Source organism: Microtus pennsylvanicus, chromosome 11, assembly GCF_037038515.1.
Source record: "Microtus pennsylvanicus isolate mMicPen1 chromosome 11, mMicPen1.hap1, whole genome shotgun sequence".
In the NCBI taxonomy this organism is placed as follows: domain Eukaryota; kingdom Metazoa; phylum Chordata; class Mammalia; order Rodentia; family Cricetidae; genus Microtus; species Microtus pennsylvanicus.
This window is the reverse complement of record NC_134589.1, coordinates 48408488-48530041: the sequence shown is the minus strand read 5'-3', so window position 1 is coordinate 48530041 and position 121554 is coordinate 48408488. Positions and strand designations below refer to the sequence as shown.

The 121554-nt window shown below is 41.3% G+C and overlaps 1 protein-coding gene and 1 pseudogene across 2 annotated transcripts; one reads left to right on the top strand and one right to left on the bottom strand.

Moving 5' to 3' along the window:
- The first annotated feature begins 48645 nt into the window (after window positions 1–48645).
- Window positions 48646–119938, top strand: Ube2g1 (ubiquitin conjugating enzyme E2 G1). 2 transcript variants are annotated; one of them, XR_012912346.1, is made up of 7 exons: window positions 48646–49033; window positions 95595–95697; window positions 100970–101067; window positions 105457–105635; window positions 107456–107579; window positions 114980–115072; window positions 116947–118051. XR_012912346.1 is itself a non-coding variant. In XM_075991746.1 (6 exons), the coding sequence occupies exons 1-5, from the start codon at window positions 48988–48990 to the stop codon at window positions 107540–107542; spliced, it is 513 nt and encodes a 170-aa protein (XP_075847861.1). In that variant the 5' UTR covers window positions 48663–48987; the 3' UTR covers window positions 107543–107579; window positions 116947–119938. The 2 variants fall into 2 exon arrangements, 1 of the variants encoding a protein (XP_075847861.1); XM_075991746.1 differs by lacking the exon at window positions 114980–115072 and having other exon boundaries at window positions 48663–49033; window positions 116947–119938.
- LOC142860461 (large ribosomal subunit protein eL8 pseudogene) lies at window positions 78521–79389 on the bottom strand (annotated as a pseudogene).
- Window positions 119939–121554: the final 1616 nt, after the last annotated feature.

Below are 121554 nucleotides of genomic sequence, written 5' to 3'. Positions count from 1 at the left end.
ACCTTTAATCCCAACGCTCAGGAGGCAGAGGCAGGCAGATAATGTGAGTTTAAGGCCAGCCTGGTTACAAAGCAAGTTCCAGAACAGCCAAGGCTACACAGAGAGATCCTGGAGAGTTGGGGGCAGAGAAGGGAGGAAGGGAAGAAGGGAAGGAAAGAAGGAAGGGAGGGAGGAAAGGAGGGAGGGAAGGAAAGAAGGAAGGGAGGAAGGGAGGGAGAAAACCTAACAATCACATGCAACCCAGAACCCTAACCCAGCTTCTGTACTGAAGAGGAAATGTGCAATGCTGGATGAATGGATAAAATTAGAGTACAGAAAGCAGATAAAGAGGAAATGTCATATCAGTCAAATGTACTCAGGTCTAGAGCACTGAATAATTACGTAAACAAGTATTCTTGATCTGAAGTATCTACAGACTGAGTGTCTATGATTTTCTCTTCCCAGTGGTGCAGGAAAACATTCATCAATCCTAGAGGAAGGAAGGAAGGAAGAAGGAAGGAAGGAAGGAAGGAGGGAGGGAGGGAAGAAGGAAGGAAGGAAGGAAGGAAGGAAGGAAGGAAGGAAGGAAGGAAGGAAGGAAGGAAGGAAACAGGGCAGGGCATGAGGGGCAGGAAGATGGTTCAGTGGGAAAGGGTGATTGCCACCAAGGCTGACTACCTGAGTTCAGTTCCTGGGAATAACAAGATGGAAGCGGTGAACTGACTCCCAAAAGTTTCCTCTGGCCCCCACATGCACACCCAAAAAAATAATTAAAATAAAATACAAACATGTAAAATAAAAAAATTAAATAAAGCAAATGAGGTAAAATGGTAGTAAGAGATGAACCTAAGGCAAAAGTTATATAGACTTCTCTGATTTATACTGCAATTTTTCTGTACATTAGAAATGATTTATAAGTACATGTTAAGTCAGAAGAACAACAATCTTGTTTTAAAATGGACAAAGCACTTGAGTAGATGCTTCTCTAAAGATACACAAATGACCAACAAACTCGTGAGAGGATGTTCAACATCGTTTAGGGAAATGCAAGGCCAAACCACAAGGAGATACCACTTCACACCCACTGAGCCACTGCAATAAAGAGAGGAAATGACAAGCGTGGGCCAGGATGCTGAAAAACTGGTAACCTCGGTGATGCAGGCACAGATGGGGACGAGTGTAGTGGTCCTCAGAAGGTTGAGCCTAGAATTGCCATGGCATACAGCAGTGCCCCTTCCCATTACATACCCCACAGATTTAAAAGCAGGGATTCAAAGGGATTTCTATGCACCCAGGTTCCCAGCAGCACACATGTGCATATGAATAAAAGTGAAAACTAGTATAAAGTAAAGGTAGAGCTAAGAATGCAGCTAGGAACAGAGTAATAGTATTATTAGTATTTGCGTGGCCCTGAATGCAATGCCCAATATGGAAAGACAGAGAAAAGAAAGCTGTTGCAATATCTCAGTTTGCCTAGCATGTGAGAGGCCTCACATAGGTCCTAGGTTCGATCCCAACACTGCAATAGTACCACTAAAATAATAGGGGAAACAATTTAAATGCTAAACATCTGAGAAACAGGCAATCTGTAATGTCGTATGCTCAAACAATGAAATATTATCCAGCCATTGAAAGGAATGACATACAACTCATCACAGATAATCCTCAAAAATCCTGCTGAGAAGCCAATCACAAAAGACCACACCATGTAAGACTCTATTCTTAGGAAACACCTTAAACAGGCAAGTCCATAGAGACAGCAAATTAATAGTTGCCAGGAGGTGGGAGGAGGAGAGACTGCTTAATGGGTGCAAAGTCTCTTTTGAGGGTGATGAAAATGTTCTGTGACAGTGGCACAACCCTGTGGAAACATTAAATGCCTCTGAATTTTGTGCATTAAAAAATGTTTGCATGGGGGGTAGAGAAATGGCTCAGCGATTAAGTGCACTGGCTGCTCTTCCAGAGGACTGAGGTTCCCAGCACCTGCATGGCAGCTCACAACTGTCTGTAACTCCAGTTCCAGGTGATCTGACACCTTCACATCAATGCACACAAAATAAAGTTAAATAAAATTTTAAAACTTGCTATTTTCTCTGGTTCTGGGAATAGAACCCAGGAACTTACATATGCTAGCCATGGCTCTCACTGGGTTACTTGCCCAGTACACACACACACACACACACACACACACACACACACACTAGATAGATAGATAGATAGATAGATAGATAGATAGATAGATAGATAGATAGATGATAGATAGACAAGCAGACAGACAGATGATGGATGATAATTAGGTATGTATATATGTAGATAGATGGATAGATAGATAGATAGATAGATAGATAGATAGATAGATAGATAGACAGACAAGCAGACAGACAGATAGATGATGGATGATAATTAGGTATGTATATATGTAGGTAGATAGATAGATAGATAGATAGATAGATAGATAGATAGATTGATAGATAGATAGATAGATGTGTGTGTGTGTGTGTGTGTGTATACATACATAGTCTTAACTATATTGACCAGGCTAGCTCTGAATTTCTGGGATCAAGCAATCCTATTGCCTCAGCCTCCCAAGTAGCTGAGGCTGCAGACGTGAAGCACCACACTTAAGATTTTATGTTATACAAATTTCACCACAGTTCTTGTTTCAGGTTTTGTGTTTGTTTGTTTGTTTGTTTGTTTGTTGATGCAGGGACTCATTATATAGCCAAGGTTGGCCTTGAGCTCACAATCGGCCTTAGCCTCCTAAATACTGAGATTACAGGCACGAGCAACAATGCCTGGATCACCTCCGTTGTTTGATACAGACCGGGTGTGGTGGCACAGGCCCGTGATCCCAGCTGCTCCAGAGGCAGAAGGGCTTCTGGAGCTCAGGAGCCTGGAGCTGTAGTGTACTCTAACCAGGTATTCACACTAAGTTTGGCATCAATGTGGTGACCTTTGGAATCAGAGACAATCGGTCCGTTTGTGCTGAAGAGTAGCAGGGGCACCCATGAGTAGCCACCACACTCTAGCCTGGGAACACAATGAGACCTCATTTTTCATTAAAATAGTTCATAGAATTAGCATTTTGTATAGTTTTATTAGACCTTTGAGAATTCTGTACAATATGTTTTTGCTTTTTGAGACAGTCTCACTATGTAGCTCTGGCTATTCTGTAACTTGTTATGTAGACCAGGCTGACCTCAAACACACAGCAATCCACCTGTCTCTGCCTATCACTGCTGGGATTAAAAGTGTGCACCACCACACCTGGTTTTATGTACCAATTTGTGCTAGTAAAATTTTGTTTGTAGAATGTTTTGAATTAATGTGGGGGCTGGAGAAATGGCTCAGTGGTTAAGGTCTGGCTGTTCTTTCAGAGGACCCGGGTTCAGTTCTCAGCACCCAGATGGTGATTCCCAACCATCTGTAATTCCAGTTCCAGGGGCTCTGACGCCTTCTTCTGACCTCTTTGGGTACTAAACACACATGATGCAGAGACATATTCAGGCAAAATCACGCACATAAAATAAATTTTTTGAAAAATATACCAAGTGTGGATGAGATGCTGCCCAAGTGTTTTGAGTTGGGTAGAGGGACTAACTCTCCTGTAAGTAGACCTGCCTGGCTCCTGTGAGTTCATTTACCCTCTTACTCCTCATGGCACCAGGACACATTTTCTTCCACAGGAAGAAAATTGAAAGTTCAGTCTCACTGGGCAAGGTAGAACACGCTTTAATTCCAGCACTCTGCAGGCAGGAGCAGGTAGATCTCTGTTAGTTCAAGGCCAGCCTGGTCTACAAATTGAGTTCCAGAACAACCAAAGCTGTTACACAAAGAAACCCTATCTCAAATAAAACCAAAAACAAATGAATAATAATGGTGATGATAATAATAGTGAGAGAGAGAGAGAGAGAGAGAGAGAGAGAGAGAGAGAGAGAGAGGGATGAGAACTTACCATTGACTCAATTCAATTTTGGGAGTCCAATCAGGGTGTGTATTAGTTGGAAACACTTTTTCCTTTGTTGGACTATCTAACTTTTCTTCTTTGGTCCTAAATGAAGGAATAAAGCTATATATTTGGGTGATGGAGACAGCTTTAATAATCTTGACACAGCTACCCGAGGATGGCATCACCTCTTAGAAGCTAGGTAAATGCCTATGGATATTAACTTTTACCTTAATCTTCTTAAAATGAGTTTGCTCTTCTATATATATTTATTAATGCTCTGGGTATGGTTAAAAAATTCACAAACTTTTTAAACTGTATATTTATTTATTATGTATGCAGGGCTCTGACTGCATGTCTGCCTGCATGCCAGAAGACACCAGATCTCATTACAGATGGTTGTCAGCCACCATGTGGTTGCTGGGAACTGAACTCAGGACCCCTGGAAGGGCAGCCAGTGCTCTTAACCTCTGAGCCATCTCTCTAGCCCCCAAAACTTCTAAAATTGTAATTGGAAGCAATTTAAAAAAATAATAAAGTTTGGGGGACTGGAGAAATGACTCAGCAGTTAAGAATACCGACTGCGGCTCTTCCAGAAAACTTGAGTTCAGTTGTCAATACCCACACAAAAGCACAGACATATATTGTACACACACAAATGTGCAAGCAAAATGCACATATATATAAAATAAGAAAAATAGTTTTAAGGTTGTAAATATCTAAAAAAGTAATAAAAATTATAAATAATTTTTAAAAAGAGTTTGCAGCTAGCCTGTCTCACAATAATAATGATAATGATAATGATAATAATAATGTAATCTCAGCTGCTAAGTTTCAAGCCTGGGACAAACAGCTGAGGTGCCTCTTTAACATATCAAAGCTGGACCTGGCAGCCAGCTCTCTCAGCATCAGCATCCCTCAGTTCCCACCTGTTACAGGGTATGTTTCAAACACGGCCCTCTTTCCTGAACTCTCCCCTTCCCCCAGAGACACTTCTCTATATAATCCAGACATTTGGTTATCTGCCCCTTCCTTTTGGATCTTTAGCTTCTAGACTTCTATACCTGGTTCCCCTTTTTCTCCCCTCCCTCTCCCACATGGCACAGCTCAGTCTGGCCATGTCCGCTCTGGACTCTCCCAGATGTGCCTGTTGCTGACCATGCTCTCCCTCATGTCTACAATGAGCCTTCTTCTCTACATACCTAGGAGTAGTCATGTCCTTTCCTTTCCTTTGTATTTCTTTTTTTCATTCATCTGTACTCAGGAGGCATAGACAGGTGGATCTCTGTGAGTTCAAGGCTAGCCTGATCTACATAGCAAGTTCTAAGGCAGCTAAATTATATAATAGAGAGACTATCTCAAAAAAGAAAGAAAAAAGAAAAGGAGGAAAGGGGAGAGAGAGAGAGAGAGAGAGAGAGAGAGAGAGAGAGAGAGAGAGAGAGAGAGTAAGAAAGAAGTCATAGTTAAATCAGATCTGGGAAGTCAGGCAGTGGTGGTGTACCCTTTAATGGCAGCACTCAGGAAACAAGCAGGGGGATCCCTGTGAATTCAAGGCCAGCCTGGTCTACAGAGCGAGTTCCAGGACAGTCAGGGTTACACAGAGAAACCTTGTCTCAAAAAAAACAAGAATAAAATATAAAGCAAGTCAGGGGATACAGCTCAGTGGCCAAACATATACTTAGGATAGGAGGCATTGGGTTCAATCCCCAACATCAAAAGACAAACTGAATCTGCAAAGGAGTGAGCTTTCCATTGCAGCAGGCCTGGCTTCAAACTCCAGATTTCATAGACGTGGCCTCTCTGAGCCTCCTGTGTGACAGAGAATACTCACATGTACTTCTGAGGTTCATTGTGAAGAAGATTCATGGCAACCACTATGGAAATGGTTCCAGCCCAGAGCCTGACCCCCAGGAAGCACTGAAGAGGGCTGGGCACCACTGCTATGGTGGTGATGACTGCGATGCGGATGGGCTCTTGGCCCCTGCCACTCACCCACACATCCCACGTGGTCAGGGTGGAACTCAGAGCCCCAAATCAGAGCCCACAACTGGAGCACATGCAGACATCCTGAGATACTGTGCCCAGAGTTAGTCTCACTGCTTTGGCCTTGTGATTTTAGGAAATCGCTCATCTCTGTGGGTATTTCCTCCTCTGGAGAGCAGAGATAACATGGGATGTGTATCATGGGGCTTTTGCGGTTTATATAAGATAATGTTCAAAACCTGTCTAGAACTTACGTCACTGTCTTTTTTCTCTTAGAAAGCAAGATCTAATTGGCCTTCCAGATGGTTCCACAGTAAAAGAACTTGCCACACAAGCAAGCTGATGACCTGAGTCCCATCACCAGAACCCACGTAAAGGTGGAAGAACAGAATCAACTTCCCTAAGTTGTCCTGTGATTGCTGCAAGTACACTGTGGCTCCTTCACACCCGTATGCATACACATCATAAACACAGTAATAATGTTTTTCATTTAAAGGAGGTGGAGCCCGGTGGTGGTGGCGCACGCCTTTAATCTCAGCACTTGGGAGGCAGACCTCTGTGAGTTCGAGGTCAGCCTGGTCTACAAGAGCTAGTTCCAGGACAGGCTCCAAAACTACAGCGAAACCCTGTCTCGAAAAGAGAGAGAGAGACAGAGACAGAGACAGAGACAGAGACAGAGAGACAGAAAGGAGCTGGAGAAATGGCCTTGGACATTGCAGGAGCACAGTGCACATATATGCAAAGAAGCACACACGCATACACATAAATAAAAATAAATTCTAAAATATTTTAAATGTGGGAGTGTGTGGAGTATACCTTTAATCCCAGCACTTGGGAGGCAGAAGCAGGCAGAACTTTGAGTACTCCTTGTCTACATACTGAGTTCCAAGCCAGCCAGGGCCAACATAGTGAGACACCATCTTAAATAAGAAAAGAAGCTCTTTCCTGCTGCTCCTCTCAAGAGGCAGGCAGGTCTTTGCCTTCCCCCCCCCCCACTCTCTCTCTCGCCCTTTCTCTCTGCCTCTCTCTTTTCTTCCACTGCTCTTGTCACCAGTGGCCAGTCCTTCCCCTCCCCTCTCCCCCTTTCCATTCCCTTTCTCTCAAAAAACTTTCCACATTTAAAAAAAAAATAAGAAGAAAAGAAAAAGAAACTGGGAGTGGTGGCACACACCTTTAAACCCTGTCTTGAAAACCCAAAAGAAAAGAAAAGAAATATCCCTTAAAGCAAAAACAAACAAACAAACAAACAAAAAATCTAGTGCCTTACAGCAGGACATGAGGGTTTATGCTTATAATCCCAGAACTGGGGAGGCTGAAGCAGGAGGATCATGCATTCAAGTTCAGCCTTGTTCTGTCTCAACAAGCAAAATAAAACAGGAAGAGAGGGGTCTCCTGTGTTGTCCATGTTGGAGTTGTTGACTAGACACTACATTGGAGTTTGGTGGCCAGTCACCATGTTGGAGCTCATGGCTAGTCTCTGATGTTTACCCATCGCTGATTGTCCCTGCTCCCTGGGGGGAGCACCATACTGACTGCCTGGAATGGAGAAAGTACTGTGTTTTTGTTAAGTAAAATGGGGTTTCCACACACACATACTTTGGTCTCAGGCCCTGATGTCCGTGCCAAGCTGTAATGGGCCACAGGCTGAGCTCCATCATCAGTATAAACAGGAACACAAGGCACACAAGCCCTTCCTACCACCGCAAGCTTGTGGAAGCTACACAGCAGCGTTGCCTACCGAGAATCAGAACAGAATAGGCCCCATTGTGGTCTTCCTGTTCAGCCCTCACCTTTGTCAGATCAACCTGACACTCTGCTGTGAGGGACTAAAGTGACCTCATTGTTTGAATGGAAGCCCCACTTCAGGCCCTGGCATCCATATACCCAAAGAGTATGGAATGTTTGGCTGGAGGCTCCACCCCAAGCCTCCTCCCACTTGGAATTGCCTCAGTCCAAACTCCACCTCCAAGAATGCCCCCCAAACTATGACCCCTCTCCAGATATACTCAAGACCACTCCCACAGGGTATTTAAACTGCTCCCCAGAAAACAAACACGTGGTTTTCCGGTCTTCCTTTCCTGTCTCTTTGAGGGACTGGAAAGTCATCTGGCAGCCTTTGTATCCATTAAACCTGGACTTTTTCTAATTTGGTTTGATTTTGTCTGATTCGGATTATTGCATCGTCAGAGAGGCTTATTGGGGTACAGAAACTTTCCACTAATAAGGACAAAGTCCCAGGATGTAGATAAATCAGGGAGGCTGGCTGTTGACCAGGAGAACAGCCTAACAAAATGACCTGTAGTCTTAGACCCTGGCCTCCCAACACCAGCTCTCCCAACCCGAGTTCTCAGGGATTTGCCCTCTTGTGAGGTCTGAGATGAAGAGGCTTTGCCTACAGGCATTTTGGAAATCCCCAGAAAAGTAAACACACACATACAACAGAACTGGAGGATAGGACAGAACCCTTGGATTTGGAGCAAAGCCTGTGAGCTTTGGTTCTAACACTGTGAGGGGACAATGGAACGTTTGCCCTCTAGGGCCCCAGCATCCCTAGTTGCCCTGGGGTATATGCTGGTGGCCCTGGAAGGTCCACCCAGTTTTTTGGTCTATGTGTATCTGGGATTCCTAGAGGACAGACATCCCTCAGCATCTCCCACAAAGGGCCAGAAAGATCCACTGCATTGGTGTCTTCTAGTGGGGAAAGAGAAACAGCTCCAGCTGCCTTTCAACATCTGGAAACACAGAGCTAAGACTAGGAACTCCTGCTTTCCAGAGAACAGAAAAATATCCACGTGGCCATTAACAGGAAACATTTTTTTAATGTATTATTTATCTTGATGGGGGACAACAACTTTCAGGCTACATTCTCAATCCCTACCTTGCTGAAGTTGGCTCTCTCCTGTTCTACTGTTGTACCTATGACTCCATGCTGGCTTCCAAGTGATTCTCCTCTCCCCATCCCCCACCTCACGGTAGGATTACAGATATGAACCACCCACCATCCCATAAAACAAATCTTAAAGACATCATGTTAAGTAAAGGAAAAAAAAAACATTACAGCCACAGACAGCCTTTACATGAGGTCACCTATATACTGTATCTAGATGAGCCAGTTTAGAGATTGAAAGTAAAACAAAGGTCATCGGGGCCTGAACTGTTGGGGGATAGGGAAGTTACTGTTTAATTGGTTCAGAGTTTCAGTTTCAGAAAAGGAGAAAGGCCCAGAGACACCAGTGTTGACGATTGCACAACACTGACTAGGCACTTGGAAGCCTGACTGAGCTGGGTGTGGTGGGAACTCTGTAGTTCCAGACAACATTTGGGAGGCTGCAGTAAGAGGATCCCTGAGCCCCAGGAGTTCGAAACCACCCTGTCTGCACAACAAACCTAAAAATAAAAAATAAAAAAAAAGGCAAGGGAGATCAATTAATTACCTCTCCAGCATGAAGTTAAACTCTAGGTTTACGTCTCAGCACAGGGGTGGGGTGAGGAGTGGGTGGGATTAAATTGTAAATTGTATGCCATAGGGCCAGGCTCCGTGTATATACCTGTAATCCCAACATGTGGGAAGTGGAAGAAGGAGGATCAGGAGTTCAAGATCATCCTTAGTTACATAGTAAATTGGAGGTCAGCTTGGACTACATGGTGTCCTATCTCAGAAAAAAACAACAAAATTATGCTTTGTATGTTTTACCATGCACTGCATGTATCTCATCACATTTGTTTATGTATGTGATTGTGTGTGTGTCTGCATGCACTGCATGTATCTCATCACATTTGTTTATGTATGTGATTGTGTGCGTCTGCATGTACCACATGTAGCTCATCACATTTGTTTATGTTTATGTATGTGATTGTGTGTGTGTCTGCATGCACTGCATGTATCTAATCACATTTGTTTATGTATGTGATTGTGTGCGTCTGCATGTACCACATGTAGCTCATCACATTTGTTTGTTTGTTTGTTTGTTTGTTTTTGCTTTTCAAGACAAAGTTCTTTTGTGCAGCCCTGGCTGTCCTGGATCCCATCACAAAAAAAAACGTTGGGTGGTGGTGGTAGCTCACGCCTTTAGTCTTAGTACTAAAGGTAGAGGTAGGCAAATCTCTAAGTTCAGGGCCAGCCTGGTCTACAGAGCAAGTTCCAGGACACTCAGGACTACACAGAGAAAATTTTTTTTAAAAAAATGAGGGGGAGTTGCTTGCTGACATCCTGAGTTTGATTTCTGGTTTCCTGGGACCCACATGGTGGAATGAGAGAACTGACTCCCACAAATTGTTCTCTTACCACATATGGGCTGTGGCACATGTGTGCTACACACACACACACACACACACACACACACACACACACACACACACAATGCAAATAAAGAAAAACAAGAAGAAAAGGAGAGACCAGCAAGATGGCTCATGGGGAAAGCACTTACCTACCAAAAGTACAGTGTGGCAACCTGATTTGATCCCTGAGTCCCACAGTGGACAGAGAGAACCAACTCCCAAAAGTTGTCCTCTGGCCTCCACGAGTTCATGGCATACATGCACCCACACACAGAGAGACACACGCACATTAATAGTACATATATATATAATAACAAATTTAAATTTTTTTACAAATTTAGAGTTTCTCTGTGTAGTCCTAGCTAATCTGGAATTCACTCTGTAGACCAGGCCAACCTTGAACTAACAGAGATCCGCCTGCCTCTGCCTCCTGGCTTTTTTTTTTTTAAATAAAAAGGGTGAAGAAGAAATTTCCAGCTTCACAGAATAAAAGGTGACAGAAAAATCACCTTTTTCTGTCATATACAGAAAGACATACACTTTTCAGAAATCCCCAAGGACTCTTCTTTTGGAAGTAAGGAAGCTTGGGCTGTAAGTAACTCCAGGTGGATCAGCAGCTGAACAAGGACACAAATTCTTTCTCATAATAAGGGGAAAAGTCGGCACTTTTGTGGTTCATTAGTCAGGGGCACCACAAAGTCATCAGGCTCCAGTATCCAAGAGAGAGAGAGAGAGAGAAAGAGAGAGAGAGAGAGAGAGAGAGAGAGAGAGAGAGACTCACTATGTGGCCTTGGCTGGCTTGGAACTTGCTATGTAGACCATGTTAGCTTCAAACTCACAGAGATCTGCCTATCTCTGCCTTCCTAGCGTTGGTACTAAAAGTGTGTGCCACCATGCCTGGCTTCTCAGGAAAATCTTACTTTCAAGCCTCTGTATCTATTGTGCTATAACAAACCTCCAAAAAACTTACAACTTACAGCTTTAGGGTCCAGCGATCTTGTGTTCGCTCCTGTGGTTCAGCAGGTAGGAAATCAGGGGTCAGCTAGATGGTGGCTGTGGATGGGGTGTGTCTCTGCAGTGAGGGCTGCAGGCATCAGAAGGCTCCAAGGCCCTGTGGGGCTAGAGGCTGCTCACCCACAAGACTGGAAAGTAGGGGCAGCTGGTTCCTCTGCACATGGGCCCTGCACAGGATTGCTTAGATATCCTCCTCATAGTGTGGCGGTCGGCTTCCATCAAAGACCAAAGCAGCAAGGATTCCAGACATATTAGTCACAAAGACCTGTCCTAACCTACTGTGTCTGGGACCCAGTGACAAGAATAGCAGGAATTGAAGCTAGTTGGAGCTGGTACCACAGCCACATCCTACGGCTTTTCATCTAACATGTAAGAAGGGAACAGACTCCTCCTGACACGTGTTCAGGTGCATTCGTCAGAAAAAAAAAAAGGTGTCAGGATCTTTACTGGAAAACCTCCAAGTAGCTCTCCTTCAGAGCCTATGGCACAGGATAGAGTCCTATGCCTATGTCCCAGCTACAAGGGAAGCTGGCAAGGTGGCCACCACAGGAGACCACCTCTGTCCAAGAGGAAGAAAACACCAGATGTAGTGACACATACCTCTGGTCTCAACACTGGAGAGTTGGAGGTAGGAAGGCTAGACGTTCAAGGTCATTCTCAGAACATAGCAAGCTCAAGCCTGCACTAAATGACACCCATCAGATGCTCAGCTCAAGAGTTAACAAGTGCTTGCTGCTTTTGCATGTGACCAGAATTCTGTCCTCAGCACCTCCATCAGGAGATTCACAACTGCCTGGTAACTCCAGCTCCAGGGGATCCCACACCGACATCTGGTCTCTAAGGCACTGCACTCACATGCACACACACACATACAGTCATACACACATACACATAATTAAAAGTGAAAATAGGGGGGCTGAAGAGATGGTTCAGCGGCTGAGGACACAGGTGCTGTTGTCAACTCACACACAGCAACTTCCAACCATCTGGAACTCCAGTTTCAGAGGGATTGATGTCTTCTAGAATCTGGCCTTTGCAGATACTGCACATATGGTGCACAGACATACACATAATAAAAAGGCAGTGAGAGGGCTCCGTGGGTAAAAGCACTTGCTGCGCAAGCCTGACAGCTTGAGTTCAATCCCCGGATCCCATGTAAATGTGGGCGAAGAGAGCTGACTCATAAACTTATCTGACTGGCCTCCATATGTACTCTGTGGCATTGGCATTGGTGTATATGCATGTCATGTGTACAATGACAATAATAGCAAATGATTTTTAATTAATAACAAAAACTAAAAATAAAATCTCTAGAAGGATTCGCCTACACATATATATGCCAGATATGGTTGTACATGTCTATAATCCCATCACTTAGGAGGCCATAGCTGAAACAGTAGGAGTTCAAGGCCAGCCTCTGCTACAAAAGTAGTTCAAGAAGCAGAGGAGGGGGACAGAGAATGGGAATGAATACATGTCCACTGGGTGAGGAAACATCTTCCTCAGGTGGATCCTAAGGAAGCCTGAGAGGGTCGCTTGCCTATAACAAGGAATGAACAGCCACATTCCCAGGAAAAGGAGGTGTGATCCCAACCTTTTAAATGATCTCATGACCCGAGTATGGTGGCATATGCCTTTAACCCCAGCACTTGGGAGGCAGAGACCAGCCTGGTCTACATAGCAAGTTCCAGGCTAGCCAAAGGTATGTAATGAGACCCTGTGGCCAAAAAAATAAAATCATCATCATCATCATTTTGTGATGTAGATTCCAGGGAAGAAATTTGAGGTGGCAGAAACTGGATGTGGTCCTAACCAGGGCCCCGGAAGTTAGTGAGCCTCGAGATGGCAGAAAGTGTCCAGCAGAAGCAGCTGCTGAATGCGGAGGATCCCGGAGCTAGGATCTCATGCTGGGATCCTCCTCTCTGGTTACAGTGAGGTTTCAGACAGAATCCTTCCCCAGTGAGCCTGTGGACTGGTTAATTCTAGGTTTCAATAGCGAGCGACACCCTGTGGTCATTAACAGTTACAGCAGCCATGAATTATTCTGGGAGTGGCAAAACGTGAGAACATTTCTTGGTAAATTCAGAGTGGTCTCAAGATGCTGGACCTCTTGCTAGGACGGCCTTTGCAAGAGTGGGCCATTAATTGTGAAAATAAGAGTGGTGGCCATGTTGTCTACTCAGCTGTGGACCTGACTGCAATTCCATAGTGGATACAAATGAGAAAGGCTTGTAAAAATGTGACCCTAAGTGTTCATAGAACCTAAGCCAAGCACAAATGATTAGGGCCTTCTGTTTCCTTGGTTTTCTTTTAACAACAGCAAAATCTGGAGTAGTTTTGCTTTGTTTATTTTATATTTGTTTTATTTATTTTATATTTTGTTTGTGCTGTAACAAATAAAGCTTGCCTGGAGAACAGAGTGCAGAGCTAGCCACGCTAGTTAACCATAGAGGCCAGGCAGTGGTGGTGCACATCCGTTAATCACAGTACTTGGGAGGCAGAGGCAGATGGATCTCTGTGAGTTCAAAGCCACCCTGGGCTACTGAGGTTGAATCAGTCTAAAAGAAACAAAACCAAGTGATAGTGGCTCAAATCCCAGGACTAGGGAGGTGAAGATGGGAAGTGATAAGGCTGGGCGAAGAGAGGAATATAAGCTGGGAGGAGACAGGAGCTCAGAATTCAGCCTGAGGTTTCATAGAGACAGCATTCAGTCTGAGAGACAGGATTTTTGACCCCATCAGTCTGAGGATTTGGCAGAGGTAAAAGGTTTCTCTAGTGGCTGGCTCCTTTACTTCTCTGCTCTCTCAGCATTTACCCTGATATCTGACTCTGGGTTTTTATTATTAAAACCAATTAGAATTCCTATTACAGTGCATGCCCTTAATTCCAGCACTGAAGAGGCAGAGATAGGGGAAGTTTGTGAGCTCAAGGCCAGCCTAGTCTATATATTAAGTTCCAGGACAGCCAGAGCTACTACATCATAGAGAGACCCTGTCTCAAAAAGAAAAGAGAAGAGAAAAAAATGTCAAAGCTCTTCTTTCCTTGCACTTTTTTACTTCCATGGGCACTAGGTATGGGTGTGGTGCACACACATAAATGTAGAAAAAACACTTACACATAAAATAAGCTTTAAAATCTAAATTTTAAAACTTGTGATTATGTGTGGCAATATAACTCAACACTAGATTCTAAGACCATGTCTCAAAAATAAATAAGATGGGCATAGTGGTGTATGCCTTTAACCTCAGCATTTTAGAGGCAGAGGCAGGCAGATGTCTGGGAGTTCGAAGCTATTCTGGTCTACATAGAAAGCTCCAGACTGCCAAGCTGTGGTGGCACACGTCTTTAATTCCAGCACTCAGCAGGCAGAGACAGGTGGATCTCCTCTGGGTCCTCTTGTAATCAAGCATCTTTCCCTAGCACTCTCGTAAGAATTACCCGCATCAGGACCACCTTTAGACTCATGACTTAAAGCACATTCCCTCTTGGATAAGAATTTTCCCTCCTTCTCGTCCCTGCCTCATGACACTCCTGTTAGTCTTCCGCTTCGGTCCATGGGAACCTGGAACCTCCTGAGTCCACTTCGTGTTCCCTAGCCATCGGGACCCTTGCCAATTCATGGACCTTCTCTGTCGTCATCCATAGCTCTCCTCCACATTTCTCTTCCTTTGGCTGCTCTGCCAAAGCTCCCGCCCCAGCGCTCCATTTCCCACCTGCACCCACACAGCTAGATGGAACCAAAGAGGAAGAACAGACTGTGCTTGCAGAGAACTTACTCTTTAGTCATCCCACAAAGCTCCAGCGGGTGCAAGGCAGTGCCCAGAAAACCCCCTCCCTCCCCTGGGAGGTTTGCCTTCCCATCGTCCAGCACGACTGTAGCAAGTTGTTGCCCCTGTCCGCGAAGCCCCTCCACTGTCCCCCTGCGCTGTCTACTGACGCCCCAGCTTCAGTAAACACAAACAAAAGCCTTCACCTCCCACCACCTCATTTTAGCCCCGCCTCCACCTCAACTCCTGCCACCTTTCTCTGCTCAGTCGCTTCTTCCCCATCTCACCACTCCATTGTTCGCTCTGTTGGTCTCCCTCTGCCCACTGGGCCATTCACATAGCTCAGTGGACCACATCCACCTTAATTCGCATCTTTGAATCTCCAGGCTTCACAGTCTTTTCTTGGCATCACCTTAAGATAGAGCCTTCTGTTGGGCCAGGGATGCGGTTTAGTTGGTATTGCCTGGAGTGCACAGAGGAAGTTCAGTGCCCAACTCTACATAAAGCCAGATTGTGTGGCACATGGCTGTGATTCCAGCACACCGGAGCTGGAGACAGGGCAAGATCAAGAGTTAGAGGTCACAGCACTCGGGAGGCAGAGGCAGGTGGATCTCTGTGAGTTCGAGACCAGCCTGGTCTACAAGGTTAGTTCCAGGAGAGGCTCCAAAACCACAGAGAAACCCTGTCTCGAAAAACCAAAAAAAAAAAAAAAAAAAAGAGTTAGAGGTCAGAGGCTGGAGGCTTGACTCGTGTTTAAAAACACTTGTTCTCTGGCTGGCAGGCCAAAGGAAAAAAACAAAAAACAAAACACTTGTTCTTACAGAGAACTTGAGTTTGGTTCCCTGAACTCAAGTCCGGACGTTTACAACCACCTGTGACTCCAGCTCTAGCTCAGGTTCTCTCTCTGGCCTCTGTGGGCACCAATACCCAGTGTGTACACACAGACAGACAAACAGACACAGACACACACACAAATAGGTTTTATTCCTTGTTTGGGTTTTGTTGTTGTTGTTGTTTGTTTTTAAGATAACAAGCTAGAGGTGGCTCAGTGGTTAAGAACACTAGCTGTTCTTCCAAAGAATCAAGGTCCAGCACCCACATAATAGCTCACAATTGACTAATTCTAGTTCCAAAATATTTAGTGCCACCTTCTGGTCCCCATGGGCACTGCATGCATGTGATTCAAAAGGCCCATAGAATAAAATGAGAAGTTAAATGTCTTTCTTGGCTACATGGAAAGTTCAGAGGCAGCCTGGGCTATATAAGACTATTGCTGCCATGAGGACCAGTCTCCAGCAGTTCAGGCATTGAGGAGGAATCCATGGAGTTGGTGAATTAATCACTCACCTTGACTTTTCTATCTGAAGGAGTAAAACTTAACTCTCTGGGGCCAGCAAAGGAGACAAAATTTAACTCTCTGAGGCCAGCAAAAAAGGAAGCACACACATACACACCCCTTTAGGGTCTCTCTATCATCTTCTCGCTCATCTCTTTATTTCTTTTTTTTTACTTCTATCCAGATATATCCCTTCTGTCTCTCTTGATGTCTTCCTTCTAACTAACTTTATTTTTTCCCTTAGAGCTTGTATATCCCAGCAAAAGCTTCCAAGCAGTAATAAAAATTACAACGTTGTTACATTCTGTTGTTAAGTGATTGATTACAATGAATACAAGTAAAAAGCAGCATGTTTTCCATTTCCCTTACATGATTAAACATCTTATGTACGACAAGTGAAAAACAAGTTGTCCCAAGAAACCACATACATTTGTACCCAAGCAACTTGTTATAGATTAGCAGAGCATAAGAAAGCAAGGTATTTTTCTCAGTCTGTTCTTTTGCTGGCCGGCTGTATTTTGTAGTTACAAAGAAAGGATCAATCACTTTATTATTTATCTCAAAAGGTAATCTTATAAAAAAAATCTTAAAAGAATCACAAATCGGCCAGGTGGTAGTGGCGCACGCCTTTAATCCCAGCACTCAGGAGGCAGAAGCAGGTGGATCTCTGTGAGCTCAAGGCCAACCTGGTCTACAACGTGAGTTTCAGGACAGGTTCCAAAGCAACTCAGAGAAACAATTAATTAATTAAAAATATAAAAAAAATCATGGCAGAAATGGGTACAAGGAATTAATGATCACCCTTGATCACCAGTCCATCCTAGCAAGAGAGGGACATCAGCCAGGCTGCCATTGTTCTTGTTTCTTGATGAGTCCCTCACTCAATTCTGTGCCTTTCTAAACTTTAGACTGTTTCTCAAGGTTTTTCATCTCAAAGCTATTAATACAAACAACTTAACCTAACCTTAAGCCATACTTAAAGCTTTGTTTTAACTATGATGAACACTGAAACCCATGAACACGTCTCTCGACATTAAGATTAAAAGAACTTGAGCTAGCCTAGCTTCTGGGACTCAGTTGTTTCTCTTAATCATTAACCTAAGCCACAGTCTATACAGCTCCTCAAGAGAAACTCATTCCTCTAAGCTGTGTGACACTTCCTTGTTCTTATTTTTTATCCTCTGCAGCCCCTGCTTTACCAAGGGCAGGGACAACACTATATCCTACCTTTACATATATTAATTATCCCACTAAATCTCTATCATATCCCTCACTCTATTTATTTAAAAACCTCAATCATCAAAATTCTATTTAAACTAACACTATTATTGGGCAAGATCATTGCTTCAGTTAAACAGTACAGTTTAGGAGGAAATCATCTTCATAATAATCCACAGGTAAAAATGCCCAGCAGAGGGGGATATTTTCATGAGATAATCACACTACATTAAAGGCAGTGGGAATCCCCCTGCACTTATTCACACCATGCCAGATGCCAGAGAACAATGGCAGAGGCAAACATTTAAAGGTATAGCAGTAGCAAGAGACATTCTGCAGCCAAAGCCCTTGGAGCCTTACCTATCTGAGATTCGCCCATCAGAGCTTTGCTTCCTGGCGGGCTGATCTCCCAAACTTCAGTTGCCATCTGTTGTTCCTCTGACATGGTCATTGGCATGAGACCTTTTCTCAAAAAATAAAAATTAGGGGCTGGAGAGATGGCTCCGTAGTTAGGAGCATGGACTGTTCTTCCAGAGGCCCTGGATTCAATTCCCAGCACCCAAGTGGCATCTCATAACTGTCTGTAACTCCAGTCCCAGGGGATCTGATATCTTCACAACAGAGAACATAAAATAAAATTAAATACTTTTTAAAAAAAAAAGAAGATAGAGGGTTGGAGAGATGGCTCAGCGGTTAAGAGCATTGCCTGCTCTTCCAAAGGTCCTGAGTTCAATTCCCAGTAACCACATGGTGGCTCACAACTATCTGTAATGAGATCTGGCGCCCTCTTCTGACATGTGGGCATACACGGAAGCAGATTGTTGTAAAATAAATAAATAAATGAATAAATCTTTAAAAAAGAATAGATAGATAGATAGATAGATAGATATTAAAAGTTGAAGGATGGCTCAGTGTCTAAGACCCAAGTTCTGCTGCCAGTACCCACGGCAGACTGCTCAGAACTTCAAAACACCCACACACATGAAATAAATAAATATTTTTTATTTTTAGATTTATTTATTTTATTTTTGTATGTATAGTGTTTTATACAGGGGAGGTGTGCCTGATGCCCACGAGGGTCAGAGAGAATGACACCCTCTTCTTCTGGTCTCCTCAGGCCTCAGGTCTCAGGCACTGCATGAAGACATATGGTTCATGGACATAAAAGCAGCAATTTTTTTTCTAGATTAAAAACCCAGGCATGATTATGCACATCTTTACTTCTGGCATTCAAGAGGCAGAGGCAGGAGTATCAGAAAATCAGAGCCACCCCTATCTTGAAAAGCAAAAACAAATAAAACAAAATAATGACAAGGGAGGGTGAGAAAGGCAAAAAGTATCTGCTGCCAAGCCTTACAACCTTAGTTCAGTCCCCGAAACACTCATGGTTGAAAAGTTTCTGTACCCCGACAAACCTCTCTGCCAACACAATAATCAGAATCAGACCAAATTAAACCAAATTAGAAAAAGTTCAGGTTGCTGGGCTATGGTGGCACACGCCTCGGGAGGCAGAGACAGTCGCATCTTTGTGAGTTTGAGGCCAGCTTGGTCCATAGAGCTAGTTCCAGGACAGCCAGGACACAGAAAAAACCTGTCTTGAAAAAGAAAGAAAGAAAGAAAGAAAGAAAGAAAGAAAGAAAGAAAGAAAGAAAGAAAGAAAGAAAGAAAGAAAGAAAGAAAGAAAGAAAGAAAGAAAGAAAGACTTCGAGGGAGGAAAGGGAGCGATCCTGTTTCAAAAAAACAAAACAAAACAAAACAAAAAACGGAAAAAAGGCGGATGCTGTAGCATAGCTATGGTAACTTGCCTAGCAAGTCCATTTCAGGGCTACAGATACCGCTGATCATAAGGAAGTGGATGTGGCTTCGGGAAGATTAGCACCGCTGTCTGAGCCTCCAAAACAAAACAAGAAGACAAACAAAATTACTAACCAAGTGCATTGCTTCTCCAAAGCCTGTAAGGCAAATCAGAGCTATGACGGGCAGTGACCAAAAGGTGGCGCCAAAAACTAAGGAGCAAACGCCAAACAAGCGGTCCAAGGGGATCAATGCACCACAAGGGGCTTCAGGAATTGGAAGGCACAGTGCTGTGCTACAGAGGGGAGGTCTCTGACATCTCAACAGGTGTTGAAATACAGGTTGGACTCTGGCTAGACCCCAGTCTTTCCATCAGGCACAGGGAGCCTCATTACTCAAGCTCCTCTACCTCATAACCTGCCTCTCTTTGCATCAGGATCAGCTTGGGACTAAGGATTCTGGGAAAGGGGCAAGGCCACCCCTTTCCTCAATCCCTGCTTCTGGAAGCGAATGCTGCAGCTGTTCCTGGGTCCGCTAGAGGTGCTCACACACACAAACCTTCTAGAACAGGGCATATCATCAATACTATGGCGCCCGTGCTGAAAAAGAAGCAGTCCTTACATGATTTATCTAGAAGACCAGGGATATGTGTTTTCCTTAAACAAACCAACAAAGCAAAGCTAATATCAGCTCAGATGACTACAAAAGAGGCCGTGTGCCAGGCAGCAAGTCAGCAGAGTTCACAGGTCCCAACCATGAAGGGAAAACCCTGTTATCAACCACTTGGGGTTCCAGGTTTCAGGTTTTTCTTTAGTTTTTTTATTTTATTATTGTTTCTTAATGTAAAGCTTTTTCTTTGGTGTATGTGTGTTTCACATTCCACGGTGTATGAGAGGAAGGCAGAGGACAAGATCAAACTCAGGGGGCTGGAGAGGTGGCTCAGTGGTTAAGAGGACTGGCTGTTCTTCCACAGGTCATGAGTTCAATTCCCAGCAACCACATGGTGGATCACAACCATCTGTAATGACATCCAGCGCCCTCTTCTGGTGTGTCAGCATACATGGAGGCAAAATGTTGTATACATAATAAATAAATCTTTAAAAAAAAAAAAAGATCAAACTCAGTTGTCAGGGTTGTCAGGTACATAGGCAGCAAACACTTTTACCCACTATCCTTCTTGCCAGTCCCTAGATTTTATTTCAGAAAGGAGACCTGGGTCCCTGAGTGGTGGCGCATGCTTTTAATCCCAGCACTTGAGAGGCAGAGGCAGGTGGATCTCAAAGCCACTCTAGTCTACATAATGAGTTCTGGGACAACTGGGGCTACAGAGAACCCTGTCTCAAAACAAACAAACAAACAAAGGAGACTCAAGGAAGCCTCTGAGCTGCTAAATTTAGAGTCTCTTCCTTCAGACACACACCATGCCCATGAATGTGTGTGCACACATACACACACAGGTGCCATCAGATAAGATACCGCCAGTCAATGTTAGGCAAACCAAGGCTGAAAGTGAGTGTTTGCCCAGAAACTTCTAGGGCCAACGACATAGAGCTTATGAATCGTGGGTTTTATTTTTATGTTTGTTTGTCTTTTTTAAATTTTATTAGCATATATTAATTAAACAACAATAGTTTTGTTGTGATGTTTTCATGAATATATGATATATTTTATCATATTTATGGTCATCTCTTGTCTCTCAACTCTTCTTCTTTCTATCTATAATCTTGGAGCTATTTTGAGTTTGACCCAGAAGATGGACGTTGAAGTGGTGAATTTTATAACTTCGACGCTCTAGTAAAAGTATTTCTACAGTAATTGCGCACACTCTTTTGCCAAAGATGCTCATTATAAATTGCTTTTCTCCGACTTAAGTCTTTTAAACGCCTAGCCAACCTCCAGTCCCACAGGCACGGGGACTTCTGTTAGCCTAAGTGTCCCTGTCCTTTGTATTCACCATAAAGCCAAAGACAAACCTAGTTACCCAATCCTGGTGGTTGACTAGGTCAGGCAGAAGTCCCTGGAGGGGTGAGAGTCACAGTGGTCAACAGCTCATGCATAAACACAGAGCCCTAGAGGGAGAGGGAGTAGGAACGCTTAGAGCCACTAGAAGGCCTCGCCCCTCTCTATCTGGAGAGGACCCAGTTGGATTTCCTGAATTCTGGTACTTCCGTCACTTAACACAAGCTAAAGTCATCTGGGAAGAGAGAACCTCAACTGAGACAATGCCTCCATAGATTGGCCTGTAGGCAAACCTGTGGGGCAGTTTCTTGATTAATGATTGATGTGGGAGGGCCCATTCCCTTGTGGGTAGTTCAGATGGCCCAGGGATGTAAACTAACGTAGATTGAGGTAGCCATGGAGCACAAACCCATATTCAAAGTTCCCCCATGGCCTCTTCTCTGCTCCAGTTCCTGCCTCCAGGTTCCTGCTTTGAGTTCCTGCCTTGGCTTCCTGTAAAGATGGACGATAGCCTGTAAGGCAAATAAACCCTTTCCTCCCTAAGTTGTTTTTGATCATGGTGTTTCATCACAGTAATAGAACCCCTAACAAAGACACCCAGCTCTAAAAAAAAAGGAACTGACTAAGGCCTCTAGAGCCTAATCACTCACTAGGCTCCGCCTCCCAGCATTGTTGCCCTTGGATTAAATTTTTAACACACAAATTTGGTTATCAGGGCTAAAGATGCAATTTAGTTGGTAAAGCATATTAGGTACTTGCCTAATATGCAGAAAGTCCTGGGTTCAGTCCCCAACACCACATAAATGGGGCATAATGGCATGTACCTGTAATCCCAGTACCAGGGAGATAGAATCAGGAGGGTTAGCAGGTCAAGGCTAGCCTCAGCTACATGGAAAAGTCAAGGCTAACTAGTGTTGCATGAAGCCCTGTCTCACGCACACATGAGTGCATCCCCAAAATAAAAACAATGAGTAGGGGCTAGTTAAGTAGTTCAGTGTACAAGAAATAGCAGATATAAGTCGTTTTTAAGAACTCTAAAGCTTGTGTTTGAAATAAGGAAGTCAAAACAGTTTATCTCCCACTTTGTAAGACTTCTGCACAGAAGTTGTAATTCCCCACCTAGTTAAACCTCTATCAGCACAGAGGCTGCCGTTGTTTCAGGAATGCGACGACCTGGAGAAGTGACCCTTTCCCTTTGGAGCTGTGTCCCCTTTCCTCTTCCTCCTTCATTTCCTGTGCGCCAGTTCTTTTCCATGCTAGTCAATTTACTAGGACGGTGAGGTCCGCCCAGAGCCAGCAGGGGAAAGATACAGTCACCACCTGCCCTAGAATAGAAAGCAAGAACACTTCCTGTCTGTGTTCGCTTTTCCAAGCACACCCTCTGGATCAAGAGCAAGGTTTGCTTGGTCCAGACACCTCAGCTGGAGTGGTGGTCTCTTTCTTTGCAACCCTGAGCTTATTTCTAACAGCTGATGAAGGAATTTTCCACCAAGTCTGATGACCTGAGACCCACAAGGTAGAGAACTGACTCTCTCAAGTCACCTCTGACCCCTACACATACACTGAGCACACATATACAGGTACTAAATAAATAAGGAAATGTAATTTAATTTTATTTAGATGTGTTAGGTCTTAGAAACCTGGGACAAAAGGCTAACCTAGGTTTCTTTTACCATATCAAAGTGGACACTGGCCAGCCCTCCCGGCATCACTCTGTAGCTGTGGCTCTGCCCGGCACTTCCCACTCCGCCCCCTACTTTATGACCCTAAACCTCACCCTCCTAGAAGCTGGGCTTCTGCTGGGCTTCTGCTTCCCCTCTCCCGGCCTGATCCCCTATAACTCAGCCATTTTGGCTACTCTCTTACTCAGCAGCTCCTCTCTTGCTCTCCCTCCCCTTCTCTCCTCTCATGGTCTGGTTTATTCTGCCGGCCATGTTCAGCCTGGACTCTTCCTTCTGCCTGCTTTCCCCCTTATAGCTACATAAAAATCTTTTCCATACTTTAAAAATAGTCATGTCCTTCTCCTTTTCTTTCTTTCTTTTTTTTGTTTTTGTTTTTTTGTTGTTGTTGTTTTGGTTTTTGAGACAGGGTTTCTTTGTGTAACAGTTCCACCCGGTTTTATAGAACCAGGCTGGCCTCGAACTCACAGAGATCCACATGCCTCTGCCTCCTGAGTGCTGGGATTAAAGGCATGCGCCACCACCGCTCAATTTTTTATTTTATTTTTTCATTCAGTTGGTCAACACGTAGCAAATATAGTTTACTTATTTTACTAGTTCCAGTTTGAAGCCATTGAACAAAACTGCTGTATGCATTCTTTCCCTGCTCAGATCTCTCTCTCTCTCTCTCTCCCTCCCTCCCTCCCTCCCCCCCTCTTTCTCTCTGCCTCCCTCTCTCTCTTTAGTATATGACTTCCTATACAGCCCAGGCTGGCCTAGAACTTGCCATCCCCTTGCCTCTGCCTCCTGAGTACCGTGTAACAGGCATTATGTCACTGTGCTCAACTACAAAAGGATTTCCTTTATTTTTTTAAAGACAGGGTCTCACCAGCTCTGGCTGGGCTAGGACTCACTACATAGACAAGCGTGGCTTCAAATTTGCAGAGCTCCATTTGCTTCTGAGTACTGGGATTAAGGACATTGGTCAACAGAAAGATATTTTAAATTAATCAAGCAACTGCAAATTGAAAACAGGTAGGACTAGGCAGAGACAAATGTCTACCTCATCTTCAGCAGCAAAATGGGAGCGGTCCCTATACCCTACACCCACAGGCTACCTACCTTCCCTTGCTATTCGTGAATACAGAATCCTAGAGGCAGCCTCTAGCTTTTTGGAACTTTGGTAGCCAATCACCAGCTCCACAGGCCCTTCCCTGTAAAGGGTGTGTCGAGGAGGAGCAGGTCTGAAGACCTGCAGAGGCAATAAGGAAGACCTGTGCTAGCCACAGCTGTGGTAGTGACCACCGTCTAAGAGGGATGGACTTGGGTGTGCCTAGCACGTAAGGTTACAGAACCAGCAGTAAAACTTAAAGGCCTCCAGGACCTAAGAATTGAACTTGAACTATAAAACAATACCGGTCGTCCAGCACTGCGGCTCAGCAGCTAAAAGTGCTAGCTGTGCAAGGCTAGAAACAGGTTCAGCCCCAGAGCCTACACAAAATGCCAAACAAGAGAGCATGCATCTGCAATCCTAACACTCCTTTTGGGCATTCCTGAAAACTGTCCTCTGACTTCTGTGAGTACAGTGGCGTGAATGTGCACACATACAGGCCATAAACAGATCAATAAATGAAACATAAAATCCAGAGAGAGAGGGCTGGAGAGATGGCTCAGCGGTTAAGAGCATTGCCTGCTCTTCCAAAAGTCCTGAGTTCAATTCCCAGCAACCACATGGTGGCTCACAACCATCTGTAATGAGGTCTGGTGCCCTCTTCTGGCCTGCAGACATACAGACAGAACATTGTATACATAATAAATAAATAAATAAATAAATATTTTTTAAAAAATCCAGAGAGAGAGAGAACACATAGATTCTAAAAAACATAAATTTCATACATTTCAGAGATAGCGTGTCTGAAGGAAGTCTAAGTATTTGGGACAAATGAAAGCAGACTTGGAGCAGAGGGAGCAAGATAAGCAAGTCCAAGGAAAGGGTAAACTGGGGCCTAGAGGGAAGCATATAGGGTTGAGGGGGTGGATGGCTTCAGCGTGCCCTAAGAGACCATGACAAGGAGGCCCCACCCCCAAACCTGAAAGAAAAGGAAGTCAGTATCTCCAGCTGCAGTAAATCTTCAATGACAGGATAAGGGCAAGGTGAGTTGGGGCTTTGTGAAGAGCTAACCTGGGCTCAATCCTCCCTCCCCTTACTTCCCACACCAGAAGGGATCACAATCCAACCCACAACTGTCTGTAATTCCAGCTCCAGGGGATCTCTTAGTCCTCTTCTGGCCTCTTCAGACCCTGCATTCGTATAGTATCTATAAATGCATACAGGCAAACACTTACACACAGAAAATAAAAATAAATGTGTAACAACAGCAATGCACCTTTTGAAAGTTAAGGAGGGTACAGCAGGCTCAGAGGAAGGTGGTGCTGGCTAGTTTATGTTAATGTGACCAAGCCAGTCATTTGAAAGGAGAGACTGCAATGAGGAAAAACGTCCACAAGATGGGACTGTAGGCAAGCCAGTAGTGCCTTTTGTTAGTGGTTGATGGGGGAGGGCCCAGACCACTGTGGGTAGTGCCATCTGGGCTAGTGATCATGGGTTCCATAAGAAAATAGGCTAAAGCCTGGTGGTGGTGGTGCAGGCTTTTAATCCCAGCACTTGGGAGGCAGAGGTAGGTGGATCTTTGTGAGTACGAGGCCATCCTGGTCTACAAAGTGTGTTCTAAGACAGCCAGGACTGTTAAAACCCTGTCTGGAAATTCCCCCACCCCCACAAAAAAGCAGGCTGAAAGTGGTTGTGGTGGCACATGCCTTTAATCCCATCACTTAAGAGGCAGAGGCAACCAGATCTCTGAGTTCTAGTGAGTTCCAGGACAGCCACAGCTACACAGAGAAACCATGTCATGAAAACAAACAAAACAGAGAGAGAGAGAGAGAGAGAGAGAGAGAGAGAGAGAGAGAGAGAGAGAGAGAGAGACTAATAAACAGCACCCCTCCATAGCCTCTAAATCAGCTCCTGCTTCCAGGTTTCTGCCGTTTGAGTTCCTGTCCTGAGTTCCTTCAATGATAAACAGTAATATGGAAGCATAAGCCAAATGAAACTCAAATAAACCTTTCTTCCCCAGGTTGTTTTTGGTCAAGTGGTTTTGATTTGTCACAGCAATGACCCTAGCTAGGATAGGGGATAGCATTAGTGTGTGGAGTATGGAATTGTAACAGGTCTGACATAAATAAAGATGTAGACCAAGTTTCTCTGTGAAACAGTCCTGGTTATCCTGGAACTCACTCTGTCGGCCTCAGGCTGGCCTCAAACCCACAGAGACCCACCTGCCTCTGTCTCCCAAGTGCTGGGATTAAAGGGGCGTGCCATCACCGCCTGGCCTAATAAAGATACTCCAAAGAGACACCTGAGTCTTTCACTCTATCAGAATAGTGAAGCAATGGACCCCCAAGAAATGGGAATTTCACCCCCTACCACTTTGGAGGCAGTGGCAGGTGGATCTCTGTGGTTTCAAGCCCAGCCTCTACAGAGCAAGTTCCAAGATAGTCCGGGTTACACAGAGAAACCCTTTCCCCAGGAATTCATGCTGGAAGAAGGTGCCATCCAGAGCACTCAGAGAACTTGTCCCTGGGTACGAGATCCCACAGTTCTTACACTCTGTCAGACCACCTTACAGACAGCGGTGGCTGAGCAGTGCATGGTGCATATCTTTGGCTCTCTACTTAACCGGGGGCTGGAGAAATGACTCATGGTTAAGAGCACTTTTTGCCTTGCAGAGGCTCCAGGTTCCATTCCCAATACCCACATGGTAGCCCACAATCATCTGTAACTTCAGTTCCAAGGGAATCCATGCCCTTTTCTGGCCTCTGCAGGCACCAGGCACACATGTAGTGCAGAGACATACATGGAGGCAAAACATTCATGAAAAACAAATAAAATCTATAATAATTAATTTTATCTCAGAACCCCAAAGATAGACTTGAGGGGAGTCACTGGATCTCTTTGTCCTTCTTCCCAGTGTGCAGATACTGAAGAAGGCACTTTTTGCTATTTTTTACTGTGACTTTGGCTCTTCTAATTGGCTTCTTGAGGAAGGCTAGTCAAACTTGACTTCTTGGAGTACAGCATGTGAGCTTAAGTTCGGTAACAGGAGAGGAAGCTGAGAGCAACGGAGTCCTGCTCCCATTCCCCTACTGAACCCTCAGGCTAGGGGGCACTGCGCTGGATGCTATGCAGTGTCCTGTGGAGCGAGGGCCTGGCGTGCCTGGGAGGACCCAGCGTGTGTGCTTGACCATGTGCTTCGTTCTCCTGGATGTGTGTGTGGAGTCTGGAAGAGCAGCAGGCGCCCTGCTATAGTGGGGACTTCCGGCAGGCTTCCCAGCATCCTCCTTTCCCCACAGGGTTCCAGTTCCCTCCTATCCTCCAGACTGCCTTTTGCAGATCAGGCCTCAGGACTGAAACATGACTGCGGGGAGCACACTGTGTGAAAGGTCACACGCACTGTCAGGGACAGGACTTCGTTGCCACTATAATCCCTAAGAGTTGAATAGGTGACATTCTGATAAAAGGCTCGGACAGTCTTGACTAGATTTTATTGAGATGAAGAACCGGTTGTGCACGACTCACCTTCCACAGCACATCACAAACCTTAACATCCCACCCAGATCAGAAAAGCCTAGTTTTCATGAAACCATGTCACAAAACAGAAGAAAGAAGAGAATCTAGTTTGATAATGATGTTCTAATTTTTTATTTTTACTTGGTTTTCATTTTTGAAGATAGGGTTTTACTGTGTAGCTCTAGTGTAAATCCCGGTCTCTGGCCGGCCTCCATCTTTGGAGACCCTGCCCCTGTTCGCCAAGCCTTGATCCCTCCCCCGGAGGAGGGTCAAGACAGCCCACCAAAATCTTGACCACTCCCCCAGTCTATTTAAACTACTCCTCCAGAAAGTCGTGTCGTGTCCCCCCATTCCCCCCCCCCCCCCGTCGCGTGTCCCCCCCTGCCCCCCCGTGGCTTTAGCGGTTTCCTGGTTCCCCTCGGGGCAACCCAAGAGTGCAGGAATCTCATAAAACCTGGATATCCTTTAATTTGGCTTGTTGTGATTTGGCCTGATGGGGATTTTTGCGTCGGCAGAGAGCTCACAGGAGGAAGAATTCCTAACACCTGCCTGTCCTGAAACTCATGTTGTAGACCAAACTGGCCTCCAACTCACAGAGATCCACCCGCCTCTGTCTCTGCCTCTACAGTGCTGGGATGAAAGGCAAGGACTGCTACACTTGGTTGGGTTGTTTGTTTTTGAGGCAAGATCTCTCTCTTATCCAGAATGATCTGGAACATAATCCTCTTCCCCTCAGCCTTCTTCCCAGGTAGGGTGATTACAGCATGACCCAATATGCTTAGCTTTTCTCATCTTTAACAGAGTATGAAGCTGGAAAGATGGCTCAGCAGTTAAGAGCACTTGGTGTTCTTGTGGGGGACCCACATTCAGTTGGCTCACAACCACTTGTAACCCCAGTGCCAGGGAATTCTTGGTATTGCACACATGTGCATGTATACACACACACACACACACACACACACGTAAATAAAATTGGGGAAAATGTTTTGATAATTTATGTTTATTCCTGCATATGTCTATGTACCCCATGTATGTGAATTTTTTTTGCCTGAATGTGTGTTTATGTACCCCTTGCATATCTAGTCCCCAAGAAGGTCAGAGAGAGTTTTTGATTCCTTAGAACTAAAGTAATTGATGTTTGTGAACTGCCATATGGGTGAAGGTATCAAACCCTGGTTATCTAGAAGAGCCACCAGTGATCGAAATGCTAAAATGTCTCTCCAGTTTCTTATTTTTAAAACAAGAAAAAATTGTTTTAAAAATTAAATTAAAAACCTCAAGGTTTAACAAAAGTCTGCTTATAAAGCCTGGCCTTGTGACACACACACTTTAATCCCAGCACTCAGGATGGGAAGGCTAATAATGGGTTGTGTGTTTTAGGCCAACCTGGGCTACTTAGCAAAATCCTGGTTTTTAGTTTTTGTTTTATTTGTTTGTTTAAAATAATAAATAAAATTTATTTATTTATTCTTGTGTGTTTGAAGGGGGGCTTATATACACCATGGTGCGTGGCGATCAAAGGACAATTTGCAGTAGTCAGCTCTAGCCTTTCACCATGCGAGCCCTGGGGATGGAACGTGAGTGGTCAGGTTTGGCAGCAAGTGCCATTATCCGGGGAGCTGTTTCACCAGTCAGATTTAATTATGATTATACTCCCCAATACAGAGGCTGAAGCTATGGTGTCATGCATGGGAGGCAAGCACTCTTGCATAGAGTCCCTTCAACCCTGCTGTTAAGGGAAGGGGGGGTGGCAGAATATTCATATCCTTACCACCGGTGTTTTGCTATTTTACCTTTTCCTAAAAGATTCCCTAATGTTCCTTAACGATTTCATGGCTGGCACTTCTTAAACTCTGAAGGCACAAAGACCACTTACGGGCTGGAGAGATGGCTCAGAGGTTAAGAGCACTGGCTGATCTTCCAGAGGTCCTGAGTTCAATTCCCACCAACCATATGGTGCCTCACTACCATCTGTAATTTTATCTGGTTCCCTCTTCTGGCCTCCAGACTGAACACTGTAATAATAAATAAATATTTAAAAAAAAAAAAACAACGAAGACCACTTAACTTCCGACAGGCCCCTGCCCCACGCAACAAAAAGAGGAAGGAAAACTCTCAGCCCACATACTTGGGGGCTGCCTTTGCTGACTGAGATGAGAACTGAGGCGACGGCCCGAAATTAAACATCTGATGAAAATGATGCATTTTGATCGCATTCTCTCCTGTGTCTTGGCCCCTGGCCGGTATCCCGAGCCCCGCCCCTCCAACGGTCCCTAAACCACCTTAGGGGCCCCAGCTCCCATTTCCCTTTCAGACACTGGCTGAGGGCAGACTGGGAATTCCGTCTCACAGTAAGCCTGGGGACTGTAAACCAGTCACACTTGCTGACCCACTGGGGTACATTCCGGGAGGAGCTGGAACGACAGACACTGCGCTCAGTGCAGATCCGGCACCCAGCCAGTCGGTCGAGCTCGCCACCTATAGGTTCTTGGAAGCTGGCCCGGGAAAAGTCTGCCCAATACCCACTGGCGACCAGAGAAAGCCCCGGAAACTTCCCAGGTCCAGCTGAGGGATGCTCGAGGCTTCTGGGGCGCCCATCTGCTTTCTTTATCATTCTAATTAACTGCCAGGGACACCTTTGGTCAACTGTGAAGTTATGCAAATGACTGAGGTTGGTATTGCTATTACTAAGAGGTACTTGGTTGCAAAACTGTTTTCTCTATTCTAGTATCAAATCCTGTCGATTCTGCACTGGGGGCCACTGCTCTCAGCCCCACCCCACCCCGTTGGAAAGCTGGTTGGGGGCTCTCCTAGCAGTGTGGGTGTGCGGAGAAGGAACTCAAGGAAATGAGCTGAGGCAGAGATTCTGTGCTGTGTCTTGTAGCACAGGTCTAACCTCAGAGATTACTTGCTTCCGGGCAAATCAGTTTTCCTAGCCTGGAAGAGGGGAAAGAGCACCAAGCCAGGAGCTAAAAAGGCAAAGGGTAAAAAGCCCTTAGTGCCTTAAAGAACCAGAGCCTGAGGCAAGAGCATCACTAGCAGGCGCAGGAATAGAGGGAAAGAGGAGAAAGGAACAGAGGGAAGGCAGGAAGTGAGGGAGGAAGGGAGGAAAGGAAAGAAATAATGAATCATGAAAAGTTAAACTTGAATTTTGCAATAAGCAGCATTTTTTTTAAGTTTTGTTGACTCTGGGCTTCATGTGTGCTAACCCCAACAACTAAATTGTTTTAACATAAATATATATCGCAAATGGATAGCACTATTTTCTTTTAGATTTATTTATTTTATGTGTATTGGTATTTTGCCTGCATGTGTGAGGGTGTCAGATCCTCTGGAACTAGAGTTACAGGCAGTTGTGAGCTGCCATGTGGGTGCTGGGAATTGAACCTGGGTCTTCTGGAAAAACAGCCATTGCTCTCAACCACTGAGCCATCTCTCCAGTCCCTGGATAACACAAAAATTTATTAACCAAACATCGAATTCATATACCTCTAAAAAGACTTGAATGCCTTGAACATTTGAAATGTTTCTTTCGTGTTGTTCCAGGGCAAACCTGTGTGCTAGTCAGGGGCTTTCACTAGTCACGCCCTTCCTCCAGCCTAGCACCTGGTGCTTTCTGTGTGGGGGAAGAGGAGACAGAATCTCACTCTGGAGCCCTGGCTGGCCTGGAACTCACTACACAGATTAAGCTGACTTGCAGCTCACAGAGATCTGCCCACCACTGCCTCCAGAATGCTGGGATCAAAGGTGTGTGCGCCACCGTGATTGGCTACAATGATTGTTCTCACACCCAGAATGGGAGGACGTGTGGAACCCAGAGGTCAATTTCTAAGCATCACTATTTATTGCTTTCTATCTCACTTTCTTAAACCAGGGTCTGCATTGTGCCTGGTGCTAGGGCTAGTCCTCAAGTCCCTATGCTAGCTCCTCAGCCACATGACGGGTGTTTTTCCTGTTACTTGGTGGGAAAAATCTTTTGAGACTGGGAACTCAGAGAAAGACAAGCTCTGTGTTAACCTTCTAAAGAATCAGGCTGTGTCAGTGTAGAAAGCCAGGGCAGGACACACCCCAAAGGTGGTTTAACCTGATGTGGCCTCCTTTAGACTTGTGACCAATCCAATACAATGGTTTCTGAAAGACTATTAGTCTAAGAAACATTTCTCCCCGGTCCAACCTGAAGGCAAGTTCCAACTCAATTCCCATCTTCCCTCCTAACCCCTCCCTTTGTCCTGGGGCCACTCACTAGGCTGCTTGTCTCCTAGATCACCCATTCAGCATGGTGGCCATTTCTGATGCACCCTGCACCCACCCCATCTCCCCAGTTCCACGTCCAATAAAAGCAGATCCTATCTTGCCACTCCCCGGCTACAGATCCTCCCACTTCGCATCTCAGGCTTAGTCTCAGCCCAGAGCAGCAGAAAAGCAGGACAAACCAGGACACCTGACGGAGTAAGACAAGCCTCTTCCAGTCACTAAGGAGAAACTGTTACTCACTCCATGAGTGGGTGAGAGCCGAGAGTCGGAGCTCCTGAGTAGGGGACTCTGTGACTCAGCCTGGGGTAACAGCCAGGCTTAATCCGGTTACAAATAGACCTCTGAGTTTCTAAATAAAAAATGTGAATCTAGCCAGGCAGCGGTGGCTCACGCCTTTATTCTGAGCACTCGGGAGGCAGAGGCAGGCAGATCTCTGTGAGTTGGAAGCCAGCCTGCCTGACAGCATGACTTCTGGGAGAGCCAGGGCTACATGGTGGAGACATGTTTTGAAAAACAAACCAAACAAACAAAAAGAAACAAAACAAAAAATTTTAAAAGTCAATTAAAATGAAGAGATGCCATTTTTCACCTGTCATCAGGGGCAGAACAAATAATAAAAATGACCCAAGTAGGTCCCTGAAACAGACTCTGCTTCACATTGTTATAGAGGAAATTCCATTGGGGCAGCCTCTGTGGTTATTAGTAACATTTACCAGAAATTTAAATACATAAAATCTGTCCCTGCACAGGGGTACTTAGGCAGATGAATGAATAATGTCCGTGTGGGTATTCGCTGCAGCCTTGTTCTCACAGCTAAAGTTTAGGACCTAAGAGAGGCTAAGTTTATGCTACAACCATCCAATTAGATGGTTTTCTTGTTTTGTTTTTTAATTTCATTTTTGTTTTGCAGTTCTAGGGATTATACCCAGGACTTTGAGCATGTCAAACAAATGGTCTACCACTGGGCTGTGTTCCCAGCCTGATGAAATATTATGCTTTATTAAAAAGAATGAGGGGTGCCGGACAGTGGTGGCATGTGCCAGAACTTAGGAGGCAGAGGCAGGCAGATCTCTGTGAGTTAGAGGTCAGCCTGGTCTACAGAGTGAGTTCCAGGACAGGCTGTAAAGTTACACAGAGAAACCCTGTCTCAAGAAAAGGGGGTTGGGGATGGGGATAGAGCTTAGTGGCTCAGTTAGTAAGTTAGGCAAGTATGAGGATTTGAGTTAAAATCCCTAATAACCATTCCTGGGATTAAAGGCATTTACCAACATGCCTGACTTTTTGGTGGCTTTAATTTTTCTTTTTTCTTTTTTTTTTTTGATTTTTTGAGACAGGGTTTCTCCGTAGCTTTTTTGGTTCCTGTCCTGGAACTAGCTCTTGTAGTCCAGGCTGGCCTCGAACTCACAGAGATCCGCCTGCCTCTGCCTCCCGAGTGCTGGGATTAAAGGCATGCGCCACCACTGCCCGGCTGGCTTTAATTTTCTTACACACACACACACACACACACTTCATATATATTATATAGTTTATAACTTATGTATTATATATATAAATAATTTAAAAAGAAATAAATTTCCCATCACAGGCTCCATGAGAATAATGAGCGTATCAAGCAGCTGCTCAACCCTGCCTGAGCTAAGAAAGCCCTGTCCCCTGCTCTACAAGTTAGCTTCAGCTAACCAACCAAGTAAGCACTTTAGTAGTGGCCATGAGATAGCCGTGGATGGCATGGTGGAGGGGGCACAAAAGAAAATGTCACAACTGAAATCAGGATGTAGTGCGGGTCACCTGTCACCTGTCGGATAGGAGCGCTTCTCTGGCTCTGGACGGATAACCATGGGTTAGGCTGTCTCTGCCAGGACTGGAAGAATCAGGACCCTGACAGCTTATGCAGATGTCAGTTACCAGGCTTCCCCTGCCTCCGCCCTCTGGAGCCCTTGGATGGCCCAAGGAAAGAATAAAAACCTTAAGGAGCAAGGTTGGGGTACCTGGGTGGGGGGCACTGGCTGTCCTCTGACCTCCACATGTTCTCCTCCTTAGTTTATGCAACCTCCCCCAAAGCAAACGAATAAGCAGCCTGGTATGATGACATGTGCTTTTCTTTCCTTTAGAGTTTCTCTATGTAGCCCTATATGCTCCAGAACGTGTTCTGTAGACCAGGCTGGCCTCAGACTCAGAGATTCCAGCTCTCCAAGGCAGGCGACTCTGAGAATTTGAAAGTTCCAGGCCAGTCAGGGCTATTTAGGCTATTGCCTAAAAACCAATAACAATTAAAAACCAAAACAAAACCTAAATAAATGTAATTAAAAAAAAAAAACTTACTTTAAGTCAGGTGTGGTGGCATATGCCTTTGATCTCAGCCTTCGAGAGGCAGAAGCAAGTGGATCTCTATGAGTTTGAGGCCAAACTGCTCTACATAGGATTCTAGGACAGCCAGGGGTATGTTAGACCCTGTCTCAAAAAACAAACGAGCAAAAAAATTATTTCAAAATGTAAATATTGGGCTGGAGAAATGGCTCAGTGGTTAAGAGTATGCACTGCTTTTCCAGAGGATCCAAGTGCGTTCTTCCCAGCATTCATGTCAGGCAGCAGCTCCAGCTCCAGGGGATCCAAAGCCTCTGGGCTCCACAGGCAAATGTACTCATGGGCGCAAGCCCGTCCACACATATACACATATTCATAAAATGAAATCAGAATCCTTAAAAACAAAGCTATGAATAGAATCACGTGTTCCTAACTTTCTGGGAAGAGGGGGATGCAGACAGGAGGGTATGCCTTCTGGCCTCACTTTGGCTTTCTCTCCTCTCTACCACGCTCAGCAGCTTACCTGCTTGCCTGCCCCTTCACCTCAGCGTGTTCAAAGGAAGTGGCTCCCACCCCATGCTAGAGCCAGGATCCTATCCTACCCATCGACTTCTCTGAGTCCGCTTTCCTCAAACAAGGATGTCTATGCAGACAGGTGGATGGCGGTCTGGAGATGCCAGCTACCCTGAGTCTCAGAGAGGCCTGACCTTACAAACATTTCTGACAGGCTCAGTATTAGGTCTTTCTCTTAATACTGGAGCCAAGGAAAAATATTCATGAATCAAGCATGCAAGCACTTCATTCCCAGCCCCTCGTTCCTTCACCTTTTCAGGTTTTTGACGTAGAGGACTTAACTTGTTTCATTTCATTTCATGCTAAGCAAGCACTCCACTAACTGAGCGGCATCTTTAGCCCACACCATAGAAGACTTGAGTTCCTGTGCTAGATGAGCCCTGGCTACCTGACCAAGTTTACTCCCCTGCCTGGGGCCTCATTGGCAGGGACAGAGGCTTGGCCCAGAAAGCTGCCTGTGATCAGGTGTCCCCAGGTGGCTCTTGTGCAAGAGGCCAGTGATAGACTTTAGGAGGTGGCCTCCTGCCACATCTACAAAAGTGGAGCTTGTTTTCCATTCTTCTTGAGAATTCTATCCAGAAGCTGAAGACTGAGCCAAGCAAGTTGGGGCTTCTGGGAATACAGCATATGCTCTTCTGGGTGGGCTTTGACTCATAAAGTTGCTACCATTCAACCTCTGTCTGAGGCTGAGAAAGAAGCCAACAGCAGAAGAACAAGGTCAGCAGGAGACCAGAACTGCCAAAGCCTGGGACATCAGGAGCCTGGATTAAGTTAGCCATGCCTGCCTTAGCCTGGGGTCAGGAAATCCAATACAGCTTCTGCTTGCTGTAGCAGTTGGGGAAAATGCTGGGTGATTCTGGTTGTTCGCAACCAAGGAGGTAATGGACACACAATTCCACTCACATTTTAAAATTAAGTTTTTTGGTTTTTGTTTATTATGTTTATTTATTTAGATTGCTTTTTTTGTTGTTATTTTTTGGTCAAGTTTTCTTGCTTTTTTGTTTCTTTTTGAGACAGGGTTTCACTATGTAGCCTCGGCTGACCTGGAAGCTCCCTATGCAGACCAGGCTGGCCTAGAACTCACAGAGATTTGCTTGTTTCTGACTCCTGAGTGAGTGCTGGAATTAGAGGCATATGCCACTATGCTCAGCTGTTTTTTATTCACCTTGGTGCTGTGGCACACATGAGCTAAGGTGAACATGTGGTCAGAGGACAGCTTGCACTAACTAATTCTCTCCTTCCACTCTGTGGGTCTTAGAGATTAGACTCAGGTTGTCAGGTTTAGTAACAAGTCCCTTACTCACTGAGCCATCTTACTGGCCTATTCACATTTTCAGTAAGAGAGCGGCAGTAAAGATTAATAACAGAGCGGAGAAAGTTTCATAAATTCCTATCAACATTGCTTGGGCAGGGGCTGAAGAGATGACTCAATGGTTAAGAGCACTGGATGCTCTTCCAGCACAGCTGGGTGGAATACAAGCATGTGAAACTACAGCTCCAGGAGATCCAATGCCTTCTTCTGACCTCTGGGGCACCCAAATGCCATGCATGTGTATACACCCACACTTTAAAATAGATCTTAACAAACAAACAAACAAAAAACCTAAAAGAGCCCAGCTTGGTCAAGCCTGGTGTTGCAGCACAACCTATAAACTCAGCTGCTTGGGAGAAGGAGTTAAGAAGATGACAAGTTCAAGGCCAGTCTGGGTCCCAAAGCTGAACTCGACCAACCTGGAAAACTGAGTGAGACCTTGTTTTAGAATAAAAAGCAGCTGGATCCCAGGGGCTCACTTGCCAGTCACCCTAGCTCAATCTGTGAGCTCCAGGCTCTGTGGAGGATGGTCTTTTAAAAGTAAGGTGTAGAGGGGTTTGGAGAGATGGATCAGTGGTTTAGAGCACTTGTTCTCGCAGAGGACCTGCGTTCAATTTCAAGAACACATGTAGAGTCTCACAACCTCTTATTCTTGAATTCAGATAATTCAAGAATCTGACATCCTCTTATGACCTCCATGGGTATCAGGCACATAGGTGGTGTACAGACATGTCCATACAATGGAGCAGCACTCAGCAATCAAAAGCACAAATATTGACACAGCAAAATGCTTCCATCTTTTAATTATGTTGTGTGAAAGACAAACCGTACATTCTATTTTATTTTATTTATTTATTTATTTTGGTTTTTAGAGACAGGGTTTCTCTGTAGCTTTGGAGCCTGTCCTGGAACTCCCTTTGTAGACCAGGCTGGCCTCGAACTCACAGAGATCTGCCTGCCTCTGCCTCCCAAGTGCTGGGATTAAAGGAGTGTGCCACCACCGCCTGGTTTATTTCCTTTACTTTAAAAAAATGTAGAAAAGAGCCAAATCTGGGCAGTGGTGGTACACACCTTTAATCCCAGCACTCAGGAGGTAGAGGCAGGCAGATCTCTAAATTTGAGGTCAACTTGGTCTACAGAGTGAGTTCCAGGACAGCCAGGGCTACACAGAGAAACTCCGTCTCAAAAGAAAGAAAAATGTAGAAAGGGTTAGTGATTTCCTGGTATGAAAGCAAAGAGGGAAAGATTACAAAAAAGACACAAATATTTGCAGATGGTCTTAATTGGGGTGACATTTTCTTCTTCTTCTTCTTTTTTTTTTGGTTTTTTGATTTTTTGAGACAGGGTTTCTCCCTAGCTTTTGGTTCCTGTCCTGGAACTAGCTCTGTAGACCAGGCTGGTCTCGAACTCACAGAGATCCGCCTGCCTCTGCGTCCCGAGTGCTGGGATTAATGGCGTGCGCCACCATCGCCCGGCTTGGGGTGACATTTTCATGGATGTATATAAGCCAACATTTATGATGTTAAAATTATGTTTTAAATATATGTGCTTTATTGTACGTCAATTATAACAACTATAAATGTGATGTGTTAAGCACATCCTTGGTACATCCAGGCGCTGGAAGTGTACAAAAAGATTGATTCTCATGCATTTAAGCTAAAGGAGTTGGAAGCTTCAGTAGGAATTCCAGAAGCCGTAAGGGAATGTATTATCTCATCTACACGGAAGGCCAGAGGCCACAAGTATAGGCTGATTGACCCTACTTCTAGTACCAGACACTATATTTACCTACAATTACGGAAATTGCCAGGGAACTTAGCTCCAAATAATGGAATCTACTCTAACTGGTTTTTAAAGGATAGGTAGCTCACACAGTCTCTGACTCAGGGTGGGAGTGCTGGAGACCTGGGTTTGGAAGTCATAAAGCCAGACAGAAACAGTATCTAAATTTTATCAGCAGAAGGCCTGTGTTTGTTTATTTATTGAAACTGATTAAGTAATTAATTTAGTGCTGTGCCTGGGCTTGAAAGCCAGGGCTCCGAATGTGCTAGGCAAATATTTTGCAGAAAGCTTGCATTTTGCTCCCGTTAGGTACACTGCAGTTCACACTGGAACAGCCCTAGGACATTCTCTCCCATAGTTCCCCCAGTGCTTCTTGCCAGGAGTCTCTCTACTGCTTCCCTACTCTCCCGCAGCAGGCTTCTGAGTCAGACAGCTGTATCTGATTGGATGGACTTCCATGACCTGCCAGGGCTCTCAGCTGAGGGGAGGCAGAAGAGCCTTCCAGCATGCAGGGCAGAGGGGACACTGTATTGCCACAGAATGAGTTTCTGTACTGGGTGATCACACCCCAGTAATGGCCCACGCTCTGCGAGAGAAATTTATTTCCACTTTCCAGTTAAGGAAACCGACACTCAAAACCTGAAGCCACTTACCCATGGTTACACAGTAGAACCTCCTTGCTCTAGGATTCAGAAAACGTCTTCCTGTCTCCACAGTTTGAACCCTGTAGGTAAGATGAACGGAGAAAACATGGCACGCCATTGGCTGCCCTCTCCTTACGACATGGCTCTTCCCTTGATCCAGAGTTCTGTAATGCAGGTACAGTTGGTTCACAGAAGGAGCCTGGAAAAACAGTCACACAAATTACAAAAGGCAAGCCACCATTCTAATTGTCCCCAAAACAGGATAAGACCCACAGCTCAAGATAAAAACAAGAATACAAAGCCAGACATAGTGAAACACAACTTTAGTTCAATTCAATATACTCTGGTGGCAGAGGCAGGTAGATTTCTGTGAGTTCAAGGCCACCGTGGACTATGTAGAGTTTAAAGAAAGCCAGCGTTATAGAGACCCTATCTCAAACAAACAAACAAATACCCCAAAACCCAAGAATACAAAGAAACACAAATGATTTATTCTCCTAGTAATAAGTTCTATTTTTTTAAAATTGTAAACCAAGTTTTAATGCTTTATTTTAAAAAGCATTCTGAATCTTTTTTTTTCCCCCACAGAGCCCATGTGTTAGAGGCTTAGCCCCCAGTGATTCTTTTTTTTTTTTTTAAATTTTATTGATTTTTATTGAGCTCTACATTTTAAGTTCTATTTTTAAGTACATATGTATTTTTAATTTTTGAATATTTATTTTATTAATTAAGTGTATGAATGTGTATTACATGTGTAACTGGTGTGTTGGGTGTTGGATTCCCCCTGCAACTGGAGTTACAGACAGATTCCACAATGTGGGTTCTGGGAATTGAACCATGGTCCTCCACAAGAGCAGAAAGTGTTCTTAACAGCTGAACTAACTCTCAAAAAAAGTCATAAGCAATTAGTACATATGCGCATATGGAACAAGGCACGCCAATCATGCCAGCCTGGGCCTATACTCACTCACATCTAAAAGTCTCAGCCTCTGCCTCAAAGAGTCTAAACGAAGTAGAAGAAATGATAGCACATGCATGGTCTCTGTGATTTGTTTTTTGAGACAGGGTCTCACTGTGAATGGGTAACAGAACTCTGTGGACAGGGCTGGCCTGGAGCTCACAGAAATCTGCCTGTCTGACTGACAGTTTTGTCAACTTGGCATAGTCTAGAACTTTCTGGAAAGAGTCTCGAGGGAGGGATTGTTTAGATCAGGTTGGCCTGTGGGGTGGGCACATCTGTGGGGGAATAATCTTGATCACGTTAATCGAGGCAGGAAGACCCTTTCCTAGGCAGGGGACCCTGGTCTGTGTAATAGAGGGGAAGAAAGCGGTGTGCAAACATACCTGAATTAATTCATTGTTTTCTGCTCTTGACAGGAAATGTAATGTGACCAGAAGCTTCACGTTCCAGCTACTCTGACTTCCCCACAATGACGGACTATGGTCTGAAACTGTGAGCCAAACTCTTTCTCCTTCCGGTTGATTTTGTCTTACCGTAGCAATAGAAGGCTAAAAGAAGAGTCTCCTTGCCTCTGAGAGGTAGGTAGTGAATACAGGAGACTCCTCAGTCAACCACAAAGCTAAATTCTTTTTCTGTTTTTATTCAAAGGTTTCTCTGTAGCTTTGGAGCCTGTCCTGGAACTTACTCTGTAGACCAGGCTGCCCTCGAACTCACAGAAATCCACCTGCCTCTGCCCCCGAAGCACTGGGATTAAAGGTGTGCGCCACCACTGCCTGGCATAAAGCTAAATTCTTGATCTGGGGAGAGAAGACTGGGACAGATGAGGACCGGTAGAGGCCTTGTCTGATGCACCACTGCATCTCTAGTTTACTATAGGCTGTCACATATACAGACCCTGAAGATACAGACCTGAGAGGAATGCAATAGGCTTCTTTAGAAGGCAGTGCCAGGTACACTGGTAGAGGAATGGAAAAATCTTCCCACCTGAAATACAATGAGCCAGGGTAAGTAGCAAACACAGAGAATATCTGGGAACTAGAAGGACATGTTCATGTCCCTTTAATGTTGACCCACCTTGCTGGCAGTCTACTCCAGCCAGAGAAAGCTCTTTGCAAACACAGAGTGGCAGTAGCAATGTGCCACCTTGATATGCCCAGGGGCCTTAGCACTCCTGGCAGCTCCTTTAGAAAAGTTACTGGGAGCTGGGGGAGAAGGTGGGGATTGAGAGTCTCACTCTATATTTTTAAAGATAGATTATCTATCTATCTATCTATCTATCTATCTATCTATCTATCTATCTATCTAGTTATTTATGTATGTATATAATGTTCTTCCTGTTTATACATCTCAATGCCAGAAGGTTGTGAGGCACCATATGGTTGCTGGGAATTGAACTCAGGACCTCTGTAAGAGCAGCCAGTGCTCTTTAACCTCTGAGCCATCTCTCCAGCCCCTCACTCTGTATTTCAGATTGGCCTAGAACTTACAAATGTAGCCCAGGCTAGCCTCAATATCACAGCAATCCTGCTTCAGTCTCCTGAGTGCTAGGATTACAAACGCGAGCTATTGTACCTGGTTTTGTGTAGTACTTTGTTTGTTTGAATCAGGGTCTCCTTGGTCTCCTTATGTATCTGTGATGGCCTGGTACTCACTGTGTAGACCAGGATAGCTTCAAACTCCCAGCAAACCTCTCCTGAGCCTGGAATTATAAGTATGGCATCACATCTGACTGCTGTTCTTATTTGGACAACAGGGTTATAATATCAGACATATTTCCATACCCGCTAGTGAGAAAGCAGGTACAACTATAATAGGGGCACACTGAGTGCTTTGGAGAGACTTTATCAAAGGGAGATGGGGATGGCCTTGGTCTTGTATGCAATTCCATATATACTTTCCAGACTGCGGTGCTGTGCTGGGGGACACCACCCATCCAGGTGAGTTTTGCTAAAGCACAGAGGTGCAAATTCTCATTCAGAACCTCTAACGCCCTGGGTTCAATGCCTTCTTTTCTTGGATAATAAAATCCTTCGATAGCAAGATTTATCTCCGAACGTCAAAGTAGGAACTAGGTCCTGAATGTTTCAAGACTGCTGTTTACTCCCAACCGTGTCTCATTTGCACACACCTGCTGAATGACTATGTGAAAGAGACATGTGTTGAATGAATAAGGAAACGTCTGGAGTTTCAGCCTTCAGGAATGGAACAGTCATCCTATGTGAGCTGTGTTTGATCTCCCTGAAGGAAACAGGTCTGAGCAAACACGATCTGCTGTTTAGAAAGATTAGCTTCCACAGCCACTGCTCTCAGAACTTGAGCCACTAAGGATTCACACAGCTTTTTTTTTTTAGCGTCAATAGATGATAAATTTCTCTCTCTAATGTGTTTCTGCAAGTGTGCTTAGAAAGAAAACAGGCAGAACAGGGTATGGTGTTGCACACCTGTGGTCCCAGCATTTGAGAGTTAGGGCCAGAAGGCCAGGACATGTCAAGTTTGAAGCCAGCCTAGTCTACTTAGAGTACTGAGTCAGTCAGGAAGACCCAGGCATTTAAGGAAAAAAAAAAAAAAGCTGGCATGTCTGTACTCTCAGCACTCAGGAAGTAGAGATAAAAGGACCAGGAATTCAAAGTCAGCCTTGTTTACATGAGACTTTGTCTCAAAAAATAAAATAAAGAAAGGGGCCTGAGTAGATGGTTCACTGAATAATTGTTTGCTGTGCAGACATGAGAACACAGGTTTGGATCCCTAGCATCCCCACGAAAGAGAAGCTTGAGAATATGCAGCTGTAACCCCAGCTTTAGAGACAAGGGTTGCAAACCAGGAAGATCTAAGATTTGCTGACCAGCCAGCCTAGGCAAAGAGCAAGCTCTCTCAAAAATAAGGTGGAGAGCAATTGAGGAAGACATCCAACATCCATTCTGAACCCCACATGAGTCCATCTAGATGAGCACACCAGTACACACACACACACACACACACACACACACACACACACACACACACACACACAGTGTCATGACACACTCTAGTATCAACTTAAATAAAATTAGCAACAACTTTTTTGCTAAGACTGGCAAATACCTGGGATGAGTGAGATGACCAGACTTCAGGGATGAGGGCCACCTGGGATAAAATAAAACCCTGCAGAAACAAAACCCAAAACCTAAAACCGAAACAAATAAAAATGTGTTTAGATGACAAAAACAGGGTCCCAAGGGACAAAGCTGCTATTGAGCTTTTAGGGTGTCTAGAGGCATCTGTGTACACATTACTTTAGCATGATCCTGAAAGGATCCAGGCATGGTACCACAGGCAAGCAGTCCCAGCCACTGGGAGGCTGAGGCAGAAGTATGTAGAGCTCAAGGCTGACATGGCAGTCAACAAAGATACTATCTTGAAAAATAGGAGGAGGAAGAAGACAAAAAGAAAAGAATAGGTTTGCTCAAACCTGTGCTATTATTGCCCAATTCAATTTCTTTCCTTCATAGTCAAACTTAGTCAAAGAGAGGAGACTCCTCTCTAGATTCTTCTACATGACTTCATATTGCAACTAGGCTAGAATCCACTCTTTGCCATGGTGGAGAAAGCCTACTAGGTTCCCTGTGGTTTAGAAATCATACTGGCCTTAACCTATTAATACAGAAATTTGATTCTCTAATTATAAACTAATCTTAGATTCCCGGACATACCCAGTTTGAACATGATACATTCTTTTTGCGTACTGTTGGATTCATCACTCGTCTTCTCCTTTAAGATTATGGGGACTGGAGATACGGCTCAGTGGCTAAGAGCGCTTCCTGCTCTTACAGAAGACTTGATTTCAGTTTTCAATTATGTGGCTCACAACCACCTGCAACTCTAGCTCCAAGGCACACTATGCGTCTGGTCTATGTAGCCATCTGCACTCATGTAACATGTACACACATACCCATGTGAGCATGCGCACACACACACATGCACACTCTTTAATAAAAATTAAATTTAAAACTAACTCACTAATCTTTTTTTAAATCCTTAATTTTATTTACTTGAGATAGGGTCTCACTGCGTAGCCAAGGATAACTCGTTCTACAGCTCAATTTAGTTGTTATTTTTGTTGCTGTGACAAAATACAATTTGCTGTGAAAACAACAGCTTAAGGAAGGGTTTGATTTGGCTCCCAGTCTGAGGATTCAGTTTACCGTGGTGGAAGACTGACAGCTTAGATTGAGGCAGCTTGGTACACCTCACCCACAGTCAGAAAGCAAAGAGAGATGGAAGCTGTTTTGCTTTCTCCTTTCTTTTTTTAAATTAAAAAATTTAGCTGGGTGTAGTGGCACACATCTTTGCTTGTCTTTTTATTTAAAGAATATGAATGAAATAAGAAAACAAAACAAACCCCCAACCCAAAACCAAAATCAAAGCAAAAACAAAACAAAAAACCAAAAAAGCAACCAAACAACAACAACAACAACAAAACCAAAAAAACTAAAAACCAAAACCAAGGTAACTGACACACACAATCTTGGGGGTTGGGGATTTAGCTCAGTGGTAGAGTACTTGCCTAGCAGGCACAGGGCCCTGGTTCTATCCTAGCTCTAGGGGGAAAAACATAAAATAACAAAAAAGACTAAAGTGTATGAGTATTTTGCCTGCCTATATGTCTGTGTACCATGTGTCTGCCTGGTGCCCAGAGGTCAGAAGAGTGCATTAGATCCCCTGACACTGGAGTTACCGTGTTCTGTGGGTGCTAGGAATTGGGCCCTCTGCAAGAACAGCCAGTACTCTTAACCAATGAGCCATCTCTTGGGCTGCAGCATGTCTTTGTATTCAGTCCAGGAAGTCAGCCATTGGGATAGTACTGCTCACACCTAAGGTGGCTCTCCCCACCTCAAAGAACTCAACGTAAGAACTCCTTCTTGGACACGCTCTGGAGATTTCTCTCCTAGATTATTCTAGATGTTGTCAAGTTGACAACATCAACCATCACACCTAGATAGACTTCAAACCCTCAATCCTGCTGTCTCTGAGTCTCAAGGCCTAGAGCCATGTAAGTGTCATCACAGTTGTTTAAAGTTAAAAACTTTTGGTGTGTGTATGTGTGTGTTAACCACGTTGAAGTTTTTGTGTTCTTCCAAAGCATCAAAAAGGAAAAGAAACTGAATACTTCATAAACTAGTTTCACTTAAAAAGTTATTTGAGATCAGACTGGCCTCAAACTCAGTGATCTGCCTGCCTCTGCCTTCCAAATGCTGGGCTTAAAGGCATGCAGTACTATACATGGGCTTATTTTCATTTCTATTTTATGTGTATGGGTGTTGGTCCTTCAAGTGTCAACACCACAAGAGGGTGTTGGAGCTCTTGGAACTGGAGCTACAGACAGTTGTGGGTTGGGACTCAAACTTGGGTCCTCTGGAAGAACAGCTAGTGCTTTGGACTACAGAGCCACTGCTCCGGCTCTAAACATAAAATCTTATACCCAGCTAAACTAGTATTCTGGCGCCTAAAGACAGGAACGGGGGTGTAGTTTTGAGGTATAGCATTTGTCTATCATATGTAAAGCCCTGGATTCAATTTACAACACAAATAAACAAATAATAAAATAAAAACATTTCACATTTAAATACTTAAGATTTGCCAGCACATTCACATTAGAATTTATATGCCAATGTGCTCCAGCAAAATAAAGGTACAAGAAAAAGAACTAAACTTCATATCTAGGATGTAGTGGTCTCAGGATAGGAGGAGCAGCCAAAGGAGCTGACCATGTAGTAAGCATGACCCCAGTCAATCAGCTCAAACTAGAAAGGTAATATAGAGGATTCCAGGAGGAAGGTTTCCAAGAAAAATATGGCATAATAGGATCAAGTAGTACTCTGGGCAGAGTAGGGAAATAAAAGAGATCAATTATACCTAAGGTACTGCCAGAAAAAATATAATTAGAAACTCTAACCCAAAGACAAATTCATATAAGGAATAAATGTAATTAGAATGTATTACATTATTTGGCTCTCTTATTCCACATTTATGAAGTCAAAATAGTATAGAAACAATTTAATGAAATAATTAAATGATAATTGAATTTAGAGAAATAAAGGATGAAAGGTAATCTAAGACACTACTGATTAAATTTAAGATTAAATTTAAGGTAATTTAAATCACTACTGATTGCAGCAAAAATAAACATATAAGATCTAAAATAGTTACATAAGAAAATCATTATAGGACTATATCTATTTATGCATATGTGGGAGAGAGATGTGCATGCATGTGGTGGTCAGAAGACAATTTGCAAATATTGGTTCTTTCCTTCCACCATATGGGTCCCAGGGATCAAACTCAGGTCATCATACTTGGTGGCAGACACCTTGACCTGCTGAGCATCTCAATGGCATTCAGACATATGCTTTAGAGAAATGGGGTAATTACCACAAGAAAAAAAAAATATATATGAGTGGAAAGGGCTGGCCTATGGCAAGAAGGACTTAGGAATGGAAATAGGCTACCACAGGCATTTTTGTTTTTCACTATAAGCCATCAAACCTTGCTTGATTATGAATTATGGCTATTCATTGCTTCAGAAAAATTTAAAATTGGGTTGAAGATGTAGCTCAGTTGTTAGAACACTTGTCTAGTAGATAAGAAGCCCTGGGTTAAATCCTTAGCAGTGCATTAAAAAAATAAGAAAGAATAAAAGATACTTAAAAAAAGATTATTTTTGGAAACATGGTTTCTTTGTGTAGTCCTAAAAAAAGATTTATTTCATGTATATGACTGCTTTGCCTGCATGTATGTACAAGTACCATATGCTTTCCTGGCATGGAAGCCAGAAAAGGTCAGATCCGTGGAACTGGAGCTGTGGTTCTGAGCTCTTGCAAAGGATCTGGGTTTAGTTCACAGAACCTACAAAGCAGCTCACAACTGTATTTCTGTTTCTAGGGAATCTCTTTCTGACCTCCAGACGCAGTGCACACACATGGTGCACATATTTCCATGAAGGCACTCACACATACACATAATATAAAAATAAATCATTGGAAAAGAAAAAGTTATCTGAAAGAAAATGGATGCACCTAGAGAGAGAGTGCATCATGTTAAGTGAAATAAGCTGTGGTTACACTTAAGAAGACAAATGTGGCCTGGCAGTGGTGGTGTATGCTTTTAATCCCAGCACCGGAGAGGCAGAGGCAGGCAGATTTTGTGAGTTCAAGGCAGAGCAAGTTCCAGGACAGTTAGGGCTGTTACAGAGTAACCCTCCCTCAAAAAAACAAAAAACAAAAAAAACAAAACGACAGACGTCTCTTCTCTCTTAGACGTGGAATCTAAATTTCAATACAAACTGAAAGTAGACTGGAACTATAAGAGGAAGGGAACCAGCCGGGCGGTGGCGGCGCACACCTTTAATCCCAGCACTCAGGAGGCAGAGGCAGGCCTCTGTGAGTTCGAGGCCATCCTGGTCTACAAGAGCTAGTGCCAGGACAGGCTCCAAAGCTACAGAGAAACCCTGTCTCGAAAAACTAAAAAAAAAAAAAAAAAAAAGAGGAAGGGAACCAGTGGGAGAGGGATGTGGGGCAAGGTAATTAAGAACGTGTGTGAACACGAGCGAAGTACATGTATGAAAGTGTCATAATGAAACTCATTGTTCAAAAGGATAGGGGCTGGGGAGATCATCAAGGATCATGAACACACTCTGTCTTTGAGAGGACACAGAGGACAGCACCCACATTTACAATCCTGCAACTGCAGTTCCAGGGGCATTTGATGCCTTCTCCTGAGTTTTGGGCACCAGGTGCCCACACAGTGCACATAAACTCACACAGGCTCATACACATTAAAACAAACAAACAATGCTTGAAAACAAGACCCAGCAGGGTGTGGAGGTGGACCTCTGGGTTTGAGGCCAGCCTGTCTGCAGAGTAGTTACAGAACATCCAGGGTGCCGGGCGATGGTGGCACATGCCTTTAATCCCAGCACTCGGGAGGCAGAGGCAGGAGGATCTCTGGGAGTTCGAGACCAGCCTGGTCTACAGAGCTAGTTCCAGGATAGGCTCCAAAGCCACAGAGAAACCCTGTCTCGAAAAACAAAAAACAAACAAAAAAAGAACATCCAGGGCTACACAGAAAAACCTTGCCTCAAAAAACCAAACCAAACCAAACTCCAAAATCATAAAATTGGCTTAGTCCGTAAATTGGTAGTATTCACTCAATGCTTATTTGTTCCCTTGGTCTGGTGGGACAGTGCTATAGGGAGGTAAGCCAGGGTCTTGTGCCTGCTAGTGCTTTAAATTTTATAACACACCTGCTGGAATCTGCTTCTCTTGTTCATTTTACTTGGAGCTCACCGAAGCTTCAGGCCTTTATGGGTAGAAATATAGTGGCTTTCCTATGCAGAGTTTTTGTTTTCTACAGTCCAGGTACAGGGAACTAAGGATTAAACAAACATTTAGTGAGAGAACAAACAAAATTGACTGTCATTGTTATTTTTCCTTCCCTTTTCGTTGACTCTTTATTGCTACGACGTTGACAGCACAAAACTTGGAAACGGGGAAGATTAAATACAGCTGGATAAGGTTTATTTTTCCTAACCTTGGATTTCACAGTTGGACTTTACATAGTAGGTGCCTTTCTAGACAATTTCTATTATGGATTCCATCCCCTGGCGAAGACAGGGTATCATTCTGTAGTGAAGGCGGAGTCTTCTCCCAATTGCCCTGCCTCAGCCTCAGTGTTGGTATTACAGGTATAAAGCACCCACTCAATTAACCGGGTATCAAGATTGTGCTAATCACAACTCCACACTGTGCTCAGTCTTACTAATTGTTTATTTAAACGTTCTCTGCTATGAGATTCAGAACATTTTATATCAAGGATAATTCTGTGCATTCTTTATGAATTATCACCATGCTTAAAATGGGGCACACCAGTACTAAATTCGGCTTTGTAACAATGACTAATTCGCACACCTCGTATATGTAGTGCTAGATGGCTGCTGGGTGCCCGCTAACAACTCGACAGCTTTCCCTCTGGTCCCGTCGCTCAGACCTCCTACTGACATCAGGAGGCAGCGTCCTGACCCTTCGCGACCTCTTTGTCATGGCGTCCGCGGGGCGTCTACCAGCCCAGGATTCTGCAGTCAGGCGGGCGTGGACCTTCCCAAGATGGCCGGGCTGAGCCCACGGCGCGCGGTGGGCGGGGTTCCGCCGCCGGAGGCGGGGCAGCAGGGCCGAGGGGTCGGGCTAGCAGGCGTGCGGCTTCCCAAGTAGGCAGGCTCAGCGCGCTTGCGCGGAGCGGCCCTGCGCGCAGTGAGGCAGTGGCGGGGGAAGGCACCGGTGGGGCCGACGGGCGGGCTGAGGAGGGAAGCGGGCGAGCGAAGTCCCAGTGCGCGCCGCGGCCGCCCGGGTATCCTCCCCTTCCGGGCGTGAGGCGCTGAGAGGAAAGCGGAGCGGAGCCGACTCGCATCGGCAGCTAGGTGCTTCTCCGGTCGCCCCAGACCGGCCTCCCGCGGCTTCGGCGCTCCAGTCGCGGGGCCCGGGTTCCTTAACACACCTAGCCCCAGCCGCCGTCAGAGCTTGTCCGCAGTTCCTCGAAGCCCCGGCGGCAGCCCGGGCTCTTGGCGGGGAGGATGACGGAGCTGCAGTCGGCGCTGCTACTGCGAAGACAGCTGGCAGGTGAGCGGTGGGGCGCCGGGCCGCGATCGCAGGCTGACGAGCCCCTCGCCTCCCCTCGCCCGCTCGGAGGCCGCGAGGGTGGGAGCCTGCGGGTCTCGGCCGGCTGGCCGGCGACACTGCTGGCCCGGCTCCGGAGGGTGTTGGGGGCGGGGACGCGCCCCAGCCTCGCCCTCGGACGGGCCGGGCGCCCAGGGCGGCTGCCCCCTCCCCCACGGAGCTGGGGCGTTGCGGGGGAGGGGCGTGGGTCCCGGCCGGGCCGACCCTCCCCGAGGGGCGGATCCCGGGCTCAGGTGCGGCGGAGGCCGCGGGACCTCAGGGACCCCGGGGAGCGTGCGGGCCCCGCGCCACTGCGAGTCCGAGTCCCGGAGAGGGGAGGCGCGCCAAACTTCTGGCCCGGCGGCGCGGGGTCCGCGGAGTTAGGGCGGATAACAAAAGCGACGGCCGGGTGGCCAGGGTGCTGGCGCGGGGCGCCGAGGGCTCGGCGGGGTGCGCGACTCCGCTTCGCCTGCCTCCGCCTGGCACGAGCTCGGTGCTGCGCCGCCCGTCTGGGGGAGGGTGGGCGCGGGTGCCGAGGAGAGCCGCTCGCTGGCCGGCCGGGGCTTTGTGCTCGGCGCGGCTCCTGCTCCCGCGCAGGCCCGCAGCCACGGGGCTGTGGCCCGCCTCAGGTTCTGGCCAGGGGCGGCGGCTGAGTGCCTCCCCCGTGGAGTCTCTGTCCCCCTCCCCCATTGTCCCGGCCTCCGGCCGTTTGCGGCTTCCAGGTTGACTTTTTAGGGGGTTGGCTCCTACTCTGCTAGGACTGTGTGAGGGGAGCATGCGCGCTGGAGGTGTACGTGTGCGGAGTGGAGGGGGGGGAGGGAGGAGGCGGGTTGGTGGCTTCACAATGCCGCCCCACGTGCTGCCAGATTTAAAGAGAAATGAACCGGTAGTTACCCCTGCGGTCCAACGCCAAGCGTGTTCCTTGCTTGGGTCCGGGCGATCTTACCCCTCCTCAACCTGTAGCCGGTTCCCCTCCTTTCCCCGCCCTCCTCCAACCAAGCGCTGAGAGATAGATGAAATAGATTTCTCTGAGTTTGAGGTGTCAAATCACCTTTATGGCTTCTTAAGGAAAAGGTCGACAAGGGCTGGTACAGATTGTATAATTATGTTTATTATTAGACCATGAGCTAGCAGGTTTGGACTAAAATTCTAGATGGGACAGTTATTTTGAAGTGAATGGAAAAGTTATACCGGTCAGAAATACTTTTGTTCGAAAGAAGTGAAATAATTTATTTTACTTAAAAGCATCCTTTTACTGTGGTCTTGTCCTCCCTTTATTTTGTTTTGGGAGAAGGAATGAAGAGTTTACTCTCCTTAAGAATTTTTTATTACAGGCATGCGTATCTCTGAATTTGAGGCCTTCCTGGTCTACAGTTGTGAATTCCAGCACAGCCAAGGCTATTTAGAGAAACCCTGTCTCAAAAACAACAAAACAGAATTAAAGAACAAAACAAAACAACCTTATCTGAATACGTTTTTATTATGTAGCAAATCATTAAGGAGACAGTAAGAACTAAGTATTAAAACAGAAGTGTTATGTAATGGAAATAACAAACATCTTTAAAAGTGCAAAAGATTTTAACAGTACTACTATATTAAAAAAAAAAAAGCACTACCCTGGCCGTCAGTGGTGAAGCCTGCTTTAATACCAGCACCCTGGCTGCAGAGGCAGGCGGACCTCCAAGTTCAAGGTCAGCCAGGTCTACAGAGTGAGTTCCAGGACAGCCAGGGCTACACAGAGAAAATGTGTCTTGAAAAACCAAACCAAAACTAATGCCCATTTGTAAATATAGCCTTTTTTTTGGGTGGGTGGGGGGGACAGTGTTTCTCTATGGAGCCCTTGGCTGTCCTGGAACTCGTAGATCCCCAAGTGCTGGGATTTGAATCCTTTGTCAGCACGGTAGGCTCGTGTCCCTTTTTTTTCTTCACAAAAATAGACAAAACATTTTTAAGGTTCTTAACCAATGGTTGATTTTTCTTATGAGGTATCCTAAAATATATTGCAAGAGAGAATAGAACATGATTAACTTTTCAGGCTTTCTTATAAAGTTACCTAGTTGTAAATTACTATTTACAATTATTTTGCTTTCTTGATTAGAGACAATGTAATAAGAAAGTCATTTTTTAGGGATTTTAATTAATTTGTTAAAAATTATGGAACAAGGTTTGTTAGTTGAAATGTGAAAATACTAGATTTATTTAGTACCTAAAATAAAGGTGCTTATCAAGATGCTTTACTTTAGTAGCAATTTATAAATGAGTTTTCTAGTATCACTTGAAAATAATAAAGAATGATAAAACGTAATCTCTTGAAATCAGTGAACTTATAAGATTTGATAATAAATGCCTTAAAAATATTAAAATACACTGAGTAGGTAATACAAACGTGTTAAATGTTCTCAGCACTAGAATTTCAACATTGGCTGCATTTGTTGAGCTAGTAGTCTGCCAGTAATAAAAGATTTTGATTTATTACCTGGGAGAATTTATCCTGTAATGAACTTTGTTCTTCAGTACTTTAGCAGAACTCTGGGTTACAGAATTTTTCATCTCTGGTACCTTTAGGGCAATTGTTGGCTGTGCAGGGTTTTACCTGTGCAGTAAAGGTTACAGCATTTCTGTTCTGTACCCACTAAATACTAGTAGTAGTGCATACCCTCATTTGTGATAGTGAAAAATGTATCTGTTGCTAAAAGTCCCCTGAGACAAAGTCATTGGATTATGGTGTTTCACCATTTTGGCTATTGGGAAAGCCAGTTAAGAGCACCTTATAAACACTCATGAAATTGGATAGCTTGTGTATTTCTTTGTGATATTATTAGGTTATGACTTACTCCCTTGCGGATTTAGTTAGTGGCAGTTTTCTGTGATTTATTACATTAAACACCAAGAAATCCCTCAGTACAATAGACTAATTAAAAACATTTTAAAGGTATTATAAACGTGGGGTTAAAATAGAGTACAGAGCCTGGCATGGTGGCATAATGCCAGCACTTGGGAATGAGTTCAAGGCCACCCAGGTCTACATAGATCCAGGACAAACCAGGGCTACATAGACACTGTCTTAAAAACAAAACTACTGGAGAGATGGTTCAGAGGTCCTGAGTTCAATTCCCATGGTGGCTCACAACCATCTATAATGAGAACTGGTGCCCCATCTGTCATGCAGGAATACATGCAGGCAGAACACTGTATACATAATAAATAAATATTAAAAAAATAAACCAAACCAACAACAAAATGCAGAGTACAAGAATTAACCATTTTTCCTTCTGACCAAGAGTCCTCTTTGAGGTTTTAGAGATTATTTTTTACATTTTGTCTTAATTGAGACAACGACTTGCTTTGTAATTCAAGGTGACTTTAGAACACCTGACCTTCCTACTTCTACCTTCTTAGTCCAGGTTACAGGCTTCTGTCCCAGTTATAGAGGTGATGCACTTAATGGCTTCTTTGCTGAGGACTGACATGTACCAGCCACTGTGTTGAGTATTTTACGCATTATCTTATTTAATCCTTCCTGAAAGAAAACGGAGGCTTAGCGAGGTTAAATAACTTGCTGAAGGTCAAATGAATGCTGCTAAGGGAATTGCTAGAGCCAGGGCCTTCTTATTTTATAGACTTCTTGTTTTTAGCTGGGTAAATTGCTCCCTGGGGAACAGTACTTGACACAGTCAATGAGGTAGAATTTTACCTTATTAAATTTTTTTATGTGCATGGGTATTTGACTGCATGTATGTATGTTTGTGTACTACATTTATGCCTTGTGCGTACTTGGTGCCAGAAGAGGACATCAGGCCTGCTAGAACTGGCATTATAGATAATTGTGAGCTGTCATGTGGAGACTGGGAATCTGACTAGGTTCTCTGGAAGAGTAGCCAGCTCTGTTACCTGCTGAGTCATCTATTCACTCCCTTGAAGTAGAAATTAAGAATCAATTGTCATGTGTGATGATGCATTCCTTTAATCCCAGCATTTTTGAGGCAGAGGCAGATGAATCTTTGAGTTCAAGGCTGCATAGTGAGATCCTTTCATCATGAAATACTGTCTTATTGTCTGTACTGTATTGTTTTCCATTTTAGTAAAACGTATTGTATAAAATGACACATAAAATCTTAAGTGCTGGAGATGGCTCAAGGTTTAAGAATATTGACTGTTCTTCCAGAGGACCTGGGTTTGATTCCCAGCACCCATAGAGGATAGCAACTGTCTGTAATTCCTATTCTAAGGGATATGATGCCCTCTTTTGGGTTCTGTGGGCATTAGTCACACACAGACATACATGAAGGTAAAATTTTCATATGCATAAAATGAAAATAAATCTTAAGCTAGGTAGGTTTAGTGTAAATCCCAGATTTGGGAGAGGGCCTATGTCAGGAATTTGTTGGCAATCTGTCTCAAAACACAACAAAATGAGCAAGCTAAAAAATTATTTATCCATTTATTTATTTATTTATTTTTGAAAGAGTCTCATGTAGCCCAGGCTGTATCCAATAATGACTTGAGCTTCTGATCCTCTAAGTCTTCATTATGTGACTGCCTGGATTAGTTAATACGTCATCAGCCAGGTTTTATGCTATCCCGAGTATTGGAAATAGAACTGCACTCTAGGCAAGTACTTTACCGGCTGAGCTATGCCTCTACATCCTACTTTTCCTCCATTTCATAGATATTCTAAAAGAGGAAGAATCCTCCTTTATGCAGTAACAAAATATTGGGGCTTTTATAATAGAAGCCTCAATTGTGTATGTTAAAGTAATCTGAAAATTTCTATACCCTTTGGTTTCTTGCTAAGAACATTGCCATGTCAGATTTTGTGTGAGGAGCCAGTGAAAATGGAGAGTTTTCTGGCCTCGTTTTAGTTTGTATTTGTTGATATGGCTCAGGAATCCAGTGAGCATCTTTATTCATTTATTTATTTTTCTTTATTTTGTGGTGCTAGAGATTGAACCTAGCTAAATGTTAGGTACAAGGGTTCTTCTTCTGAGCCACCCTCTAAGCCCAAGAATTCCGTTCTGGAGACAGTTTCTCTGTGTGGCCCTGGCTGTCCTGGAACTCACTCTGTAGACCTGGTTGGCCTCTAACTCAAGAGATCCACCTGTGTCTGTCTCCCAAATATTGGGACTAAAAGTATGCACCACTACCACTGCCCAACTTCTAAGAATCTAATTTCAAAAACAGTGCTTCAGTGATCATGAAACTGCTGATTCTGAGCCATATATAGTTCCCTAAATCATTTTTGCCCCCAGAGGATTTCCTGTAGGTATCCAGTTTCTCATTTTGGGCTATTTTGTCTTATCAATAGCCCCAAGTGTTAATTTAGGCTATTCAAAGAGTACTGAAAAAGCAGGTTATGATGGCACATACCTAATCCTACCACTTCAGCAGGTGTTTTGGATCAAGTTTAAAAAGAAAGATCCCATATGTTTAGAAATGGGAGAAAAGTTTACAATTAAATTACTGATTGTTTAAGTACTAGGGGAGTTTTATTATTATTATTATTATTATTAAGACAGGCTTTTACATAGGCTAGGCTGGACTTAAATTTGCTATGTGGACAGGAATGACCTTAAGTTTCTAAACTTACTGTTTTTTCTTCCTGACTGCTAGGTATGCAGATACATGGTTTTATTCAGCGCTAGGGATCCTACTTAGGATTTTGTGTATGTTAGACAAACACTACCAATTCAGCTACATCCTAGCCAGACTTGGGAGTTTCATTTTGTTTGGGTGGTTTTTAAAATTATTTATTTGTATTTTATGTACATTGATATTTTGCTTGCATGTATTGTCCGTGTGAAGGTACCAGATTTCCTAGAATTGAACCTGGGTCCTCTGGAAGAACAGCCAGTGCTTTTAACCTCTGAGCCATCTCTCTCTCTCCCTCTCCCTCTTCCTCTCCAGGATCAAGAGCACTGGCTGCCCTTCCAGGGGTTATACTTAGATTGTCAGGCTTGTCTGGCAAGTGCTTTTATTCACTGATAGATACCTTTCTCTAACCCCGGGGAACAGCAGTTCTCAACCTGTGAGTTGTGACCCCTTTGGGGGTTGTTGAATTATCCTTTCACATCTGAAAATTCAGATATTTATGATTTATAACAGTAGCAAAGTTCTAGTTATGAAGTAGCAACAACAAAAATTTTATGGTTGGGGGTCACCACAACATGAGGAACTGTATTTAAGGGTCACAGCATTAGGAAGTTTGAGAACGACTGCCCTCTGCAAGATATATTTGACAAAAGCCAATGTATAAGAAACTGAACTGTACAGTAAGACTAATACATTTAGAAAACAAGTAAAAGACAGACATTTCATTGAAGAAGGATACACAAATGGCAAATAGGCAAATGAAAAGATGTTTGATATCAGTAAATGTTAGAGAAATGTAAATTGAAAGCACAATAAAATATTGCTATATAACCATTAGAATAGCTTAAATTAAGATGTATGTAGAAAAAGTCATCAAATGTTGACAGAAAGCAAGATCTTTCATATATTACTGTTGGGAATATGGAATGGTGCAATCATAGAAAATCTTTTTTAAGTTCTTTTTCCTTTTCTTCCCTCCTTCCCAGTCTCTCTTGTCTGTCTGTCTGTCTATCTGTCTATTTAGATATTTATTTATTTGTAGGCAAGGTTTCTCTGTAGTTCTGGAGCCTATCCTGGAAATCACTATGTAGATCAGACTGGCCTCGAACTCACAGAGATCAGCTTGTCTCTGCCTCCTGAGTGCTGGGATTAAAGTATGTTCCACCACTGCTTGGCTTTCAGTCTCTTTTATGCCAGGGTAGCCAAGGATGACCTTCAGTCTCTGATTCTCCTATCTTTACCTCCCAAGTGCTGGAATTGTATGCTTGTGTCACTACACAAAAAGTATTTTATTTTCTTTCATTGGCAAGACAGATTGATCCTTGTAGCCATTTTAAAGCTTAAATTTTAAATTACATTTGTTTGTGTGTGTGGGCACAAGTGCCATGGTATGCTTGTGGAGGTCAGAGGAGTCTCTTATCTCCTATCATACAGGTCTTCCAGATCAGACGGAGATCCATTGAGTCATCCTGCTGTCTCCTAGTCTAATATTTATTTTGCTCTCACTTCCATCCTTTGCTGTCTTTCTTTTACCACATTGCAAACATCATACTATATTTTGATGTAGGAGGGTCATCTGTCTATGTGTTACTTTCATTAGTTAATAAAGAAACTGCCTTGCTTTTTGATAGGGCAGAAAGTTAGGTAGGCAGAGTAGACAAAACAGGACGCTGGGACAAAGAAAGCAGAGTCAAGCAAATGCCATGATTCTCTGACCCGATACTGACATAGGTTAGACTCATCCCGGTAAGCCGCCACCTCGTGGTGCTACACAGATGATTAAAAATGGGTTAATCAAGATGTGAGAGTTAGCCAATAAGATTTTAAAACTAATGGGCCAAGCAGTGTTTAAATGAATACAGTTTCTATGTAATTATTTCGGGTGTAAAGCTAGCTGGGACGAAAAGTAGCCCATGCTCCTATTTACAACAATATTTGTCTTTTTATCACTTCGCATGATATCCTTGGGGTTTATTCATGTTGTACAGTATAACGTGACTTCTTTTTCTCCCTCCCTCCCTCCCTCCCTCCCTCCCTCCCTCCCTCCCTCCTTCCTTCCTTCCTTCCTTCCTTCCTTCCTTCCTACCTTCTTCCTTCTTCCTTCTTTCTGTTTGTTTTTTGTTTTTTGAGACAGGGATTCACTGTGTACCCGACTGTCCTAGAACTCTGTAGACCAGGTTGGCCTCGAACTCAGTGACTTGTTTCCACCTCTTGTTCTTGTGATTAGTGTAACTGTGAATATATTTATGCAAATACTTCAAGACTCTGCTTTCATTTCTTTTGGATATGTACCTACAAATATGTTTCTGTTTTGTTTTATTTTTCTTTCTTTTATTTTTTTGGAACAGGTCTTCACTGTATAGCTTTTACCTGGCCTAGAACTCACCATGTATACCAGGTTGATCTTGAACTCAAAGACATCTGTCTCTGCCTCTCAAGTGCTGGTATTAAAGATATGCACTACATTAACGAGTTGTTAAAATTTTAATTTGCTTTATTTATTTTTGAAGAATGTAGGTTTTCAGTAAAGTTGAGCAGTACTGTTTCTTATGCTTCCTTTCCTAGGAATAAAGAGGTTCTTCCATGTTCTGCATCATCTACCAGAAGAATGTAATTAACATTTGTTATTGAGTAGCTTACAAGTGGTGGTTCAAGTAGTTCATAAGACTAGATGTCACAAGTAGTTCCAGCCTGTACTGGAGTCCAGGATTCCTAGAAAGCTGCTGGTTTTGAGTCTATGTTGGAATCCTTGAAGAATAGGTTTTAAAGCCAGTGAAGGAATCTTTCTAAAACAGGATAGATGAAGTTGCAGTGAGCAAGCAGGCAAAAAGCAAAAGCTTTTTCTTTTTCTTTTCTTTTTTTTTTAATATTTATTTATTTATTCATTATGTATACAATATTCTGTCTGTATGTCTGCAGGTCAGAAGAGGGCACCAGACCTTATTACAGATGGTTGTGAGCCACCATGTGGTTGCCGGGAATTGAACTCAGGACCTTTGGAAGAGCAGGCAGTGCTCTTAACCACTGAGCCATCTCTCCAGCCCCAAAAGCTTTTTCTTCCAAGGCAAAAAGCAAAAACTTTCTTCTTCTGTGTCCTTTTATGTGATCTCCTACAGGCTGCCACAAGAAGGTGTGCTCTAGATTTAGAGTGGATCTTCCCACTTCAAATGATCAAATCGGGAAAATACTCCTAAGCATACTGGTGTTTTAGTTGTTTTCAGATGTAATTAAGTTGATAACCAAGATTAGCCCTCATAGGTCCACTCTTTGATTCCTAGACTCATGTATCCTAACTTTGAGAAAAATATTAGCCATATATTAGATGCTGATTCTAAGCATATGTTGTCTTCAGGAGAACCCTGGCCCTGTAGTGTACTTTAAAGGGTCATTCTAAGCTGGGCCGAAGTGGCACATGCCTTTAATCCCAATACTGAGGAGACAGAGGCAGGCAGGGCTCAATGACAAGGCTAACCTGGTCTACAGAGTTAGTTCCAGGACAGCCAGTACTATTGCACAGAGAAACCCTGTCTGGAAAAACAAAACAAAACAAGGCCATTCTACTGTTTTACCAGGTCAGCTGTTCAGGATGGTGAAAAACATGGTAAGAAGCAGTGAATTACATGAGCATACGCCCGATGTCAAACTTCTGGCTTGAGGTGAGCTTCTTGGTCAGAAGCAATGCTATATAGAATACCATGAGGGTAGTAAAATTCTGTAAGTTCATGGATGGTAGTTTTGGCAGAAACATATGCAGAAAAGACAAATCTAAAACCAAAGTAAGTATTCCAGTAAGGACAAAGCATTGCCCTTGATCTCAGAGAGATTTGCCTGCCTCTGCCTAGGTCCTTGTGTTGGAGAGAAAGCACTTTTACATTCTATGCAATCGCTCATTTCTAATTTCTTTGTAAAAGTTTTATTGCATGTGGGGGTGGGGGAGTATTATGGTTACATGTGTTCACTTCTTCCTCTATCTATGGGTTCCAGGGATCAAACTGTGTTTGCCAGGCACGTGTGGCACACCAGCTACAGGGCTACATAGAGAAACCCTATCTCAAAATAGCAAAGGGCGCTTGGGGGTCTAGTGGGGGATAGGGATATGGGGGAGGGGAGGAGATTGGAGGGACCAAAAGTCAAAAACCAACACCTGAAGTATTTGCCCTACCCCCACCTCATCTTGATTGGTATACTTCCTATTCCTGTCAGCCTTCCCCTAACTAGAATACTTTCGCTTACCTTGTGAATCATCCCAAGGGTCCCTTGGAGACTGTTTCTTTATGGGTCAAGTAATAATTAAGATTGAAGTAAAAAAATGAGATATTTTAGCTGGTTTCCTTTATAATGATTCTTTCATGATTTCCTATTTTAAAATGAGCTAGATAAAAGTTTTTTTCCCCCTGTAGGAATGTAAGATATTCTGAAGATAATGTGATTATATTACTTAAGTTTTTTAATAGATAACATCGACCCTGGAATTTAATAAGATGTTTTTAGTCTCTAGGTGCAAATTTTATAAATAGTTTTAATTTGGAAAATAAATAGTGCCCAAAGTGAGATATTCTGTGAAGCCTTTATTATTTCAAAACGTTGTAGGTAAAATTTTTTAAAAATTTTATTTTTATTAAAAATGTTTTTTTTATATGTGAGTGATTTTGTTTGTTTTGTTTTTTGAGACAGTTTTCTCTGTGTAGCCTGACTGTCTGGATCTAACTCTGTAGACCAGACTGGCCTCAAAGTTACAGAGATCTGTCTGCCTCTGCCTCCCAAGTGCTGGGATTCAAGGTGTGTGCCACCACCACCTGGCTAAATTTGTGCGTGAGTGTGAGTGTTAATGAGTATTTTTGGCTGCATGGTATGCATATGTACTACATGCATCCTGGTGCCATCAAAGGTCAAAAGAGGGCATTTGATCCCTTAGAACTGAAGTTATAGAAGATTGTGAGCTACGTGTCAGTGCTAGGAAACAAATCTGGATCCTCTCTATGAACAGCAAATGCTCCCTAGAGCTGAGTCATCTTCAGCTCCGTAATTATTTTTATTTATTTATTTTGACTTTTTGACACAGGGTTTCTATGTAGCCTTGTTTGTCCTGGAGCTTGTTCTGTAGGCCTCAAACTCAGAGGTTTGCCCATCTCTACTTCCCAAATGCAAGGACTAAAGGTGTACGACACCACTGTTGGCTATTTTTATCTATTTGTGTATTAATGTTTGCCAGGTGTGTGCATGTGTGCCTGCGGAGGCCAGAAGAAAATGGCTGATTCTCATTAGCAGAAATTACAGGTGGTTGTAAGATGCCTTACAAGGGTGTTGGGAATGGAACTCAGGTTCTAGAAGAGCAGCATGTGTTTTTAACCACTGAGCCTTCTTTTCAGCTTACTTTTAGGTAAAATTTAACTGCCTTGAGAGTTTTCTAAATTAGCTACCTTACCCATGTATTATATTGATCGCTATTTGCCAATCTGCTCTTTATTACTAGAACGACAAATAGAAAATTCCTAAGAATCTATTTTCCATCAAAATAGTTTTCATTATTTGAATTGTCTTTAAACATTAATTGGGTTTAGGATATACTGGTAAACATGTTTTTTGTTTAGTACAGAAGACAGTCAAACGTTGTAATTGCTATAAAATAGTATTGTAGAGGGAGTTGGGTGAAATATTGTGATATCTGAGGGTATCAAAAGGGTAAACTTGAAATGGCAATGACACTAGGGGAATCTTAAAAGTGGTTCAGCAAATTGAGAGGTGGGGATAGATGACTTAACAATGTAGGGCACTAAACTTAAGTATCTATCGTTAGTCTTAAGACATCATTAGGGGGCTGGAGAGATGGCTCAGTGGTTAAGAGCACCGGCTGCTCTTCAAGAGGTCCTGAGTTCAATTCCCACATGGTGGCTCATGACCATACAATGGGATCTGATGCCCTCTTCTGACACGCAGGTGTACATGCGGAGTAGTCATACATAAAATTAAATAAAGTTTAAAAAAAAGACATCATTAGGGCCCTCAAGAAGATGATTACCCCGAGTTTCTTTAAGTAGGTCACTTAGATTATATATAACTGCTCTATAGATACTTGACAGTAAATACATTTTGAGATTTCTTGCTGCCATATTCAGCTATGTCCATAAACTTTGCTTTTCCTCCCTTTCTCCCACTCACCCACCCAAGAATTGGACAAAGGCTTTAATTAATCCATTGTTGTGGATCAAGAATTTATTTTTTATTTTTTTGGTTTTTTGAGACAGGGTTTCTCTGTAGCTTTGGAGCCTGTCCTGGAACTAGCTCTTGTAGATCAGGCTGGCCTCAAACTCAGAGATCCGTCTGCCCCTGTCTCCTAAATGCTGGGATTAATGGCGTGCGCCACCACCGCCCAGCTCTTTATGGCATTTTTTTATACACACTTAGTTTTGGCTGATTTTACTCCATCTGCTCCCAGTAGTCCCCCTTCCACTTTCATATTTTATGTATCCTATTGCCTCCCACCTTTCTTTCATTTAAACACAAAATTAGAAACTAGGATCTGTGTGTGAGAGAGAACGTGTTATTTGTCTTTCTGAACCTGGGTCACCTCACTCAACATATTTTCATTTTCTCTTTTCCTGTGAAATTCATGATTTCATTTTTCTTTACAGCTCAATACAAATCCATAAAAATATGGAAAACTCCATGAATTTCTATCACTCTAATTTTAGTTTCTGTGCTTTTGAAATAATCACTATCCATGTGCTTTTGGTAGAGAGACAGAAGGATGGTTTAAGCACTGGTTTTTGAAAAAAACACTTGTTTGTTGCTCTCCTGTTATTTCTCTCTTCTGGCAACAATTTAAGTATCCTTGTTTTGGATTCTCTTAAACTATTCCCCAGTAGACAGAAAGCTGTGTACCTAACCTGACATAAGCTGGATGGTGGTAATACACCACTTGAATTCCAACATTAGGGAGGCAGGGGATCTCAGAATTCAAGGCAAACTTGTTCTAAGTTTCAGAACAGTCAGGGCTTAACAGACTAACTTTGTCTTGGAAACAAAAAAGATACCTGTACTAAATTGTGCTCTGGTATGTGTTGTCACCTTCTAACCTCTCCCTATATGATAGCTATAGGCAGCAGCCCTTTCAAACTCATTTTGGATATTGTGAATTATGTCTTTTTTAATTTTTCTGTTTCTGTAGTGTGCTGGAGATAGATCCAGGTTCTCAGAGATATAAGCAACTCCTCTTCTACTGAACTACACCTCCAGTTCTGTAGTTTCTTTTTAAAATGGACCTTTAAAATTTTTTATTTTTATCTTATGTGTATGAGTGTTTTTGCCATATCTGGTGCCTCAGAGGCCTGAAGAGGTCATCAGATTTTCTGGAATTGGAGTTAAAGATGGTTTTGTGCTGCAGTGTGGGTGCTGGGAATCAAATCTGGGTCCTCAGGAGGAGCAGCCAGTGATCTTAATTGCTGAGCTATTTCTCTAGCTCCAGAACTCTTAAGAATTTTTTACTTAAGTGTTTTGTTAACATGTGTATGTATGTGTCCTTCGTGCATGATCTGGAACCTGAGGAGGTCAGAAGAGGGTTTAGATAACCTGGAGTTGTAAGTTAACAGTGGTTGCGAGCAACCCGTGTGGGTGCTAGGAATAGAACCTGGGTCTTTTACAGGAGCAACAAGTTCTCTTAACTGAGCCGAATTTCTAACCCATAAAAGTGACCTTTAGGAATATCTTGTAGCAACATAATTACCTTTATCAGAAAATAGTATTATTTTTATTGTTGATAGTGGTTGTGAGACTATCTGATCAGGTTTTATATCAGCTGCTAGAAATCTTGCACTGAATAGTCATCTAAAATTAAGTACTTGTTAGTTGAGAGGTGAAATTGTAAACCTTTGGGACTCAGATAATGCAGTTTTTTGCTTCTGTATGCCCCCCCCCCTTGGTTGTTTCTTTTTTTTCGAGACAGGGTTCCTTTCTATACCCCTGGCTGTTCTGGAACTTGCTACATAGACCTGGCTTTTTTTTTTTCTCTCTCTTTTTTTTCTGAGACAAGTCCTCATTATATAGCTAGGCTAACCTAGAACTTGTTATATAGATCATGTCTCTTTAGTGCTGTAGTTAAAAGCATGTGCTAACTCCCCTGACTTTATTTTTTAATTATTATTTTTTAAAGATTTATTTATTGTATATACAGTGTTCTACTTGAATGTATGCCTGCACATCAGAAGAGCTCACCAGGTCTCATAGATAGTTGTGAGCCACCATGTGGTTGTTAGGATTTGAACTCAGGAACCTCTGGAAGAGCAGCCTGTACTCTTAACCTCTAAGCCATCTCTCCAGCCCCCTTATTATTTTTATTATTTCATTTTCAATTTATGTCTTTGACTGTTTGCCTGCATGTGTGCCACATGCATGTAGAAGCCTGTAAAAGCCAATAGAAGGCATTGAATTCACTGGAACTGAAGAGCTACCATTTGAATGCTGGAAACTGAACCTGAATCCTCCCCAAGAACATCAAGTGCTCTTTTAACCTCTGATCCATCCCTCTAGCCCTAATAATACACTTAAAAGTATATTTTGATATATTAATATTTCTGATTCTATTAATGTTTCTGCCTTTTCCTATTTCTATGCCCAATTCATATTATTTTGCATTTTATGTGTCTCTTTAAAAAATGCTGTATTTGGATGCTGGGAATTGAACCCAGGTCCCCTAGAAGAACAGATAGTGCTCTTACCACTGAACCTTCTCTCCAGCCCTTTGTATTGATAGTCTCACATCCCTCAGCTTGCTCCTTCTTTCTTTCTCTCTCTCTCTCTCTCTCTCTCTCTCTCTCTCTCTCTTGCTCTTTCTTTCTCTCTTTCTTTCTCTCTCTCTCTTTCTTTCTTTCTTTCTTTCTATCTATCTATTTGTGTGTCTCTCTGTCTATGTATGTATGTATGTATGCATGCATGTATGTACGTACGTACACATCCTGGGGAGCTTAGTGTAACGGGAGCATAGACATCTTACCAGTGGCTACATCACTGAAGAAAATATCTCTCCATTCTCCAGCAAGCACTCACTGCATATAAAACCTTAGGGAGGGGTGGGGCTTCATAAAGTCCTCTTCCAGCAACTGGTAAAACTGCTTATATATGCTCAGGGAAGGGTGGGGATTCACAAGCCTTTAAAAAGAAAAGGGCTGAAAAGCCTCAAATAACCTTAAGATCAGAAAGGCTTAAAACACAGGAGATTATTACTTAGTTAAGGTTGTCAGGCATATCTGATCAGTGTTATTTAGTAATACAGAAGCTACCATCTGAAATGTCAGAGCCTTCTGGAGGCTTCTGCACTAGCAGTTTAGTTACTCTTGCTACAAGTGAATTTTGATGCAGTGTGACTTAAGTTACAGGTTGCATCTAGCAGTATAGGGTTACATCTTGCCACATAGCTTCCCTGTTGAGGCCTAGGAAGATAAACTTAGCTGTTAACAGCACTAATGACTACTGCATTATATTACAGTACATGCCTAGAACTTGGCATATAGTAGGCATTCAGTAAATATAGGCTAAATAAATTATGGTGTTAAGAATCTGCTGAATTTAAGTTTTTGTTGGGGATGTTAGAAAAGGAATACCTAGATTACCAGCCCATTATATTGGAAATTAGTTTGTTTATATTAGCTCTTAGAGTCTGGAGGAGGGCATCAGGTTCTCTAGAATTGGAATTACAGCCAGTTATGGGTGCTGGGAATTGAATCTTGGTCGTTTGGAAGATCAGTCAGTGCTTTTTAATGCTGAGCCATCTCTCCAGCCTCAAAGTAATCTTTTTGATAATAGAATTTCCATAGCCATATTTGCATTCGCAATCAGTGTCTTTTTTTCCTCAAACATCTCCTCCTTTGCCTTTTCACTGTATTCACTTCGATTCCTGCTAACTGTAAAAAGCTTTACATATGGAAACTTAACTGCAGCAGCTCACCTACTCTGATGGACAGTGGGACCTGAGCATAATTTATGTCTTACTTGTGTATTCAGTGCTCATACTGTGAACTAGCATTATTAATATTTGGTATTTATTGTTAGTATAGGAAATAAGTAAAGCCTTTGAGAAAGAAGGAAGAAAGCATCCATAAGAGTTAAAATTAGTTTTTAGATTAATGGTATAAAATCTTTTTTTAGGGCTGGAGAGATGGCTCAGCAGTTAAGAGTACTGACTGCTCTTCCAGAGGTTCTGAGTTCAATTCCCAGCAACCACATGGTGGCTCACAGCCATCTGTAATGAGATCTGGTGCCCTCTTCTGGCTTACAGCCAGGATACTGTATAAATAAATAAAAAACCAAAATCTGTTTATAAAAAACAAGTTGTGTTGGACTGATAAGATGGCTTAGCAGGTAAAGACATTTGTCACCAAGTCTGATGACTCAAGTTTGATCCCCTGAAGCTACATGGTGATAGGAGAGACCCCTATTCCTGCAAGCTGTCCTCTGACTTTGTACATGCTGTGCATATACAAGCACACATAAAAATAAATAATGCAGTTATGTAATTGGTATAGGAGGTCCTTCTGTTTATGTGTTGCTTTCATTGGTTAATCGATAAAGAAACTGCTTGGCCTGATAGGGCAGAACTTAGGTGGAAAAGACAGAACTAAATGCTGGGAGGAAGAAAACAGAGTGAGAGAGCCGCCATGGAGGCGCCTTGTCAGACATGCTAAATTTTTCCCGGGAAGCTACGACTTCATGGTGATACACCGATTATTAAAAATGGGTTAAATCAAGATGTGAGAGTTAGCCAAGAAGAGGCTAGAGCTAATGGCCAGTGTTTTAATTAATATAGTTTCTGTGTGATTATTTTAGGTGTAAGCTGGCGGGCAGCTGGGACAAACAGAGGGACCCTCTCTCCACCAACATGTAATTCTGAATATGATATTCTTATCAGTAACAGATATTAGTACTGTTAGTAAAACTTATTCAAAAAAGTTATTCAGCACTTTTAATGTAAATTATGTAAAGAATCTTTTCCGGGGCTGGAGAGATGGCTCAGTGGTTAAGAGCATTGCCTGCTCTTCCAAAGGTTCTGAGTTCAATTCCCGGGAATCACATGGTGGCTCACAGCCATCTGTAATGAGGTCTGGTGCCCTCTTCTGGCCTGCAGACATACACACAGACAGAATATTGTATACATAATAAATAAATAAATAAACAAACATTTTTTTTAAAAAAAAAAAGAATCTTTTCCATTTTATGGCCTTTTTTTTTTTTATGTTCTTCCTCTCCCTTCTCATTTCAAGTCCCTGAAATCTGTTCTATTTTTAGTTGTAGGTCTACATACTGAAACCATCTCTGGTTTCATGCTTTGAAGATCAGCAAGAGCTACTCCTTGTAAGATGAGAGTTGTGTAATAGGTGACCATTAGAGGCATAAACAAGTCTTAGTAAATCAGGAAATGTTAATTTTTTTCCAGAAACAGTAATGCAATACCAAATGCTTGTTGGTGCTATGACTGAAGAAACTTCAGTAAATACAGTTGCTGACTGTTTGCTTGACAAGTAATTATTAGACATGATCATTTTTGTTATTAAAATTTTATTTATATAGTGTTGCTGATCAGGACTTAGGGCTTCCTAAACAAGTGCTTTGTCACTGAACTATATTCCCAGTCTTGCTTACTTAAATATTTTGTTTGTTTGTTTTGTTTTGTTTTTCAGGACAGAGTTTCTCTGTGGCTTTGGAGCCTGTCCTGGAACTAGCTCTTGTAGACCAGGCTGGTCTTGAACTCACAGAGATCCACCTGCCTCTGCCTCCCAAGTGCTGGGATTAAAGGCATGTACCACCACTGCCCAGCTCCTGCCCACTTAATTTTTTAAAATTCTTTTTAAGAGATGCAAAAGAGGGCCAGGTATGGTTTTGTATAGCTTTAATCTCAGGACGATCTCTAAGTTTGAGGCCAGCCTAATTTATATAGGAAGTTCCAGGGCAGCCGGGATTATATAAAGAGATCCTATTTCAAAAAATAAAACAAAAAAACCTCACTATATCTCCATTTTTATTATAAACTGATGGCTGAATAGAATTAATCCAAATTGAGCGACACTTAAATTTCTTTGGTCATTAGACTCTGATCAAGGTTTAGATTGAAAATGTTGGTTCTTTGTTTTTATTTTAAAGGTTATCTTTACTAAATATTATGGGATAGATATAATGATACCCCAGTTTTTTAATTTTATGAACTTTACTAAAAATCATGCAAATCAGTTAAACATTACACAACAAAATTAATAAGGCATAAAGTCTGCATAATTCAGCAAACTCCTGTACAGTTTAATTCAAAAGGAAAAAAGAAAAGAATGAACACTAAAAACTTTTGGAGTCAGACTTAATATTTTCTTTTTCTTGTTTAAAACGGTCTAATTATATATCCCTGGCTGGCTGGCCTGGAACACAGAGAAATCTCAGCTTCTGTCTGCCTGTCTTTGTGTCCCAAGTGCATGCACCACCATACCTGGCATTTTATCTTGTATTTGTGTCTAGCCAATTAGTGTTATCACTTTTCCTGTCTCTTCTGGGTGCCTAGATTATACAGAGATCATGTCAGACATATATATCTTTTTGTAAAGATATATTTTTAGTTATTTCTGAATGTACACCATGTGTGCCCAAGTACCCTTACAGGACAGATTCCCTGGAGCTGGAGTTACAAGCAGTTTCTAACATCCTTGGCATGGTTGCTGGGAACGGAACCCAGGTTCTTTGGGAAAGTAGCAAGTGCCCTATATTAGACTTTAATAATGAAATAATTTGTATACTGATTTAATTTTTTTGATGATTATTTGCAAGTTGAAGCTTGATCCTTATTATTATTATTATTTTTACAAAGCATATCTGAGTTTTGAATTGGGACGTTTCTAAGGGCAGTTAAATGCTTACACAGTAATTTTGGATATCTTTTTTTTACCTTTACAATTCTGTTTTTTGTGCCAGAATTTTTGTCCAGTTTTTTGAAAAAGCATGTATGTATTTATCTTTGCCCTCTCTTCCTTTTTAATTTTTTTGTATTTATGCATATGGGTGTTTTGTCTGCATGTATGTCTGTGCACCAGGAGAGGGTATCTGATCCCATGGGACTAGAAACCACCATGTCTATGCTAGGAATTGAACTCAGGACCTTTAGAAGAACAGACACTTTTAACCACTGACAGATCCTTCCAGACCCCTGTTGTAGGAGACCGTTTGTTTCCGGCTGCTCAGCCCCAAAATAACCACACAGAAACTGCATTAATTAAATCACTGCTTGGCCCATTATCTCTAACTTCTTTTTAGCTAACTCTTAGATCTTAATTTAACCCATTTCTAGTAATCTGTGTATCACCACAAGGCTGTTGCTTACTGGGTAAAGTTCTGGCACCTATCTCCGGCAAGACTACATGGCTTCACTGATTCTTTTTTTCATTATTCACTTTAGTTTTACCCGCCTAGCTCTGTTCTACCCTATCAGGCCAAGCCAGTTTCTTTATTAACCAATAAATGGTATTCACAGCGTACAGAGGGGAATCCCACATCACCTCCCCTTTTCTGTTAAAATAAAAAGGAAGGTTTTAACTTTAACATAGTAAAATTACATGTAACAAAACAGTTATCAAGTAAGAATTACAGTTACAATATTTATATGTACTTTATCTTTCATAATTAAGGAAAACTATGACTATAACTATATATTCTTCAATGCTATCAAAGACTACAGAAGGATATAATATTACCTAAGTAAACCTAAGTTGCATTATAAGCAACTTCCAAAACTCTAGAATTGACAGACTTCTTTCTGCCTGGACAATCACCCAAAGTTCTTCTGTACCATTAGGGCATCCATCTTCACCTCCCTTAAAGAATGTTAGCATTTAATGAATTGTTCTTTGTAGTCTCTAACCACCAAGACACAGGCACCTACAGCACCCCTGATCTTTCTTTTTTCCTTTGTTTCCTTTTTTTTGAGACAGGGTTTTTATGTAGCTTTGGAGCCTATCCTGTAACTCACTCTATAGACCAGGCTGGCCTTGAACTCACAGAGATACACCTGTGTCTGCCTTCCGAGTGCTGGTATTAATGGTGTGTGTCACCACAGCCTGGCTCCACTAGTCTTTTTCATCTGTTCTTATACTGAAGCTTTTGGCCTTTAGGATAACAGACTGCTTAGGGAACTTTCTCTTCACTACACCTTTATAGTAATTTTTACTATGTAAATGGTGGGAGCAGTTACAGGCTTGTTTTAGCAGCATTTACTTTCTAACCAATGTCCACAATATCTAAGTTGACAGTTGGGCTCTGGTTCTAAGTGATAATGCCTCACACCTATTTTCTCAAAGTTGATATTTGTTGGAGCTGATCTTACAGTGATGTATGTTACCAGCATTACCCTGGCCTCTTGGGTGCTTATTACCACCATAACTATGACTGTCGTTCATATGTGAGAATTTTGAGGGTCTTCCTCAGTCTGGATGGCATGGTGGCTCTTGAAAGAGGAGTTTTACCTTGTTTTTCTAAATTAAAACATTTTCCTCTGAGTTTTACACGTCATTTATCACCTTAATTTGTGATAATTTTATTAGATTGGGGTAGGTTAACTTTATGAAAAGCTGTTTTATTAGTTAGCTGTGTGTTTTGTAGTGACTCTGGAATAGAGGATACCACGTTGCATATCATTAATTCCAGTACTTGGGAGGCAGAGGCAGGCAGATCTCTGTGATTTCGAGGCCAGCCTGGTCTACAGAGACAGTTCCAGTATATATATCTAAGGCTACACAAAGAAACCCTGTCTTGAAAAACAAAACAAGCAAACAAAAAAGGAGAAATAAACTTGCTAGAAAGATGGCTTAGTGGTTAAGGGTACTTGTTGCTCTTGCATAGGACCTGCTTTTGGTTCTCAGCACCCATGTAGGGGCTAACAATTGTGTAACTCTGGTTCCAGAGGATCTGATGCCCTCTTCTGGCCTCTGTGAGCCCTGAAAGTATTTGATGAACAGACATACAAACAGGCAGAATACCTTCATCTCCCAAAAGAAGAAAGAATTTCAAGAGAATAGGTCACAGGCAATACATTGATTTTTCCACTCAAAGAAACAGCACACCTTGAGTAATGACTGTTAAGTCTAGGACTGGAAATATTTGGGAGACCTTGTCATAGTAAAAACAAACAAATAATGACCACTGTACTGGCAGCTTGAAAGACTGATATTGGACAGATTGCACTGAGCAGTATGGGCAGATAGAAGAATAATTTCTGGGGTTTGAAACACGTTGACCTTTAGAATCCATAACTTAATAATGATAAAGTTAATAATAGCACAACACTATAATGGTCACCTTAAGATGTTTCAAAACTGGGTGGTGGTGCATGCATTTTACCCTAGCACTTGGGAGCCAGAGGCAGGCAGATCTCTGGGTTCAAAGACAGCCAGGACTACACAGAGAAACCCTGCGTGGCAAAAACGAAAATAAATAAATATATAAAGTAAAATGCCTTAAAAATTATGTTTCAGAATCAAGTTATTCAAGAACCAAGACTTCCAGTGTTTGTTTTTGTGTAGGCAGAATTCAATGTCAAGTCAGGTATTTTTCTCTGTCACTTTCCACTTTATTTAGCAGCTCCCCTCCCCTTTTTTATTTAAAAAGAAAAAAAGGACAGGGTTCTCAGGGGGTTTCACTTTGCCCTGGATGGCCTGAACTCACTATGTCGACCATATCTTTGAACTCAGAGATAGATCTACCTTTCTATGCCCCGAGAGAGTTGGGATTAAAGGTGTGCTCCACCATGCTTTTACTTTTTAATTACTTACTTTTATTTTACATGTGTGGGTGTTTTGCTTGCATGTATGTCTGCACCATGGCTGTTCCTGGTGCCTTGGAGGCCAGAAAAGGTGTTGGATCTTTGGGATTTGTAAATTGCCACGTGGGTGCTAGGAATTGAATGCAGGTCCCCTGGAAGATCAGCCAATGCTTTTAACCTTCTTCTCATCCTCACTTTCTCTTTTTTCTTTTCTTTTTTGTTGTTGTCTTTCGAGACAGGGTATCTGTGTGTAGACCAGGCTGATCTCAAACCAAGAGATCCACCTGCCTCTGCTTTCCAAGTGCTTGGATTAAAGGCATGACCACACCTGGCTCTTAATTTTTTTTTTTTTTTAATTTTTGAGACTGTTTTTTCCACAGAACCTGAACCTGGAGTTTGCCAATTAGTAGAAAAGCTGGCCAGCAACCAAAAGAATTCTACTGTTTCCATTTTTCCAACACCTAGCTTTTACATTGAATGCTGGGATTCTGAACAGTCTGAACCATTACATTAACTCAGCCCGCTGGGCTGTGGTAGCGCATACCTTTAATCCCAACACTTGGGAGACAGAGGCAGGCGGATCTCTGTGAGTTTGAGGCCAGCCAAGTCTACAAGAGCTAGTTCCAGGACAGGCTCCAAAGCTACAGAGAAACCCTGTCTCAAAAAACAAACAAAACAACAACAACAAATAACATTAACTCAGCCAAATGCCACCCCCCCCCCCCGACTCCTGGATAAGCAAGAACAGTAGCCTGTCTCTTCTTTATCCAAAGTTTTGCTTTAAAACGTTATATTTACCGGAAATAAAACTCAATATGAGGAAGTTAATGAAAAATTCTGGAATAAACTGTTTTTGAGTTTTAAATTGCACACCATTCTGAGTATTGCGACGAACTCCCAAGTTGTCCTGTTCTGTTGCTACCTGTAATACAAACTATCCTTTCACTTGGTGTATTCATGCTGAAACTTGTGGTCACTTCAGTAGTTGTCCTGCTGTCCACGTGTTCAGATAACCGTAATAATGACGGAGAAAACATAAGAGCCATGATGCTGGTACCTCAGACATGCTAAAGAAGAGCTCCAAAGTACTTCATTTAAGCCAAAAATTAAAAAATAATAGTTCTTGCCAGGTGGTGGTGCACCATTTTAACCCCAGCGCTAGGGAGGCAGAGGCTTGTGGATCTGAGTTCAAGGCCAACCTGTTCTACACAGAGAGTTCCAGGACAGTCAGGGCTTCACAGAAAAAGCCTGTCTTTAAAAAAAAAAGGAAAAAAAAAAAAAGGAAAATACTGAGTTTGTGAAAAAAGAAAAAGATTCATCCTATTTTTATTCTGCAAAAATACCTTTTTTGGTGGCACTCAAGTAATAATCATGAGCCCTAATCATAATTTTAAAAATTAGGAAAACATTTCTTACATTATTCCTTGATTACTTTCTTGTTATAATACTTATTTCCTATTATTTCCTCGTTCTAACAAATTTACTTTACCTTTGAGTAGTAAATTGACCCTGTCTTAAATGAAAGCGTTAGTATTGCTTTAAAACCCAGTAGAGTTCGAACACTTTCCATATATGTATATTGCTTTAGATTTTTATTTATTACGCGTACAGTGTTCTGACTGCATGTATGCCTGCAGGCCAGAAGAGGCTCCAGATCTCATTATAGATGGCTTTGAGCCACCATGTGGTTGCTGGGAATTGAACTCGGGACCTCAGGAAGAGCAGTCAGTGCTCTTAACCTCTGAGTCATCTCTCCAGCCCGTATATTGCTATTTTCTCATGATAATTTTTGCTCCCCCCCCAGAGATAGTTACTCTAGAGACAAAAGCCATGGGGCTGTCTTTTGCAATTGAAGAGGTAGGCACCCCCACCTCTTGCAAAAATAGAAATAAAAGGGGGCGGGACAAACCAAATCAAATAGAAGTTTGAAAAAAAAAAAAAGGCAGTACAATCTCTTGCTTTTATACATAGGCCAGGAGGGTTTAGCTTTGTTATAGTCTTGATATCTTAAGTCATAGGATTATGTAAAACTTAGATCTGCTAACACTAAATGCTGATAAATAAATGAAACCTTTAGATTTAAGTCCAAATTTAACAAATATTTGAGTGCATACTTTAAAAATTTTTAAAATAAGCAATATTTTAATGAATAACACAAACAAGATAATAAGCTAGGCAATTAAGTTAAAAGGTCTAACCTGTTACTGATAAGTACCTTTCAGGGAACTAAAGCTGGGGATGTGCAAGAGCAGTGTGTTCTTTTAACCACTGAGCCATCTCTCTGACTGATTTTAAGGTTTTTGACTTGAGCAAATGAAAGGATTGAACTGACATTTAACACAGAAAAGAACAAGGAGAGATTATCAGTGGCTTACTTTTGAATATGTCAAGTTTGAATTTCCAGTTAGAGTTTAAAAGGAGCAAGTTGGTTTGGTTTGCGTTTCATTGAAATTGAGGTTTGGCTTAGAGATATAAAATGGGACATTGGGCGGTGGTGGTGCACGCCTTTAATCCCAGCACTCAAAGGCAGAGGCAGGCGGATATCTGTGAGCTCGAGGCCAACCTAGTCTACAAGAGCTAGTTTCAGGACAGGCTCCAAACAGAAACTTTGTCTCAAACAAACCAACCAGAACAACAACAACAAAAAATGGGACATTTTATTAATGCCCCCCCCCCCACGCTCCTTGAGTCTGAATGTTTTTTTAAATGTAGACAGTGTTCTGCCTGCATATATGCCTGCAGGCCAGAAGAGGGCACCAGAGTACATAATGGATTGTTGTGTGCTACTATGTGGTTGATGGGAATTGAACTCAGCTCCTCTGGAAGAGCAGTCACTGTTCTTAACCTCTGAGCCATCTCCTGGTGCATTAGCTTTAAGAGTCGGAAACTATCAGAAACTGATGAAAGAGAATAGAAAATAGTGAGAAATAAAATATTTGGTTGGCCTCTAAGTCAAGCAAAGAAAGTTTCATGTCAGGTAAGGTAGGGATGAAGTTGCCACTGGAGATGAATGGTATTATTGAGGAAGGCAGTTTTAGTGAAATGGGCCAAAACTACATTGGTCTGAGCTTGAGAGAATGAGAGGAAAGTGAGTATAGGAAATGAAAAAAACTCTTTAAATCATCGTACCTTAAAGGGCACAAAGAAGCGCCTGAGGTTAGATTGCTTCATTTTTGTTTCGGTTAAGTTGCAGAATTGTTAGTATATTTAATGTTGAGAGTGACTTTGGTTGAGAGGGAATGATGGACACAGGAGGAAATTGGAATTTTGAAATCCTATCTTTGAGAAAACAAGATAGGATCTATCTATTCACTACCTGTTTTGGAAGCTTTAGCTAAAAGCATGATCTAGAGCAACATGAGAGATGGTAGGGTAGTTACTATATGGGTAGAGAGTCAGAAAGGGTAATATGTAAAATGTAGAAACAGTTTAGAACATGAATAGAGGCTTCTCATGAGCATTAGTCATTGTTTCCCCCCAAGATTTATTTTTATAGGGCTAGGCACATGACATAGTGGTTAAGTGGGCTTGCTACTCTTGAAAGAACCTGAGTTCTGGCCCAGCATCAGGGTCGGGCAGCATACAGCTGCCTGTAACTCCGGCTTCAGCATGTCTGGCACCGTTTGTTCTTCTTCTTGGACTCTTGCATACACATGACTTGCTCACATGTAATTATTTATTTATTATTTATTTATTTATTTATTTATTTTTTGGTTTTTCTAGACAGGGTTTCTCTGTGGTTTTGGAGCCTGTCCTGGAACTAGCTCTTGTAGACCAGGCTGGTCTCGAACTCACAGAGATCCGCCTGCCTCTGCCTCCCAAGTGCTGGTGCTGGTGCGCCACCACCGCCCGGCAATATGTAATATTTATGTTACTTTTATTTGTGTGTGTGTGTGTGTGTGTGTGCGCGCGCGCGCACAGCGCACGCATACGCATGCTCACAGGGCTCTTGTTGCTTTTTACTGCTGAGCCATTTTTCTTCTCTATTAATATTTATAAAATCATTATTATTGAATGCAAGGACTTAGTACACATTAACTATTTAGTGATCCCTTCAGTCCTACAGCTATCACTTGGAGAGGTAGCTGTAAGATTTTGTGTTTGAAACTTTGAAAGTTTGTATTGCTTGTAAAATGACAATGTGCTTTCTGTAGCTAGTTTATTTTATTCAGCCTTGTGAGTTTATTCTTGAAATACTGGCATTTCATCAGTCAGGTGAATGAGTCCAAAACTTCTAAGTAAGTCTTCTTTACCAAAATGCTGGCCACCACAGGTGCCACTTACATAGCTTATTCCAGAAAGACAGACTTTCATAGTCTTAATTTGAGACAAGATAAATTTTAAGGTCTCTAAGGTGTTTAGTTTTCTCCAATACGTAGGCAAAGGTTCTTCTAGTGAAATTGTAACTCTGTAACAAAGTTGAATTCCTTCTAAATACTGGGTCGAAGTAGTAGAGAGACTACATGTGAGGCAATTATAGCCTGTAAGACTAAATGTAAAGCTGGAGCAGATCACATGAATTTTGTAGACATTCTCACTGACTTTGGATATGTATATTTCGTTCCTATTTTGAAACGCGATACAGAAAATTAGGGGCTGGAGACTTGACTGAGCAATTATGAGTGCTTACTGTTCTTTCAGAAGACTGGAATTCAGTTGCCAGCACTCACATGGGATGAATCACAATTCTCTGTAAGTCTAGATTCAAGGGATTTTGCACTTCTTCTGGATTCTCTGGGTACCTAGACTCACGTGTCCCACATTCCCATTATTAAACATTATGAAAATAAATTTTTAGGAGACTGGGGAGGTGGCTCAGTTGTTAGAGAGAGCACCGACTGTTCTTCCAGAGGACCCAGCCTCATTCCCAGTACCACCCACAGGATAGTTTACAACCATCTGTAACTCTAGTCCAAGGGGAATCTGACACCCTCCTCTGGTATGGTATGCTGCCATCTATGCCACTCATATAAAAATTTGAAATGTCTTTAAAAAATACAGGAAATTAAAATCAGTATCAGTTTAGTGTATGAGCCCAGAACATCTTTTAGAGAGATAGTGGTTGATGAAGAGTCAAATCTTAGTGAGATTTTTGTTGGGCTGTTGGTAAAGAAGTGATGGGTCTAAGGTAGAGATTTGTTAAGAAGATTTAGGGTCAAAAATCCTTTTAGGAACCATTATAAAGAAGGGTACGTTGATGCACAGTAGTGGCACAGGCCTTTAATCCCAACACAGAGTTTGAACCATGACTTGAAATCCTCGTGGTGGAGGGAGCGAACTAACTCCCACAAGTTGTCCTCTGACCACCACATACTCAAAGTGGCATGTTCACATGTGTATGCACAGACACAAAAGTAAATATTTGTAATTTAAAGTCTTTAATAAAAGATAGTATTTTAAGTATAATTGTGGAACTAATTATTTTAATAAATTATGTTCTCCAAAATATTTCATTTGTTAATGAAATGTTCAGCATTTGAAAACTATTTATTATAAATGAATTAAATGGATCCTATAGTTTACAAAGACAATAAAATAAGGGAAGGGCTATAGAAAGACAAGAAAAGGGGGCTGGAGAGATGGCTCAGTGGTTAGGAGCATTGCCTGCTCTTCCAAAGGTCCTGAGTTCAATTCCCGGCAACCACATGGTGGCTCACAACCATCTATAATGAGATCTGGTACCCTCTTCTGGCCTGCAGACATACACACAGAATATTGTGTACATAATAAATAAATATTAAAAAAAGAAAGATAAGAAAATTATGATACCAGTATTAATGCGACTACATTTGCAGATTTCAGGTAACAGCATGCTCTAGGTGGGAAAGAGTAATATCTATCTATACTGTACTGGATGTAAAAACTTCAAGTTAAAATTAAATACAAATAAGTTTCTGAAAGCACAGTTTATATTCCTCAGGCACCCAATGAACTCTAAGAAGTTTGTGGGTTAACTACCACTTGAGAGACATAAGTGGGTGGACCTCTTAGTTTAAGGTCAACCTGTTCTATATTTCAAGTTCCATGCTAGCCAGGGATGCAGTTAGACCTTGTCAGAAAAGTTTATGGTTAGCCAGGTGGCGCACTCCTTTAATCCCAGCACTCTGGAGACAGAGGCAGGCAGATAGTGTGAGTTCAAGAACAACCAGGGCTGTTACACAGAGAAATCCTATCTCTTTTTTTATGAAGAAAATGGGGAAACAGTTCAGTATGTAAGAGTACCTGTTGTGCAAACATGAAAATTTGAGTTTAAGACCCCAGAACCAACAAAAAGCCAGGCAATGGCTAAGTGTGCTTGAAACTTGAGTTTCTATGGAGTGGAGACAGATCCCAAGAGCAAACTGGACAGACAGCGTGGCTAAAACTTCAAGAATTTTGAGAGGGTAGCGTGCACCTTTAATTGCAGCACAGTAAAGGCAGGCATATATCTCTGAGTTCTAGGCCAGCCTGGTATGCATAGATAGTTTCAGCCAAGCCAGGGTACATGGTGAGAACCTGTTAATGAAACAAAACAACCTCTTCATGCCTATGCCCATTTTTTCACTTTACTATTTGGACCTTGTGCTCGTTTAAAACTGTTTTCAGGACTAGTTTGACTACACTTGTGATATTGCAACTCCTCCTCCTCCTTCTCCTCCTTTTCCTCCCTTCCTCCTACCTTCCCCCCCCCCTTTTTTTTTGGAGGAAGCATTTGCTTTGATTCCCATGCTATGAAGGGATACAGTTCATTCAGGTGAAGTCACAGTGGTAGCTGGTCATATGGTGTCCACCAGAGTCAAGAGAGATGAATGCTAGAGTTACATATGTATGTATGTATGTGTGTGTGTATGTATGTTTTTGGGAGACAGTTTCTCTGTGTCACCTTGGCTGTTCTGCAACTGACTCTGTGGACCTTGAACTCACAGAAATCTGCCTGTCTCTGACTCCCAAGTGCTGGGATTTAAAGGTGTGTGCCACTTGGCTTTTTTTTTTTTAATTTATTTTGTTTTTATTTCATGTGCATTGGTGTTTTGCCTGCATATATGTGATGTAGGAAGGCTTGCAGCTTGTGGTTATCTGCCTACTGGGGCATGGCCTCTTATACTATATACGTGGATGCAGAGCCTGCGTCCAGCCCTTTTTTTCCCTCCTTTTTGCGGGCTGCTTGTTTAGATTGTTGGATTGCTGGATTTGATCTATGTCCACGGTTCAAGCAGATGATTCTGATTTGGGAGTTTACCCCTAAATAAATATTTCTCGTTTCTGAGCTATTGTGGGATTTCTTTCAAACATCCGTTCATCACTTGGTTCATTCATCATGCATAAGGGTGTCAGATCCCGTGGAACTGGAGCACAGACAGCCATGAACTGCCATGTGGTGCTGGGAACTAAACCCGGTCCTCTAGAAGAAAAACCCGTACTCTCAAATGCTGAGCCATCTCTCTAGCTCTATTATTATTATTATTATTATTATTATTGTATTATTTTAAAACTGGGTCTTACTATGTAAACCAGGCTGTCCCTAGAGAGATCTGCCTACTTCTGCCTCCTGAGCACTGGGATTAAATTAATGGTGTGTGCCACCACCCCTTGCTTTTTACTACATTTTTACTTATTTTGTGTAGGTCTGTGTATATGTGAGTACGTATGTGCCATGGGCATATGTATAGAGAGAGGTCAGAGGACAGCTTGTGGAAATCAGTTCTATAATATGAATTCTTGGTTTTGAATTAACAACAAGCACTCTTATCTTCTGAGCCTTCTCACTGACCTCAGCTCCTAGTTGTTAGAATTTTGGAGGCATTTCAGAAATTTCTTTATTCTGATTTTTAGTCTTTTTATTTTCTAACATTTAATTGAATACTCAATACTTAATTCTAATTCATGATCAGTTGAAAGTACTTAGGTTGTGGATCTTAAAAAATGTTATTATTAAAGGTTTTACCATGTTGTATTCTCTGGCTGACCCTGAACTCTGGATCCAGTGGCTTCTATCTTCTAGAGTGATGGGATAAGAGCTGTAGGCTACCATATCTGGCTAGAATGTGAATCTGTCTTTTGATTCTTGTAATGTTTCATTTTGAACTCAGTGAGTTTTTTTTTTCTTTTGGAAGTTTTATAATTATATTTATGTACAGAAAACTCAGCAGTACATTTAACCCAGTTTAGTGGCGAGTTCTTTGGCCTTTGCCTTTTCCAGCTTGGCAATTCGAGCCACAGATTTAGGACCCAGGACGTTGCCTCCCCAGTGGCGGCGGATCTCATCATATCTGTCGTTGTAATTGGTCCTAATAGCTTCCACCAGCTTGGCCAGAGCACCCTTGTCTTCCGAGTTAACCTGTGTGAAGGCAACAGTGGTGCACGTCTTCCTATGGACCAGCCGCCCCAGCCTGGCCTTTCCCTTGATGATGCAGTAGGGGACCCCCATCTTGCGACAGAGAGCAGGCAGGAAGATTACCAGCTCAATGGGGTCTACGTCGTGGGCAATCACCACCAGCTGAGCCTTCTTGTTCTCTACCAAAGTGGTGACTGTATTGACGCCCGCTCGAAGGACAGGTGGTCTCTTAGTCGGGACATCACCTTTGCCGGCAGCTTTCTTCTCAGCACGGGCCAGCAGCCTCTGCTTCTTTTCCTGCTTGGTCTCTGGCCTGTACTTGTGGGCAAGTTTAAGCAACTGGGTAGCTGTTTGCCGGTCCAGGGCCTGGGTGAACTGGTTAATGGCTGGAGGAACTTTGAGCCGCTTATAGAGGATGGCCCTCTGCCGCTGCAGCCTAATGTAGCAGGGCCATTTGACAAAGCGCGTGAGATCTCTCTTGGGCTGGATGTCCTGCCCAATGCCGAAGTTCTTAGGCCTCTTCTCAAACAAAGGATTCACCACCTTCTTCGCCTCCTGCTTCTTCACGATGGCGGGGGCCGGGGCCACCTTCTTCCCCTTGGCCTTCTTTCCCTTGGGCATCTTGCTGGGCTGGAGGAGAGAGAAAGAAAAAGGGGATTGTGGGTAATATGTAAGCAGCTTCGGCAATCGCCCTCAATGAGTTTTAAAAGTGTTTATATTCACCTGGTAAACATTTGTCTAACCTTTTACTTTTGACTTCTCAAAGTCTCCTTTGTAGGTTTGTCTCAGATAGACCCCATATAACTTGGATCAAGGTTACTCTTTTTTTGGACCCTATTTAAGATGCTTTTATTCATTCACATGTGTAAATGTGGGTTTACTTCTGTAACATTAGTCTTTTTGTTGTTGTTACCTGCGATTCTGCTTGGTTTTCATCATCTTTTAAAACTACTTGTTTATTTGTTCTCATTCTTCTCATCTTACAAACATATTTTATTTAATTTTGTTTAGGATACCATCAATTTTTGAATGCTTTATTATTTTGTAATAAAGCTACTATGTAATAAACTGCTAACATGGTTAAATGCTATTAAGCCATGGCATATCATCAGTTGTAATATGCATACTGATTTCAAATAAGTCAGATAACTAAAATGTGAAAAGGGTGCATTTTAGACTTGATGAACTTGGTAGTTTGTAGATCTGTGGTTATTACTCTAGAGCTGAAGCCTTAATACACTTCAGTCTATTATATTAATCAAGTAGATTTTCTGTTTCTCTCTCTCTCTCTCTGAGACAGGGTTTCTCTGTAGTTTTTTTAAAATGTATTTTATGGTTTATTTAACTTTATTTTATGTGCATTGGTATGAAAGTGTCAGATCCCCTGGAACTGGATCTTCAGACAGTTGTGAGCTGCCATGTGGGTTCTAGGAATTGAACCCAGGTCCTCTGGAAGAGCAGTCAGTGCTCTTAACCGCTGAGCCATCTCTCCAGCCCTTCTCTGTAGTTTTGGAGCCTGTCCTGGAACTAGCTCTTGTAGACCAGGTAGGCCGCGAGTTTGGACCACACCTCCAATGCAGTGGGTGAGGGAAGTGTAGAGATCCACCTGCCTCTGCCTCCTGAGTGCTGGGATTAAAGGCATGTGCCACCACTGCCCAGCCTTTTTTAAGTCCACTCTTTTTTTTTTGTGTGTGTGTACTTTGGGTTTTTTTTTTAAATGATTTATTTATTTATTATGTATACAACATTCTGCCTAGATGTACGCCCACACGCCAGAGGAGGGCACCAGATCTCATTACAGATGGTTGTGAGCCACCATGTGGTTGCTAGGAATTGAACTCAGAACCTCTGGAAGAGCAGCCAGTGCTCTTATCCTCTGAGCCATCTCTCCAGCCCTGTACTTTGGGTTTTTTAAATTTTCTGCTGTATTCTCAGCATTCTTATGTTGAAAATACCATTCATGGCTTTCAAAGTGAAAGGATGTTTTGTCTGTTTACAGAATTTGGAGCTATATTTTTCTTCCCTTGATACCCAATGGACTGTTCCTGTATCTTTTCGCATATAGGGTTATGGTAGCGAAGTCTGGGGCCAGCCTGACTATTTTTTTCCCTTTGTAGGTGACCTACTTCTGCCTGGGTATTGGCAGATTTCTTTCTTTATCCTTGAAATTCAGTAACTTCAGAATGTATCTCGGTCTTGGTGTGATTCTCTATTACATTTCCTGTTAATGGTAAGCCATTTCAACCTGAGTTCAGGAAAGTTTCTTAGATTTCTTTTAATATGCTTTAATTTTTAGATTTCTTTCATAAGCATCAGTTTTATAATTGCTCATCTTCATTTCCTGTTTTTCATTTCATTATTTTCTAAATGCTTCCTTTGTTCTATTGTGATGTATGTTCTTTCCTTTTTTTAAAAAAATATTTTTATTTTATTGCTGTTTCCCTGTGTTTGTGTGAGGATGTTGGATCCTGGAGTTTCAGATAGTTGTGAGCTGCCTTGTGGGTGCTGGGAATTGAGCCCAGTTCCCCTAGAAAGCAGTCAGTGCTCCTAACCACTGAGCCATTTTCCAACCCGTTTGTTATTTTCTTGACAGTTTTCCTAATTTTATTTTCATCAGTATCAGCACTGCTGCTTACTGTTTATAATTGTGTTTTATTTTGCTTATTGTTTTGTTTTTTCATTTTGTCAGTAGCTTCACTACTTCATTTACTTTTTGTTATGTATGTCTGTAAGCAGGCTCTTTACATTGTTGCTTTGTTTACAAATGCTTTTACTACTTGTAAAAAAAAGGTAAAACAATATTGATTTTTGAGAAGTTGGGTTCAAAACAGTTGCAGAGAAGTCATGTCAAAATCTGTTCCCCAAGAACACAAAATAAATGGTTAATAAACGGTTTTGATCAAGTCTGTGCCAGCTACTGTGTTTTGTTAATGATATGAGATCTGGAAAAAGTTTAATGATATTTCTTTCTGAATATGTATAAAGTGCTTTTTGCACATAGTAGAATTCTGTTTGCCAGGTGTGTTTCTGTGTATCAGGAAAGAGTACTTAATTACTTTTAACTAATAATCATTGAAAGTCAATAAAGGTAATTTTTATTTATTTATTTATTTATTTTGGTTTTTCGAGACAGGGTTTCTCTGTGGCTTTGGAGCCTGTCCTGGAACTAGCTCTGTAGACCAGGCTGGTCTCGAACTCACAGAGATCCGCCTGCCTCTGCCTCCCGAGTGCTGGGATTAAAGGCGTGCACCACTATCGCCCAGCTTAAAGGTTATTTTTTATTTAGCAATTTACCATGTAGACTAGAAGAAATTCTTTGAATATGACTTATGTATTCTTTGCTATCCATGTGTACCACAATGAAAAGATCTTCTGTAAGAATTTCTCCTGAGTGCCAATTTGCTCTTTGTATTATTCTGGGGAGTGGGGGGAATGAAGATGGTGAAAAATGTGCTCCTGATCTTTATTCAGAGTTGAAGGCAATAGTGGACATTGAGGCTGTGGCAAGTTGTGGTTAATGAGTGAGATTATTACTGTGACTTTAAATAAAAAAGGTCATCTTACCTGTTGATGGAACAGGTCCTCTCATGAGCAAGTTTGTGTTCATTCTCTGTCTCCTTCCTTCTGAGATGCAAACTTTTTTTTTGTTACTGATGATGTTAGCAGGGATTATGCTAGAGTTTTGCATATGGAGATTATTATCTCAGCAAATTACTCAGTAGCTGGAATTAGCATTTGATAGTGCAAATTGTAGCTCATCTCCATCAATTACACTTTTCAGACTTTAAGGATTCCAAACTATTGTGCTTAATATATCAGTAATGCAGTTTCTTTCTATGAAATGGCCTTTTTTTTTTTCTTTTTAAACTAAGCCATTAGTTCATTAACCATTTATTGTCAGAGATAATAGATTCTGGGGCTTCTGTAAACACAAGTTCATATTCCTTTAGAGTTAGCATTCTAGTTGGAGATTAATTAAACATAATTTATAGAAAGTAGTAGAATAAGTGGAAAGTAAAAGAGGACAAAGAAATAAAATTTAAGAGTATGAGAGTAATTAGGGTGACATTTGGTTGAAGAATGTTCACTGCGGGAGTGAATATGTGTAAAAGGTACAACAAGCACAGCATCTGCAAGGGAAGGTAGGCTTAAGTATTGCAGGAAAATGAAAGAGACAGTAGCTGAACCAAGAGACAGAAGGTTAGAATGGGATGTTGGTAAATTCTGAAAGACCTCGGTAGACCCTCACCAAGTGGTCAGGCCACCCTATGATTAGCAGCATGATTTGGATTTACAGGGTTTTCTCTGGTTGCTAGATTGATCATAGAAACAATAAGGAAGGTATTTTTGCCTAGCATCCAGAATACCCATTCAAGCTAATATTTATAGCTGAAATGAAACTTTCACCAACAATACTACTATTTTAGTTTTGTTTTCTGTTAGAAAAAGAAATTCTGCCTGGGCTGTGGTGGCACATGCCTTTAATCCCAGCACTCAGGAGTTGGGGTTAGCCTGGCTTACAAAGAGAGTTCAAGAACTGTCAGAGTCATTATACAGAGAAACCCTTTCTTGGAAAACTAAAAGAGAAAAAAGAAAAAAAAAGAAAGAAGTTCTGGTCAAATCACAATAGATTTGTTTGATTGCACATCTTATAGGTGAATAACACTGTCAAATAAGTTATCGCCCTGACTTAAGTAAAATTGGGATTGTGTATGCAAGCAAAATGAACAAAATGTAAAATTACAAAGAATAAAATCTTAAAAATCAGTATTATATATGTTATTGTAAAAAATCAAATAACTTAATACTTACAATTAGAAATGTCTGCTATTAAATAGTGCTCCTCCCTCAGGGCAACTGCTTTCATAAAACCTTTTTGGTTCAGATTTCCTGGGGGTTTAACGCCATGCTTCTAAATTTGCTCACACTGTTTGTTTATTTATTTGTTTTTGGGTTTATCAGCTTTAGACATTCTCTCTTGACTTCTTGCTCTGACAGATGTTTTCAGTCCCACTTCTCACTACTGATCTTCATTTATTGGTCACTGACCTGGCACCTCTCTGGGGTTCTGCCCAGAAGATGTAGCCTTCCTCCTTCGCCTCAACCCCTCTGTGAGTATTTTGCTCCCTACACATTGCTGATCAGTTCATGTTCTTCCATCTGTCTCCATCCTTCAGAACCATGGGCAAGCTGTGTAGACTTTGAAACAAATTAAGCATTTTTATTGGCTTAGGTTCATACTGGCACTTTGGAACTCTTGAAAAATAAATTAGAATATTAGAACAAAGGTTTGTTTTAGTCTTTTTGTATGTATAAGATTTTTAAATTTTGTTTTGATGTTAATTTTTTTAAAGATTTATTTTATGTACATGAGCGTTTGCCTAAAATGTCTGTGCACTTCCTGTGTGCCTAGTACTCATGGAGGTCAGAAGAGGGTGTCAGATGACCTAGAACTGGAGTTACAGGTGATTGTTTGCCACCATGTCAGTGCTGGGAACTGAACCCCGGGTCTCTGTAAAAGCAACAAGTGATCTTAACAACTGAACCATCTCTGCAGCCCCATTGTGTTTTTTAATGAGGTAGATTAGATATGTTTACCGTATTTTGTCCATCAAACAATGAAAATTTCTCATGGATCATGTTATCTTTTACTCTTTTCATATTATAATATCATATTTTATATTATAGGTTTGTAACATGCTTTTTTTTTTTTTTGAGGGGGTTTCAAGACAGGGTTTCTCTGTGTAGTGTTGGAGCCTGTCCTGGAACTCACAAGCCTGCCTCTGCCTCTGGAGTGCTAGGATCAAAGGTATGCGCCACTATCACTTGGCCATTCTATTTTTTTTTTTAAGATTATCTTTTTATTTTTTTATGGATAGTGGTCTGCTTACATGTATGCCTGTATGACAGAAGAGGGCACCAGATCTCATTACAGATGGTTGTGAGCTACCATGTGGTTGTTGGGAATTGAACTCAGGACCTCTGGAAGAGCAGCCAGTGCTCTTAAGGACTGAGCCATCTCTCCTGTCCCATAATGTTCTTTTCATATCCTGGTATTGTAGTACTTCCTTCAATTTGATTTTTTAAAGTTGTAATTAAAATTATTTGAATTAGCTGTATCTGAATTTATCCAATGAAGAAATATTTTTATAAAATCTTCGGTTATTTCTTTCTGTATAAACTTCTAGGAATAGCCATTACTAAGTCAAGATGATAGGCTTTAAAAGTTTTGGTTGCTTTTAGAAAGGTTTTGCTAACCAGTCAGCACCTTTACCACCCTATACTCCTGCCACTACTGTATGTGAAAATACAACTTTTTCTAGGTTCTTATGGCCATCAGAAATGTTTAATTTTGCTAGGTTAAATCTTTGGGGTACATACCCACTCGTCAATAGTTTTTTGTATTAGGAGATTGAGGGGAAAATGTGCAGAAGGAATTAGTCATCACCTTTGATCACCAGCCAACCCTAGCAAGGAGAGTACATCAGCTAGCAACAATTGGGCTGCTTTGTATTTTTGAACTCAGTTGTGTATCCTTATAAACTTTAGATTGTTTTCTGGGGTTATTCATCTTAAAGCTATTATCAAAGTATCTGATATATCCTGATGTTATTTCAAAGCTTTGTTTCAGCTAATGATGCACACTGAAACCTGTGACTGTATCTTTCAGCATTAAGATGAAAGGAATTTGAGCTACCCTGGCTCCTGGGACTCACCTGTTTTTGTGTTTTTTTTAAAATTTTTTTTAATAATTAACCCTTGCTATGGCCTATGCAGCTCCTTAGATGAATTTCATAGGCCCTGGCTGTGTAGCATTTCCTTGTATTTATTTTTGTTCACCAAAACTCTGTAAAAGCTAACATTATTATTATCATCAGCAGACAGTACAGTTTAGGGAAGAATCACCTTCAATTCACAGATAAAAATGCCCAGTAGAAGGGGATATCTCCATGATATAAACACACTACATTACACACATCATACTAGATGTCAGAGAAAGATAGTGGCAGCAAACATGAAAAGGCACAGCAGAAGCAAAAGACATCTCTGGTTCTGTGGTCTTGGTCTAGGGGACTGCCTAACCAAGATTGACTCATCACAGGGATTCCTCCTGGTGGGCTGACACCTTGAACCTTAGTTGCCACCTACTGCTCCTCAGACATGGCCAGCCACCGGTAGCTTTCCCTAAATGGACTCTTTCTGCTAATGCTGTGCTAGTCTTCATTCCATCTCAAGATGTTATCACTATTTTCTCTGTTTGCATGTACATAAAATAGGAGGTGATGTTTTCCCTGTCTGCCTGCCCTTGGCACATGATTTTAAGATTTTTTTAAATTGATTTTTATTGAGCTCTACATTTTACTCTACTCCCCTCCCTGTTTCCCCCCTCCCCTTCAATCCTCTCCCAAGATCTCCATGCTCCCAATTTACTCAGGAGATCTTGCTTTTTTCTACTTTCCATGTAGATTAGATTCATGTATGTCTCTCTTAAGAGTCCTCATTGTTGTCTATGTCCTCTGAGATTGTGATTTGTAGGCTGGTTTTCTTTGCTTTATGTTTTAAAACCACTTATGAGTGAGTATATGTGATAATTGTCTTTCTGGGTTACCTCACTTAATATGATGTTTTCTAGCTCCATCCATTTGCCTGCAAATTTCAAGGTGTCGTGCTTAGCTCCTTTACAGTCAAAAAACCACAGACAGCAGACTTTACTGGTGGTAATCCAATTCCTTTGGGGAAGTGACTACCTTAGTTTTATTGTCCTGACATTTTAGACTGTTTCTCTTCCTCGCCCGCCCGTTCTCTTCCTATCTTCCTTTTTTTTTTTTTTGGAGACAGTTTCTAATATATAGTCTTTGATGTTTTAGAACTTTCAGTGTAGAGCAGGTTGGCCTTGAATTAGTAAGATCTTCCTGATCCTGCCTCCCGAGTGCAGGGATTAAAGGCGTGACTTATTTTAGGCTGTTTTAAAGCAACTTTCCCACCTCCCCACCCCCACCCAAATGTACCTAAAGCCAAATGTGGTAATGCATACCTGTAATCTTAGTACTTCTACAATTCTAGCTTTTGAGAGGCTGAGGCAAGAGGAGCACACATTCCAAGGCCTCAAAGAGATCCGCCTGCCTATGCCTCCTAAGTGCTGGGATTAAAGGTGTGCACCACCACCGCCTGGTAACTTAAATTTAACCCATATTTCTTATCTATGCTCAGTATACTCATCTTGTTTCTCCTGACTCCACGCTTCTTCATCCCAGCATCCTTAATTTGGTTTTCCCACCTATACTTCCTGCTTGGCTACCTGCCAGTCAGTTCTTTTTATTTATTTATTTATTTTAAAAGATTTACTTGTTTTATTATGTATACAGTATTCTCAGTATTCTGCCTGCAGGCCAGAAGAGGGCACAGATCTCATTACAGATGGTTGTGAGTCACCATGTGGTTGCTGGGAATTGAACTCGGGACCTTTGGAAGAATAGGCGGTGCTCTTAATCACTGAGCCATCTCTCCAGCCCTGCCAGTCAGTTCTTTATTAACCAATGAGAGTAAACCTAGTCACAGTATACAGAATGATTATTCCACACTCTCTCAACTGTGGGCTCCTGTAAATAAAGAGGGAAGAACCAGGGCATAGTTACAATTTGAACAAAGCAAAATCAAACTTCAACAGTGTAACAACTCATTGGCTAATAACTGAGACTCACTAATGATATTCTGGGCTCCTCTAAGGGAATTCCATCTTTTTCAGCTCCATCTTCTTGCAGCACACAGAGCTTGTCTTTTAGGCTCTGACTGGCTCCAGTCCTTTGATGGTGCTGTTCTTGGTGGTTATCTCATGGTACTGGCATCTCCAAAATGCTGGAGTCTTTCGCTGCAACTCTCACATTTTGATCACTTGCCTTTTTTGGGCTTTCTTCATAGTGCTGATTCTCAGCATCTCTGGATGACCCTTTTAAGTCCTGGACCTTCATCTGCTACTGAGTCTTCACCTTCACCAATGGCCTCTCCTGGCCTTTATAGTGCCAAGCCTCAGCTGCTTTCCATAATCCCTTGCCTTTAAAACCAGTACCACCTGGATGACTCTAAACATTAACAATTTCTGCTCCTAGCACAAGGTACAATCTTGATCACCTATGAAACACAGCTTCTGTGTGCTGATTCTGAGTGTACACTTCCCAGAAGGTTTCACGTCAGTGATGCTGGTCTCTTCATAACACTGATTTCTTAGCTCCATCTAACCAGCATCAATAGTTCCAGTAGTACAAAGGTTTTTACTTCAGTGGTTCTGGTCTCTTGTTAATCACTGCTGATCAGAATGACAGAATCTTTTCTTTTAAAAAAAAAAAGATTTATTTATTTATTTATTATGCATACATTGTGCTGTTGGCATGTATGCCCACATGCCAGAAAAAGGGCATCAGATCTCATTACAGATGGTTGTGAGCCACCATATGGTTGCTGGGAATTGAACTCAGGTCCTCTGGAATAGCAGCCAATGCTCAACCTCTGAGCCATCTCTCCAGCCCAAATGTCAGAATAATTCAAAATAGCAAATTGAGTCTTTAAACTTTTCTCTGACACTTCACAAGCCAGGCATCCTTTGTCTGCACTGATCTCAACATTATCCTCCAAGCTCCTACAGAACAGCCCACTGAGCTCTCAACATGATTTTTCTAGCCTTAAGTTCCAAAGTCCTTCCACAATCCTCCCCCAAACATGTTCGGTCAGGTTTATCACAGCAATACTCTATTATCCTGGCACCGACTTGTCTTAGTTAGGGTTGTTATTAATATGATGAAACACCATGACCAAAACAACTTGAGAAGGAAGGAGTTTATTTATTTGACTTACACTTTCATATCACTGCTCCATCATCAAAGGAAGTCAGGACAGGAACCCAGAGCAGATATCTGGAGCAGGAGCTGATGCAGAGGCCATAGTGGGGAGCTGCTTACTGGCTTGCTCCCCATGGCTTGCTCAGCCTGCTTTTCTATAGAACCCAGGACCACCTGCCAAGGGGCGGCCCCACCTACAATGGACTTGGTCCTCCCCCATCAATTACAAGAATATTGATGTAGAAGCAGCATAGTTGGCGAGGGAACAGGACAGGGAATTCTGGCCAAGATTTTAGACATTGCTATATCTCTTGTTAGTTAATATTTGTTAATTCACCGGACATCTATTATTATGTTAATTGAACCATTCAACTCAGGGAAGGCTTTTTAAAAGTTCAAAAAGGCTTTTTTTGGGGGGGGGGGTGTTGAGACAGGGTTTCTTTATAGCTTTGGAGCCTGTCCTGGAACTAGCTCTTGTAGACCAGGCTGGCCTCGAACTCACAGAGATCCGCCTGCCTCTGCCTCCCAAGTACTGGGATTAAAGGCGTGAGCCACCACCACCCGGCTGAAGTGCTTTTATAGATACTCCAGTATGTTAGGAGAATATACTGTAATTTCAGTTTGTACATTTAATAAATTTGTGAAACATTTTTTTTCTGTTTGTTTAGCATGTTGTCGTGCCCTAGCTCTCAGCAGGGCAGCCAGAGTAACCAACACTATTCTAATGGAGGCCTTGAGGTCCTCACTCTGTAAAAAAATGGCTCGCATGTTAGGGAAATTTAATGTTTTGGATCCATTTGGAGTTATTTCTGCTTTCTATGTCTTTAACAATGAGACTAAAATGGACTGTTCATATAGGGAGAAGCGCCCCAGAAGCCACAGGAAGAACTTGCATAGACATAAATCCACATAAATAAAAAGAAAGTCTTTGTTCAGTTTGGCCTGAAACTTAACTATGTAGCTTAGCTTTCCCTTGAAGATCTTTCTGTGTTAGTCTCCTCAGTGCTGGGATTACAGGCATGAACCACCACACCTATATTTTAAAAATCATTTTTATGTATATAGTTCATGACCAATGCCTTTATAATCCTAGCACCGGGGAGGCAGAGGTAGAGATAGGTATATCTCTCTGAATTCAATGCCAGCTTGATCTGCATAGCCAGATCCAGGTCAGCAATTGCACTTATCCACTGAGGTATCTCTTTAGCCCCACATTTTAATTTACTATTTGTGTTAGGTGTGTGCAGAGGCCAGAGGACAACTTGCCAGAGTAAGGTCTCTCCTGCCATATGGGTTCTGGGGATTGAACTGAAATATCAAATAGTCAAGCTTTGGCAGTAGAAGTACCTTTACCTGAGTCTTTTAACATTCAGAAGTAGTGTTAAGTGAGAAAAGTCAGGAGTCTTCCAAGTTCGGAGTGAGGAGTAAATGGAGTGGTTGGTTGAAATTTCCAGAACATATCAAGTGTTACATGACATGTATTACTGGGGAGACGTTAACCCATGCCTACTTAACACAGATAGGGAGGGGACTGATGACAGATCAAAGTACATATACCAACAAAGTCCAACTTGAAGTCACTTATATGTGGGTAGGGCTTATTTACAGAAGAATGTGTGACTCAGATGATGCGGAGCTCACTCTATAACCTACTGGCAACTCAACAGGTTAGAGGGTGTCCTTTCTAGTTTTTTCTGGGCAGATCAGTTGGTTCTTGCCTCTTCTAGATTGTTCAGCAGTTATAAGAGTAATTCTTAGCAGTCTTTACTGCTTATATACTCTTGGGAAGGGAGGGCCTAGTGAATCTAGTTAGTTTCAGGGACTTCCTGAAGGTTTTTTAAATTTATGCCCAGAGTTTAAGGAGCTTCCCTGTTGGATGCAATGTTTCACTTCTCTATAACCCCCCCCCCCTTATTTTATTTTATTTTTTTATTTTTCAAGATGGTTTTTTCGTAGCTTTGGAGCCTGTTCTGGAACCAGCTCTTGTAGACCAGGCTGCCCTCAAACTCACAGAGATCCGCCTGCCTCTGCCTCCAGAGTGCTGGAATTAATGGCGTGTGTTACCACAGTCTGTCTCTCTGTAAACATTTTTAAATGTCCCATTTCCTCCTTTTCACATTCCATGTCTTAAAAGAGTTTTCCTTCAATTTGGAAATTTTTAATATAGGAAGAAGCTGTTAAACAACTCGAATGTCAGGAGTCCAGATTAGTAGAGGAAACAGGATTGAGATGTTTAAAAAAAAAAATCTTGTAGAAAAAGGTTGGTCTGTCAAAGCAATTTGTTACACCCATGAGAAAACAGGCTCAGAAAGGCCTTCTCTTTAAAAAAAAAATTGTAGTAAAATATTTATACCATATATTCTCCTATATATGTATATAGTTTGGTAGAGCAGCTTTTTAAAAACTTAATTGATTCTTCTGAATGTCATATTATGCACCTCAATCCCATTCATCTCCCCATCCCTCCATATTCACCCTCTGCTGTTGCAACCTTTCCCCAAAAGAAAACAAAGAATAATAAAAATAAAACAAACCAAAAAAAACCCATCTCACCATAGAAGCTGTGGTGTGTCACCTCGTTTGTCTTTTTGCCCTAACAGCTTTACTTGTAGACATTCATTGCAATGAGTCATTGGTCTAGTTTGATACCCCTGGCATCTGCTACACCATCAATACTGGATCCTCACCAGGACTCATTCCTCTTAGATATCCTGTTGTTGCCCTGTGTCATAGAGATCCTGCAGAACAGCTTTATATACTGAGAGATGGTATGTCCTGGTCTGGTACACCATAGTCAGGTTGTATAAGCAAGTGGGTAATGAGGCCATAAATTTTGTCAAGCAAATCCTTTTGGCAGAATATTGGAAAGCCTTTACAGACTGGTTTTGCTTGTCTTCTCCGTGTTCCAAATATCTTTTGGTTAGGAAGTCAGCTTGCTGTAGCCTACTACTAGTGTGAAGGAAAAATATTCTAATGGTAAGTAGTTTTAAAGTCCGTCGGACAGTTACAGGAGGGAGTACTGCTTAGGGGTAAAAACAAAACAAAACAAAACCCAATGTCACCTTGAAATTTGCATGTAAATGGATGGGACTAGAGAAAACCCGTCCTGAGTGAGGTAACTCAGACCCAGAAAGCTAAACATGGTGTGTACTCACTCTTCAGTGTAAATGTGCAAAGGATATTGAACCTATAGTTCATGATCCTAGAGAAGCTAAGTAACAAGGTGAACTCTTAAGAAAAACATACATAGATACACCTAGAAAGGGGGAAATAGACATGATTGCCTAACAAATTTGGGAGCATGGGGGTGGGGGGGGGGGAGAAGGGAGGGTGGAAGGAGAGGAGGAGGGGGAGGAGGGGGAGGAGGAGGAGGAGGACTTGAGGAAATGGGATAGTCAAGATGGAGGAAGGACAGAGGTGAGAGCAAGGAATGAGATATTTTGGTTAAGGGAGCCATGGGACTAGCAAGAAACCTGGCACTAGAGAAATTCCCAGGAATCCACAAGGATGACCCCAGCTAAGACCCTAAGCAATAGAGGAAAGGGTGCCTGAACTGGCCTTGCCCTGTCGTCAGACTTAAATATTTTAAATGTTATCAGAGAACCTTCATCCAGCAACTGATGGAAGCAGGCAGAGACCCGCAGTGGAGCACTGGACTGAGCTCCCAAAGTCCAATTGAAGAGTGGGAGGAGTGAGAATAGGAGCAAAGAGGTCAAGACCCTGATGGGGACACCCCACTGAAACAGTTTACCTGAGCTAATGGGAGCTCACCAACTCCAGCTGGACAAGGAAGGAACCAGCATAGGACCAAAATAGTCCCTCTGAATGTGGGTGACAGTTGCATGGCTGGGGCAGACTGAGGGGCCACTGGCAGTGGCACCAAGATTTATACCTACTGCATGTACTGGCTTTTTGGGAACCTGTTCTCTTTGGATAATACCTTGCTCAGCCTAGATATAGTAGGGAGGGCCTTGGACTTTCCCCAAAAGCAATGTGCCTTATCCTCTCTGAAGAATGGATGGGAGGTGGTTTGGTGGGATGGGTAAAGGGAATAGGAGGAGGGAGAGGGAACTGAGATTGGTTTGTAAAATGAAAAAAATAGTTTGTTTTCTTATAAAAAAAGAAATCAATAAGGATGATTATGCTTTTTAAATCTGTAGTAGGAATGTAATAAAATCTTTGCAGTAGCATTGTCTGTTAGTTACTTGTCTATTGCTGTGATAAAACACCATGACCGAGGCAGTTTATAAAAGGAAGTGTTTAATTGGGCTTACAGTTCCAGAGGGTTAGAATTCTTAATGGTGTGAAGGCATGATAGCAGGAACACCTGAGAATTTAAATCTTGAATAGCAAGGAGGAGACAGGAAATACATAACTAACCTCAAAACCCACCCCTAGTGACATACCTCTTACAATAAGGCCATACCCCTAATACTTTCCAAATAGTTCCATGATCTGGGAACCAAATATTTAAGCTGAGCCTATGAAGGCCATTCTCATTCATACCACCTGATATTTTTCTAGTATTGACTTAATTAATAAAGATTGAGGAAAGGAATGCTTTGGCAGTTAGAGAAACACCACTTCCTGTGCTAGTGTGGGAAATTATTTTGGTAAGCCATACCAGGGGCAAACACTGTTAAAAGTGAGATAGATACTGGACATTTTTCTGCCTTGCTTTTACATTATTTATACAAAATAAGCAATGGACACAGTAACATGCTGGTTAACAAAGAAAAAAAGCACAGAAAGTGTGTACAAATGTTTGAGACTTTAGGATACATTGACAAGAGTGAGAAACAGTGCTAAATTTTCAAGGATACTTTATACACATATGCTAATTTCTGAATTTACGTGCTTACATTATAAAATTTCATTAGACTTCTACTGAGAAATGCAACAATGAGATAATTAGGATTGTACAGTGAAGTGGTCAAGATAGAAGTTTGAGACCTGAGTTTGGAGCCCCATACCCTTAAAAAAGCTTGGTGCAGTAACACACATGTGTAGTCCCAGCATTGGAGGACACAAGTGGATCCTAAGTGGACCACTAACGAGACAGAATAGCTGAAAAGGTTGGAAATAAGATAAGTCATGTATAAAACTATTACCTATAATCCTTTGTCTTTACTACACCAAATTCCTGTCAACAGTAAAGTGCGTATGTGTATTCTTTCTAGTAGCCTGCAACATAGTTTGGAATTAGTGAAAGGTATGTGTGCATAAACATAATAAAATTGAAATAGTTAATATCTTAATGGTATCTTTAAAAATCTATTTAAAAATGCCTGAGTGGTCGTGGCGCATGCCTTTAATCTCAGCACTCTGGAGGCAGAGTCGGACAGATCTCTGTGAGTTCGAGGCCAGCCTGGTCTACAGAGTGAGGTCCAAGACAAGCCAGGATTGTTTCATGTAGAAACCCTGTCTTAAAAAACCAAAACCAAACCAAACCAAAAAACATATTCAAAAGTAAGAACACAAGCCTCGTGTTTTAAAATTTGTTTTATCTGTTTGCTTTGCTTATTTGATTAGTAAACTCTCTTTGAGACAGGTTTTCTCTGTGTAGCTTGTCTGCCTGCCTATGCTTCCTAAGTGCAGGTATTAAGGACATGTGCCACTACTGCCCAGCTACGGTGTAATTCTTGACTTTAGCTGTTTTTTTTGTTTGCATCTTAGCTTGTACATTACTTTCTTGTTGCTGTGACAAAATAATTGATAAAACAACTTAAGGAAGCTGTGTTTATTTCAGTTTATGGTTTATCAAGTGTGTTCATGCCGGGAAAAGTGTAATTGCTGGAGTTTGACTGTGGTACAGTGATGAGTGGGAGGGAGTATGAATCCTAGTACTCTGCTTGCTGTCTCCATTTTTCATTTTTATGCAGCCTTGGAACCACAATTCATGGAGTGGCCCCAACCACATTCCATGTTAAACTGTTTTGGGAACACTCTCAGACACACACCAGAGGTGTGTCTCCTAAGTGATTCCAAGTTGAAGTAGGTTGACAAATGAATATGTCCATCATATTCAGTATACGAAGTTACAGGTTTTGAACTAACAACACTTGCTTACCAGCTCTTTGATGACCCTTTGTTATTAGCCTTTCTCTATCTTGCTAGTTTTTGTCTCTGTTCTTGTTTTTTGTCCTCATCATCCACTCCCCATGCCAAAGCATTATTTAGAAAAATCTCACAATGCCATTGCTATTTCTGTAGGCACCAGCTATTCCTGTTGAAAGCTGTGGCAGACAGAGGGGTCAGTACACACAAGCAGAAGAGACAGAGTTTCTGTTCTCTTTGTGCTCAGAGACTTTGTGGGCCACACAGGAACTCCATCCAGAGATGTGTGTATCTAGAGGCATCATGGCAAATAGGTAGTTATTAGTGTAAGTAAGAGTTGGTAAAATGTAGCAATTCCAAAGCAAAGGTGCTTTTGGTTCTTTATAAAGGGAATTATAAAGGCTATAGTAAAAACTTACTATTCTTGATTTGATTTGACTTTGTTTTCTTTGAATTAAAATTCCTGGAGAATTGGCCTTAGTTATTTTCATCTTCACAGGCTCTCTTAAAACCTACTTAGAACTGGGCGATGGTAGCTCATGCCTTCAATCCCAGCATTCGGAAGGCAGAGGCAGGTGGATCTCTATGAGTTCAAGTCTAGCCTGGGCTACAGAGTGAGTTCCTGGACAGGCTCCAAAGCTACAGAGAAACTCTGTCTCAAAAAAAACAACCCCCCCCCAAAAAGAGAACAGAACACACACACACACGCACACACCCCAAGACAAAACTTACCTAGAATGCTAAGACCTGTTTGGATCCTAGGGTAGATGTAGGAAGACAATACAATTCCATCTGGATAGTTTGCTGTACCTGTGTCTTGTAGTATGGAAATGTGGTCATGAGACAGCATTTTTATAGTTTTTATGGTTTATGACTTCTATATGCTCAAGTTCTGTAATTGTTGGAGAAAAACTGCTTTAAAGTTTTGATTGAAATTTTCTTTTTCCACAGAACTCAACAAAAACCCAGTGGAAGGCTTTTCAGCAGGTTTAATAGACGACAATGATCTCTATCGGTGGGAAGTTCTTATTATTGGTCCTCCAGATACACTTTAGTAAGTATATAGAATTGACATCTTCAAATAGTTACTCCTTTAACTAGAATTAAAACTTAATTTTGAAAATTGAAATTTTTTTTTGTTGGTTTGTTTTTGTTTTTCACGATAGGGTTTCTCTGTGTAGCTTTTGGAGCCTGCCCTGGAACTAACCAGGCTGGCCTTGAACTCAGAGATCCACCTGCCTCTGCCTTCTGAGTGCTGGGATGGAAGGCGTGTGCTACCACCACCCAGCTGAAAATTGAATGTTTTTTAAAGGAGTAAGCAAAATGATTGTATCTAATGTCATTTGTGTTTAGTTTGGTCACATTTAGAGCCTTTGTGTTATGCTTGAAGCTCCTAATGTCTAAAACCTTTTTTTTGGATTTTTGAGGCATGGTTTCTCTGTGTAACAGTTCCGGCTCTTGTGGAACTTGCTTGTAGACCAGGCTGGCTTCGAACTCAGAGATTTGTTTGTTAAAATTAAAGGTGTGTGCCACCACTACCTGGCTAGTTTTACTGTTCTTAATGCCTTATCATTTATTAAAGAACAAGACTGCAGATATCTGGAATTTTTTTTAAAACAGAGTTATTTTTTAAATTTAATTAAAATGAATCAGTTATTTGTTTCTATGTGTGCGGGTGTATTGCATGTATATCTGTGTACCATGTATGTATGTGCCTGGTGCCTGAGGAAGCCAAAAGATGGCATGAACCCTCTAGATAGAGTTAAGAATGGCTGTGACCCACCCACTGTGTGATTGCTGTCAATTGAACCTAGGACCTCTGGAAGAAAAGCTCTTAACTGCTGAGCCATCTCTTAAGACCCGAGATGTTACATAGGACATATTCTATATATCTATGTCTTAAGAAGACCAAAGAGCCATGTCATTTAAGCTGGCATAGAGGTCATCCACATGACAGACAACCAACCAGATAGAAAGAGCCAAGAAGCTAAAAATATTGGGGAAGCCCCAATGTGTTAAGTTTGCAGCCCTGTGGGTTGAAGGACTCTTTTGTAGGGGTCACATACCAGCAATCCTACATATCATATTTCCATTGTGGTCCATAACAGTAGCAAAATTACAGTTATGAAGTAGCAACGAAAATAATGTAATGGTTGGGGGTCACCACAATGTGAGGAACTATATTAAAGGGTCACAGCATTAGGTTGAGAACCACTTTTCTTTTTGTTTGTTTGTTTGGTTTGGTTTTGTTTGTTTGTTTGTTTGTTTTTGTTTTTCGAGACAGGGTTTCTCTGTAGCTTTGGAGCCTGACCTGGAACTAGCTATTGTAGACCAGGCTGTCCTCAAATTCACAGAGATCCACCTGCTTCTGCCTCTCAAGTGCTGGGATTAAAGGTGTGCGCCACCACCGCCCGGCCAAGAACCACTTTCTTAAAAGGAAAGAAAGATAAAGAAGACAAGGAAAAACAGAATACTTAAAATGATGTTTACAAGGCTGCTAATTCTAAGTAAGTGCTTTATAGAATATTTTATTAAATTCTTGAAAAGTGTTTATTGACTTAAGTGCAAGGAAGTGATTTTATAGTTGTTTCAGTAGTGTGGGCTTGAGAGTGATTGAAAACAAATTAGCATGGGTTTGAGTAATGCTACTATCAGTTCACTGCCATGCAATGGCCTGAGGCCTTAGCTCAGGAAAAGTACTGTTGTAAAGTTCTAAAAACATGTGCTATTTTGTGACGTTATCACTAACCTTTAATTTAGTCACTAGAGGGCATTCCATACTGTTTACAGTCTGTGTAATCTGTGACTAGTTCATTCAGGTATTAATTTGAGACTGATAGTTACTGAGTCCTTTTTACCTGTCTCCACCTAGCATAGATTTATTACTTTATATCCAATATTGAATTTTTCTATTGCTATTTAGATTTTCTTTGTCAGGCATGGTAGCACATGCCTTTAATCCCAGCACTTGGGAGGCAGACTCAGGTAAACTCTTGAGTTTGAAGGTAGTCTGATCTGTAGAGCAAATTACAGGACAGTCAGAACTATATAGAGAAAGAAGCCTTGTTTTAATGCTCCCCCCCCCAAAAAAAAAGTTTCAAAAGTTTTCTTCTTCATGTAACATTTGGAAATGAAGCAGGTCCAAGTACTCTAGGCAAGTGTTGGACCACTGACTCAGAGCCCCAAGAACAGACTTTTTTTTTTTTAATTGAAAAGGGGTCTTAATATGTGGCCTGGGTAACTTAAATTTAATAGGCCTGCTGCTTTACCTGTTCCAGTGCTAGATTATAGGCATGTTTTTGTGATTTAATGTACAAAAACAATAAAAGGTTTTGTGGCAGAAACATGACCTTGGTTTTTCGGATGTTCAGCAGTTATGTACCTCTTTAACATCTTGCTAATGTTACTAACACTTTCTATATTGAGAGATTTTAAATTTTAAATTCATTTATACTGTAGTGTATTTCCTTTTGTTCACCATAGTTATACCTTTTTGTGCTTGAACAATAGTAAATACATTTCACCTACTTCGTTATTTTACACTATGAGGATTTTAGTTCCTCTGTGCTAACTTGACTGCTGAAGTTTGTTTGATTGACCCCACTAATTAAGGTGTTTTTGGGGGGATGGGGTGAAGTAAGAGAGAAGCATGTAGAAGCTGCTGAGGTGAAGTAGAGGATAAGTCAATAAATCCATTAAAAAAGCATTTAAGAACTAGCATGGTTGTTTCAGGTATTTTTTATTCAAACAGAAAAACATACACCTTAAAATTTTAGGACAACTTGTCAGTTCAGTTACTTTTAAATAATTTAGACAGGTAGTGGCAACTTTATGATGAGAATCCTAGTCAGCTATTAAAAAGCTTTTTTAAATATTTTATCTTTCATTTTTAAAAATTTTATGTGCATTGGCGTTTTGCCTGCATGTGTATCTGTTAGAGGGTTTTGGATCACCTGGAACTAGAGTTAGAGACAGTGTGAGCTGCCTTGTGGGTGCTGGAAATTGAACGTGGATCCTCTGGAAGAGTAGTCACTGCTCTTTAACCACTGAACCATCTCTTCAGCCCCTGAAGCTTTTGAATGAATCACATCAACCAAAACAAAGTGACTTGGGAGAGATGAGGTGCAGGGAAATTTTTTTTCCCCGAGGATATTTTGATGTTCTTTTACTGCAAGTATGGTGGTCAGAGGACAACTTTGTTAAGTCAGTTCTCTACTTCCACCTTTACCATGGGTTTTGGAGATGTAACTCTTGTTTCTATGCTTATATGACTAGTATCTTTACCTATACAGCACCCTTGCTGGCATACTTCTGTTTATCAGACATTTGTATTTTGTTCAGAAAAAAAGCAATGAAAATTATTTATGATTAAAATTTCAACTTGTACTGAAATGTACAAAATACAAAGGATCCCATGTCTTACATCCTACAATTTATCACTGTTATATGTAATGTTGTTTCTCTTTGTGTCAGTATACAAATACCCGTTCCCATCTTTCAAAAAAATTACTTATTAGTGTGAGCCTGCATAATGTGTGTGTGGGTATGTGGTCTACAGTATAGATAGGGAGGTCAGAAGACAACTCTATGAATTTGGTCCTTTCCATCCAACTTTAAGTGGGTTTGGGGGATGGAACTCAGGTGTCAGGCTTGTTTCTCAAGTGCCATTATTTGTTAAGCCATCTTACCTGTCCAATACATACCTTTTCAGGTCTTGCTTTGTAGCCCAGGAAGACATTGAGCATTTGATCTCAAGTGCTAGAATTACACATACATATTACCATTGAATCATTTTTGCTTCGTAAGGTAGCCTAATCAAGTTGGACATATACATGAATGGTTGTGAGCTGCCATTTGAGTGCTGGAAATCAAATCTGCATCCTCTGCAAGAACAGGTGCTTTTAACCACTGAGACATCTCCATAGTCCCCAGCTAGTGTTCTTAGGAATCATCTGCTTAGGGATTGTCAACCACAGTGCACTGGGTCCTCCCATGTCAATTATCACTCATGGCAATCTCTCACAGACATTATCACAGGCCATTCTGACTCAGGAGATTTTTTTTGTTTTTGTTTTTGTTTTTTGAGACTGGATTTCTCTGTAGCTTTGGAGCCTGTCCTGGAACTGAATCTGTTGGCCAGGCTGGCCTTGAACTCACAGAGATCTGCCTGCCTCTGCCTCCTCTGAGTGCTCGGATTAAAGGCACGTGCCACCATACCCTATTGCCGGACTTTCTGTTAATTGAAATTTTCTTCTCCTAGTTGGTTTTAGGATCAAGTGGATAATAAAAATTAACTAGGACTCACTCCACTTTTTTTTTTTGTTGATAGGTAGCATATTGGACAGTACATTATTGATATTGTGGAGATTACCACGCTGTAAAGTCAATGGCATAAAATGTGCTTGGGAAACCCTTTTGTTTACTATTGTCCCCCTAATGGGCATATAAATACCAAATGAATTTTTAAAAATGTTTTTATCCGGCTGGAGAGATGGCTCAGTGGTTAAGAGCATTGCCTTCCAAAGGTCCTGAGTTCAATTCCCGGCAACCACATGGTGGCTCACAACCATCTATAATGAGGTCTGGTGCCCTTTTCTGGCCTTTAGGCACACATGCAGAAAGAATATTGTATACATAATAAATAAACAATTTAAAAAAAAGCAAAAAAAGTTTTTATCATTTTATTACGCGTACAGTGTTCTGCCTGCATGGACACCTGCAGGCCAGAAGAGGGCACCAGATCTCATTACAGGTGGTTGTGAGCCACCATGTGGTTGCTGGGAATTGAACTCAGGACCTTTGTAATGCAGTCAGTAATCTTATCCTCTGAGCCATCTCTCCAGCCCCCAAATGAAGTTTTATTACATGATGAAGTGAATAAATAAGTAGATAAGTAGAAGTGGCAGTCTGCTTCCAGATAGAGAACCACAAAAATGTGCCTAAACTTTGAGATGAGAAAGAGGTTGATGGGTGTGACTGCAATAAAGAAAAATGATCATTTGAAACCAATATAGAAAATTCAACAACTTGAATCATGTAGACAAGGTTAAACTCAAAGTTCACTGAAGACATGCACTGAAAAGCTTTGTAGCATAACACCAGTGTGATCTGATCTGAACACAATGATTCCTTTTATTTCTACTAACCTGGAGAGTTTAACAAAGCAGTATTTATGATAGTTTATTAAACTGTGTATTTGCAAGGAACCATAATTATTTTTGTCTTCCTTTCTGTTTTTTTTTGTACCCTTTTATTTGTCTGATTGACTATGTACTTGTAAAGAATACTTAAATTCATGAACTTGGTTTTCTTTTATTTTTTTCCAGCGAAGGTGGTGTTTTTAAAGCTCATCTCACTTTCCCAAAAGATTATCCCCTCCGACCTCCTAAAATGAAATTCATTACAGAGATTTGGCACCCAAATGGTAAGTTTTCTAGTTTTACTTTCATATTTTCAAATAAGATGATTTATAATTAAAGATTTCACAAAAATCTCAGTGAGATCACTTTGAGATTTCATGTTTTTGTGCATTTGATCTTGTATTAGACTCTAAAGAGAAGAAATACAAAGAATTTATTTATCTTTTAACTTAGTTTTCTGCTTTTTTTAGAAATGAGGTATGATAAGTTTGAGTTCCAGGTCGACTTGGACCTCACTGTGTACCTCATGTTGTCCTTTTTTTTTCTTTTTCTTTTTAAAATTTATTTATTTATTAAAGATTTCTGCCTCCTCCCCGCCACCGCCTCCCATTTTCCTCCCCCTCCCCCCCGATCAAGTCCCCCTCCCTCATCAGCCTGAAGAGCAATCAGGGTTCCCTGCCCTGTGGGAAGTCCAAGGACCACCCACCTCCATCCAGGTCTAGTAAGGTGAGCATCCAAACTGCCTAGGCCTCCCCCAAAGCCAGTACGTGCAGTAGGATCAAAAGCCCATTGCCATTGTTCTTGAATTCTCAGCAGTCCTCATTGTCCACTATGTTCAGCAAGTCCGGTTTTATCTCAGGCTTTTTCAGACCCAGGCCAGCTGGCCTTGGTGAGTTCCCGATAGAACATCCCCATTGTCTGTGTGTGGGTGCACCCCTCGCGGTCCTGAGTTTCTTGCTCGTGCTCTCTCTCCTTGAACTTTTGGTAATCTTCCTGCTTTAGGCTGCCAAGTGCTCAGATTACAGGCAAGAACCACTGCTCCACTAGTCTTTTAGAAAAAATACCTTTTCAGGAAATGGTCTCTGGGTTGGGAATATAGTTCAGTTGGTGGAGGGAGTACTTACCTAGCATACACAAAGCCTTGGATGTTATCCCCAATCTTTTATAGAATGGGTGTGGTCATACAAACCTGTAATCTTCTAGCTACACAGCAAAGAAAATTGTAACGGTATATGCCATAATCTTATTAAATAGCAGCATTATTCATGTTGTCCAAAAAGTAGCAATAATACCAATGCCTGCCTCTGAAAGTAAAAGCAAAATGTTACATATAATGCAGTACGATTTGGTAACTGAAAACGTGAAGTGTTATGGTGGCTGGAAAGCTTGCTTAACAGATAAGTGTGTAATGTTCTTCCATCACCAAAGATGGATTTGAAGAACTCATTATCTGTTTCAGAAAAACCACCTGTAAAGGATCCAAAGCCTTTGGTATATGTGGTCATCTGTCCTCACATTAACAGTCACACACAGAGGCATATTCATATATGGAAAATAATTTTTCAAATAAATGACATGGAATGATCATTCAATAATTCCATTTATATGAAATTTCTAAAATGTGCAGCTCTGACTCAGAGTATATTCATAGTTGCTTAGGACTGCTGGAGAGTTAGGAGGGAAGGAAAAGGGTCAATATCAGTTGTACAAGGTTTTGTTTGGAAGTTAATGAAAGTTCCTAAAGTTGAGTGTGATTTGGTGTAAGACTCAGTAAGTGTATTATCTAGAAACAATTAGACTGTATTCTTCAAATTGTTGAATAATGTGGTGGGTTTTAAGGTTTTTATGGGGATGCCTGGCTGTTAAGTAAAAGTTCTTTCCATGTAAGGCTGGTAATCTGTGCTTGGTCCTTGGAGCCCATCTTGAGATGGGGATCCCATTACACTAAAGTTTTCCTTTGGCCTCTACAAATGGGCTATAGCACACATGCTCACATATATACACAATAATAATAAATTTCAAAGAGATATTATATGGCAAATAATAGTTTTGCAGCATGGCTGCATTCCAGTTTGGATTATCTGTTTTGTTTGTTTATTTTTGAGATTGGTTATTCACTGTGCAACTTTGACTGGCCTGAATTACCTACATAGATTAGACAGACTTTAAACTCAGAAATCGTCCTGCCTTTGTTTCCTAAGTGCTGAGATTAAGGGTGTGTACCTCAATGCCCAGATCATAAAGGATTTTCAGGTGGATTTAGGAATAAAAGAATAGAGTAATAAAGCCAGTTCTAAAGAACATTGAAATGAAAAGGAAAAAAGGCAGCAACAGAAGAATAAAAGAAAAAAGGAGAAATCAAGCATTTGGCAAAATATGAGTAAATATTAAGTGTATAGCTAGCTTAAGAGTTACAAAAGAGGGCTGGAGAGATGGCTCAGAGGTTAAGAGCACTGACTGCTCTTCCTGAGGACCCAGGTTCAATTCCCAGCACCCACATGGCAGCTCACATCTGTCTGAATATCCAGTTCCAGAGGATCTGACACCTTTACACCAGTGCACATAAAATAAAGTTAAATAAACCATTAAAAAAATTAAAAAAGAGTTACAATAGATATCTCATAGGGAACATAGTTGTCGCCCAACATGTATTTGGAAAGTTAATTAAACCAGAGATTACTAGAATTTAGAAAAAAGTATGGAAAAACTTTACTCCTGAGTTTCTGGTGGCTGTATAAATTACTTACTTCTTTCAAAATGTGAATTGCGAGCTGGAGGGATAGCTCAGCTATTAAAAGTTAGGCTCATGCCGGGCGATGGTGGCGCACGCCTTTAATCCCAGCACTCGGGAGGCAGAGGTAGGCGGATCTCTGTGAGTTCGAGACCAGCCTGGTCTACAGAGCTAGTTCCAGGACAGGCTCCAAAGCCACAGAGAAACCTTGTCTCGAAAAACCAAAAAAAAAAAAAAAAAAAAAAAAAAAGTTAGGCTCACAACCAAAAATAAAAGTGTGATTTGGACCTGGTGGTGATGGTGCACTCTTTGAATCCCAGCACTTGGGAAGCAGAGGCAGCCAATTCTCTGAGTTTGAGGCCAGCCTGGTCTACAGAGTGAGTTCCAAGACAGCCTGATTATTATTACATAGAGAAACCCTGCTGGTAATTGTAGGGGGTTGGGGGTTGAAATTTGACATGATTCTAATTTTGGTCATGGAAACATGATCTCTAACGGAAATGTATTCCATCAACGTTTAAGGGATAAACCTTGAAAGCATTTTGCTAGTTGAAATAAGACAAATTAAAAGAACAAAAATGTGTGGTTCACTTCTATGAACTACTTCAGTAATTAAAATAGTGAAAACTGGGATGTTTCTGGATTCTGAAGAGTTGGGGAAACTCTTTGCATACACAATTTGAATTGAGGAAGAGGAATGATGATTATAGTTGCATATCATTGTGATCCCTGCCACCCTTCAAGACAGTGTTTCTCTGTGTATTTTTGGCTGTCCTGGAACTTAGTCTGTAGACCAGGCTGGCCTTGAACTCACAAAGATCCATCTGCTTTTTATTTTTAATTCTTAACAAAAATGGTAGAAATTATAATTTCATCCTATGCCTATGCTATAATAATAATAATAGAATTCATTCCGGGCGGTGGTGCTACATGTTATCCCAGCACTCAGGAAGCAAAGGCAAGTGTATCTTAGTGAGTTTGAGACCAGCCTGGTCTACAAAGCGAGTTCTGGGATAGCCACGACTGTTTCACAGAGAAACCCTGTCTTGAAAACCAAAAAATAAAACAAAAGTCATGTCAACAGATGTTTCATAATAGATAAAAATCTTAAAGCTGTTTTGTTTTTGAAGTGATACAAGAAAATAAAAGTCTTTAAAATTCTAAAGATTTAAATCTAAAGTAGTTTAAGATTCTAGGTTATTAGTTGTGGCTCTGAAACAGGGCTTGTTTGGTTTATTTTGCTTTTAGCTCCACTGTCCTGTCACTTGCTTTGTAGATCAGGCTGACCTCCAACTCCCAGGGATCCACTTCTCTCTGCTTCCCCAGTACTGGGATTAAAGGAGTTCTCTTAACCACTGAGACATCTCTCTAGTCAGTACCCTCTCCCCATTTAAAATTTTCACTTTTTTGGGGGGGGTGGGTGGGTTTCGAGACAGGGTTTCTCTGTAGCTTTGGAGCCTGTCCTGGAACTAGCGCTTGTAGACCAGGCTGGCCTTGAACTCATAAAGATCCTCCTGCCTCTGCCTCCTGAGTGCTGGGATTAAAGGCGTGCGCCAGCACTGCCCGGCTTAAAATTTTTACTTATTGAAACTTGAGGGCCATCTTAGTAGAATTTGAAAGGAAAAAAATTAAGACACGACAGCTATAAATGCTGGGAATAGAGAGATGGAGAAGTAGAAAAGTCATGTCTTTTAAATTAGGGACAGCAGTTGGAGGTCTGAATAAGCTGTAATTTTAAAGAATGTAATATAGTTAAGTTTAGCTTATATTCCTTTGGGTTTTGAGATGGCTTCTGTGCATTTTGTAAAATCTGTAGTATTCTCAAAACCTTAGTAGATTACATTTGGGAAATTTACATGTGAATAATATTTTATACTTGTACTTATGGATAAGTATCACATTTGTATAACCAAATTTAAACAATTCTTCTATAATTTTACAGTTGATAAAAATGGTGATGTTTGCATTTCTATTCTTCATGAGCCTGGGGAGGATAAATATGGTTATGAGAAGCCAGAGGAACGTTGGTTGCCTATCCATACTGTGGAAACCATCATGATTAGTGTCATTTCTATGCTGGCAGACCCGAATGGAGATTCACCTGCGAATGTAGATGCTGCGGTAAGGTATTTGTTGCTTGATAACTGCTGCTTCCGTCCTTTACCTTTTCATTTTCTCTCTCAATGAAACTCAACTTAAAATTTAGTGCTTATATACGTATTTCTCTTTCTGTATCTCTTTTCTTTTCTTTTCTTTTCTTTTCTTTTCTTTTCTTTTCTTTTCTTTTCTTTTCTTTTCTTTTCTTTCTCTGTAGCTTTGGAGCCTGTCCTGGAACTAGCTCTTGTAGACCAGGCTGGCCTCGAATACACAGAGATCCGCCTGCCTCTGCCTCCTGAGTGCTGGGATTAAAGGCGTGCACCACCACCGCCTGGCTTCTGTGTCTTTATTTTTATACAAATAAAAATTTATCACTTATAATTATTTTGAAATATATAGATATTTTGAGATAGCTAATTTGAACTGGTTGACATGCATTACCTCATTAGTTTTTGTAGTAAGAATAACTAAAATCTACTCTTTTTCATTAGTATGCAAAGTAACGGATTTCATTATGATCATGTACATATGGTTGTATCTTGCTGTAGTTTGTCTTGGTTTGAGGACTTTTTCTTCTAAAGAATAAAGATTAAGGGCTGGAGAGATGGCTCAGCAGTTAAGAGCACTGTCTGTTCTTCCAGAGGCCCTGAGTTCAATTCCCAGCAACCACATGGAGGTTCACAACCATCTTTAATCAGATCTGGTGCCCTCTTTTGGCATATAGGCAGGACACTGTATACATAAATAAATCTTAAAAAAAAAAAGAATAAAGATTAAAAATTGCTATTGTCTCTGCTTTCTTTAAATGGATATTATTATAAGAAAGAGAAATACAGACAGACCAGCTATTTTTGTGAGCATTTCCTGGTATCCATTTGTTTGGTAAAAATTGATTTTTATTGTAATGGAAATGTGTTGGTGCTCATGCTGGAGGGTGATATGACAACTGTTGCTCCTGCTTTTTCACTGCAGAACTCAGCAACTCCATATGATGCACCTCAGTTGTCTCAGATAGAAGACAACCTGCATGTTGGCTGTTCCTAATTGTTTCTAATAGTGGAAGTAGCTGATTTTCCAGTTAATTTTAATGTTTTATTTGTAAATTGTAAACTGAAAATTGTGACTTTTCCAAGGACTTTCACTTAAAAGTGTGTGTGTATGAGACCAATTTTTTGATGGATTTTGGAGAGCAGAGGATACCTTTTGGAGTAGCTTCTTTTTCTAGCATGTCTAGAAGGTCATCAAGCCTTCTAATCCTTGAGCCATTTAGCTGCCTGCCCCCCCCCCACTTCTATTTTAAAAGAGAAATTTTGTAGTTATTGTAGTTAGCATAAGAGTTCTCTATTTGTAATTACCATTCTAGTCCCTTACAAAACATCTTGCTCTTTTGATGGGGGTGGGGGGATATTAGGGTTTGAACCTATGCCCTTAGGGGCAAATGCTCAGTGCCTGAGCTATGTTTCTAGGTGAAAATACTTTGTTTTGAAAAAAAATTGGAGTGTTTTGGATTGATTTGAACATTGGAGTGTTTTGGATTGATTTAAACCTAGGTCTTTGCACAAATTAGGCAAGCAAGCTAAGCCACAACCCTCCCATAACGTTAAAAGAGCTACAACTACAAAAGGATAACCTAAATAGGAGCTGGGCGATGGTGGTGCAGACACTTAACCTCAGCACTTAGGCAGAGGCATGTGGATTTCTGTGAGTTCAAGGCCAGTCTGGTCTAGGACATCCGGGGCTACACAGAGATTCCCTGTCTCAAAAACTAAATTAAAGTAAAACTAAAATATTTTATTGTAATGGGTTTATATAAAGTAATTTTGTTTTATTTGTTGTATCTGCAGAAAGAATGGAGGGAAGACAGAAATGGAGAATTTAAAAGGAAAGTTGCCCGCTGTGTAAGAAAAAGCCAAGAAACTGCTTTTGAGTGATGTTTATTCAATAGCTAGTAACTTCAATTATTTCAGGGTAAGTTCACTTAAAAAACATACAACTCTTGTCTATTTTGGTCAAATGCTAATGCTAACTTTTGCAAATCATTTGATTTAGCTATTTGACTTGTATTTATTGGCTTCATTTTATTCCTCTAGTTCTAATTTACTATGGTTTACTGCTTCTCAGAGCTATAGAAAACACTTGTTTTCTTCTCTTTTGGGGCATTCAGGTGTTTTTAATTTGCTGTTCTGTCTTAAAATAGTTTTATGGTAATGGTCTCTTTATTTTCACTGGTAGTAACTAAAGAATTTATTTATTTATTTATTTATTTATTTATTTATTTATTTATTTATTTATTTATTTATTTATTACTGTGCTGGCAGTAAAGTGTGCCTTGCACTTCCTGGGGGGAGGTATTCCATTACTGAGCTAAAACTTAGCCCCTATTGCCAGTAAAATTTCTAGTAATGAAGAAGTCAGTTTGGTTTCTTCCATTTTACCCTGTCCTTATCTTCTAATCCTCTTCTGGGCACTGAAGTATCTTGCATCCTCTTATACTGAATATTATATATGGTAAAAGCTAACTTTTGATTTTTGTTTTTGTTTGTTTTTTTTTTTGTGGTAGTGAAAGAAAGACTGTAGAGCTTGGAATGAGTCCAGTTGTTATTTATTATTTAGTATTCATGAAATCCTGGGTTCAGTCCTGTTCTAATTAGATTTTTTGCTTCTGTGGTAATATACCAACTTGTTGAGTAGACGTCTTGATTAGTCAGACTTTCTATTGCTTTGATAAAGCACCATGACCAAAAACAACTTTGGATGGAAAAGGCTTAATTCATCCTCACAACTCTTAGATCACAACACATCCCTGAGGAAAATAAGGGCAGGAATTCAATGTAGGGACTTAGAAGCAGGAATTGAAACAGATGTCATAGAGAAATTTCTCACTGACTAGCTCCTTATTACTTGCTCAACCTTTCTTATTTATATAATTTGAGGACACACGTCTAGGCGTGGTACCACCTTCATCCCCCATAGCAATCATTAATCAAGAAAATGCCCTATAGACTTGCCTACATGCAGTCTAATAGAGGCATTATCCCAATTGAGGTTTCTCTTACCAAGTAACTCTAGTTGACAAACAACAACAAAAATACCAGGAGAGTTAGAAAGGGTTTATTTCAGTTTACAGGTTATAATCCATCATAGAAGGAAGCTGGGGCAGGAATCTGGAGGCAGGAACTGAAAGTGGAAACAATTAGGAATGCCTGTTCTAGCTTTCTTATACCATAATTGGCTTAGCCTGCTTTCTTAAACAACCCAGGACCACTTGTCATCCACATTGGGCTGGGCCCTCCCTCATCAATCATTAATCAAGAAATGCCTCAGACATTCTCAAAGGTCAATCTGATGAAGACAATTCTTTAACTGATGTTTAATCTTCCCAGGTGACTCTAGTCCAGTAGTTCTCAACCTTGCTAATGCTGCAACCCTTTAATACAGTTCTCATATTTTGGTAACCTCTAACGATAAAACTGTTTTCTTTATTACTACTTCATAAGTATAATTTTGCTACTGTTATGAATTATAATGTAAATATCTGTGTCTTTGATGGTAGCTGATCCCTGTGAAAGGTTCCCAACTCACAGGTAGAGAACCACTTGTCTAGTTTATGACAAGTTAACAAAAACTATCAACAGATTCCCCAGCACCAACAAAAAAAACCAGATGTTGTACATTGGAGCAGTGGAAGGCAAGAGGACCAGAAATTAAAGGTCACCTTTGGCTATGTAGCAGATTCAAGACCTGCAGGAAATACATGAGATACTATCTCAAAATTATTAAAAGAAAAACCTTATTTTTAAGGCATTGCTAACACCATTGGGCAGCTTTTTTAAGTTGGTTTTTTATTTCCTTTTTTTTTTCTTTTTCTTTTTTTGGAGACAGGGTTTCTCCGTAGCTCTGGAGCCTATCCTGGAACTAGCTCTTGTAGACCAAGCTAGCCTCAAACTCACAGAAATCTGCCTGCCTCTGCTTTCTGAGTGCTGAGATTAAAGTTGTGCACCACCATTTCCCAGCTGGCCTTTTATTTCTTAATAAGGCCAATAGAGTACATTTTCTCTAAATCTCTAGTCATTATTATCTTCTACCTAGTAGGGAGTCAAAGATGAAGGACCCCATCTTGACGTAGAAAAGGACATTATGTAGATAGATGAATTGATCACATTTTTTATTTGAATTAAATGTTGGGGGTGTTTAAAACTATGAAATGTGTGGTAGGTGCAGTGATGCATGCCTGTATAATCCCAGACCTTGATATACTAGACTGGAGCATTTTGGATTCCTGGTCAGCATGGACTAGTTAAATTCCTGTGTGAAATACACAAAAGTGATAATAAATGAAGCGTTAAAACATTTTCCTGTATTTATTTGTGTCTTTGTATGCCTGTGTATACAAATTCTAATGCATTGGCAGGTGTAGATCAGAGGACAACTTTGTGGGAACTTGTTTTTTACACCACATGTATCCCAGGGATTGAGCTGCAGTTGTTGGACTTGAACTGGGTTGTTGCACTGTCTTGCTGGCATTGTAACATTCAGCAAATCACAATTCATGTATATTGCTGAACATACACCAGTTTTAAGATACTATACTATATTCATTTGTGTGTTTATATGCTTGTGTATATATGTATATTTATTTGCTTTGTTTGTGTTTTGAGATAGGTTCTTGCCTTGTAGTCCTGGCTGGTCTGGACTCACTGTTGATCAGGCTAGCATTGGACTCACAGATCCTTCTGCCTCTGCCACTTGAGTGATGGGATTAAAGCTATGTGCCCACACAGCTGGCTCATGTGTATTTTTGTACTTCTGGGAATGGAACCCCAGGTCTTGTGCATTCTAGGCAGTCATTCTAACACTTGAGTTACACACTCCTACCCCAAATTTTAGAGTTAGAAGTTAACACACTTCTAAGGTGTCCTGTTTTTTGTTTGTTTGTTTTGCTGAGCATAAAACTTAAAAAATTGTTTAAAACTATTTGCTCAAGTCCTTGAAATTTGTAATGTTTCTGAAACATTTCTATTACTTGACCTAGACTTTATTTCAATTTTTGTTAGTTTCTCTGCCCTGTCTTTTGTAAGTCTTATCTTTTGATTGAGATTGGCATCCTAAGATGGAAGGAAAGAGAAGCAAATCTGTTTTCTACAGATCAACACTGTTACTTTGTATGCCACTAGAAATGATGATTTCTGTTGTTTTGCATCATAGATAAGGGTATTATACCAATTCTTTATTGCTTTGTAATTGTTCCAGATTTAGTGATCTCAAACAGTATTTGTTATCTTATACTTCTGAGGGCCACTCAATCCTCTCCATTTAGGGTATTTATTTAACTCCTGACTTTACGTCCCTCACATAGCTGAAGGACAGGTACAGGTGTTGATGGTTAGACTGTACAGCCAAGATACCTTAAGACAAGCTGGGATGATCCATATCAGTGCTTACTTAGGTAGTTGTGTGCAGTATGTACTTGTCTTTGAGTGTTGGCTGGAGTCCTCCTTTGGCTCTTTTTTTAAATTTAAGTTTTAATCAAAAAATAATATTTACATATATTTTGCCCTTTGTGCCCAAGGAGGCAAGAACAGGGTTTCCAGATCTCCTAGAATCAGAGTTTACGGACAATTGTGAGTTATTGAGTGGGCAACTGAACAGGAATTCTCTGGAAGTCCACTAAGGATCTTAACTGCTGAGTTCCTTAAAAAATAAATAAGGGGGGCTGGAGAGATGGCTCAGTGGTTAAGAGCATTGCCTGCTCTTCAAAGGACCCGAGTTCGATTCCCAGCAACCACATGGTGGCTCACAACCATCTGTAAGGGGGTCTGGTGCCCTCTTCTGGCCTTCAGGCATACACACAGACAGAAAATTGTATACATAATAAATAAATAAATTTAAAAAAATAAATAAATAAATAAGGCAGAGACTTTCTACATAGCACAGGCTAGCCTGGAACTCACCTCCACCTCAAGTTGTGGGATCAAAGGTGTGTACCCCTATACCTGTTGTACCCCTATACCTGGTTCATTTGATCTTTGAGAGCACTTGTAAACCCCACATAAGCAGATTTAAGCCTCACCATCTGCAATGAGAAAGCGTTGTAAGACTCAAGCACAGCAAGAACACATACTGCTCAAAAGAGAATGTGAGTTCTGTTCTCAATACCTACATCAGATAGCTCATAACTGCCTGTGACTCCAACTCTGTAGTATCTGACATTGTGACCTGCTTGCACACATAGACATGAAAGTACAAAGAAATCATTTGGTAAAAAAGTAGGGGCAGGCAATGCAAGCAGATCTAATTTTGAGGCCATCCTGGTCTACAAAATGAATTTTGAGATAGCCGGAGTTACACAGAGAAACCCTGTCTCCAAAAACCAAAAGAAAAGCTTGCCTAGTTGGAAATTTGGTTTGTGAATTTTGAGAGCAATTTCTTACAAATACATGTGTTTATATATATATATATATCTGTGTCTGCCTCTGTCCCTCCCAAGTAGTCATAGTCTATTTCCTGTTTGAGAATGTACTGCCAAGTAGTTATCCTAAGGATTTGGTGAGTTTCATATTTAGATCATTTAAAGATTCAACTCTATATTTGCTTAAGATCAAGAGTTCTGAATGGGTCTGTGGAGTTGGTCCAGTGGTTAAAACTGACTGTCCAAAGCCTGACAATAGTTTAGTTTCCAGGACCTACATGGTAGAAGGAGAGAACTGACTTCCAACAAGTTGTCCTTTGACTTTAACCTGTATACCAGGGCATACAGAATAAATAAAATAATTTAAAAAAGAAAAAGTCCTGAACTATTGAGCCTCCTGATCACCTAGATTCTAATAAAATAAAGGGGAAAAGTGAAAACTCTACTAAACATACTATAGGACTTACTCCTCCCCCCCTCCCTCCCTCCCCCCCTCCTCCCTCCTTTTTTTCTTGGGAGGGTGTCTTTTTTTTGAGACAGGATTCCTCTGTAGCTTTGGAGCCTGTCCTGGAACTAGCTCTAAAGACCAGGCTGTCTTCAAACTCACAGAGATGCACCTGCCTCTGCCTCCCAAGTGCTGGGATTAAAGGCATGTGCCACCGCCACCTGCTTTTACTCGTTTTTCTAATAACTAAAACTATCTTCCCTAAATTTAAAGATCTGGTATAAATACAGAAAGTAAATATATAAATAAAGAAAAATATCAAGCTTGGTCTTGGAGTTCCAGGCTACTCCCTCCAAAGAGGAGGGGACAGTATCTGTTTATTTTCCAGTTGATTTTTACTTGAATGTTAGAACTTAGTGGAACGGTTCCTCTGAAGATAAACATCTCCAGATTTTTAGATTAAGAAACAAGAGTAGAAACTAGGAGATAGCTTAGTTAATAGAGTGCTTGCTATATGCAAGTGTGAACACTTGAGTTCTGATCCTTAGCACCCAAGCATGGTAGCACTCATTGATCCCTCTGTGTTTCCAGTGCAGAGGAGATGGTAAAAAAGCAGTTCATATTGGAGGTCATTGACCAGCCTATCTAGTGAAATTGAGCTCCTGGTTTAGTGAGATCCTGTACCAAAAAGTAAGGTGTGAATTGGGGGACTGGAGAGATGGCTCAGTGGTTAAGAGCACCGACTACTTATTCCAGAGGCCCCAAGTTCAATTCCCAACAATCACATGATCTGATTGATACCCTCTTCTGGCATAAAGTCAATAGAGGCTCATACACATACAACAAATACAGAAATTAAAAAAAAAAGTTGGGGAAGCTGACACCATGTGGAGATAAGGAACTTGCTCCTTAGCCTGACTACCAGAGTTCAATTCCCATAACCAGCATAGTTTAAGGAGAGAACCTACTTCTGCAAATTCTTACTTTCCTGACTTCCACGTGCATACATTTCTCTACATAAACACACACAATACTTAGTGTTTTTAAAAATTGGGGAAGAAGATGGGAATGACTGAGGAAGAAGATGCCCAATGTTGACTTAATGGTCATATACACAAAAGAAGCTGGAATAAGGGAGTGGTTGTTTGAGACAAATAACTATTGAATTTGATATATTTGTAGTATTTTTGAAAGTATGAATTACTTAACAATGCCGCTAGAAGTTAATAAGTAGGACATGGTTACATGGCTTTTAGTTCAACATCATTGTTTGATATGAGTAAGTTCCTACATTTATCTTTTCTAGCAAAAAAATTAAAGATTTTTGGAGAGAAACTTTTCTTTGAACCTAATTTAACTGAAAGGGGTTTGATGAGGTTATCCTAATTCATTGAAATGCTCTTGATAGTTGTCTGTGTTTGATACTAAAAGGCTTAGTTGCCTGACTTTCAGTGTTCAATGACTTGGCGGTTACATATCTCTTTAATTTTTTTTAAGTTTTTTTTTTTTTTAAGAAACATCTCCAATCAACTGTTTCTTGGTCCTGAAATTTCTCATTGTTTATATCATAGGGAAATGATTATGGGATGTCCCACTCTGTACCTGTTTCTCTTTAGACCTGGGAGATTTGTTAGCTAAGTGCTAACTTTGGAGAAACATTCAGTGACATTACCTCAAAGCTACACTTCTGTTGTGTAACATTGTCCTTTGAGTTTTAGTATATGTCTTTATATTTTCTACTGAGACATATTTTTACACACATGTATCTGTTACAAATGCTAAACTGTCACCCTGAGGAAGGTAATATAATCCTGACTGGTGAATCTCATTCTTTGTAGAGGTAAGGCAGACAAATGATTAGTACAACTCTTTTGCCAAGGATTTTAGCAGTAGTTGACTCAGTCCTAGGAACTCTTAAATTGTAAATCAGGCACATGTAAGACTACAGATTTGTTTCATACCATTCTTCCTCCAGTAGCGCTTTTGCAGACTTTTTTTTGGCAGGGATGTTCTATGTAGTCCTGGCTGTCCTGGAATACAGAGATTTGCCTACCTCTGCCTCCCAAGTGCTGTGTTCTAAGGTGTGGGCTGAGCCACCACTGCCTGGCTCAGTAGAGCTTTTGATGTAGTTGAATTTTGGGGTGATTGTAAGATAAATTTTATTTTTAGCCTAATAAGATTGATTAAATTTCATGTCTTATGTGAATTGGCTTTTCTATTTAAATTTTATTACTTGACTCCCTAGAGATCTTCTGCTTGCTTTTACCCAAAATTGTGCTTGGCATTAGATGTGGATTTCTGGGAATATTTGTTATGGTGGTTTAAATGAGAATGGCCCCTTCCACTCAAGAGGATTGAATGCTTGGTCCCCAGTTGGTAGAATTGTTTGGTTGGGAATGATTAGAAGTTGTGGCCCTCATGGAGGAGATGTGTCACCGGGGGAGGGTTTTGAGGTTTCAAAAGCCCAAGAATCCCCAGTTAGCTCTCTCTCTCTACCTCCTACTTATGGATCAGGATGTAAGCTCTCAGCTACTGCCTCAGCGCCATGCCTGCCTGCCTGCTGCCATGCTCCCTGCAATGATGGTCATGGACTCACCCTCTGAAACTGTAAGCCACAAATAAACTCTTTCATCTATAAGTTACCTTGGTCATGGTGTCTTATCATAACAATAGAAAAGCAGCTAAGACACATGGTCTGAAATAGAGTGGTAATGGGAGCTATCTTTGTGTTCTGTCCTACACTCAAAGCACACATTAATAGAATAAAGGCTCTGCAATGGCCACTCTTAAATAGGATTAAAATAACTTCATCCTTGTGTTTTTCTGACTAGAAGCTATCATTGTTAGCTGTATGATCAAATCTCACTTTTCTCTGCAAAGGGGGGAAATGTCATGTGATAATTTTATTTATCCAGGTTTACAAAACACTACTTGGCACATCATAAGCATTTGATAAGATGGTAGCTTTTTTTTAAAAAATGTGTTTCTTTAAATTTTTTTTACATTTGTTTTTATTTCATGTGTTTGAGTATTTTGCCTGTACATACGTCTGTGCACCATATTTGTGCAGTGCCTGTGGAGGCCAGAAGAGGACACCAGTTGTCACTGGAACTGGAGTTACAGACAGTTGTTAAGTTACCATGTGGGTGCTGGGAACTGAACCAGGTCTTCTGGTAGAGTAGTCAGTGCTTTTAACTACTTAGTCATTTCTTTAACCCCTGCGTGTGTTATGTTGGGTTGGAGGCTATCATTTGTGGGAGGTTCTGTGAGAAAAATGGGTTTGAAGTGAATGTACAAAATTGGCTAAAATCAAGCAAGTTGAAAAGTAATCTTAAACTGTTTTTCTTCTTTTTTAAAAAAATTATTTTTATTTTATGTACATTGGTGTTTTGCCTATATGTATGTCTGGGTGATGATGTCAGGTCTTTTGGAACTGGAGTTATAGATAGCTGTGAGATGCCATGTGGGTGCTGGGAATTGAACCTGGTTCCATTCAGAAAGGCAGTCTGTGCTTTCAACCTCTGAGCCATCTCTCCAGCCCCTTAAATTGTTTTTCTACACATCAATATTTCTAAATTTCCAAATCACTTTTACTAATTTTAAATTGTGTGTGTGTGTGTGTGTGTGTGTGTGTGTGTGTGTGTGTGTGTGTGTGAATAAGTGCAGGTGACCACAAAGACCCAAGATTTTATATCCCTTGGACCTGAAATAACTTGGGTGCTAGGAGCCTAACTCATGTCCTCTGTAAGAGCAAAATGTGCTGTTTACTGCTGAATCATCTCTCCAACACCAAATTACTTTTAAATAATCCATTTGTGGTTTCTGGATGTGATGTATTTGGAAATATTTGGAATATTGAATAATCTGAAATGCTGCTGTAAAATGTAGCTGGTTAATATCTACATTGCTTGGTATGACTGCCTGTAGCCACATAAGGCCAGCATGGCCAAATATCTGAAATTGACTTTTAAACTTTTAAAGATTCATTTATAAAACATTTCTTCAGCTATTTTATCTACATATGAGTGTTTTGCCTGAATGTTTGTAAGTGTGTTAGAAGGTATCAGATTCCCTGAAACAAATGGTTGTGAGCTACCACGTGAGTGCTGGGAGTCTTAACTCAGATTCTCTTTAAGAGTAACAAATGTTCATAACTGCTGAGCTATTACTCCAACCCATAGACATTTATGCTTTTAAAGACAAGGTCTTGCTGTGTAACCCTAGCTGTCCTCAAATTCATGATTTTGGGGGTCTCAACTTTGAGGGCTGGGATTAGAGGTGGGTATTACCTTCCTAGCCCCTTAATTTCTTTTAGTTTCATAATTTAAATGTAAAAGTGTATAACTATTTGTGGTTAGCAGCCACTATATGATAAACAAGCACATAAGTAAACTTCAATAGAAATTGTGAATATAAGTAATAAGTTCTGTTTAATTATTTATTTGTAGTTTATTAAATAATGCTGTTTGTTTTTGTTGTAGGTCTCCAATTGAGAAACATGGCACTGTTTTTCCTGCACTCTACCCACCTATTGCTGGACTTCTGTTGTAACAAGTTGGCAAACTCTGGCTGGAACTGGGCTGCAATAAAACATGCCAGTCATTAATGCTGACAAGAGCCTAACAAGTGCCAACTTACAGATGATTACGCATTTTGAATTCTAATGAACTGTTTTAACCTTCAGGAAGAATTGTAAAGACCTGTACATAGCACAACATGATCCGGATAATATATATACTGTTCATGTACATCCACAAACACACCTTGTACCAAATAATGCTTTCTTGTAGTAGAATAAGAATCGTGTAAATTCTAAAAGACTTTAGCAGGTTTTCTTTTCCTATTCATCGTTTCTTATCAGTTCAAAAAGATTCCTTAAAGCATGTCAGGTGAAAACCAATAAGGATTAAAAGTTTCCATATAATTTCCTTTAAACCATTGAGTCTTCATTACACTCTTTCCATTTACTAATCTTTTGTATTTTCTTTGTTTTGCCACACTTTCCTTTTATCTCTATCTGCCAGAAAGTTCTCAAATCACTTAGTTAAAATACTGAAATACTAGTAAATTACTTGATTTTTCACGATGACCTCAGTGGGGTTATCACTAGGTGCTTTGTCCTTTTATACTTGGATTCACCCATCTCTTGGATTGGATGTAGCAATAACATTTTCTGGCTGTTGAGAGCTCTTGATCCTAGTCATTATCTCCTGAGAACTTTAAAAGAAAAAAGAAAAAAAAAAGTAAGGTCTGTTCTAACTAAGTTCAACTTAGCGAAATTTATTCCAAACAATGCAAAAATCCAGATTTGGTTTTATCTTTGCCCTTAAGTTGCCTAATATTAAGGTTGGATGAATAAAGCATGCACAACTACAGGCTTTCTACATCTGGGATTGCTATTAAAAATGCTATTTGTCCTCTTACCCTTATCCTTAATCTTTCATATTTCTTTATTTCTTCTTTACTGCAGATTTTCCTCACCTATTGTACAAAGAAATTGCGATGTATATTTTCATGTAATTTGATTTTGGAATTTTTGTCACCTTATGTAGTGAGTTCTTCCAAAATATAATTTTTTTCCAATAATTGTCAAGGTGTTGGCTTTTATTGTATTAAATGAAGGCTATAGTACTAAATACCAGAGAAGTGCAGTTTAGAAAAATCTCAGGTTGATTCCTTATGCAAACAAACTTAATACTTGAAAATCTCATGGCCATGGCAGTATATGTATTAGGTTCTGTCTGGATTCTTTATCTGAATCTAAAACCATTATAGGGGTGAGTCTTTGCTAACTAACATACAGATTTTGTCACTGACATAGTGCACTTAGATTTTTGTTTGAGCATAAGTATGTTTTCTAGACAGTTTCTAAAACAACTTCAGTGATGGGTAATAGTAGTATGTTCAGTGTTAAAGACAGGCCTGAGCTCCTCCTGTCTGGTTTTAGCTAAGAATTGAAAGTAATGTTTGCCATATAAGAGCTAGAGCATAAGACTGTACCTGTTACTTGATGGTGTTTGATTGTGAGAATAGGTGGGCCTCTGCCCCATGGGGTTTGGATAAGTTTTTTATCAGAAGAGGGAATAAAAGTTTTGCTGTCAAAGCCAGACCTTTCAATCTCTTAAGTCTTTTTTTAAAGCAGAGTGGAAATGGACAAGGATGTAGTTATGATACAGCACCATTTTTAAATCAAAATTTTCTCGGGAGCATTGTAAAATCTCATAAACATTGTCAAAACCCTCAAGTGTGTAGCAGCTGTGAACACCCTGATTTGATTTCACTGGAGCCCAGTTCTCTTTGAGAACTTTTAGACACCCTTTCTCCCCCAGACTAGAAGTTATCCTACAGTGCTTTTGTCCTCCTACAAGGGCCTGGGAATGCAATCCTCTTCACTCTCCATTCAGAAATTGTCCTCACAGTGGTTGCTTTGGCAGTGTGAAATTTTTGCTCTCCTATTGCTGTGATTCTAGCTGACAGTTGAATTAAAATCCAGGGTTTGACTGCTCTGCAAGTAGTAAATGACCTAGTAACTCAGGGACAGCTATTTCTGAACTTACAAGTGCCACGGTAATGTAATTATTTTGGGATAACCGTGTGGTTCTTTGTACTAGATCAAGGACTGCTGGAGAGCTAAGAGTGACTGCCTTTATCCTGAAGCTCTTTCCCCTCATGGTGCCCCTACCATCTTCTACATATGAAACAGAAGCCTAAATGTTAGGGCTTACTTTCCTATCAGAGATGTCATCTGTGCCTTTTCTAGTGTTCATCTGACGGTGTGGATTTAAATGCCTCTACATTTGATTTAAAACTCACACTCAGGTGGCTTTTGTTCCACTAATGCATCATTAGTGTGAGGCAATTCTGTTTTAGAAAAAGTTCCATCCTTACCCCAAACCTTTGCCACCTATGTCAGCCATCAGCTACATCTACAAAATTCTTTAGATTATAGAACTGTTGGCTATTGCTTATTTTATTCCAAGTTCTTGTAGAGGCTTGCAAATTTCAGTCTATGTTTGTAAATGAGATGATATTGGTGGCTTTACGGCCTTAAGAGTTTAAAATCCACACAGTGATTTCTTTGTCATTAGAAGGTAACTCTTGAACGTTTGGTTTTTATATTAGTTCTCTGATCACCTGGCTGTCATAGTATCATTTAATGGCCTTTGTTCCCAGTTGTGAAGTTTTATTTATATGCTCATTCACTCTCTGCAAGCCTGCCCACTTTGGGTCTTGGTGCCTGTGTATCTTTGTCTGGTCTCAAGTTGGTGGAATTACCTTCTTTTTGTACTGCCACTTCTCAACATTTTTGAAGTTTGACATAATGTTGCTTCATTCCAGTTTTTTTTTTAGTTCTGTAATTTGTTGACTGTATTTAACTATGTGAGTTTTGTTGTGATGTTTACTGTATTGTAAAGCACCTTAATCATGTGATGGGTGCTCTATAAATCAATAAATGATGACTTAGAGGCTGTATTATGAACTATTTTGGTTTTAGGTCCAGGTCTCAAGGAAGTGCGATGCTTTCTGTATAAACAGCATATGATATCAAATGGTGCATACAGAAACCTTGATAGCTATCAACAAGCTTTATTTAAAGATGAAATTTGAAAACAGGAGTTAAAATTTGACTTCCAGTCTGATAAAATGCTCTTTATATTTCCAATACATGTTCAAACATCATTTCAGTTCATGGTGAGTTAGAAGCTTAAAGTGAACAGTTGGCAGAACATTATTGGGAATCTGTCTTGCTTAAACTAGGCTAGCTCTACCATAGAGATCAGCTAATCTATGAGAAACCTAGACTCAAAAGTGAACTGATGAGATCACCTACCCTCCAAGCAGATTGCCATTCCTACTGGGTGAGATTTAGTGACAAAAGAGACGACAAGAATGAACTTCCTTCCTTCCTTCCTTCCTTCCTTCCTTCCTTCCTTCCTTCCTTCCTTCCTTCCTTCCTTCCTTCCTCTTTTCTTTCTTTCTTTCTTTTTTTTTTTTGGTTTTTGAGACTGGGACTAGCTCTTGTAGACCAGGCTGGCCTTGAACTCATTCAGATCTGCTCGCCTCTGTCTCCTGAGTGCTGGGATTAAAGGCGTGCACCACCACTCCCGGGCTCACTTTCTTTCTTTTAAAGATAACAGTATCTAGCTAGCTTCTTGTCTTTCTTGAGTCCTTAGTTTATGTGCATTTAGTGTTGGAACTAATAACAGGCTTGATGTATTGATGATGTTACTCATCTATAAGTCCCTAGTGACTGTTTAGCCTCTTTATAAATTGAAATATGGAGCCAGATATCTTAGAGCTGAATTAGAAACATGAAGAAAATTCTAATCCTGATAAATATTTTTGGAATGAAGTTACTATAGAAGAGTTTGGATGTTGCCTATGAATTCAATTTTATACTTAATCATCATTCCTAGGTAAATAGTAGATAATTTTCATGTTGCTTCAAATGCAAATAAACAGGTTGTTAGCTATTATGTTCTGTGTGCTAGGCCCTAGGCTTCCAAGGAATTTTTTTCCCCCTTGCCCTCAAGAAGATACAGGAGTAACCAATTTAAACTTCATTTTCTGAAAGCCTGTAGAACTCAGCAGAATTTAGTTTGCAGGGAAAATTACTTTCTGGCTGTGGTATTTCCAGGTGTTTGATTTCAGGTGTGCAGTCTAGCTGCCAAGGTAGGAGTAGACTTTTTGGCTTGCTGAATTGGTACCTATACACTGACCTTTAATGATAGGATCACAGACTTTTGAATCCTGTTCACATATGAATTAAAGAGCTTTGACAGTCAGTTGCACAGAAAATCCTGGCAAGAAAAATGACTCTTCCTGCAGCAGTATTCATTAGAAATAATTGTAGTGCTGAGGGTGTTACCCGGTGTCAAAGGACTTGCTTAACATTCAAACCCCTGGGCTTAATCCCTAACACCACAAACACACAAAGGGTTGGAGAGATGGCTCATTTTGGTAAAGTGTTTACCATGTAAATATAAGGACCAGAGTTCAGACCTCCATCAAAGCAGTTCTTGTCGAAAATTCCAGTGCCAGGAAGGTGATCAGGAGGTGTCTGCTTGGCTTGTCAGTCCATCCAAATA

Excerpts from the sequence above, each read along its gene's own strand:
- Ube2g1 (XM_075991746.1), top strand. The coding sequence starts at position 48,988 with ATGACGGAGCTGCAGTCGGCGCTGCTACTGCGAAGACAGCTGGCAG. Across the intron at positions 95,698-100,969 it reads GGTCCTCCAGATACACTTTA|CGAAGGTGGTGTTTTTAAAG; the intron begins GTAAGTATATAG and ends ATTTTTTTCCAG. Across the intron at positions 105,636-107,455 it reads CTGCGAATGTAGATGCTGCG|AAAGAATGGAGGGAAGACAG; the intron begins GTAAGGTATTTG and ends TTGTATCTGCAG.